Genomic DNA, 144,179 nt, shown 5'->3' with positions numbered 1-144,179 from the left:
CATAATCCCTTCTCACCAGCAGTCCAGGGTCTCTGGGTGCCACTGCTGAGAACCCCTAATCTTCCCTTCACTAATACAGCAGCATCAAGGCTGTAATCTCACGTTCTATAGGACAGAATAAGTTAGAGTCTCATTTTAATGCTATGAGTTAAAAGAAAAATTAATAGATAAAAGGTTCTTATTAACTTCTTAAGTGTAGCAAGTAACTGTCCACATGGTACAGAGCATGATGGTTGGGAATGGGATGTTGTAGGAGACACATGGACCAGTTTTCCTACAATTTTACTGGTTGCCACAAGGAAAGGAGAGGCAGGCTGGAAGCCCAGACACAGATCTTAGCCAAAGGTCTAGGAATTGACAAGTTTACACTGCAAAGAGACATGGACACATTGGAGATAGTCCAACAAAGGGTCACAAAGGTAACTGAAGGATAGAAGGCCAGGACCTTTTCTCGAAGGAAAGGCTGAGAGATCTGGGGCTGTTTAACCTAGAGGAGGGCTGGGGCAATCTTATCAATGGATATAAATACCAGAAAGGACTGTGCAAGCAGGACTGAGCCAGGCTCCTCCCAGTGACAGGACACAAGGCAATAGACAAAACCAGAAACACAGGAGGTTCTGTATGAACATCAGAAAATACTTTTATAGTGTGAGGGTGACCAAACACTGCTCAGGGGGATTATGGGTTCTCCATTCAGGGAGATATTTCAAAGTCACCTGAACACTGTCCTGAAAAGCTGGCTCTAGATGGCCTTGCCTGAGCAGGGTGATTGGACAAGAATATTGCCAGAGGTTTCAACCTGAACAATTCTATGATTCTAAGACTAAAAAAGCTGGCTTAAAATTTTGATATAAATTTATATTCCTTGGGAATTCAGTACTCAGTCCTACTCACTAGATGACCATTTCAGAAAGTGCTTTACCCAAGGAGGCATTGCATGTTTACTCATACAGAGCTTTCTGATACCAATATTTCCAGCAAAGAAATCTCTGTAGACCATGAGTAGAAAGAGGTGGAAATTTTTTTTTTCCCTGAAAGTTCTCTGCTGGAGTCAGTACATATTTCTGAGAACATTAAGCTGAAGGTCACAGTGCTGGTCTATTTCCCTTTCCCACAGGTTTCCCACATAAATACTGGAAACATTTTTTTTCTTCAGTTTTACAGAAAGTGTGAACTCTGTCAGAGCATCAGCTAAAATGACCGATGCAGTGTGAGAAACTGGAGCCAAGTCTATCCCTTTTCATATGGAGCTGACACAGCAGCTGATTTTGTCATCAGCAGCAACACTGCTGGGATACTAAGGGAGCAGTAAGAAATTTTCTGGGTTTTTTTTACATCTTTGCATCAGTACAAATGACGTTGTGTACTACATCATTCAAAGACAAAGAAACTCAGGAGTGTCAAACTTCCAGGGACAACTCATAGGAAAGAGGAATAAAAAAGCTTTTCCCACCCTTTGATTTTTTTACTAGCTAACATCAAATGAAGATTACCATAACAATGCAGTATTTGAATACGAACTGACCAAGGTAACGATAAGAACCTATGATATTGAACTCAAGTTTTTCTAAGGTTTGCTCTAAGCGACACTGGCACTCTTTATAGAGGATTTGGAACATCCTACTGCATTTTCATTTGCTGGTTGAAGTAAAAATACATAAGTGAATGTCCCTTTTCAAAGTGTGGATGCCAATGCAAAATCTCACACTTCAACAGATTAAAAACCAATTGCTGTATACCACACTAAACAGATTTATTTTTCAATAGTGAGACAGAAATTGTGATCACAGACACTTAGGGAACAGCAAGCACAGGGCTCCAGGAGTAACAGAAGTTAGTGAAAGAGTTGCACTTAAGTATTTCCCCAAACCCTTGACAAAGCACTGAAGTAACATCCTCCTGCAGATTTGGGAAAGGAGTAAATAAAATCTCTATTAATTTTGTGCTGTTGGCCTATGAACTGCAGATGATTACCATTGCCTTCTGTAAGCCAGAGAGATATGAAGTTCATCTGACATTCTGAGATAGTTTAAGTCAATATTATCATTGAATGAGACCCATTGATCAACCAAGTGAAGCAGTAAAAAAAAGGATTCCAGCTTTAGGAAAAATTCGCTTGGGAATCTGCAAGCCTGGCTTGACTTGGCAAAACTAAATTTTCTGTGCATTGACTCAGTTATAACTGCAGCCTGCACAGCCAAATGCAGACAACTACAGCCTAGAATTAGAAGCATGCTGCAGTTAAAATAGCTTTCTGACCAAGATTTCACTTAGTGAGGTCAGTAGTTGAAGCTTGACCTGGCTTGAGTGGACTGAGCCAATAATAATGTTTGATATAGTTATGTGGTCAGACAAAACACTAATTAATTACAGCCCTGCCAGAAGCTTGACTTTCTAATGAGAGGTTGGTTGTAGCATTACTGTTTCTCTAATCTCTCTTGCTTTTTGGTTTATCACACTTTAATAGAGAAGAAAAATAGATTAGAAGTAAGGAGGGGAAAGCGAATGAAGCAAAGGATGGAACTGAATCCCAGCTGGTCCAGAGAGCACACAGTGGTAGAAGTACCTTCTAAAACAAGAGCTGCTCTTTGTACTGACTGCCCAGATCTGCCTCACAGACAACACTGTAAAGCTTTTTATAATACCTTTATGGTACACAGATGGCTTATTCCTTGAAGCAGCACGGAAAAAGGCCTATAATAAATCATCACACAGGGCTCCTTTAAGGTATGTGATAAGTATCGTGAGCTAGGACTGAATTCTGGACAATAGCAGTGAGCCAGGAAACAAAAATAATGGTTAGATATCTCAAATTAACATATCCCTTTCTGTAACCAAGAGTGTACTATGATAATTCATTAGAAACATGGATATTTATTTTAATTTTTTTCCTGTTGCACCTATGAAGATGACTACTATTTACCAAGGGCTGTCCTCAAGTGAAGCTATTTATTCACGTCCCACTGAAAAATGTTTAAGTCATTTATTACCAGTTAATCAAATTTTGTAACTTTCATAAACTTCCAGTCATTTTATCCCCACCTAAAATAAGTGTTCTATTTTCAGCTTTCATTTGACTTTGCTGAACAGCAGAGGGAGATTTCAAGCATTATCAGTAGTGTAGGTCCCTAGCTGTAACAAATAACTACCACCAAGAAACAACAACTACCACTATTTTTACACAACAGGCACTGGACTAGAGGTGCCTTTTCCATTTGGTACAAGTTTTATATTCCCTTCATTACCACAGCATCCAGGCAGCTTTTATTAAAACATTAACTAACACTACGAACTTGCTGCATGCAGTTGGCTCCTCTGAACATCTCCCAGGAGAAAATTGTGTATTCAACATGTGCATGCAACATGAGTTTTTCTTTGTTCATTGTTGACTCTCTTTACCAAGATGGTAACAATAATCTATCAGCCTGCAATCTTAAATTTTCATAATCAAGGGTTTTACTACAATTGCATCCTATTATAACGTTAACTTTAGAAACAGAAAGAAAACTCAATCACATTTTCTAATCATGCCCACTGTTTAAAGAAATTCCCCCAGCATTGAACCTGCTCCTCAGAGTCAGCTGACATGTCCTAGACTCATCTTCAGATGTTTCTTGTACTGCAATAATTGCAGCAACAATCTCTACAGAGAGAAGAGCCCATTATTCACATTTACAGGCTATTTAAACATTGTCAGCATTAGATAAATGACAGCATGTGTTCGCTGCTGTGCATGAGCCCCAATCCCATGTCGGGGCCCAAGTCTCACTCTCTGACTCTGCTTCAAGTCAAAGCACTGACTTAATCCAGAAAAATATTTAAAACATACATTTCAATTTTGGGCACTTTATTCAAATCTGAAGGCAACTAGTGACAGAAACACCCTAGAAGATTGATATGGTTTGAAGCATGTTATGTATGGCTTTGCTCTTCAACTTGCAAGTAATTTGTAAAGCTGGTCTGTCCTGACTATGAAACATTGTATCAGTGTGATTGGAATCAATAGTTCCTGCACTGTCATTTGTCACATATTTACAAGCCTGAAAAATAGTTCATTTTGTCCTGATCCTATAACTCAAAAGATTGAATCAGAACCCTGGAGGGATCTGGAGTAGGACACATTCATTACTGGTCACTAGTCTTTGGTGATGCTGCGATCAGTGCCGCACCAGAGAGGGAGCACAAAACTACAACAGGGACACGCCTGTATGCATTATCTGTTCTAATACACCAAAAACCTGTTGTTAGGTTGTATTTCTACTGTTCCATTGTAGTAAACTTAAAAAAAACCACCTTATTTGTACTGTACATTGCTTTTTAACTTTTAATTGCTGCTTTCAGAAGAGATTTCAGAATTTTTGCCTCAGCTTTTTACCATATTCCCGCTCCTGCAATAGTTTTACGAAGAAACCTGAGCCTGAACTGACTATGATGACTATGTCATTATAGTCAAACTCATTCACGATTTCTCTTTAAGCTTCCTTTGCACTCTTAAAATCAGTTTTTATGGAAGAATTTTTGTTTGAAAGTTTCTCACCACTCACTGTACATCTCCCCTAATGCTTTTGAAAGCTTGGCCCAGTAGCTGAACTCCCCTTCAATCTCAAAGGCTAAAAAGAGGTAAAACTATGAGTTTCAAACATAGCAATCTTCATATTACTGCCAATTCTGTAAAACTTCTGCCATAGTTTTATATTTTACACTGACAGTAACCATTTCCTCAAAACCCCATATGTCCACAACAAAGGACCTTTTTCTTGCAGCTGAAGTAATAACAGAGTGCCTGGATAAGGACTGTTTGTTATGTATAAACCAAATGTCCCAGGTTTGCCTTTCAAGTCTGACTTGTGCAGTCTTAGTCAAACAGGTAACAACCTGCAGCCACAGAGTGCTTCTCCATACCATGCAGCCAGTGCCAGACATGTACCAAACAAATTCAGAGCTAATAGGTCACAGAAAAAAGGGTAAATTAGAGATCTCCAAAGAGCTGGGAGTTTATCAAAGTTAACTTTATACTTGCAATGATGTTCAGAGCACAAAACCAAACCAAGCCTTGCTCTGTTTCCAGAGGCAGAATTTCACTGTTTCCAAGGTCTTCCTCACCCCTTCAAACCACATTTATGCATATACTTTTTGTATCCCTTCTCATTTGTCAAAAACATTAATAGGATTTAGAGCCTGTAAGCTTTTCTTAATCATTACTCGTGTTAATCTGCACACTTCCTAATTCTTCATCTGTTAGCCTTAAACATCTGATGCAGTCTAAGTAAATCTCCACCATCTTCATTTGTAAAACCAGATGAAAAACAGTTAATAACTCTGCTGTTTAATATCTTATCCCTTAATCTGTGCTATAGCATCAACCCTTAAGAAGATCAGGTTTTTTAATATTTGTCTCCTGACTTTACAGCAAACAAGAACTCTAGCAACAGGTGAAATGCCTTCCTTTAATTACACTCCATTGCTTCTGAATTCCTGAGCCTTTACTTTTCATAAGAAACATCCAAGAATATAAAATGAAGAAACCATAGCAGGAGAAGGGTACTGCAGCCAGGGATGTGGCAACACAGTCCTGGTCCCTATATTTCCCCAACATTCTCTGTATTCTTAAATATTTTCTGTCATCAATTGCCTCACTCTTTTTCATCATGGAGCTGCACACTCCTTCAGTCCAGGAAGATTCAATTATATGAACCAAATCAGAGGTGAGCACCCACAGCACCCAACAGATCTCTTACCTGTGTCTCAGCCAGCCCAGCAGGCACCACACTCCATTCTGCCTTTCAAGTGTCCTTATGCAGTCTGCCATGGAAAGGCATATGATGCCTTTTATCCATCCTCCTTTGTCAGTATAGCTCCTTGAAGTATTTCTTTTTCTGTCCCAGAGTCATTATGGCCACTAAGCTCATAAGCTACACAGAGAGAGCTCTACCTGGGGAATGGAGGAGACAAGAGGCTGCTGCTCACTTCAGTCATGATGGCCTCAGAGTCAGATGAAGAGCCTCAGCCATAGTGCAGCCCCATGGCCTTGCAGAAACAGCCAGGAAAAGCTGGGCTTGTACAGCCCTTCTCAGCAAAACCTTTGTCTTCTTCATGCCAGGGCACAGCAGCCACCGCTCACTCTGGGACCCACCAGCAGCCCTGTCATGTGAGGGGGCTGCATGCTACACACACAAATGATTCCTCCACAGCACAAGTGTGGCAGCAGCTCTCTAGCTACAGAGAACAACACAGAGCTGTTCCAAGCAATGTCCTAGAGAAAACTGTGAGAAGACCAGAAAAAAAAATGATAAGCAACTCTTATCTTCACTTGCTGCACCTGTTGGTGTGAACAGGTGGAATGTGTTATGGAGATTTGTTTACCAAAGGGTGGTTTCTTAATTGGCCAGTGGTGATGGTGTTTAGATTGAAGGACTAATTGGGTCCACCTGAATCCAATTGGGTCCACCTAAATCCAATTGGGTCCACCTGAATCCAATTGGGTCCACCTAAATCCAACAGGGTCCACCTGAATCCAATTGGGCCCACCTGAATCCAATTGGGTCCACCTGAATCCAATTGGGTACACCTGAATCCAATTGGGCCCACCTGAATCCAATTGGGCCCACCTGAATCCAATTGGTCCTTCAATTTAAACACCATCACCAGTGGCCAATTAAGAAACCACCCTTTGGTAAACAAATCTCCATAACACATTGCACCTGTTCACAACCACAGGTGCAGCAAGTGAAGATAAGAATTGTTTATCAATTCTTATTGACTGTCTGTAAGGGTGATGGGTTTCTTAATAAGTATAGTATAATAAAGTGATTGATCACCCTTCTGAGAATCATGGAGTCAATGCTAATTAATACCTGGCTGGGGGCCTGCACTGACACACAAGCTCTAAGCAAGTAGAAAAGAATATTAGCGTTGTCTGAAATTGTCAAACAACATGAAGTTTCTTGACATGAGAAGTATTCTAATACAGATATACATACATATCCTCACAGAAAAATGTCATAAATTCCTGACAGAGGAAAGGAAATATTAATACCATTAGTAGAAAAATAGCTTCTCAGAGTTATTAAAGATGTAGAAGTGACCTAGTAACTTTTTTCCCAATTGAAAAGTGTTTTCAGTCTGATCTCATATTTTGGACAGAAGATGCTTGCACTGGGGGAAAAAACCTAGCAATAATGTCCCATGGCACTGATGTATCTGCATAAAACCTCATTTTATGGAGAAGTAGAGCATTCAATTCATCAAATCACAAACAGTTGACCAGTCTAAACAGTGGCAATCATACAGCCAAACTGCCAGAAATTCAACACACCCAAGCTAACATGAGTAAGATGTATTACTTATATCGGTGCTTTTTCTCAGTGTGAACTATTTTCTTTTACTAGCTTTAGCCATGATTTCCTGTATTTCACAACTGTGGAAGATTTTATAGAGTATTTAATGAAACCAGAAGCAGTGGAACTGCTGTCCCATGCCCACACTTACTCTGGGTGTGGAGGGAGGTTTTGATGAATCTGGAATGATGGGAGGAGGCTGTGACCACTCCTTCACAGCAGTCCTTCCTGACTTTAGATTCTGGTCACAAGCAGCCCCTCAAGGGTGCCAGCAAGGGATATTTTGCTTGCACTTACTGAACCTCCATTATTTTCTTGTGACCACAGTGATAAAGCTGTGATCACTGTCATCACAGTATAATTACAAATGACATGATACTTGCTATGGGATGCCTAGTATTTACAGAAATAAAAAAAGGGGGTTTTTTGAGATCACCAGATAGGTTAAAACCAGCCAGGTATTTTTTTTTTCCTTTCCTTGCAACTTCAATAAAAACAGAGCCAATGGGATTCAAAACCTAAATTTTGTAATGTGTCCCAACTGAATGAGTAAAGGTCATTTTCAGTAATGAAGGTCAATGTGATCGAGTGGCCTATGGCCACCTGACTAGGTAAGGAGCTGTGGTCAAGGACCACGGCCACAGTGCAAATGTGAGCGTAAACCTTGAGGTTTGGGAAAATGGCTGGGCAGTTTCAAGACCGTGTCCATCCATGGTCAGAAAATGCCATAATCTGCTAAGTTCAGCCAGCCTACAGAGGAGTGGTACCCGCTGAGATATGAGGAGCATCTTCTACAGGTATCTGACTTCCAGACAAAGCCAAGTGTCATGGCAAAGCGTCACACTACATGTTGCACCCAAAAAATTCCCAGTCACAGTTTCCCAATTATGGATTTATATAGAAAATTTAACAAGTCAATGGAGGGAGAGGCCATTCTCTCTCTCCTTGGTAGCAGGATGGGAGGTGACTGGATGTATGAATGTCAGGACTCAGAAAGAAATTTTTTTTTCATATGCAGTAAACCAGATAGGAAAACCCTCCAGGGGACAAAGCAAGCAGGAATGTACTCCTCACATTGAGTGCTGACGAGTGTACAACACCTTGGAAAGCAAAACAGGTGTGGCACCTCCTGAGCATCACTCAGTCTCACAAATACACTGCCTCAGACAGGCAAGAGACTCAAGCCACAGCACAATGGTCACTAACAGAGAAAGGGAAAGAAGAACTTATCAAAGCGAGGGCACAGCAAAGAACTTGACAGGTTGTGGTTGAAACCAGTGTGTATATAACCCCACCCAGCTTCCATTCAGCTATTTGTGAAACAGATACTTTCTTTGCTTAAACAGTGATTTCTCAGAAAGTTTTTAGTAGGGCAAGCTCTCCAAAAGAAGCAAACAGAAAAGAGAAGATATGAAGAAGCAAGGATTCATGCCAAGCTCTATTAAAGGACCTGAATGAAAGCTAGACAAAGCTTTGTCAACTAAAACAGTAATTCCTACCCTTCATTACTCCTGTATAGTCTAAGCATTGCTACATTGTAACTTGAAGTAGGAAAAAGAAACTCCCTGTGCTCTCTAGGTTTATTGGCTCCCAGTCCTCAGGAGTAAGTTGTGACAGAGCCAGCATTTACATTAAGGCTTGCTTAGCTCCCAGGAAATGGCTGCTTCTCAAGATTGTGTTTCTAGTGCCAGTGAAGGAAGCAAACCTGATACTTATCTTCCTGTCTCCCTCTGCTCTGCAGCCTTTTTGGGAGTTTGCATTTCTCATGTAATCATATCAGTTGCACAGTAGCTTGCATTTTGTACAGCAGGGAGTGATTCAAACTTTTCACAGTGCTGGCCATCTGTTAGCGAAACTGCCTCTCTGAGTCAGAACCCTGACTATGGGATGTTTGCTGCTGCTGAGATGCTCTTCTCCTCACAACTAGATCCATGAGGAAGGCGAGAGAGATCCTTGGATTGTATAGTCAGTAATGTGAAAGAAGCCTTAGATGCAGAAGTTCATGGATTAGTTATTATGTACAGCTCATACATATGCGATACCAGGGTGTTTAAAAACAACATGTTATTATATTTCTCCTGAGTAAATAACATAGGAAAGAGATGAGGTATACCTTCCCCTCCATGAGGTGTATCTTCCACTTACACTCCATTTAACATTTTCCAAACACATTCAAAGGGGCCTGGTACTCCTGTTTATACATGGTTCCCCACTTTAATATTTGTCACTTGACTATTCACAGTGGGGATTTTCATACAAATAGTGATGCTAAACAACACATGTGTTTTAAATAGAGATGTGCTCCCAGCAGAGTTGCAGCTAGGAAAGTGCAGAGAACATGTTAACTGAATTTTTATAAGCACATATCTCAGCTCAACAAAAACACAAGGTCAGTTATCTACTGTTTCTGAATGTCCTCAGTCTTCAAGTTAGCCACTTACTGTTCAGATCACAAATGCAGTGGCAGCATCTGTATGCACCAGAGCTCTCTCTCTCCTCGTGGATCAGACTTCAGCACACTGTTTCTCAGCCAACTATATTTTTTCACAAGAAAGCAGACTAAACATTCTAATAAAAATATTCTTCCTGCCAAATATATGAGAAGCATTTAAAGAATTTATAATAATTATAGCAAATGAATTGGAAGTAAAATCATTTTTGTAAAAATGAAAATGCTAAAACCCTTTAAAGCCAATTGCTTCAGTTTAGAACAAAAGAGCAATCTTCACCATGCAGAAAAGCGTCAAAAGCCTCTAAATCTCTTGAATAAAATCTACTTCCTCATTTTGACCAAAAAATGCCATGTCCAAACCAGTATAACTTTTTCATCCCAATCATTGTTTGGTGTCTCCAATCTGCAGTGATATAACGCTTCAGTGTACAGCTCAGGCCTGGGCCTCACCTAATAGGAACTGCCAAATATGCCAAATAGTGGCAATTACCTGATGGCTTTGTGATGTGGACCATTGCCCATTAGGGACTCCTCTTTGACAACCAAACTGATTTAATTTAGAATCTGAGGATGGATTATACAGAGCTTCCAAACACAAAGGTCTCTGCTGTTAACACAGTTTGATTGCTGACATAAACATAAATACAGGCTTAAAATTATATTTTCTTATGCTTGATATACAGGATGCAAAATATCTCGAATATCATGTCTATTGGCTTAAACTTGCAAAAACCCCCAAATGATATTTAATATTAACATTGTTTTATATTTACTATCTAATGGAAAAATATTAATTGGGTAAGATATTTACCACTTGCCCTCTTTATTCAATGTGTTATTTAGCTAAAGACATATTATCTCCTCACTTGCAGAAGCCCTGAACATTCCAGCACTCAGTCATGGACTGCTAGGATGATCCTCACAGAATGCACTCTGGGTTTTCTAGTTGTCGCATATGTTTAATTTAATTACAATTAATGAGTTACAATTTACCCTGAGGGAAAACTAGCTTTTGTTGACAAAGAGGTGTTTAGTAAATGGCATTCAAATTCTTGACCTAGACCTCAAATTAACAGGCTGTCCATTAAGAATGCATGAGTAGCTTTAAAGACTGCATTTATCTGTCATAGTCCTTTAAGTCCTCTGTGATGTCTTAAAAAAAGACAATTGTGCAGTACTACTAAAAAAGATTCAAACTTGACTTTTGATGGTACTTTTTTCACTGCAGAGCATTATTGAGTTCTACTGGATTACAGTCCATAAGGACACCACAATGAATTAAGTTCTGACTTTTAAATCCTGTTCTGTTTCTATTGCTGCACATCTAAATACTGATGCCACTTTCCTTCATGCAAGAAAGAAAATACAAGGACTCCAGTGAAGCAAATTATCAGCCACACTCTTGCCTATTACCCAAGCAGTGGGGAACTGCCCTGATGTGTTTTGAAGAGGAAGTGTAGGCTCAAGTGCAATAAAAAGGTGGGTCAAATTTCACAGCTAATTTAAGCAAAAAAATAAAATTATGTATCCTCAGAGATTCTCATTCTAACTACTGTACCACAAAACTATTTTCAAATATATTTTTTAAGATGTTGACTGAGTATAAAAGATAAGAATACCAATTCCAAATGAAAGGGGAAAATGGCTTTTTTTCATGGCATTTTATAAATCTAAGTGGTCAAATAACAATATTTAGGATTCATTATGGGATGCAGCTTACATTTAGCTAAACAATGCTTGTTTAATTCACGTGTTATTTTCTTATTTCAGGGTGAAACAATATGGAGGATCACATTCAGTCCAAGGAAGGCACACATATATGAAGGTACCCTAAAACTGTATAGATAACTTTGCAAAATCTTCTGGATTACAGTGTAGCAAACACTAGATTAAGGCACTAAAATGCAGATCTGTAAGATTTAACAGGGACTGCAATATCAGTTCAAAATAGCTGCCTCTGGCCCATTGGTGTTTTTGTCTCCCTAGACTGTCTAGGGCTGCCATTCAACATTAAGTTTCTCAGAAGCACCTGCTACTGATTTTTTAATAAAATAGTTTATTAGGTCATGCTATTAAGTGGATTCTCAAAGCCGTAACTTCTGACACATTTCTCCTTCATTTTGTCTCTTTCTACTCATTTAAACACACTAAATCATTAACACAACACAAACATGTATGTACATTCAAGCTGCTAATGTGCTATGGGAAATTAATATTTCAGTGTTGCTGAATTTGACAAAATTTGCCTGCATTTCCCTGAAAGAATATTCCGTACCCTGCCAGTGTGGTTTTCTGTTATTTGATTATTGGGAAACTAGAAATTTAAATATTGTCATGAGTAAGGTTTCCAGGGAACAGCCACAAAGCATTATCAGCACAATTGGGAAGTGCCCCTTTGTTAGAATGCTACTGAACTGCCATGAGAACAGTTCCTACCTGGACAAACTGAGAAAGGCCCTGGATTTTTTTTTTCAGCTCTCTCAGAGGATTCAGGTCTATCTGATGCTGGTACTTGTGTGGGAGCTGGCAAGGACAGGCATGTGCATAGGTGAGGGCAGGAGGAATTATCAGAGGTGTGTGCTGACCTCATCTCCCTCAGAGTGGGGTTCTGGATGCACACAACTCATCATCTGGACAGACAGAAGTTTGGCAGTCTGGATCACAGGTGCTTCTGCAATTCAGTGGCAGCAGATGTACACACAACAAAATCAGCTTGATTTTGCCAGATATAAAGTTGATCCTAAATTTTCAGAAAAGAAAAAAAAATGTTTTGGGAAGGAGATGGATCTTTTCACTAGTAGTGAAATTCCTTTCAACCTGAATAATTTCAAAGGTTTTAAAATTCAGAAAGTTATCATGCAACTCAGCTATATTCAAGTCAAATTTACCAAAGAATTACAGCTAAGATGCTTTTAGAGCAAGTGCTCAGCATACGGTATTTTTGCCCCAATATTTATTCACAAGTATCCATATTTTTCCTTTATTTTGAAATTACTGTAAGTTAACAGTATTAACTCTAAGTTAGTTTTTGGTGGTAGAAATTGGGCCAATGATGGATGAAAGTAGGAATCCAGACACTTGAAAACGATGGCAAAGTATATATCTTTAACAGCAGAGTACAGACCTTCTACCAATATGTGGATCTTCAAATACTCTGTTAAGGCTGTGTGAATGGAAAGTAATAATAATGCAGGAAAATGAACTGAAAAGAGCCAGACAAAAAATACAGAGTAATTTGTGATGTGCAGCATGCAGGACTATATGTTCATCAGACTCCTATATCCGTAAGATATGTCACATCTTTCCCACATTTTTAAACTGGAAATTACCTCATTTTTCATTGGCTTGTTAAAATACGTCATCTCATTTGGATATTGCAGAGTATTTGGTAAGAAAGATCTAGGGAACAAAATTCCATCAGCTCACCCCTATTTCCTACATAGTCTTGCTTAGAGCACTACAGATTAAAAAGGAAGTTCAGGAATTGTTTGGTGTGAATTTACCAATCTGTGAGAGTGCATTGTGTTTTAAGCTTACACACATACAAAGCTGCTGTCCATATAGGGGAACCATTCTGAGAAAGCTCAGGTTAACTGCTCTCTCAAGATATCCACTAAGAATCTCTAAGTGTCTGAATGGGAGCCCTTTGCTATTTAGATAGTGAGAGATAAGATTTCTTCTTTAAATATTAGCTGTCAAACTGTGTTATGTCTTATTATGTTTCATCAGATTGGCATTCAGCATGATGAGGTTTAACAGCACATGCTGATAACGCACAAATAGTGTAACATAACTTAGGAATAAAATTAAAGGGCAGAAGACTATTTTCAGCTCAGACATCTGCTTATCCATGTTTCAAGAGAGAACACAATTCAACCACAATATGAAATTTAATTCATGTTCAAAAAACTGGCAAGTTCTTCTTTCTCACCAGCCAGCTAATTTTGAACAGCACTCATGCAGGGTATATTGGGGTTTGTGAATATTTTCAATCAGTGCAGTACCTGCACAGTATTGTCAAGGTGTGTATGTTCTGTAGCTCCCAGAAGAAAATACTGCCACCTGAGATGGATTCTTTAAGTCACATGTTTTGGGTGAGTACATAAGGGATGTGTTCTGTGTCCAGTACAAATAACAACAGCTTGAGACAAGTCAGGAGAAGTTTCTAAACGGTTCAAACAGCCTACACAATCTCTCTTTTATTTTCCATTCTATGCCCCACAGATCATATAGCTATAAATCCTTTTCATCAAGAAGAAAGCTTAGCAGTCCACAGACATAACCTTTGAAAGTTAAAGAGACAGACTGCTGATTTTAATAGGTTACTCAAGTCTGTAGTCAAATTCTTCTCTTAAACCTTGTTCCAGAGTTGTAAGAACTCAGTTGGGTAAGAAACTGTAAGAACTCAATTTTTACTATGCTACTTCCATGCTAAATTTTATTTTCTTCTGGTTTTGACTGCTAATTTATTAATGTCAGATATTTTTTATCACCCTCCCTTTCTCCCCTAAACCTCAATTACAGGTTGCATTCCAAAAGATGAATATTTGTGCATGGTTGGGAATTAAAACGCTGACCTTCGGTACACTTTTTTTCCCTTAGTGTTTTTCCGAGTATCTGCTCTGTACCTGACAAATGAGGCAGTGAGGACCCTCCATATTCTGTTTGGGGTCTATTGGCTGAGGAACTCTTGGTCATCCTACCTGCCTGACGTCTAGGATCATGATGAATTGTCTCCAACTCCAGACTCAGATTGTTTTTTAACATTTAATTTAGTTTCTTCCTGTGCTTGGATGAACATGGCCATGTTATGGATTTCTGCTCTAATGTACACCAGCAGGTTGGAAGAACAAGCCTCAGCAAGCTGTGGAAATAAGAGAGGCTGGATCAATAGTCAAGGTCACGACCCTGGCTCTGATTCTGTACACTGTCCTGAGATTTTCTCCCCTTAAAAGCCTCTGACTGCTTCTAATGTGGATCCAAGTGCATATTGAAAGAGAAATTCTTAAAAAACAACCCCCCAAAAGGGTAGGTGTAGCAGGATCCTCTTGCCTTCTGTATCGTAGACACAGAGCTGACAAGGAGTGTGTCTCTCTGAATTTGGTCTAAATATAATGCCTCATTTTAAATATCTTCCCATACAATCATTTTGATAAAGATTTGTAATTTTTGTCATCTGATGCTGTAAAAACATTTGTTTATTCATTCATTCATGGAGCGATTCTGATCCTACTAGAAAAAAATTCAGATGGATATTAATGATAATGACATTTCAATGCAGATGCATAAATATTACATAAAATAAAAAGAAAGAATAATAATGTAACAAATATACCTTCACTCATACCAAGTAGAAAATACTGGCATAAAGTGTTCTGATAAAGGACCAAAGATGCCAAGTCATTTGTTGAGCCTGCCTTTGTGCTGCAGATAGAGCTTTGAGTCTTCAAATATACAACCATAATGCAGCAAGGCACATTTCTGAATGGTAGTAATTTTCCACTGCAGGATATAGTCATGCTGAGATTTAGTGCTTAGAGAAAAAAAGAGAGAGAGAAAGAAAGATAGAAAGAAAAAAACAGATTGCAAAGGTATTTAATGTATCACAACAGCACCCCGCCCCCCCCATCCTTGATACAGATAAATTGTCATATCTGTTAAAACCCAGCCCACAATGATGGGCAGTCAATACAATAAACAATTCAGTCTCCAGTAGAGATGAGCAAGAGAATTTCTCATCTACAGAAGCCACCTTTTTGTTGCTTCTGCAAAAGAGTGAAAAGAATTACATTTCAGTTGGCCCCTGTTGCTGACTTTCAGTTAGAACAGAAAGCTGTATTTCTCCACAGAAGGGGAAGGCTGAAGGTCAGTCAAGAAATTCAGCTTGTTGCATCACACTGCCCTGGTCTGAATCTGATCCGCATGCTCAGCAGCAGGGCAACTGCAGAGAACTGCAACCAGTATTCCAAACCCCCCCCCCAAAAAAACCAAAACAAAAAGAAAAAAAAAAAAAAAAAGGAAAGCATTGCTTACAAAGATTTCCCATAACAGCTGGAAATTGTTTACATGTAAACTTGGCATCCTAATCAAAGGAACAGGATTTCAAAATGATTCACATAGTAAAAATCAGGAGTTTGCTCAATGTGAGGAAAGAGGAAGATAAGTGATTTATGAATTGGCACAGTAAGGTTGTCCAGAGGTATTTAGGTGTCTCATGGGATTTTCAGTCAATGTAAATTAGATGTGTAATGGTTTTGAAAAATCTCACTCTATGCCTATTGCATGTTGAAGTGCCAAATCACTTCTAATAATACTCACTGAGGCCTGTTACCCATTAAAAAGGAAAGGTAAAGGACTCTGCTTGAGCTTTGGAATTGTCTCTTTGGTTCCAACCTCCAATTATGAATTTAGGAATTTCTCTTCTAATAGGTTGAAGAGTAAGTAACTAGCCTTGTCTCTTGAATAGGACTTTGTACCTACATCCCTGATGGTGGGACCACCAGTCTGTGCTCCTTAAGCAATAATTTAACATTTTACTTGCCCCAATCACTCCATCTCTATCTGCAGTCTATAGTATAAATATGCAGTAATATTTCACCAAATCTCATGTTACAGGATTATGAGATATATCTTGATGAGGTGACTGAGGAGGAACATGGAGAAATCTATTAAAAATAATGAAAGAAATAAAGCCTTATTTTTATAACAGGTACCAAATTCTGCACTATTTAAAATAGATAAACAAGAAAGAGTATAGAGTCTGCAACATTCTAGTAGGATACAAAGACAGCTATAACCTTGTTACTGCTATGGAGTTCAAGTGTCTCCTCCACTATGTCTCAGTAACACTGCTCCATCAGCAGGCAGGGCTTAGTAACCTCACAGATGTGGTAAGAACTCGTTTACATGGATTTTATATGGATGAGCAATGCAAGTTCTGCGCTGGACCTGTGTCACAGATGGAGCACCCTACTGCAGCAAAGGACACCCCTGGAAGAGATCTGGAATAAACTTTTTTCCAGTCACTCAGATGTTTTCTGAGGTGTCTCCTGATTCTTACCTTGGCTGTGCCAGCCACCTACCCACCACTGTTCAGGGCAGCTCTTGTCTGCCTCTGATTTGTTTCTCATTTGCCAATGTATCTTGTTTCCCTGATTCACTTGGCTGCTAAGAGAAAGATGTTTTGGTAACATTATCCCATACTGGCAAACTGCCCACTGGGAAATACATCTGGAAGAACTGAGCATCAAATAGGAACAGTTTTGTTCCTTGATTCTGGCTTGGATGATCTATATTTTAGCCAGACTAAAATTTTCATAAGCAACCCTGTTGGGTGGATCTTAGTTTTGCATATTCTGTGTTTGATTTCCAGGACTTAATTTTTCTACCATTCTTGAGAACCTGAAAATTTCTGCAGATGTTAGTAAGGCAGCATCATCCACGTCTCCTCATGGGATTCTCAAATGATCACCATGTAGGTGTGGATCTGATCCTTAAGAGATAGCATTTTTGATGATGGAAAAAGTATCTGAGAGAAAGAAGTAGGATCTAACAAATTCTACATCTGTAGAGATCCAGGGAAATACAAAGGAAAGGAAAAGGAAGGACAAATAACCCTAGTCTAATAGAAACAATCAATGAGTAGAGAATGCAGATTCCCTAAGGAAAATAACAGGCAAAAGTTTAGGATGACAATGGCAAATATTTTTACCTTCCTTTACAGACATGGTATAGAATGTACACTCAAGTATATAAAGCAGCACTTTCACAAATATTTTTTGCATGAGCATGTATCAAAATGGTTTTTACTTTTCCAGAATGTCAGTTTCTTACCCTTTCAACTCAGACTTTCTTTTCAACGCATTTTGTCCCACTTTGACTATGAATACCAGTTATTTATATCTCAGTTTTATTCAAAGAAACATTGCCTTTTGAAAAACATTTCCTACTTGAAATTTTCCTCCTGTAACAGCTGTTGGAATTTGGTCAGACAAACCTGGAATCCAGGTGATTTAAGGTTATAAATTTGAGAATTAGAAATATGCAATGGTAGTGTTATTGTTTAATAAGGTACATATTCATCAGGTTTTTTTCTTTAAAATCTGCCTGCTGGGTGAAACCGAGTAGTCTCCAGTGCTCCAAGAAACCCTGGAGAGTTGCACTTTAACAAGTGTATTTCTTGTCTTTTTTGCAAAATCTCTAAAAATTGTTTCATGTGGAAATGTTCTGTTAAAGAGCCAGACACCAACTGGATCACAAACATGTTTGTTGATTTGCATACCTGAGGTGGGGCAGGTTCCTTTCTCAGTTACTGGTGGGTGAGCTCTCTGAACAGAATTGCTCAGACCCAGCTCCTGGCAGAACCTGCCCCACTCAGTTCTGAGAACAACTGCACAATGCTACATACTGCCCCAAAATGGTTTTGCATTTACACAGCAACACCAGATGCTGAGGAGCTTCCCTTGGGAAGTTCTGGAAACAGGAGCACAGGGAGTGTGTAAGATGCACAACCACCTACCCTAAGATTTCCAAGCACATCTAGCTCCCACATCTAGCTTGTAATTTCAGCATTCCAGCAGACACAGCTCGTCTTTGCTATCCCATTTCCCATCATCCACTCTCAGATGTAGTGGATGATGGCTCCCAGTGTTCAATAAACCCCAATTCCCAATTCCAAACACTTAACAAAGGTTTGAAAAACAGAGTGCATGTAAAACATGATTGGTTGTCAGTCTCCAAGACCAAACCAGGTACTGGCTTTCCAGGAATTTCAGTGTGTTTGAGTTCCTCCTTCCACTGAGAGAGGACAGCAAAAGGCACCAATAATGTCACTCCTAGTATCAATGTCACCTCAGAGCCAAACTTTTTCATTCTTATACTGTTTTTTGAATTAATATTAAAGACAAGAGCACAAAAGTGTGTCTATTCTAGGAGGAAAAACAAAAGCCCCATTCTAGCATGTGTTTCTGTCTCTCAAGTTCTTTTTATGCTACAGAGCTGGTTCTATCTGATGAGACATAATGTCATAATAAATCTGTCTACCTCTCACTCACTCCACCAGAAAGTAGATCTTGCTTTTTATTGTGTATTTTCTTTTCACTTTTGTGGGTAACTATTTTCCTACACTTCTAAGCAAAGTGCAGAAGTCCTTTTGTTCTCAAGACGTATTTTCCTTGACACTAGTTCTGCTTGTGAATATCATGCACAAGGGAACTTCTGTACTGTGCTGTACCTCAATAAAAAAATCCAAAACTCGGCAGCAACCTCAGAAAATTTTTCCAATCTATTCTCTATATACCATGCAGAGAACACAAAATGCAAAGTTCCTGTTGTAACTAAGCCCTTCCAACACCAGCTGTGCAAAAAGCATGGCCTTCTTTTTGCTACAGTCTAATCAATGGAGATTAAAATAAATATTAGAATGATGGTTTTATAATTATAGTACTAATAAAAAAATACCTTCCAAGTTAAAAGGGAAGAATTACTTTTCTTGGCTTTGGGAAAATTACTGTCTCAGAAAAAGGTCTTGTGATTTTTTTTCAACATTATCCTTGTTTCATGACTTACTGCATCCTGTTTACGTCCCTGGTGGAACAATCAGAACCCACGCATCTGAACTGACCTCCTTCTCTTTTCTCTCTTGAGTACAGATGAAATAAGCAAAGAGATCACAAGATTAACTCTTCTGTCAAATGCACATCTTCTGGATCTTGTGAACAATATATACAAAACATGCAAGGCACTTCTAAATCACTACTCTCTTTTGCTGTTAACATCATCTCAGCATCTTAATTAAACTTTGCACTCCCATATTCCTTAAGTGCTGAGTTCCTGAAATATTTCCCTACTTTTAAGCAAAGTCAGGAAAAATGCTACGTATGAAGAAATGCAGCCAAGGAAAAACCATCAAGCCATCAAACTGAGTAAACTCTGTCTCACTTCCATGAAAGTGAGAGAAAACTTCTTATTTACCTGACACTGTATTTCTGTCAAAATAACAGCTATTCTTTATGTCTGTCTTCAGGTACCAGACTTAGATCAGACTCTTAGGGAAAAAACTGTTCATGCTTTGTCTCTAGCTCCTTGTCTCCTTCACTGTAAATTCTGGAAACGCAACTTTGATTGGGCACAATTCCCTGGCCACTCCACAAACCAAACTGAGATGAGGCCAATTATGGGAGTCTTTCATCTTGTAGAAGTGAGATATCAAAGAGTGTAGTTTGATAGAGGCAAAAACTTCTAGTGAGACATTATCACATGCATTACACTCACACATGGGACTATGGACATAAAAGATCAATGCAGAAAAGTACCAAAAGGTCAGTTTTCAATATTTCCTGAATATTCAAGGATTCAGCATAGATTTCTTTCTGACTATTGAACAAAACCAATTTAAATTAAAAACTCTGTTTGTGGATTGCCTGGTCAACTTCCCAGACCTTCCATACTTGCTATTGTAGATAGTCAAAACAAAACAAACATTTTAAAAATGTCTATTATATATTTAAATAATTTTCAAATAGAAGAATAAGTATTAAGTAAATTTTGTCATTAGCCAATAGCTTCTATATTTTCCCTGAAGTGGTAATTTAATAAACATAGCTACAGGATTGTTTAAGCGTAAAAGAGATCCTCTTTAAAAAAAAAAAAAAAAATACAAAAAACCCCCAAAACAAAAAAAGAAAACAAAACAAAACAAAAAAATCAAAAAACAAACCCAAACCTGGAAACAAAGAAACAAAACCCCTAAAAATCCCAAAAATAACAAAGAAACAAAAACCCCCAAAACCACAAAAAAACCTACCCAAAAACCCCAAACAATTGGAGAGATCCTTCTTTAAGTGAGAAAAAAAAAAGCTTATTTACTTTTTTTGGGTCTACTGTGATTATAGTCTCTTAAGAAATGCAAATTTCTGTAATTTTAATTATATAATTCCCATTTTTTCCCCCTATTTTTCAAACTCACACAAGAAAATTAGGCAGCCATACATAGAAACAGGTGATTTTGAAGTGTGGTTTTACCTAGAGTAATTTTTGAAAAGGAGAATCCTGACTGAAAGCTAGAGTCTTAAATTTTCACAGAGAAAAAAAATAGTTATGTCCAGGAAGAATTTGTAGATTTGCAGAACTTCTTAAAGCAACTTCATTCTTTCCAAAAGCTGCTTTTAGCCTCCTTTCTTTTTTTTTTTTCTTCCCCAGAAACACACATACACACAGAGCAGACAGGAGATGTTTGTGAAAACTGCAGTTTCCGCAATCAAAAGTACAACATTTACTATGGCTTTTATCAAAGATTTCAATTCCCTCATCTTAAGGAAAATGACCCTTTTATTTTGTTGTGGACATAAAATTATGGCTCAGGGAAAATTGGAAGCATTTCTGTTGAGGGAAATCAATTTTCTCACTGCCATATATGATCAACATGTCACAGCCATCACCTAGATAATAATAGTAAAGTACAAGTAAAATGGCTGGTAATACTGGCTTCAGGGAAAAAAAAAAAAAAGAGCAAGATAACACCTTTTTTTCCCCCAACATGTTTTCAATAAAAAAAATATAAGAAAGAACTCAAAGGTTTCTCCTGTGATCATAGCCTTTCAGAATGAGAATGGGTTTTTTTTGTTTATTGATAGTCTGAAGTGTTGATGAATCTGATGAGAAATTTGGTCTTCCTGGAAAATAGTCAGCGCTTTGTGTAAGCTGCGCTGGGCCCTTTTCAATCAGCTTGTTAATGGGTGGCTAATGGTGAGGAGAAGTGACCAGCCTGAGATTACCCAGGAGTATGTTTATGTAGAGGCAACACTCAGAGCAGAGAAGCATCTTCTTAATTTGGATACTACAAACAAAGGAAACATCAAATTTGACCTTGCTGGGGAAATGTTAATGGCTTCTTCTCATCCTCCTTCTGCCACTTAGCATCTCTTGTGCCCCACCTTGGGAAGCTTCCCGGCAGAAGTGTGCATTAGCAGAACTCTACCCTTACAAAACACTGGCCCAGGCAAGGAAAAAAACATTACAAGTGATTAAATGGTCTTTTGATGTTCACTTCAACAGATGTAACAGGTCACCACAGTTAAGCACATCTTCAGTGATGCCATAATATTATATACAAGGTAAATCAGAACTCTGTAAACAAAAGGAAATAGTTTCATGTTTCAGGTTGAATTTTCAATGTTGCCAAGTAAAAATCAAGAAACTACAGCTGCAAAGGTTAAGGACTGCAACACTGGAAATGAGAATACATACCAACACTAATTTTAATTCATTGAAGAAAGGTAAATGTGACAGAATCCTTCAAACTTTGGTGGTAACTGAGAGTAAATAATTTCTAGAACATGAAATAATAACCATCTCTGCTCTTCCATCTCTGTTGTACTTTGAACTTCAAAGAATTTAAAGAGAGATGGTGTCATTCATATCATGCTTCACAAATGGCAGTGGGCTTACAGAACAAGTTGAAAAATTAGTGTAATAAGATTTGTCTTAAGACAGAAAGGGAACAAAGAAGAAAATTAGGGCTAATCCATCTCCCATAGTTTTTGTTGATGATATTGGACTTTGCTACTGTTCCTACTGCTAAATCCTGAAAGAACATTCCTATTAACCAGCTGCCTTAATATCTGCAGCTGGATGAAACCGGTTTTTACTTTTGAAAATGGAGTAGGTTATGCATTCCTAGGAACTTATGTGGGATCCATGAGCAAAATCAGTGACATCAGAACATCAAATGAGTTTGGGTCCTTGGAGAAAGGTATCAGCAAACTGGCCTCTAGGTGTTTAGCACCAGTTAAGCACTGTTTGGTAGAGTGCACAGATGAATAATAAGAAGTGATTTTCTTTGGTTGTGCTTGACCCATCCCCTCAAATGGCTCCCTGCAATATGTCCGAAGTAGTATGATTTTGTAGGGTGGTGTAAACTGGGATGATTATATATAAGGAAAGAAAAAGAAATGACAGCACCAGATTGTGGTCACTTTAAAGTACAGCTTTTCCTGACATACCTTTGCCAATAGTATCTTTTAGAGAAGCCCCTGTTTTCACTCAAGTGAAACTGGTGCTTTGGCTCATGGCTTTCTCCCATAAGAATTCTTGTGAGAGGTACTCAGAGGAAGAACCTAATTTACGTTCTTATTAATGGCAAAATGTGAGGAAGAGACTTTCTACTTGGGTTCTCAGACAACAAAAACATCTAATTTAAACACTCTGGTAGTTACATTCTTCACTAAACTGCATAAAACAAAGCATATATTTCTATTTTCTGAAGGACTTATTGTGAATTGCATAAAAGTCCACTATGTCCTTGATTTGACAAAATGTTTAAGAATAAAACTAGTGTGACTCCTAAATACTTAAAATCAAGCATCTGCTTACTTAGGTGAAGAGCTGTGTGTAATAATTGATGAAGGTTAAACATTAAATCTTCCAAGTCTATCTGATCATTCTAAGAATGTGCAATGTCATGACATGCTTCAAATTTAAATACAGTCTGGAAGTGTGTCTAAGGAGTAAAAAGTATAACTGAAATGTGCTAAAAATACGGTGAAGACCTTTCAAATCCTTTTTTAGCCTTTAATCCATTATTTAGCACTTCATTCTTTAAAAGAAACCTGCAGAGCTATATCCTCAGAAGCACAACCTTGAAACAAAGTGTTTTTAGACATGCACAGAAAGCATTAGCAGCTTTCATTGCAAAATGACACCTGTGTGCCTGTATGTCCTGATCCCTGAAGTCAGACTTCACAGTATAGACTTATTCATTCAAAAACACTTCATCTGATTTATATCAAAGTACCTGCTCCTGTCTACACAGACTAAGTAAATGTCCAGCTCAGACAGCAAACATTACTGTCTTGAAATCTTTCATTCTGGTGTATTATCATACATTTATCATTATGGTGTTTCATACCCACATATCCATAAATATTTGGTTTTGGTTGTAGGCTGACCTGAGTGTCATGGAAAGCTGACCTGCAAGTAAGTAAGAGAAAAATCTTATCTGTGGCCTTGGAGAAAGCGAGATAAAAATGAAGGGAAAGTTTGAGCAGTGTGAGCAAAACTTTTTTTAAAGGTAAATTAAGTAAATGTCCCGTAGTCAGTTATTAACTTCACATGGTTAATGCTGCTGTTTGGTCTAGGAAGGTTATCTGCTGTAACATTTCTTAACATTTTCATAATGTTATCAAGAATTAAAAAGGTAACATTTATCAAACATTCACAGTGTCTGTGAATCAGAACAAAGAGCAGCCACACAGTTGTGATAACGTCCAGCTGTCAGTTAGAAACAAGTCCAAATACCTTGGAGATATTTGCTTTTGGATGATGCATTCTCTGTCATGTAAAAATGTAACTTTTCGAAGTACACATGTTACTGATTAAGTTAAAGTCAGAAAATCTTATTTCCTTCTAATTACTTCTAAAGCCATATGTAAAAGGCATATGGAGAAGGAGAAGGATAATCAACAGGATGATCCAGATAAAGGAGCCTTAACATGAAGAGAAATCAAAGAGTCCAATCCTCCAAATCCTTCTATGATTAGTCTTTAATCTGCAGTGAGATTGCTCATGTGAAACAGAAGTTACAGGACCAGATCTTAAGTCTCCCAACTGCATCTTCCTAAGAAAAGAAGTGGATTAAAATCCAGACCTAATGTCTCATTGTGTCTGGCAGAATCAGAGAAACAATGGCAGCAGCCATTGAGTCTAAAAAGACTTGTACCATTCCAGCAGTCTTTGATTTGGACAGTTAGGAGTAATCCTCGATGCTGAGAAGAGAAAATTTTGATTACAGCACTTTGTGTTAAAACCCTTGCCAACGAGGCAATTGAACCCATGCAAGGGATCATGCCAAAGTCAGCCAAAAAGCTCGACTCACAAACCTTTTCACTACAGCAGAGCATAATCTCTGATTGAAAAGCTGACTATCACTTCAAAAGAAGTGAAAGAAAAAAAAAGAAGCTAGGTACTCTACCTTCTTTTTCTAACATTTCCATCAGTGGCTATCATTTCTGCCAGAGCGCTGGAAGTGTCTTGGGGCTCAGGCTATGACACTTTGTGCTGATTTACATTTTACATTGACAATTATACATGTGGAGGTTATTCCAAGAGACAGCAACGTACAAATTAGGGAATGGAGAGGCTTGAAAACATGGAACTGAACAGCCTTGACTACAACTCAGATCTGTTTTAGGTTCACCTCCAACCATTCATTCCTCTGTTCAGGTCTTGGCAGATCCTGGCTCTTCTGTATTAACAGCTCTCATCCAGACCTATTTCTGGTCAATAATGAATGGGAAGAGTAAATAGGTGAACAGAATTGCTAGTTACAATCTCTAACAAATTAAAAGGCATCAAATCAATATACTGTTTCAGCAGAACTCCACACTTTACAATTCACTCGATACTTCCTAAAATTATAATTTCACTAGTTAATCAGGGATTATTTAAATTATGTGTTAACAGTGGCTTTTCTGTCAGTGCATCTCCCAATATGTCCAGTAAATCCTGCATCAGGAAGTGGGACTAGAAGAGGCACCTGCTGGTGTTCCTCAGGTGCACACAAAGGCTGGATTCTTCACATCTCTCCTTGGCTGGCAGCCCCTCTTAAGGAAGGAGCCAGCAAACAGTTTGGCTCTGCTTCCTCCTCGGTAGGACAGGGGACATGGACAAAGGGAGCAGCACAGGACAGCTCCCACAACTTCTAGCTGTAAAGCTCCCTAGGACCTACAAATGCCTTCACTTCTTGGGAAGGACAATGTACTTCTGCTTCACATTTTTCCTATTTCCCAGATTTGCTAATATTTTAATGCAAAATACATCAAAATTATAGATGGCTCAGTGACTTCTTTCAACATGTTACCAAAGGCTTCCTGATGTCCTGTGGAATATAACAGGTCTTAGAATAAACCTATTACTCAGACCTGTAGATATTACCAATTGGAATATAACAGGTCTTAGAATAAACCTATTACTCAGACCTGTAGATATTACCAGTTCTGGTTCCATTCCTGATAGGCATTACACAAAATCCCTGCTCAAAATACATTCTGGGTTTTGTAGAAAAATGCAAAAGTGGTAGAACAACCTTGTGAATTTATTGGGTTTTCTAACTATGGAATTGAAAATATTTGCTATTTTATTTAATATTTGGTATTAATTACATCCATCTATATTCTCCTTTGAGAGGTGCTACGTCCAGGATGAACAATCAATTACAGGCCAAATTCTGATCCAGGTTATAACCAGCAAGTACAGGATGATATTTTGATTTCAGTGAAATTGCTCTAGATTCACTCTAATCTAACCAAGATCATTACCAGGCTTTCTTTAAAGACATTGTTCTCTCAGATGCCTTTCCGGATTAATTGGCACAATTACATCCTTCTTTCTCTCTTCCCCCTCAGGTCGATCTGTATGTCAGAGGGCTACAAGCTCTGTGGATTCAGAGCTGAATGAGTCCTGTAGGGAAATGAGTTACAATGATCCTCCTCATCTCTAAAGGCCCAAAACTCCTTTGGTTTTGATGCAGCAGTCACAAAAATACAGTAATCTTTCATTCACCCAGACTTCCTTTTCTTCATTTGAAGGGTAAGAGACACTTCCAGGATGCGATGGGCTGTCTCTTCACATGGGAAGCACTTCATGAAACCCTACATGCTCTTACTACTTCAGCTTCCAGAGTAAAAAGACTATTGGCATTTACAGTCAGAAAGTAATTTTTCAACAGGAGAATTGCTAGGCCAGAGGGGATAGCTTAGTGATCTGAACATCGAGGATCAAATTAAGCCTTGGTGCAAGAGAAAGCAACTCATCTGACTTCAATGGAACTGAGCACATTTACATCAGAGGTGAATTTGTCCTGAGAGTCTGCATGGGAGCAGAGACTCAAATCCCAGCAGCCACAGATTTGGGAGGAGTGGATTGTCAACTCAGCAATATGAGAGAAGATTTCTTATAAATGCCAGCTTAGGAATGGCTCCTGTGAATAGAACTGGAATCTTTTTGTGAAAGATACAGCACACCCACCAATGAAGAAGGTTTGGCTTGGAAATGTTTACAAATACATGGCATATCATACAGGAAAAAAAATCCCTCCCCCTTTCCTTTCAAAATCTCTCATTACTTTATTTTCTTCAAATATTATTTGAAGATATCAAGGTATTTTTCAAAAATGTTTATCAAGACATCTTACCAAAATGTATTCAAACAGGGTTTCCCCCTATATAAAAAGTTATTTTATCTAGCAAAAAGCCTCAACAAGAAAGTAACATGAAATATAAAGAAACATTTACAATTTGCCATCTACCTAAGTCTAAATAACAGCAACCAGAAAGATACTTCTGTTAACTTTTCCTGAAATTTGTGATAATAGTAGTTTTTCCTCTTCTATTTTATCATTCAAACTCATTGGCTAAATAGTTGACAAATTTTCATCAGAAGAGAATACAGCTAGATGTATTTCAATTGACCATCCCAGGTGGACTGTGAAGAAAGTAAATTAAAAATCCATTAAATAAGAATTTCTGAATATCCTCCACTTTTCTGCACAATTTTTCTGCTATTGTTTCCATTATGTTAAAAAATTAAATAGAATCTTCTTTTATACCACAAGGGAGCAATTAATACTCCTTTTTTATTTCACTGCCCTTTGACTATATTCATTATTTCATCAAGGCTAAGTAATCAATATTTTAATTTAAAAATAAAGACAAAAATCTTTTTTATTAAGAACATAAATGCCATCTTCAGACCTGCTGTATCAGGCATTCTTAGGGAAAGCAGGAGAAATCAACAACAGCTCCTATTCTCTCCTCTGCTGTTTAAATTTCCAGGGGAAAAGGCTGCGGGTTAGTAGCATTCAAAGACAATGTTCCAATATTAGAAATCTCCCAACCAGAAAGTTGTATTTTGGGCTTGTGTTTCCCAGACCTCTGCAGCAACAAAATCCCTCATTGCTCTTGGATGGCAATTACACTTTAAGCAAAAAGATATTGCAGATCATTGATTCCTGCAAATCTCTTCCCCTTTGAAGTAGCAGCACTTGCTTATGAATGAAGATACACACACTTTCACCTTGAAATCACATCAGCCTATTTTCTCCATTTAGTCCTGGAAGCACATGAATTAGATGTGCCAAATTGGATACATCTCATCAGAAGAAAAGAGGTTTGGTCCTGAGAGCCTCCCTTTAAGAAGGTAAGGTACTTGCCTGAGGAGTCTTAGCAGTGTGACCAACACTATTTGTGGGAGTGAGAATTACCAACAGGAAGTTTTTAATCGGACCTGAACACTCACAGCTCCACTCAGGTGAGGAAGATCCGAGTCCTGCTGAAGCTTTGTGTCTGAATGTGCGTGCGTGCAAGGATTCCTTGTGGGAGGAAGGCTTGCACAACTCCACTGTGTGAAACTATGCAGCTGATTGACAGAGAAAAAATAGTTGAATTAAGCTCTTCTTTGATTTTATGGAACATTGACTTCTGCAAATGTGACCTTAAATTCAAATTGATTTGATCTTAAATGCAGGAGATTTCATCTACCTTCCAGGCAAATATGCTCCATATGTTAAATACCAGTAAATATAGTTTAAGTTCTCCATTGTCTATGAATGGAATACAGAACAGCTTTTCTGTAAAGACCAGATTCTCCCTTAGCAGCAGAAGATTTAAAAGGTCAGAACTGGTAATGATCAGCTGAAAACAAGGGCTTGCCTGAAAGCTGTTAGAGTTTGCATTTCCAGTAGCTCCTAAAGCCCAGTGCTTGACAGTCCTTATAGAAAAAATCAGGTGAAATGGCACCTTGTGGATTTTTTTTTTTTTGTCCTGGTATGATTCTTTCTTCTTTACCTTCTGATGATGAACAAGAAAACTTAAATGCTGTTTATAGGGTGTATCATCAAAATTCAGGTATTTCCTCTCAGAAACTGCCACAGGTTCATTATTTCAACTGACCACTACTGTAAGGGGTAAGAAAACTTTTAATTAGTTGTCTCCTAATTGCTTCCTGTAAGGTTTTGTAATTTTTCTTAAAGTTATTGTACTGCTTGACACCTGAAGAAGATTTTTTCAACAATTTTGCCTACTTATTTGATATGCAGCCCTCTGATATCGTTCTGGATAGTCCCTATTTTTAGCTCTTGGATCATACATCCTGGGGAAGGAAAGTGATTCTATTCTCTATCCCAAAGATAGATTGCCCCTGAGTGCCAAAAGCTGGCAATGGAAAAAAACAAAAACAGCAGGCAGAAGGCTTGATGGAAGCTTTAGGGGACTAATTCTGATATGTTTACTTTATTTTCTTTTTAATGGGTTGTCAGCTGAGGAGAACAAACAGCTCTTCCTGCATCCAGAAGCATAAGCATTTATTGGTCCAGATAAAGCACAGAGAAGAAAAATTGTTCAGGGTGTACTATAAGTCATCACCATGTCTCTTCAGGTAAAAAGCCAAAGTATTTCTGCTGTACACTTTTCACTGTGCTGCTCTGTGCAGCACAGACTGGAACCAGAATGTGCCATGGCCATTGGAACAATGCAGAGTTGAATGTTGAATATAACCTCTGAATCTCACCCTGCAAGAGCCACTCAGGTGAAAGCATTGCTGATATCATTAGCAGAAAAAGCAGTTCCCTTGGGGATGGTATGTGTATACTTTCAGGAGAAGGGTACACACTCCTATGCACATTCAGGGCATAGGAGTGTGTACCCTGAAGCTGGGAGGGGTTTGGGAAGCTTTGAAGAGTCAAGGATTGCAGTGTCCCAACTCTGACAGACCTGTACTGGGAAGTCCCACTTAATGCTGTTAAACCAGTCCTTCCTGTGCAAAAGGAACTCGCTATATTTTCCTCTTCACAATCCATATCACCAGTAAAGCCTTGATATTTTTACACTGGCACTGGATCAAGTGAAGGGTATGCATGGAAATCACTTTCCTAACTTTTCAGGATAAGTACCTTAGTAAAAACATAGGGAATTGTTTTCAAAATGCCTGCGAAAGAAAACCACATTGATACTGTTTAGCTGTCTTTCAGAATATTGTCAGTAAAAGTGCAAAATTACATTTCCCCATGCCCACACTGGAGGTGTCTGGTAAATGTACTGCTGAGCTGACATTCAATATCTTTGTAATGAATCAAGTCTATGTCTTTACAGAACCTGGGGTTTACAGCAGTGCTCTGAGTTTACAGCTGACGGTAGTCTTAAAGATCCATGTTTCCTTTATGTATTTCAAATTGATTTGAACCATAAGCCTTTCTTTGCAAAAAATTATCTAAAAAGTAGCCCTACTAACCACCTTGTATATTCTGGACTAGCACCTCAGCTCCCTCAATAGCTTACATTACAACTGCACCTGTGCTGCTGTGTGAAACTGCCCAGAAGGAGACCAGAATGGCAAATAAATCTCATTGCCCAAATGACTGCTCATCAGGTCAGCTTTGGTGTGGTTCTCTTGAACTGGCCAGTCTCGAAACTTGTGAACACTGGTTCTCTTTATGACCACCAGTATTGTGCATGTCAATAAGTCAAACACTCTGAGCAGCCTTTAGCTGTCTGATGTGCCTTTTTGGTGACAATGACGTTACCCTCAAAGGCAACCCAAGGACATTCCCAGACTGAGCAAACAGATTTTGGTGGTATCCTAAACACATGATGGTGCCAGGTTGTCAGAAGAAGCAGTGGAGATGCATACAGGGAATCCAGAGAATTGCTGGAACCCTGTCAGACATAGGGAGAATATGGCCAACAGGGATCAGCAAAACCAAGAACTAGCTGGGTAGCTCTTGAATTCCAATGTTTTAGGGATATGAGAAAGGTATGGTTGCCATTTTATCAACAGTATGTCCAATAATTCCAGTCCCAATTTCTGCTCAGGCGTAATCATTGATCTATATCTGTTAATGACAATTTAATTGCATATCCTTATCTCATAAACACGGAAATATCTGTGTAAAGTAATATGTGCTAAAGAACACATTGAACTTCAGTTTGCCATCAATTTCAGTTTGCTATTTATATACAGCATATGGATTTCAAGTTTTCCCTTGACACTGGCATTGTTGAAACAACCACTTGATCTATTAAATTTTTTGAGTAGCTCTTTAAATTATAAATAGTGCCCAGTTGTTTATTTCAAGTGCTTTCAATACTCCAAATGTGGTTTAATTGTATTTGAAAACTGCCAAATATCAATGGAGATCAATCCCGTCCCATTGATCTGTTTATGCAGTTAAACATGTAGAATATCAGATTCAGGCTCTAACATATTTAAATACTCCTCTATTGATCAGCTGCTGCCATGATCCAGCACAGATGATGGCATAGATGATTACAGGAAACTGCCTGCTCTGGTTTGCTCAACTGATACCTCCCTCTTTCAAAAGGCATCATGGAAAAAACTGACCCACAGCTCAAAACCAGAGGGTGCGTCAGATGGACATATGACCTTGATATTAAATATGTTTAATATCCATTGAAAGATTTTAACATCTGATGTGGGAAAAATCCACATACTGAAAAGCAGAGTACATTAAAATCCTGCACATTTCTGCCTCAATGGGACAAGAGATGAGTTAGGGACATCAAATAATCTTTGTTCTTCCCAAAAGCAGACAAATACCCTCCAGGGCTGCTTGTCCAGCTACAGGATAAAGGTCAAAACTTATGATGCAGAACTGTCTTCTTTAGAACATATGGCAGAAAAATGCAGTAATGCCAGTTCTGGCACTGATGGTACTTCAGTGATTTGGATGAGTCTGTGATCTTGATTAGAGAGCTCTAGAAGCAAGGGAAAAAAACTTTGCTTCAACCCAAAACACTTATGAAAAGATTTTCTAGAGCTAAGTAAAGGTCCCTTTTATTTGTTAGCTGTTTTAATTATCCATGAAAAGGCTGACCAGGAAACACCAGTCAGTGTTGTTGAGAACTAACAGGGCACAGAGAGAGTGAATGGGTAAGGACAAAGTGTTAGTTCCCAATACCCCAAACTGATCAGGGCCAGGTATCAGAAGAAATTCACTCTCTGGCCGGAGGTGAGGCTTCAATGGAGCAGTCACCTCTGTGTTGGTTTCTCTCAGTCAGCAGAGGGGAAAGAGCCTCACATATCCCTCAGACATCCAGAGAGCTAAATGAAAGCTGCAAAAGGCAGAGGAACACAAGGGTTTAGATCTTGGGAAAAGAGGAGGAGTGGGATGGATTAAAGAGCAAAATTGCTCTAAGGGATTTAGAGACCCTTTCTAGGTTAGAAGAAGAAAGGAATCTCATTTATAGTTCCATAAAGTGCCCCATGCATGTGACATTATTTGAGAAAGTGGAGCGATGCAAGGAAGCGCCAGGAGTGTGGTCCTCCCATTCCTAAGTACAGGGCCTCAGAAGAAAACCAGCATTGCTGTGGATGAATGAGCAGAGTTCAGGCAGTTCAACAGCTCCTTCTGAGACCTAAATGTTTTATTTCTTGGGCTTCTTTTGAAATTTCAGCTGGCTGTGTAATACTGCGGTGAGAGCAAAAACAAATGCATATAAATTGCTCTGTGGTGTTTCAGGTGAGTGAAATGCTTGGAATGCAACCACCCATCATTATTCTTATTGTGCTTTGTCTGGGAGTTAAGGTAAGTAAGAAATAGTCCTTGTCAAGTTTTCTTCAAAACTGACCCTTGCTTCAGGCCTTAACTAAACAGTCTTCTCTGGGAAAACTGCACGTGGTACTGTGGTTATCAGATAGGTACTTTTTCCTGAATTATATACAAGACAGTGTTTGAACAAAGTCTAAATGTTTTTCAACCTATCTTCATAGCACAAAATAAGACTAAATCTAGTTTAAGGTAACTTACATACCCATTATGACATCCTATTAACTTGTCCTGAAGCAAATTCATACGGTCTCAGATATGAATTAAAATACTTTTTCATTATTAAAAGACTTATTGTTTTGTTTACAACAAGTTTTGAGGACACTACTGCATCTGCTTTAGACACAGGACTCCACAGCTGATGACTGTCTTTGGCAGGATTTAAATATTTCAGCAGCTGCTGAAAATGAATTTTATCTCAGATACAACACCAAGAGTATTTTGCACATTAAAATACGAAAAAAGGAAAAGTAAGATTGCGTTGAGTTCAGAAGACTTCCTTCTTATCAGGAGTCAAGTATTGCAAGCAATACACTGCTGGTAGCAACAACTTGAACCAGCACTCATCAATATTTCTAAATTACTAAGGAGAATCTAGTTAACAATTTGTTTCTTTACACCTCCTGGCAACTTGCAGAGATTGCTATGAGTTAATATAAATCCCATAAAGTTCAAAAATGTCCTCTGACTACTGGAACTTTGTGGGAAACACTAATAACCAACCCAGGGGTTACACTGCAGAATGTTTGTTGAAGGTACCTTGGTATCTGCTGTGACTGACAGGGTGATGAATGATGATTGCTGGGCTGGCTTTGAACAAGCGTTCTTCCTCCAGCAAAGTCAAACAGACCTTGCAGAGGAAGTTATGGAATTTGCTTTCTGTTAAGGCAACTCAGAGATTAAAAATCCATATGCCAAAACTTGCAAACTTGGAACCCAGCTCCAGGAATGGATGACTCTTCTCAAAAGAATCTCCCTGGAGCTCTCTTGTCACTGCTATAATAGCTAAAGACCCTGATACCCCTGTTCTCACCAGCAGAGACATTGCCAGCAGATCCCAGCACAGCATTCAGAGGAGAGATGCTGCCCTATCCTGCCTGCCAGGCAAATGCAAAATACCTGACCAGGATTGGTATAAATAATATTTGACTCTGTGTGCTCAGCAGATTCTTTGTTGGGAGCTTCAAAGTGGGCATAGAGAACAGTAATTGTTGCCTTTGTATGTGTGAATTTGAAAGCCCCAGTTAAAATTCACCATTTATGTTTAAAGGCTTAAAATTCACATGATCCCTCTTCTTAACACAGCAAATACACATCATAGCTTTCATTCATAAATGCAAGCAGACAGTCACAGAAACTGAAAAAAATAAGGATTGAAGAGGGTAAAATATGCAGGAAGCTATCCTATCCCCCTATGGCCTGAAATTTGCTCAGGGTATAATACATGTGATTAGCAACTGTCTGTCAATGAAAGGAAAAAAACTTGGGAAATTTAAGGAGGATATGGCTTTTACTGAAGATGCAGTAGTAAAATAATAATGAAATATAAAAGGCAGCATTGTAAATTTCAGCCTGAAAGGTGAAGTCTTTGAAGACAGAGAAAATAAGTGGTAAGATTCTTCTATCTTTTGTTTATTGGCATGTTTGCTATGACTGGCCTCATACTAGGATAACATTTCAAATGTGAAGCCAAGTCCATCATTTGTATTGTTGTGGTCTGATTTTCAGGACCAAAATGAGACACATTTATCTTTAAAAACTTCTAAGAGTACCTCTAAAATACCTCTAAGCATGTGCATGTATATAAAAGTATAGAAGAGTTTGATGAGGCAATAGTATTGATTATGAATGGACATGGGCTAATACACATAAAGATTGGTGTGCAATACATACATGCAGAGGGAAGAGTTAAGCATTCTCTCTGCAGTCCTAGAGCTGACATTTCCTGATATAACTGCAATCTCCACATTCACTATTAAAATAGGTCTAAATATGGAATATACAGCAGTGGATACAAATAAATACCTACACATACAGATGCTGTACATGTACACAAGGCTTGACTGAAAATACTTTGGAATCAGTACATCTGTTTTAGTGGGGACACAGCAGATAAAGGTGATGTTTTTAATATAAATGTGCAACTTTGAATTTTAACACATTTTAAAAACCTATTAAACATTTTAATTTAGCATCTCTAATAGGAGATATTTTACACCTTCACATGTAAGTTTCATAAACCAGATATTCATCAAAAGCATGGATAATTTTGTCTCTCTGGCCACAGGATTTTCTGGATTTATGGTGGATAAACTCTTATAGTCTATTTACACCCTGCATTCTTAAGATGCCTCTCAGAATATCTCAGAGTGGATTCACAGTTATTGCTGTTTCTTTAGGCTTCGCTCCACAGTTTATTTCAAAGGTACAATGAAACTTCTTAGGAGAGGAAAATTACATTTAATCTTTTAATATAATGACCAGGTATATGAATCCATTTACCTGCATTTGTTCCATTAAAGAAATAGAACAGCTTAATTTGAAAAGGACAGTGACTTCTGCAACACTCTTGATTCTCTTTCCTGTCTGTAGCCAAGAAAGAGCAGAGACCACTCTATTCTCAGCAGTAAAGTGGTTCTGTCTACTTAGCTAATTTCCCCACACACTTTGTAGCTCACTGGTGACATATGTCCAATGCTTCTCCAGGTCTTAAAGAAAAGGAACTCACATTTTGCCAAAGAAAAGCCAAGACCACAGAGGAGATGAAATATAAGATAAAGTAGTAACACTGCAGTGGAGTGAACCCAAATGGGACCTTGATTTTTTAAAAGTGACATATTACAGACATAAACCTGAGTTGGAGAGATCAAATCTATATCAACAGCAAGAGCTAAGCTCTCCAAAATTTAGCATGGCTCAGATCTACTGGCTGGGCTTGCTCCCATCCTTCTGTGAGATGAAAATGTAATAGGAAACTCTAGCAAGAACATGTATTTTCAGCTCCATTATTTGATTAATATTGGTAGAGCACTTTCAAGATTACTCATATTGCATAGCATGCATTTCTCTTGAAGAGGATCCAATCCACTTTTATCACATTCAGGAATGCACAAATACTATACTTTAAATACATTCCATCATCCTGTGCATACCCTTTGTACATCTGTAATGGCAATGTTCTTCAGTTAGTTTTCTGGCAATAAAGCCAACTACCATTAGAATTGAAAGTAAGTTTGAGTGAGAAATTATTTTATCTCCCAGAAAACATGGGCACGTTCAAACACTTCCTATCAGGCACGGTCATCAGGAGTTTTTGTAGGTCAAGAGTATGGATATTGTTCCATCATTTTATAAATTTCTGTAATTTTCCATACCTGAGAATGTTACCTCACTCTAATTTACCAGCACAGATACAGCATCTGTTACTACAGTCACCTTACAGTGAGTCATACCTGCTCATATAAATACATAGCTATAGTACTAAACCATGGAAAACAATATAAATACCTCATAAGGAAAAATAGATTAGTACTTAATTTCACAGTGTTGGGCTCAATAGACCAAGGTTGTCAGAGAAGCACAGTTATGGATTAGTTACGCCCATTTTTGTCCTATAAAATTTTAAGCATTTTATTTTCATTATTACTTACTTTCTAAAGATAACTCTAGACACCCAGGTTTACTAGTCTGATTTCATTAGTAGAATTTCATTCACTGGTAGCATTTCAACTAATAGGTCTGAGACCAGAAAGCAAATAGAAGTGCTCTTGCTGGGAAGGAAGTGTCTGAGGGCAGAGGAGGGTCTGCTGTGTTTTTCTCTGAATACCACTGCAAAGTTTTAGCCATGGACTGCCACAGAGGACCTTATGATAGCTTTCACGAGAACAGTTCAATGCATTTCACTTAGTTGTCACTTTTTTCAAAAACACCATTGTGCAATGGCAGTGGTGTGGAATAGAAGTTGAATTTCACTGTAGAGATAGCTACATTTCAGTGGTGGGTGAAGTGTTCCCAGCAGACTTTGTAAAGCACTTTGGGATTCTTACAGATGAAAGGTGCTATATAAATGTCAGGTATTGTTATACACCACTTAGGAAAAATGTTCCCATTTATTCCTCTGGATTTACTGTTGAGCATTTAGAGATAATCGTCATTGCTGATAATAACAGTAAGAACAGTATCTTCAATGCTGCAGACTGTGCGGATTGTTCTGTATTCTGCTCGTCTGTAGCGGGAGGTCGCATACTGATAAGAAGGAGGAATTTCTGGACAATGTGATTATAGAGAACAAGCTATTTTTTCATATTATATGGTCAAAGTGCAACTGTCAGAGTTATTTACATGGCTGCATCATTTACAGCCCAGGATTATTGAAAAGACTCAGCTGAAAGGTAAGCTGCTTTCACAACGATATTCAAAACAGCACAGTACAACAGCTCCCTGTAGTAGGGCCATTTGTTTTACTGTATTACCTCTCTATACTTGTCTAAGTTCTACTCATTCATTTTATTAATAGAATTTATTTAAATGCATGACAGATGTTTCTAACAATGCTTACCCAAGCACTGATTAGAATGTGTTAGAAGGATTCCAGTGTTTATCCTAACATGAGCACCTTTGGATTTTGGTGTTTTGTTTATGGCTGGTGGGGGGCACTTCTTTTTAGCATAACAGAGTTTCAAATGGAGTTCAGTATTGATTTTAACAGGAGTGTAAAAGGCAGACGGCTTTTGCCAGGTAGATGAGTAATTTCAGCAGTGCACTAACAGATCAAATGGTCTTTATAGTACTGGAAAACAATCCTGCCCCAGCAATTCTCGCAAGTGAGTAACACCTGAATATAAAGAAACTCACATTTCCCCTTCCTCTTCTGCTTCCCAGTCTCTCCTCTCAGATTTCTGTCTTCCAGTTGGGGTATCTCATTAACCTGCAGGCTCTATCCCTGCCTCATTATCTTCTCCTGAACATCTGAGGGAGGCAGAAGTGAGGCTGTATTAACCCACTGATTGCTGCTGACCGAGTGATGCCCCTGAGCCCTTTTGGAAGCAGCTTTGGCTGAATAAAAGCTGCTGGAGGATGTAGTCCAGGAGTGACTGCTGGATAAGTACAGGAGTAATCTACAGTGGGATTCCTTTTATTAAAACCTTGCCAAAACCTTTGTGTGGAAGGGATCTGAGTCTATCTCTGAGGAAGGTGTGCAAGCTTCCCTGCTATTCCCAGTGTCTTTAAGTACAGAAGCTGGGAAAGCATTAAAATGTACAGAACTACCTTCTCTCCTTCCTGCGAGCAGCAAGGGCACTTTCCCAGCTAATCCAGAAAAATTACCCCCTGGAGAAAGACTAAATGCTAAAGAAAACTTAATGTTGCTGAGATTCCTTTTACAGTCCCATACCCCCCAAAAAGGCCACATGAGATCTCAGTGTCCCCATCAGCATGGGAACTGAACCTAATACCTGCAGGATTGTAGTTATGGCTCTATGCATCCTATACAAATTCCCAGAAATTTCCAGTCCTCCTAGAGTATTGACATTTACACCCACCTTCAGAGCACTGTTCAGAATTATCATAAAAGATCAGAGTGCAGCTTGGAGGCCAGTGTAATCATAATTTGACCATGGTGGTATATTTACTCTAGATAATTGAGTTTATTTCCTCTTATTTTTCCTTTTTGCTGCTTTTACCTTGGTCTCTCCCTGTGGAAGTTTAACCACTGACTATCATGGGAGGAAGAAAAAACTCAAAATTCTGGAAAAAATGTGATAGATTTTTCCCACACATGAAGGAAAAAAAGCCAAATAGCAGGAACAGAGATTAGCTTCTACAGATCAAGGGGGATAACACAGGATTTTACATGTTCCATGGACTAAGAAAATATTTAACACCAATTATATGTGCTTAAAGGACTTACATAAGAGAAGGCATTTTAAAATGAAAAATCTGGAATGAAATCTGTGAAGTACTTATGCTGTTAGTCAGAAGTGATACAAGATATGAGGAAAGACATTTCTAAAATCTCATATTAAAAAAACCCACACAAAGCTTAAGGTTTACTCCAACAGTATCATAAATTCTCCTCACACCCAGGGTTAGTACAGGAGAAACCAAGAGGATGGAGTGTCTCTCAAATTTTGACTCTTTTCAAGTGCAACTGAAGGAATATTCTTAAGCATTTAGTCAAATAAACATGTACACAGACTAGGACACATGCTCATCATATGAGAGGTGGTAGATCCATCTAACTCTTTGCAGAAATTTCTTTATGGAAACCACCAAAGAAACTCTGTAATTTAATCACTGGCTGCTGCAACTGGCTGCCTGCCTGTTAATTGCTTGGACAATACCCAAATTGTCAGACCAAAAGACCACCCAGTGATTCATTGGGCTGTCACTTCATATAACCAAAGCAACAAATATAAGAAAGAGTGCCTGAAATGAGCCTTTGCTTGTGATGTTTTCTCTGATACTTTCTCAGTATCCAATCCATTACAATTGTTCATCAGCTTCTTTAAAAAGCTTGAAATGTTATTGCTGCAAATCTCAAGTTCCTAAGGAGAAGTTATACTTCAAAGTGATTCTGTATAAACATCTCCAAGGAAAGCCTGTTTGGTAGCTCTAAGAGTTTCTATATAGTATTACTTAGGTGATTTTGCTGCTTAAGCCTAGTAAGTTTGGGCAGGGATAACAAAAATCTACCAACATTTTTATTATGGAGTTTTGCTTTTGTATTAACTTGCAAAATACCATAACCATCTTTTATATATCCTTACAAAACTGCTCCTATGTGCTTCACAGAGATAAGGCTAATGTGGTGACAGTTATTTCAAGTTCCTAGGAGCTTTTAAAATATATTTTCATTACAGGTCATGAATAATCAGCACTAATAAGAATTCTAAATGTATGCTTGGTTGCAATGCATAGAACTCTCCCATAACTACACTGAGTATATTACCAGTGAGGTAGAGGGAAGGTGAAAAGATACTTTTTATTACTCAAGCAGTGGCACAATTTTGAAAATATAGGAAAAAAAGTGGATTTTGGAGATATTGAAGCAGCTTTTTGACAAATATCTGCTGAATGAAATGAAATCTAAGATTGATTTAATGGATGCTATGAAGTGAGAAGAAAAACCCATCAAATCTTCAAACTATATCCTAAAAGCAGCAAAAATATATTTGCTCTCAGCATGCATTAGTCTGGAAGACATTTAAGAAGAGCAGTGCTTTTCCTATTACTGATGTCCAAGGCACCGTACTCCTCAACAAGTGTAGGAGAGACAAAAGCTGCCTACCCCGGTGCTTTGATGCAACATGTGTCCAGTTGCTGCTCTTTTCTCATCACTCATCGACTTTTACTGTTGTCACACATTTTATCAGCCAAGAATTTCTGCCTTCCCTTTGTAAATCCTTTGCCTGAAGCAGTATTTAAGGAGTGCTGTCACTCCAGGATACGTATCACGACATCTGCGCCATGCTTTTGGTCACAGACATTAGAGGATTGCTTGGTCAGAGCCCATTGACTGAGTGCAGTGTGAAGCTCTGACAGACCCTCCCATGTGGAATCCTGGCCTCTGCAGACTGCCTGACAAACAGCTGGGTGATCCCCTTTGCCAAGGGTTTTCTTTTTCACACCACACAGTGAGGGCATAGAGGGATATCAGCTCCCATTTCTCTCCCAGCTTCTGCAGAGGGTTTGAATAGACCTGTCCAAATTTGCAGCTGTGGCAATTGGATGAGGATGGCTCAGCGCCACAGTCTGACCACTTTCCCAGTTACTTTAGCTGATCCCATAGTCAGTGTGGCCTAAACCTCCACCCAATGCATCCTCAGACAGGATCCTGTGGAATGACATATGCTGTCCATTGGATATTTCATCTCCCTCTTCAGCTGCCACTGGTTTAGAACTATTGAGGGAGCTAGTGCTGATCGGCTTTGTATGACAGCTCACTGTAACACTACTGTTTGCCCCCAGCATTTAAACGGCATTTTCTAGTTCAAGGCACTGAGATCATTATGCTTTCTTGTGCTGGTTTTCCCTCTGTGCACAGTTACACAAATAACACCTGCTTTTATCTCTGAGGGCCTGGAGACGATCCCACAAAGTCTCCCAGAGGTTTCAGCTGACACTGCAGAGACTAAGACTACTAGACAGCTTTGCTTCTGGGTCTCAGTTTTGTTGCTTCTCTTTCAAAATCTCTCTACGTAGCCAAAGTAAATGTCAGTGCAGACAGTTCTACACTACACAAAGATAAAGATATTTGGATCTTCAAAACGTTTTTTTTTTCCATATAATTCATGGTACTTTCTATAAAACACTGCAATTAGTAGAATCCGTAGCACAAAATCCTACTCTGTGTATCCCACTACCTTTATCTGTGGTACCTCTTTGTATCTTTGACAAGGATGTCCACAGTCATCAGCTTTTCTGCCAGGGCTGCTGCTCATTCTGCAAGGAAATAAAATTTTGAACTTTCAAAAACGTCCTGTGTGTCTTGCAACCTAATGCAGTAGGAAAAACTCTAGAAATTTAATACACAGGGAAAGAAGTCAAAATGTAGAAAAAAGTTACAGTGGCAATTATGTTAATACAGGCAAATACGACTTACTGTCTTTTAAACACTCATATTACGAAGTTAAAAGCTTCTTTAGAGGCACATGTTACTAAATACATCTTTAAAGTAATCAGGCTTTCAGTTCAGTCTCAGCAATAATATTCCTAAACATGTTTTTTTTCTAACAAACTCAAGAAAAAGCTGGGGTGTATTTCAAGGCTTGAGTGCTGCTGCCATCTACATGGCAGGAAGACTACAAACCAAAACAAACAAAAATCTGTATGTTACATTTACTGGTCAGAGCTGTAAGTCTGCAGATCAGTGTGATGATAGAAAATACAGTTCTGAAACTGAACAGAATCTTTTACTACCCTGAGTTTCTGTGTGGAAAATTCAAGATGATTTAGGGTAGGATTTCCCTACCTCCTTACTATCAAAAAGATCATACATTATTTTGATAAAATTTAAGAATAAATAAGGAAAATACCACTATTTTATTAGTTTTGGATATTGTTAATATTTCTCTGATGAGTATTATGTTTTCAAATCCCCCCCAAAAAAGAAAGAAAATCTGCCAGTTGATGTAAAACTGGAGGGACTAATGTACTTAATGAAACAACATGTACTTACATGTACTGCTTACTCCAGAAAGGCTATTTTTCACAAGTGTCTTATTGAGAGTATTGCAGAGGAAGTAAACCAGGTTTTATTGCTATATTTACACAGCACAATTCAGGCAGCATAACTCTGAATTCTGAAGCTAAACCTTCTTGAAATACATGAAAGAAAAAGAAAAATGTAATTAAATTTGTACTTCTAAGAAACTTTGTCAAATGCACAGTCTTCTCTAATAAAAACTTTGCAGACATTTGCTAAGTTTCATAATCTTTGACCTTGTTTAGCAACTCTCATGGCTTCACCTAGGCAGCTCTGTTTGTACTTACCCATCACAACCATCAGAAGACAGGGAAGGTGTTCTTGTGATGTGCCTCTGTCCCATAGCACAGCTCTCAGACACACTTCAGAACTTCCAGCAAGTGTCATTCAAAAAACAAACTTCCCATGGGCCCCAAGAAGACAATCTCAGGTTACTGTGTGAATTTTATGTTGCATCTGAGTTCAGAACTACTTCTCCAAAAGTAAAATTGATGAATTTTCAGTTTGGGGACCTATGAATTCAAATGATACCCCAACTCAAATGTTAACAGTAATGCTAAGATCTTTGTCTAGCAGTTCAGACTACATATTCAATGAGAAGGACAAAAGGGGAAGACTGGTCCTTGAAATTCCTCTGCATTCTTTTCTCATCCAAGAAATATGGCCTGCAAAATCCAGCAGAAATCTCCATTACATGAAGGGATCTTTGTCTTCACAGATGCCCCATCACGGATGTGGGTGCAATGCTGTTCAGCACTGGGGCAATGACTCTGGGACTTGTACTGGAGCTCACTGTCCTGTCTGCATTCAGAGAACTTGCTCTTTCAAAAGGAGTAAAATCCTGGGCAAAGGTAATACTGCTCACTGAACTGTCTCCTTCTTTTCTGAATTTTCAACACTTTAGCTCAGTCAGACTTGCAAAACCACTTCTCTTGTTGAAGTGCTGCTGTTTAGAGCTTGTAGCCCCATTGCATAGTGGTGTTGTTAAAGCATCTCTTTATTTCAAACACTGAATCTCATCAAGTCCCATGCCAATGTGCTTTGAAAACATCTTTCATTGGGTTAGGGAAGGGCATTGCACCACAAATACAGCCCCAAAATGGAATCAGTTTATTACAATGATCAAATTCAAAATATGTGAATGGCACAAGAGATTTCAAAATAGAATGTTTGGATTTGGAGACATAAATGAACAGTTCAAACTTTAGGGAGGTTTCCATACAGGAATCTAAGTCAGTGACCATTCAGTATGACCAGACCAAGTATGAATTATGTGGAAAACTCAAAATCCCTCAAATAAAAGAGATGCAGAAGAGTTTTGATTTTGTCTTATACTAAAAGCAGTAAGTGTCCTTTAATTTTTTAAAAAGAATACAATGAACTATGCATGTAATGTAAAAAATGCTTATTGGATTTGAAAGCCAAAAGTCTATGTTTAAGTAAGACCCCTGCACATACCTCTCTAAACTTCAGTTTCATGCTCATCTTTGTGTGAACTGTCCCACATTTCCACTCTGGATTGCTTGTTCCTCCTCTGGTCTTTGCACTGAGGCCAGTGCTTGCCTTGGCACAGCTTGGGCACACAAGCAGTAACGCAAACATAAGTGAGCAGACACAGAATACTGAGGCTGGAGTGAGGAGATATCCCCCTGACTGTAAAATCACACCTCGAGCCATACAGGCCATTGGATCCCGTGACTTCTGAATAGAAAAAATCCAAACCAAATCAAAACACCACATTCCTCAAGCAGCTTAGGTATTCATGAAGTTTCCACCCCATATTTAATATTTAAACAATTACTCGAAAATATTAGCATACTATTCCTTTTGACAGGATTCCTTCACAGAGTAACACAATAGAAAAATATATTCATAATTGCCTTGGGACTTTGTTGTAAACTCCATCTCCAAAAGTGCGAATGCAGTGGTACATCAGACCACACTCATAGAAAATGCTTCCTCAGTTTGGCTTACAAGAAACTATTAAGTTCATCTGTATTTGTGTATTCAGCTCTGAAATTGCCACTTTGTTGCAAAAAGATTTTTCTGAGCGAGTTCACTGTGAGCACATATTATAAAGTTGGTTGTTTGAAAGACATCCAGAAGACAAGGGGAATATATTTGCTTTACTGGGAAATAAATGCACCTAATAAAAAAGTTCCTGCCTTACCTTACTGATCCTGTAATGATAATTAGCAGGAGGCACGCACAAGCATGTGCCAAACACCGATCATCACTGCACAAACCCTTCCAGAGGGCTGGCTCTATCGGCAGGCTGCTGATGTGCACTGCTTTGCAGAATTAACGACAAGCAATCAAATATCATGTTGCACAAATGTAATTGCTACTACAGCAGTACTGGGTGTTATGGGCAATGCCAATTCCTTGAGCTATGAGACCTCCTTGAACACATCCACTTTTGAAATATCTAGATGAAAGAGTTTTGAAAAGATTTGTTACCCTGGTCCAAGTGAGCAGATGCTGATGCAAAGCAGTGATGTTTGTTGTGAATGGACTTTTTAATATCCATGGAAGAGACTGCTGCAACAACTCAATGTGGTGGTTCATATGGAAGAGGAGCAAAGGAAGGAGATGGGTCCATCCTTTGTTTGCATTTTGTTCTACTGTCTGCAAGGCTCCTGTAGGGCTACTAAGTTCTGTAGGTATAGTTATAATTTTATCTTTACCTCCTTGATGTTTGCCACTCTTATTCAGCCACAAAAGCTAAGAGAAGGATATATGTTAGCTAAAGAAATGTTCTGCTCTCAGTTGTGTTGTGCAAGTATAAATACATCAATGATGTTATTCCATACATCCAGCACAAGAAATGCAAGAATGAAGACATAGCACTCAATATTCAGTCATCATAATTCAAATACAACCACATATGAACAAAAGATACATTTTAGAGAGGAAAATGCCTTCTATCAACAAGGAAAGTTGTTCCTCAAAAATACCAAATGTGTTAAAATCACTGACTTTTCTGCCCAAAGATGCTATTTTTCTGCATGAAAAAATTCACAAAAAACTAACATTAATTATCTTTATCTTCTCTGGATTGCAGCGAATTTGATTTACATATTCTTTAGTTAAATAAAAACTGGGATACTTCTTCCCACAATGCCGTTTCACCACCCAGCCTGTCAGAACACCATACACTGCGCTGAGGGACATGGACTTACAGGATATAAAAACCAGACGGAAGAAGCTTTCATGTCTGCTTCATTCAAACCATATTGTGGTAACAGAGACCAGGTTTTATCCTGCAGCCATGACAACTCTCCACAAGGAAAAAACAGATTCATTGCCAGAGAATCTTTCCAGACTGAAGAAATCTCCACTCTTCTAGTCAAGGGATCTTATGGCTAACATGAAAATTAGAAGGGATAAATCAGACCATGAGGTACAGATCCATAAGGCACATCCTCAAGATCCTTTGCCTTCAGTAGCACTCCAGCTATAGGCAACAAAGAAAGTGAGCTTACTGCTCTGAGCAGCCATTATTTGTCAAACCAGCTTAAGTCCCACAGATTATCAGGTGATAAATGGGCCTAATAAACTGTATTTATTCTACAAATATAAGTGGACTTTTTTAGGAGGAAAAAAAAAAAGTAAAAAAGGTATAGCTGCTTTTCCCAATGAGCACAAATTGATATTCAATTAAGTATATAATTTCAGTAGAGGACCCCAATGGGCTTCTCCAGTTCCGTACTGGTACTACATTTCTACAGATTATGGTAATGGGAAATGGTATTTAGAGAAAAGGAAAATTTACATCCTAAACATGACCAGATTTGTTATCAATTTCCCATTCTCTCAGAATGGGAAATTGATAGCAAATGCACAGAATAATAACAATTGAAATTGATAACAAGTGCACAGAATACTCTGTTTTTTAGTTAGTTCTAAATATTCCATGTTTAATTCAAACTGTGAATTTCTATTTTCAGAAAAAATAATTTTTTTAATTATTTTAAATGTATTTGGTTTTGCTCAGTGTTAAAATGCTATTGATAAGAAAAGTTATAAGGAAAGAGAGAGAAAAATTTAAATTTTGTGTATGTAAAACAATACTAAAATTGATATACTTAATGGCAATCAAATTCTAAAGATCACTACATAAAGAAGTGAATGATATCCAAAAATGAAGAGTTGACATTTTCTATATCAAAACAACTCAAATTTAGTTGAATATATGTAAATCTACTAGCAATGGAAGTGTGAATTGAAGCCAATAAATCAGCCAAAAGAAGCTGATCTTATGGAAGGTATTTCTTCTGAAAATTAATTGTTAAAGGTACAAAAACTCATTTCATGTGCACCACACCATATAGGTCCTATTTCTTGGCTGTCCTTCTACATCTTCCAATTCTTTCGTCTCAGTGGTTTTTTTTAGCACACCTTACAGGAGCAGACCTTAGATATCCAGGGATGTTGCTTCATGTCATCTGGAAAAGAAATAATGATTTCATAATGATTTACAATTTGAAGCTTAATGATTTTACAATATACAGGTAACAGCTGAGATTTTGTTTCTTTGTTACTAAAGTATATGTTATTTTACAGTCTTTTTATAGAGTAACAAGCTCTATAATTTTTGTAATGGAATAAAAACTTTAAGCAATCTAATACTAGCATTAAAAGATGCAGAAATCTACCTCCAGCAGACTGTTCACATTATATCTGATACACGACAGAAAGCAATATGGAACCAGAACCAGCTCAAGAGAATGTATGGCATTCCTCAAAACTCTTCCTCTGCACAGACTTCTGCTTCTTCCTTTTGTTTTAAAGGAAAGTGCTCCAGTGGATCAGCAGAAAGACAACTTCTATTTTAAATCAATAGAATTTTATGTTTTCTCTGCAAAAATAATTGTCAAATTATACATTTTTTTCTCTTAGCAGAAATAATCCTACAATAGCTGTGAACAGAGGTAATGTTATATTGTAATTTAAACCTGTCAATTAGAATTCCACAGAACATTTTTCAATCACCAATTTTTATCTTCATAATTTCTTTGAATTGTTTAAATTCTTTGAATTTGTTGTGACCTGAATTTTAAATATTACTTGCATTAGAAGCACTGCTCAAACAGGTACCACCACACCTCTCATGACTATATGAACACTGAGAAAGCAGCACACGTTACTTTATTCTTATCTAATGAATACCTTGTAAATTTATCATATTATCTATGATCTTTCTGTCTATCTGTATCATAGACACAGAGACATAGGCATTTTCCTGATGACTGTTATGCAGTCTTCTGAGTCTACAGTTAAATTTGCTATTAAAAAAACAAAACCGAAAGCAAACAAAAAAATCACAAATCAAACCAAAACATATGAGTCTTTTAGTACATAATTTTAGTAACCCAGAACACTGATAGGACATGGCACTACATCTACTGCAGGGAAATGATGATGAATTCATCCATGCCTACACTGGAAATTCCAGAGCTTCTTTCTGGAATAACTCCTGGACACTGACATTTTATACACAGTCCCTGGGCCAGCAGTGCCTGTGACCAGTGGGCTGCCCCTACATTGCATCTTCCTCCTGCTCCAGCATCCTCAATAGAAACAGCCTCCAGCACCCCATTCCCAGGTCAGTCCTCATTTACTGCCTCCTACTTTTCATGAGCATGCAAACACAGAAAATCATGACTTTCTAGGGTGCTTTGTACCTGGAAATTTACTGAATATTTACTTTTACATTCTGTGTTCTGATCAACAGCCATAGAAGTGACACTGCTTATTTTAAAAACACTCTTCAGTGGATGGAACTTGGGAGCTGGTATGTAAATATTTGATGAAGTAATTTTAACTTGGCTGATAAGACAGTCACACTTTTAGTGCTATATTTTCAAGCACAGTGTGCTAATAATACATTTTTATTTCTATTTGCAGCAGTTCTGCCTTTCACACACTATTTCAGGGACAGTCAGAGACCTTTCCCATTTCTGTGCCAAGGTCTCTAAAAAGGACAAGCAATTAAGCAAGACTGTGAAAACTGCTTGGATTTTCCCTATTATTTGTTATGCACCCAGAATTACGTTCTATCCTGAAAAGTGAAAAATTGAAGAGAGAGAATTTACTATGTGGAGTGGTTTTGGAATGAAGGGATGGGAGAGATCATGAGCTGCAGAAGGTATCAGGCAGAGACTGTCTGACACTAAAGGCCATAAGCATACATGGGTTTTACCATTTACATGGTTTCCATCCAAAAGATGGAAAACACTATACTTTCCATCTACAGCTTCCAATTCAATCTTCCATTAGTGAGGCTCATTTTCCCTCTATTACCAAGTGAAGTAATAGTCTATTTCCCACTCTACTGCAATGTGTCTTTTGGGGAAAATAAGAGGGAAGAGGCATCTGTGTCTACATGGTTTCTTGTGACTTCAGCTCAAATCTATTCCTTTTTCCCACAGGAGCTGCACTTGCAGAACTGTCCTTAGTGGGACTGCCCCACATATGGAAGCTAAGACACCTCAAACTGTGTTTAGTCCTGCTACATTCCTCTTAAATTTTGACTAACAAAATTCAGAGCATTTTCAATCCCCTCTGGAACCATTTCAAGCAACTTCCTTTGGAAAAGATGATCTGCATCTGGGGTGTAAATTTTCTACCACTGTTTATACAAGAAAATTCAGATGAATAGCTCAGACCTAGAAGTCGAACTAACGCATCCATGGACACTCACTTTCAGCTTCTTTTTCAGTTTCCTTAAATGTGGAAAATTTGTCTCATAAAATGGAAAACTGCTGGGAATATTTATTTAACGAAAGAAGCACTTTAAGGGGTAGTGAATTGTTTAGGGGAGATTGATATGACTAAAAGTCAAGTTCTACAGAAAACTGTTGCAATTCTTATCTGATTATTACTTTCAAGGCCAGAGCAGAGACAAATTTGAAAAGCCAAGGCTTTGCATGTCAAACAGGAGTAGTCCTCAGCATGTGGGGAAAAATGGCAGTGATAAACCTACTATTAGGCATCTGGGAGAGAAGCCCAGCATCTCCTCTGTGTGGGGCCTAAAATAGACAGGAGCCACTATCACAGATAATGGCAGCCTGTAGCCACATGAAGGGAGAAACTAAAATCCATTTCACTTAGACAAGAAACTGCAGTCTGATATTTACCTGTGTCCATCACTTGTGAAAAGTGTTTACTGTGAATTATCCAAGAGAAAAGTGCAGGTTGAGGGGTTTCATTACCTATCTGAGAGTAGTTCAGATCACACATAAAACACAAGAAATCACAGGTAAATCTTGGATTGGTGTCTTGGGTAGTCAAATGGATTCCTGCTATTCATCTGAGTATCTGCCTCCTACAATTGCTGGAGACCAATGTGCAGTGAAAACATTGTGCAGACAGAAAATGTGAAAGTAAAACAAACAGAACAAGGTTAATATTATTTTTGAAAACAAAGATCACTTTAAAAATAAAGCTCATTCTAATGTCAAGGAAAGAGACTGCACCTTTCACCACCAAAAACCACAATGTACAGAGAGATGTGTTAATGGCTGCTCTACAGCCTTCCTGAATCTGGTAGAAGTAGTAATAAAGAACTCTTTCTAGCAATAGTTGGAATTCCTTCCAGGTATACTGTCATATTTTCACCTTTTCCTCATCAGAAGAGATAATAAATATATTTCTTAACATCACTTTTGCATCTATGACAACATCTTGTAAGTGAAGCACAAGAGACTCTTTATAGATTTATTAATAAAAATTTATAAGTTTGTAAGTTTGCCCAGACTTTGAATATGTGTGAGAGATTCTTAAGTCACAGGTTTCACCAAACAAAATGCTGACTTCCCAAGCACTCTCAAGTTCCATGATTCAAAGTCAAAGCACCTGAGAAAATCACAGCCAACTGAATGTCATATTATTGTTTCAATGTTTGCTACTAAAAGTAAATGGTAAGCTTTAAGTAAATGTATTGTGTTACCAAATCTTTCCTTTCAAACAAGCACTTCTGTCAGAAGTGTCTTAATTTCTTATCACAGAATTTCATCCGCACAAGGAGCAATAAATAATTCATGTTCCTAGCTCTTTGTTGTGTGTCCCTGAACTGCACAGAGCTGGAAGGCTGACAGCTGCGTCAGGACAAGCACCAAAGATCTGACATGACAAGTGACTAACAAGTTTCTTTCAGTCTGTAGTGAAAGAAGACAATGGCATAAAGTGCAAAAACGAAATCCTGAAACAAAATGAAACTGTTTCTTTCTCTTTACCTAAGTGTTTGCTATGAGCTTATTTCCGACCCATAACCTCTGGTCATTTTATAGTACTGCCCAACCCCCTTTACTCCTCACATTCGCCTGGCCATTTACGCCTGTCCACGGATCAATATGAGCAATTCTTGGAGAAATACGATGTCTCCATGACAACCAAGCCACAAATTCTCAGTGGAAAGCAGTGAGACCAGTAGTGAAATCTCCTGAGGTTTTCAGACCTATAAGACAAGATGTCTTAAAATGCAGGAATGGACAGAAACAAAAGCCAGAGTAATTCATTGTTTATTACTAGTTTAATGATGTCAGATGGACCGATTGGAACTCAGTTTTTAAGTTTGGATGCTTTATCAACATGTATTTTTGCCAGTCAATATTCACCTCCTGAAAGGCTTTTATTCTTTCCATTACTTCATATAGATATGCAGAGTGAGGAATTGGATATGTAAGTTCCCATCCAAAAAGGTGTACTTTGCCAGAGAGAATTAATTTAAGGTTAAAATTAGTATTATCTTTAAGGTACATTAATTCTCCCCTGAACACTGTAGTGCCACCTTGCTTTTAATCCTTTCTCATTTCAAAACTGATCAAATCTTGGACAATCCATATTTCAGCCCATAACTGGTGTTGAAATGACTACAGATGGTTTCTCAAGGAGATACTAAACACCACAGATTGTCAAACCTGGCTCCTTTCTGAGTAGATTACCAATTTCTTTCTAAATCTCATGCTGGGTTCTGCTGGACAACATTGAGTCTAAGTCTATGTGGTTTTAAAATGAATAGAGATTTACAATTCATTGGTTTCAATTATTGTAACATATACTGGTGTTCATTTCTCTGGAAAAGATGAAAAGGGAATGTAGTTCAAATCAGGTATATGACAGTAGTTGAACTCCCAAGGAATCTTGGAAGAGTGGAGTGTGCTGAAATATAATCCCCCAGACATGGGTCCTATCCGGGTTCTGAGATGACTTAGGGGACCTGACATGGATTTCAGACTGCACCCTTTGACTGAAAATTAAATCTCAGCAGTGTTCCTTGGGGAAGGATCAGGGGACTGTTGGCAGCTGCCCCCTGTCAGCACAGGCTGCAAGATTTGGAAATCTCTTAACTAAGCTGACAGGCCGCAGAGACGATGAATCAAAAATATGATACACGGATCAGCACACAAAGATGCAGGAGGGTACAGAGAAACCAGATAAAACAGGAAGGAAAATACCAAGTGAAGAAAGACGTTTAACTCTTTCACTAATGAGGACTGTGCGCAGGTTATGTTTGTGCTGTATACGGATCAAGCTCACAGTTTGCTTAAAAGATCTTGGTATTTAGTCGCACAGAATGTTTTTAATCAGCTGTGACTCGATACAATTTATATTTAATTGTTTCCTTTTGGGATTCATTTAATAAATTTCGTAGATGTTCCATAACGAGAAAGATAATGAAACTACATGAAGATAAATCTTTCGGTTACCAAAAAGGATGCACTTTATGGATGTTCCTGTATTTAGCTGAATCAATGTTAAGAGTCATTAAAATGAAATAATGATTGTGAGCTGATTTAAAGGAAAGAATCAAGCTATTTAATGCCACCAATTTGCTTTCCTCCAGAGATACGGTGTTTAAGTGTCCACTGCTGCATTCAGCTGCAGTATATACAGTACTTCTAATTTTTCATAATCTCACGCTACCTTCAAAGGGTCAGACATCATACATATATTAAGTAAGCACTGTAGTCCAAAAGTAATTATAATGAACTAGTAGTGTCAGCTTTCTTTTTGGTCATAAAGCCTTTATCCTTTTTCAGACCTGAACTCCTGATGAAAGAGGAAAGGATAACAGCTCCACACTGTGACCCCTGGAGGTGACCATTAATTTGACATTGCAGCTGCTAAAAAGGAAACAGCATTACAATCTGCTTTTTTTACAGACCCAAAAGCTGTGTCAGATTTATCACTTGATACTTGGTGGTTGTCTTTAAATGCCTCTCACCTGGACTCTCAGACTCTTCCAAGACACATCTGTCAGATGTATCCTCCACATCTTGGAAGTTTGCCGACTTGGAGCTCTTGTCATGCTTCAGCACACTGACTGCTGCAATAAGAATAAAACAGAGGGAGAAATGTAATGTATGTAGAAACCAACACTTCCTGCTTTTCTGCAGAGCCTTCAATGCTGAAGACATAATTTGTAAACACAAATAATAGATTGAAAAAAAAAAATCCCAGAAACACAAACTACTTATACACAACCACAGGACAGTTGAAAAATCTAGAGACAAGAATGTGTGCAGTTTGAGGCATCAGCTTAAATGAGGTCTCTTTGAAGTAGTAAACCAGTTTTCTCTTACAGAATCCTAAAATAATAAAATAATTAAGAAAGCATAAAAGATGCTTATCTGTTTCACCAAAGAAGCCAGTAAACAATGTAAAAGATCAATCAGATGGTTTTGTAATTACTGGAGTCATTCAGCAGGGAGAGAAACGGTGTATGTTTTAAAATGAAAATATGTTGTATACAACAAGCTGGAATGTGTAAGAAAATTACTCATAATTCCAAAATGCAGTAAAACCCAGACTGAGTTGCAGTTTAAGGATTACCAAATTTGGTTATATGTTTTACTTAACTGCTAAAAACATTTCCATTTCTGAGCATTCAAATATTTTCAGGGCAACAATTACCAGTCTATATATGACTTTTTAATTCACTTGGCTTTTGAACAAAATCTCATGTAACTTTTCTTGAGGAGAAGAGGGGTCCTTCCTTTGTCGAAGTCCATTTCCCTCCCTTCTGCTTAATATCACTACATGGAGCCACAAATACAGCTTGAAGATGAAGTACAATTATAAGTAGTATATTATAGAATACTAGCACAGTAAAGACTAGATCTCCATTTTGCTGTTCTGCTAAAACTCTTACCTGATCCTATTTCCTAAGATAACAGCAGTGGCTAGAAAACACTTCTTTTTGTGTAATATCTAGAAAACGAAGCAAAATTCCAGACTTCTGGGGGATGGAGATACCAATGGCTATGCACAATCCCCATGTTCTTCTGTCTTCTTTTCAAAAGAGAAATTTCTTCCCTTATAAATTTTGATAGATTTTTTTTTAGAGCCATTGAGTATTTGCTGAAGGATTATGTAATTTGAACACCTATTTAAATTTTCCAGGATTATGAGTGAATCAACAAGGCCTCAGGGCAGTATGCAGACATGAAGAGCTCAAAAGACACATATTCCACTTCAGTGCTCTGTGCTTTCCATGGGTTTGCAGCTATTGATCCCAGGTCACCAAAAGGTTCCATCATTCTTGACTCTTGCAACTACACAGAGTCTGTTTGAAGCAATCAGGGCTTCAATACTATTGTGGAATTAGAACATTGAAAATGTAATATTAAAACATAATATATAAAAAAATCTATGATAGTGATACCATGCATTTCACCTGAAAAAAACAAAAACCCAGTAAATTTTGCTTAAAAGGTTTGCCTTGGATAGCAACAAATCAGTATGTAAAACCCTGCCCAGGTAAAGCATGAAGTGTTGATAATCTGCATGGGGTGAGTTGACACTGAAGAGCAATTACAGTAACAAATAACAAATGTTCCTTTTCACACATAAAAAACATCACATGTAAAGGAAGAAATGTATTTAAAGATAACTGTGCTTTTCTCTCTTTAAAACATTTAAATAATTTTCAAATACACTAAGTGAATATTCCCCCTTCAAAAGAAAAATTGGAATATACAAGTATTCATATTATATTTAAAAACAAAATAATTTTATGCCAAATTTTAGAACACTTTTTTCTAAAACAGTTCTTCATACAGTGGAGTCAGCTGCACTGTGCTAAGTGACAGATTGAGTCATTACAGCTGCATGAATTTAAAAGTCAGAACTACTCTGAAGTAGAGCAATAGGAAAATTTCCAACAGAGTACCCTGTGAAGAGAGAGAGAAAATAAAAAGTACAGCTATACCTTTGGAGGGAAAGCAAAAAAATCACAAGATCTGTCTGTTTTGGTCTAATAGTAGTCACCTAAAATTCAGAATCAGCCTTTCAAAATGAGCTGTGTATTTTTACCCAGTCAAGAACTCTCATAGTGAACCAAAGAGGGAAGACACTTCCAGAGCACCAGAATCAGTCCCAGGCAGGAGCTGGCAGAGACTTCCCTAACTGGAACTCTGTGCTGCAACTGCCTGCATGGGACTAAAACAAACCTGCTCAAGCGCTCTGCTCCTTCCCAGGCCACGTCAGCACAAGTCAGCTAATTTCAACTGAACAGCTGGATTTTACAACACTGTACTGAACAGTGTTCTTAGTGAAGATACCAGATTCAGCTGAGCGATAACTCAGAGCATAACAAATAAAACCCAACTAGAAGCAGGTCCATACAGAGATGAGGTAGCTCACAAGGAAGGTGTGAAATGAACAAGACAGAAACCAAGACAGGACAGCAAGATGATTGGACAAAGCAGGAGGATTTCCAGTTGGTCTATCTGATTAGATACTGCAGAGATTTGGGGAAATCTGGGAGAGGATGAAGTCATTAAAAGCCAAGAAATACAAAAATAAGAAAAGGAATGACAGGCAGTGCTGACAGAGCTGAAATATACCAAAAAGCATGAAACGCAGTAATAGCTGGTCATTAGGAACAGTTTAAGGGGATGGAAAGCAGGGGTGGACAGGGGTTTCGTGGGGGACAGAGAGACAGAACTCTGGACAACTTTTGCAAAAAGAGCTGCCAAAGAAGGCAGTTCAGCAAGTGTGAGTGAAAGGAGGGAAGTGCTTGTTTCAGAAAACCAGGAAACAGGCTGGGATGGGGTCACTGGTGCGACTAAGGGAAGTCTCCCTCAGCCCTGTCACCTGCTCAGAAGGACACACACCTCCTTAGGCAAAACCAGGCAAATAAACTTCACACGACCCTGGTTTATGAAGTTACATAATAAGTGCACACAGTGAGCAAGAAAGGGACCAAGGCAGAGACCTTCAGATCTTTCTTTTCTGAAACATCACGTTATATGCCCAACTGGAAAAAAAAGGTTTCTTAAAAATATTGTAGAAGAACAAAGGGAATTGAAAAGTTAAAAATAAGGAAAGTACAGTCTGGCCCAAATAAAGAGTGAAAGTAAAAATGGCATTATATAATAAAGGAAAAATATAAAAAAAAAATCTCAGCACTAACACCTATTTTTCTGCATGTTCTCTTAGGGGAATAGGACTTTTTGTACAAATATCAGTCAGAGAAAAAGTGTTCTGAATTGTTTATACTGAGAATGCTGATGGAATTTAGGTTATTTAAACATAAACAGTGTCATCTTTATTCAGAAGACACTCTGTCCTACTTTGGGTTTAAATGGACCTTAAAATTACTTTTGCTTCCCTCTGAAAGGTAATATCTGTAGTCAAAGTGACATATATAGAGTATAAATGAGCCCCAAATCTACGAGTCCTAAGCAAGTTAAAAACTATATCTGATAACTCCAATAATATTTTCTTTCTATTCAGTGCAGTGTCATTTCCATTGTTACATGGACAGTAGAGATTACCTTTGTTAGCATGGAAATGAGGTAAAAGCACAGATTTCATTGAAGCAAATGACCTTGAACTTAGCATATAAAGATGCACAGGATTCTTCATTGCACAGGATCAATCTTAAGAATTGTAGTATTTTTTTCTGACGTTTCTTATTGAGCTCTTAGGATTTGTTTACTGAACTTGATACCCATTTTCTTACATTATTAAAACAGAAGAAGTCTGTCTGTAATATAGATATGGGATTTAGAATAGTAAAGCAGTGTCATAGATAGCAGCATTTAATGAAACATTTATGTACCTAGTTTCAAAATATTTAAAACAATTCTACACAATAAAAGCAAACAATTTCCAAAAAGATACTGGTGAGATGTCATTAAAAAACAACCTCTGAACAAACTGTTGAAGGTATTCTTTGTGAACATAGCCTAATCACAAAATACAGCAACAACTCACCATGGTCATTTATTTCTACACGTTTGGTTGAAACTCTGAAAAGCCTTGTTCCACTCTGCAAATATCCTACACTTAAGTTTAAAAAACATGCTCTGCATACCAATTTTTAGAGGGCAGACACAATGGAGAGAGAAGTTTGCATAACTCAGGCAAATAAAACATTTAGCATTTTTCTGATAAGATGCCTGTGTTATTGATAAAGTGGATTAGTGACTTAAAGACAGTCTGTCTGCAGGGAAAACAATAGATTATTTGTCATTCAAAATGACTGGATAGGGCAACAAAAATTATTTTTCATTCGAAGATGTTAGGCAAGAGAGGATTCAGGTGATAAATATATTTAAGGTTCAATATGAAATACAAAGCAACCTGAATCTAAATAAAACTGCATGGAAAAAAAAAAAAAAAAAGCAGTAAAAGGGAAACAAAATGGTGGCATTTTTTTATTTTTGTAAATGGATAAAACAATTGTGATGCAATGTGACTTCTGAGCTGTTTGGCTTCTAAAGGCACTTACTGTATTATACTTAAGAAGCTTGATGGAGCAATAAATGCTTTGAGTACTATTTTAAAAGCACATTTCATAGATATCATAAAAATATAATGAAAAGTTTAAGAACAGTCATATTTGCTGAGACTAGAAATTATCAGTTTAAGAGTCCAACAACCATAAAAAAATATTTCATCAGAAATTTCTCCTTAAGCCCAATCTGAAACTCAAGGAATTACAAAGAATTTTTGCCCCTCCTGCAATACCTCACAATAGATACCTGTTTCATAAATTTCTTCAGTTTTTCCTTAAATGTGTAATTTTTACATCCTTTACATCCTACACCCTAACTCACTTTGAAATGGCAAACTCCATAGTCTTCTCACACAGAAAGGCACCTCATTTTGTCTGTCTGCTTATTCCCTGTTGGCTTAATGTGCAACTTCTCGTTTGAGAAAAGGCACAGGTATGAGCCCAGCATACTCTCTCCATAACCCCTGTGGCTAAAATTCTTAATTTTCCCTCTTTTCCAGACTGATGGTTCCTAATCCACTTTGCTTTCTCCATGTATTTCCAGCCAAACTAAAAGGGTAAGATTATTTCACAAATATTACAAGAAAAGCAGAACACATTGATGAGCTGCCAAGAGAACTACCAGCAGAAGCTCTGCAGTCCCAGAGACACAGGAGAGGCAGACAGGGAAGTGACACGGTGCAGATGGAGCTCCCACCCTACCCCTGTGCATGTGCTGCTCCTGCCCAGCAGGCTCCCAGCAGGCAGGAGTCTGCCCGGGTGGGGCTGTGCCCCTGGTGCCACCAGGGCTGAGCACAGCTCAAGGATCACTCACAGTTCTCCAGGTGACACTCCCCGGTGTGGTGCTTGCTTTTGTTACCACGCCAGGAATGCTGTTGACTCATGCTCAGCTTGTGATCCTGAGAAATCCTTGTTTCCTGAGAAATTGTTATCTTGCTTTTTCTTCCCCATCCTGTCTCTTGGCAGAAGATTAATCCTACCTCAATTTAGATCCCTGTCCTCATCCTTATTGAATTGAACCATATTTTCTTCCTAGGCCATTTCTCAGGCTCTACAAACCAAAAATTCATTTCAGTGACAGAAGACATCAGATGCTGGTCATTTCATAAATTTTAGTGTAATTTGAAAAAATCTGCACAGATGTATGTAGTTGTCATTTAATTGAGAATGGCTGGTTTTTATCTTCTGATGATTAAATATCACATTGGCCCAATTTCCATTACATTTTAATTAAAAAAAAAGAGATGAATATATCAACCTAAAGAAACATATTATTATTCTGAAGTGAATGCTGCAGTACATGGAAGTCGAAATAAGCCATTAGGGAACCAGCCAAACTGGAAGATCCTGGACTTGAATCCATTACAATGAATGCAGAAGTAGGACCTGATGGCAGAGCTCAGTTTGCAGAACAACCAACCTAGGAAGCCTGAACTGGCTCTTGCACTTCAAAGCCACCTGCAAACCGAGCTCGTGCCACTCGCCAAGTGAATTACAACTAAAGAACATTTTTCCTTCTGTATGTGAGAAAGGTTTTAATATATCAAAAAACCCCTCAAAAGTCCATTTTCCTCTCTCCCTATGTCTGTGAGGGCAGCATTCCTCCAAACAGAAAAATTGAAATTTTCAGCAATTCTTTTCCCAATATACCTTGAAGTTTTATTCACCCAGAGGGACTTCTCTACTTCTCTCAACTAAAATATAATGGCATGTAACAAATTATGCTCTCAAAGGACATCCCATTTTTGTTTCATTAGTGCAATGAAACATTCACTCAATTTTAAAGCAGTTGTCTTGATCTTAGTTGTGATTTATAGCAGATTCTGTCCATGTATTCTGTGTAGTATATATTATAAAACACCTAACTAGTTAAATTTGTCTCTGTGGGTTCTGCCGCAAGAAATAAAATACTTTCCCATAAAATTCCACACAGCATCTACTGCACAGCTCTGAAGCACAAGCTTCTACAAAACTTGGGAGGATTTTAAAAAGAAACTGCAAGCCCAAACTGCCTCTTATTAATTCTTCTATTGTTATATACTGTTTCTTCTTCTCAATGTCCTCTCTGGATAGAAGGCCTAAAATTCTCTTTTCCAATTTCCCTAAGTGTGTCATTTAATCAAACATGATGTAAGACTGAATTATTTGATTAACACTGTTTATCCCTATCTCATTTTTTTTTCCAACCAGTAATTGGGAGACAATAGGGAAGAAAAATTTGATTACAAAATTAGTAAAGAAAGCCAAAATCTGCTAGTTACTAGATAATCAGTCTCCTTTTTAATTAAAGTACATAGCATTTCCTCACCTATCCAAATTTCTAAAAATATCACAGAATATGCTGAGATGGAAGGGATCCACAAGGGTCATCAAGTCCAATACCTGGCCCTGCACAGCACCATGCCCAAGAACCCCACCCTGTGCCTGAGAGCATTATTCAAACTATTCTTGAGCTGTTTGGTGCAGCGCCCACTTCCCTGGGGAGTCTGTTCCAGTGCCTGGCCACCAATCACCAAGGATGAAGAACCTTTTTTACAGAAATACAGCAAAATTCCCCCTGGTTTCTGTACTTTAGATCAAAAGTGCTGCAGAACACACAGTGCAGATGTGAATCCCAGCACTGTGTCAGTAGCACCTACAAAACCAACAAAGAAATACTTCCTATTTTTAAAATGGCATACTTGACAGCATAGATATTATTTTCATGACTACAGATTGATTTGGTATTCAAATATAAAATCATAAATCAGGAAGCTTGCTGAGGATTCTGGTTTAGTTCCTTTGTACAGAGAAATTCTTGCTATAGATTGCATCAATTTGCTTTTAAAACCAAAACTAAATGAATGTGTGCAGCACGGTTATGACACTGACACAGCCCTGTGCATAATATGAGTGTTACAGCTTTTATAGTTTTCCCATCTCTCGATCAAAGCTGTCCAAATAGCTTAATCCATGGGAAAAAAAATACACAGAGCCTCTTTATTAACCTCTTCTGGCCAGATTATTGTTATTCTTTTGCATTATGGTCTTGGAGATGTATTACTGATAGGGAGGTAAAGCCAACTGCAGCACAGCATGACTCTGCTGAATGGCTGCTGTAGGAAAGTGGAAGTACTTATTTCCAAGACATTTCTGTGATGCTCCCTACTGTTAAAATGTTATCTGACTTTAAAAGATTTTCAGTTCAATTGTAAGCAATAAGTAAACTCAAGCAGTACAGAACCGTATACCAAAGAGTTTCACTAGCTGGTCAAACAGGCATTATTCCAAGACACTAATGTTGTATAGGACTGCTTCCTGGTGGCTGAGACCTCTGATTGGCAAAAGACAGTGGACTTTTCAGTCAGCAAGCTAGTTACCCATGGATGTGGCTCAAGGCTGACACACAGATTGACTGGTTCACACTAATTTACTTCACACAGATTCCATTTATCTCCTAGAAGATCCCCTGGCAGCAGCTTATAATGGCATATCCTAGGATGCCTGCCTGCATGAGTTTTTAAAGCGGCAGAGCTTGATGAATCTAAGTCCAGAAAACAGTTCACAGAGTGAGGACTAGGTGCAATCAAAAAACATCAAGTAGCACAGCTGGGACTTGCTAGCTTGCTTGACTGGTTTGAGCAGCTGAGCATTAACTACGCTTGCTTTCCTGCTGGCAGCCCTGTGTCACTAGGACAAATCGGAGCACTAGGACAGAGGAGCAGAAAAGAGAAGGAAAAAAAAGAGAGGAAAGGAGAAAAAAGAGGGAAAGGAAAGGAAAGGAAAGGAAAGGAAAGGAAAGGAAAGGAAAGGAAAGGAAAGGAAAGGAAAGGAAAGGAAAGGAAAGGAAAGGAAAGGAAAGGAAAGGAAAGGAAAGGAAAGGAAAGGAAAGGAAAGGAAAGGAAAGGAAAGGAAAGGAAAGGAAAGGAAAGGAAAGGAAAGGAAAGGAAAGGAACACAGATTATCGCATCGCATGGCTACTATTTATAGATGCAGGAATAACTGCATCTATAGATTTAATTTTTTTCCAGCCCTAGGATTAATAAAGTAAATAATTCACTGTTACAAAATAATGCATATTTTCAGGCTGCAAATGTGGAAAATTTTCTTTTGGTCATTGTGACAGTTCCTGGGAAAAAGACCTGAATAAAACTAAAGTTGTTCTCATTTCTTTCTTATTGAAAACAAAATATATTCAATGTACAATTCATGTACATTGAAAAATAGTTATCAATATAGTTGATTATTCATTACAGCAATGTGAGCTACATGTCAATGCATTGCCTTGCCCCGATGGAGAACAATAGACTTCAATACATGCAAGTTTGTAAGCAGTATTTTTAAAAGGACTAAAAATAAAAGGACTGAAAATACAGTCTTACACTCTAGCTCTCCAAACTCAGATAGAGCCTATTCTAAAAGTACTTTTTAGAAAGGAAGCAAAAATTAATATTATCAGAGAATAACATTTGGCAGCAAATGTATTGTGAGAGATCCAAAGCACATTTAGTACTTAGAAGGTTAAAGACTCAGCTGTAGTGCTAGTTGATGAAAAAGTAGGATTAAGGCTTTAGTATGAGTCTTGACATGATCATGTTGTCTGCCTGCTGTCTTAAGCTTTGAAAAACAGCTGGGATCATCTTCTTATAAGCTCCAACTCAAAGATGTTTAAGCAGTTCCAAATCCAATTAAACAGAGGTAAATATAAGGAAGGGCCCTACTGAGCCAAATAATCTTATTTTTTTAATGAAAACCAGCATAATTGCAGGTTACACAACTCCTTAATCTCACTTTAAACCTAACAGACTGCTGCCTTGCAGTGCACATGGCAAGTCCAGTTAACGCAAGCATTCTGTATTGGTGCGCTTAATTTTTGATCATTATCCTTTATTATGTTACTTGTAATCCTAAAAGCCTATGATTGTGTCCAGATATTTGGCAAGGATTGTACCTGGATATACAGGGATTCCTCTTCTAAGAGTAATGGATTAATTGGATAGCACTGTATGACTAGTAGATGGTTTGCAGTGAAACTGCTGTGCAGTTTTTAATTTGTGAACTCCACTTCCTTCTCCTTCTGTGCCCATCCTTTAAACAAATTGCCTTTTTGAACATTAGCAGTGTTGCTGGAGTAGCCTATCTATTCTCACCCCTAAGGTGACAATGGATTAGCAATAACACTGCCTTTTGGAGTGGGCTGCTTACTAAAATCCTCTTCATAAAAATTAATGGAAGATATGGAAATGGTATTTTTCACAGGGAATTGCATATTCAATTTAAAAGTAGCTATCTTATGAACACGACCCAATCAGAATATGATTACTTAAAGGCTTAGAGCATTAGACCCTTTATTTTCCATAGAGTCAAAAGATTTTTGAAATGATCATACTGTACCAAGGTATGTATTTCTTACATTAATACATTTAATACCCTAAAAGCAAAAAACACACATAGGTAATCCTTCTACTTTGTCCTATAAATATGTACAAGGACATTCTCCAAGGATGAAAAGGCAAAATCTCATCAGGGACTACTTCAAATACAAGCTCATGTCGGTAAGAGCAAGAAGGAAATTTAAATGATCAGGAGCGGACTGTTTGCAGTAGTTGTGTTACATTATGCATGATTCTTGGCTGCACAGGATTTAATTAATGATTTCCAGTTACATGGCTAAGATTTGTAGCGAATTAGTGTTTAGGGCAGCAAACTAACATCTCACACCATAATTTTGTGATTTTTCCCAAACACCAGTTACTGGGGGTTGCTGTCTCCCTTGTTGTTTTGTAGCTGAAAATCAGTTTTGTATATATGGACAATAAATGTGGGCTCTGTTAGAGAAGCATGAGTTTAGATTAATTTCAAGGCAGTTATTCTCCTGATGCAACTTAGAACAAAATCTGGACTTTGCTATTCTCTGAATTAATGAGCAATATCTGTTGCTATGTGTAAATATCAGAAAGGTGCTTGTTGAACTGTCAGGTGATACATAGTTATATTGGTAATGAATGTGGATCATCTGCTGCAGTTACCACAAAGCAGACAGGTTTGGGAAACAGGCTGTCCACTTCAAGCATCACTGAATGTATCTCCAGAAAACAAATACGACACTTCCCTCAAATGAATAGATAGCAAGAATCTGTGAAGTACTTAATGGGTAAAAGATGACTGCTGCCAAATACTGCACCTTCACCTACACTCAGCCCTATTCTTCAGGCCATCAGCAAGACCTACCTGTAAATGAACAAAAGAGCCTGTAGCCTCTCCTTTGGGACAGGTAATAAATAGGCAAGACAGACACCACAGGCACTTCCAGGAAGCTGGACATCTAAGGAGGGTGACTGACAACTGTCTCTGTGCTCCAGAGGCTGTGTGAGACCACATGCGCAAAGAACTAAAAAGCATGGATCCAAAAAAGGTGACTGATCTGCCTTGCCAGGTAAGACTTTGTACAAGATCACATTCTTATTGGAGTTAGGTGGATAAAGAGCCAAGGAGTAGCACAAGTGTGAGCTTTTTCATGAGCTCTTTGATGCATTCAAGTTTCATGAATATGTGAGGCAAAAATCATCTAGATGGAGAAGTGGCAGGATATTTTAAATATTTTAAAATGTCAAACTTACTTCACTTTGCTTAAATAAGGTTGGTCTAATGTAACAGGCAGCTGCTCAATGCTGCCAAACTGAAAAGTCTGTAATCAGTTTTGGTATTGCTCACTTTCAGTGTAGGACTCAAGCCTCCAGAGGTATTAGGTTAAAAAAAAAAAAAAAGAAGAAAAGTTTTGTTTAGGTACTGTTTTCACTTGTTTGTTAAGTGTTAGCCTTTTTGGGTCTTGAGCCTTTATTCCTCAGGAAGAATGTCTGATCATTAGCTTTTTGTTACTTCTGAAAATAAACATTTCTATTGCTTTTTTATTGCACCTTGTCAAAAGTATCTGGAATACTTTATTTAGGTGTTCTGGAACTTAAGTTTACGAGGGTGTTGTTTATATATGCACATCTATATTCCAATTCACATATAGAAAAGGTAGGTATACACCGACTATTGGGAAATTATCCAGTCCTCTACAAGAAATTGCAAACGGAAGTGTCCTACCAGTCTGCTGCAGATACTTCAAACTGTATTGCTGGAATTCTTCTCTTTTACTGGTTGATTGGTTTCTGTTTCTATTTCCTTTCAACTACCAACTTGTCTGCACATTCAGAGGTGAATCAAGGGTCAGTCATATATATCCTTGTTCATATGGAAGGATAAAAACAAATTTAGTGTTTCAGGACACAAAACTGCCAGTTCAGGAGATCACTGAAGGTTGCACTCCAGCTTGTAAGATGAGTGAAGTGGAAATGCCAAAAGGGCTCCTGCACAAAAAAGGTACAAATGTGCAGCAGGACCTTGACTGCAGTTTCAAAAGCACTGTGCAATGGCTGTAGCATAATTAACAGAAAGCACAGCAGTCTTGTAAAATAAATCACAGAATGCTCACTCTCTTCTTCACCTCTGTGTTGACTAGGTGCACTTTTATAAAAAGCAATAGAGCTGCTCTTGATTTAGCACAATCTGAGTTTGGCCAAGGTGACCGAGATGAAGCAAGCAGTGTAGAAATTCTAATGGATATGTGAAAAGGACAAAAACAGATACTGTAACAGTAGATGACTTTCCATAAGTATGTTCAGAAGAACAGAAGACAAGTTCACTTATAACTGGCACTAAGGAATCTGCATAATATTTTTCAAAATAACCCAAGTAAAATCTGAGCTTCAAAACAGAGCTTCTTATTCCATTGATTTGAGACTGCACAGCTGTAGCACCACAGAATAACTGCTTTCAATTGTTAATTAAATACAGAACCCACTGAAACTCACAGGCACCCCAGTCTTTGCACATCTTTTATCAGATATGACAAATGCAGGTGAACCTCTAGCCCTAAACTGCTCCTGCAACCCAAAGCTTTTTCCACAGGATAATAGCCTACACCTCTGGCAAGAGAGCTCCACACTTTTACACTGCTACAGAATTGCAAGAACTCTTGCGGCAGTCTGTGAAAAAACACCTACTGCGCATATGGCCTGTTGCACTTCAAGAGGGTGCAAACAGATCCACAGCTGTGTAAGGCATTAGTACCTAGGAGTATTAACTTAGTTAGAGACCCTATTTTTCTTAGAAAATATGAAAGGCTAAAACTAGATTTAAATAAGTGTTACAATGGGAAATGGTAAATTCAGTATTAAAAAATTGGGATCAGCAGTATTTACCATACTGTATTGTTATGAAAAACATTACCTCTATCTACCTGGCACTTTTATAGTTGCATACACCTGCTGCCACCTCAGGTTCCATTCCCAGGGAATTACTCATTCAGAGCTACAGGAAAGTGAAAATGTGGTTTAGAAGAACAAATTACTTGATTTGTTTCAGCTCATGAAGACAGCAACCGAGTGTAAATGAATAGGTAGGGCTCACTTTCCTTCTTGTCTTATTTTTTATTCTAATAATGTCACCTCCTAAAAAACTTATTTTTTTAATTGGTTTCTTTTAGACTACACCCTTTTTTTGGATACATATGTTCTGCATGATATTAAAGGCCGGAATAGGATCCAGGGTTAACTCACATATGGCAGCACATGGCCATGTTTCTAGAAGATGCAGAGGGAACACTGAGAACTCTCCACACAGCTCACCTGTACTAAAAATAGGTTACTTGTTTGGGAGCACAGTGTGTATGTAGAAGCAAACAAAAATGATACCTAAAATTACAGAATGCTTGCAAGATACAGACATTATTTATGAACAAGAGAAATGCTGCACTTCAAACACAGGGCAAAATTCTGCATTTCATTAATACCAAATGGCTTTAACTTTCAGTTTAAAACAACCCAACCACAAAAACCCTAAACGTGCCATCAAAACTGCAATGAGTACAAGGCTGTTTTTAAAGCTAAGGAATCTGTTAAAAGGACTCCTGCACCCTGTTACAACTCTCCCCACAACAATCAGACTTTCATCTTACCATATTTAGAAGAAAACACTTCATTCCAACCAAATGTTATGCACACCTTGACATCTTACTAGCATACACTTTTTCTCTCCTACAAGAAATATCAAAAGAAGAGGGCTAATAACCTTACTGAATACTAAGGAGTGACAGAGCTGCATTTACAAAGGTGATTGACTACAGGTATTTGAAATGCTAGAAATACAGTATTTGCAACAATTTGAGTATCTACACAAATACAGATGTTCAGGGGTTTTTAAATATAACCTTATCACTACTTTTTCATAGCAATTTTCTTCATTTATGTGCATATGATTGGTCATATTTAAGATAGGTACAAATACTATTATTTAAAGAATTTATTTTACAGCAACATTTAAGAAACCATAAATTTATGTCAGTATTACCAGAGGAAATCAATTTCTATGAAAGCTGTATATTTGCAATACATTGTTGAAGTATATATTGCATTAATACTTCACTGTGCTTCTAAGCGTTAATATAGGTTATTTGTTTATTACTACGTCAAGGTTATTCATCATATGCAGTGTCAGAAAGCACAAGCTGACATCTCATATTGTCTGCTTCAAGGGCAAGACCAATGTGACCTTTGGCTCCTTCTTTTAAAAAGGATGAAATCATTCCAGAGGGATAATGCTGAACTGCACAGCTCCCTTCAAGAATCAATCTGCCATTTATGGTTTCCAATTTTCCATACTGTAGTATGGCTTGTTAAGATCTCATGGCTAATTTTCTCTTCAAAGTTTAGTGTTCAAAAATTCCCCAAATATCTTTCTTACTGCAATGTCACTTATGCTTACTATTTTAATCATCACAGAATTAAAATTTCAGATCATCAGCTCTTTTTAATTTTGCTAGGGTGCTTCTGGATTCTGTCTGGACTAAAATCATGCTGACCAGTGACTTCCTAGATCTAGATCACACCTTGAATCAAAAATATTTTAGATTCAATGGTTTTTTTCTTTCTAGATTCTGTTAAAATCTGCAAGAAAAAGTCTTCATATTTATTGACTTTTCTTGCTTTACCATGCTTCTAAGCTCTCCTATATTCAACTGACACAGGTGTGCAAGTGATGGTAGAAGATACAGTTACCAGTGAAAACCCATCAGAAATAGAAATAGCTAATAGGTAACTGTGCAAAAATATGGGAGTGATAAAAATGAGAGGTCATCTGTTAACTATGGAGCTGTGCCTTCAGCTGCCTCTGTACCACGCCAGGGGAAAGCAGATGCACAATCAAATCATGACCTAGATGTGAAGCTACGTGTATTATTTCACAAGGATGACAAGGTGCCTCCAGGATCTTGAAACATATTTGAACAGGCAACTCTTCCAACTTCATCAACCTCAAAGTAAGTACATTTTTGGAGAGAGAGGGATGAGATTAACATGTATTGGTAATTTTATTATCTGTGTGTGATACTGATTTCACTATAAAATTCAACCAAGGAGAATGCAGCATTCTTTGACCTAGCTGATAAAAGGTCAGAAAGCAATTTTGAATAATAAATGAGACCTGCTGACCTCATGACCCAAGTCTGGCAGGGTCAGCAGCAGCCCTCTCACCAGATGCTGATGGCAGATATACAAACGCAGACAGCTCAACTAATGAGCTTCCCGGATAAAGGTTTTAGATCCAGTGACATTTAAGTGCTATGCAGTATATAAAATAAACTTACAAATAATCTGTGCCATAAAAAATTAAAGTGATATTTACAGTGAGGTGCAATATGACGTACTTTGTAATCTTCACTACAATGATTATTTTACTGCTTCTCCTAGGTGGCCATTAACCAGAAAATATAATACCTGACTAACACTTCCTCTAAGGTCTTTTCACGCTTATATGGCTCCCATTCAGTGGATGTACTTCGAAAAGGCAGACTATGATAGTACATTTTCTTGGCACCTCATTCAATAAAAGTCAACAAAAATTACTTTTAAGACAAGTTTGAATTTATTTTATTTAAATTCAAACCAACATATTTCTCCCTAGTGACTAAAGGCAGGCTTAAGGTATTGTAAGACCAAGAACTATTTTCTTCGCATTGCTTCATGAACACTTCCCCACAGAAATGAGTTACACAGTACATGGTTTCTGGAGAGGGAAGTGTGCTAAAATTCATTCTCTCCCCTAACTTATATTTCACTCTGCAAATGTCTTATTTCATTCCAGAGCTCAGAAACCCTGAGTTTCAACATCACCCTGGGTGCTGGGTCTGAGTTCCATGAGCTATCATCTCATTCCTCAGGTATATAACCACTGCTTTTTTGAATTTGTAGGAATATAACTATATATTTATGTTCTGCATGAACTAGCAGTCTAAGGCCAAATTTCTAAATATCATTTTTGAGAACTGATTTGTAAGGAAAGATAATTGATTAGGTTCTCTTCATCAGCAAATAATTAACCATGAATACAATTAACTACAGCAACCACAAAAATTAGTTTTTCTTCTTTTTAAAGTCACTATTATTAATTATATGGAAGATGTCTTTTAGCCACTTACTGAAGTCTAGAGACTACATTAAAAATGCCACAGAAAAATTATTATGCTCTATTTAATTCTGTGTTCCTTTGCATAACCAATTTTAACTTATACAACTGGTGTTTAAAAGTCAGAAAAATTAAAATACTAGCTGGAGATGGAGGAAAAATACTGTCCCATTTCATTGAAGAGGAATCTGAGACACTAGGTTACATGAAGAAATATTTTCTTTTAAACTTCCTAAAGTTTCAGCCTTTCAATTTAATTGCATTCCTGCATGGTCTTGAATTGTGAAAAAGGATAAAGAATGATTAGCTGATATAATTTTGTCAAACAATATGTATACTTCTACAATATTATTTCCCATTTATCTCCTCTTTCAGCTAACCAGCTTTTTAAATTACATTTATATTGTTAATTTTTTTTGCCTGTATCTAAGGTGTCCTCTATTTAGGCCATAGCTTTTCAGAGTCAGTAAAAAAGAACATGAGCTCTCCAAAAGGCCTCCCAATCAATGTACACAATAAATTTGTAATATCTGCAGTGTTATTTACATTCTTCTTATATCTTCACTGTACATCAGCTCTTCTGAGTGCCACTGTACTACAACTTTTGACTGAAATGTTACCCCTGACATTTATAGATGGAATTTACCTACCCAGTGGTGACTGGCATACCACTAGGGAGAGAGCATCTGTATCCTTCTGATCCAGGGGCTGCCAGGAGCCATTCAGATCTTTTTAATCAGTGCTGATTAAGGCAAGTCAGATGACTACCCTGAAATTTATCACCGCTTCTAAAGACCTTGTAGCTACCAGTAGCTTGGGTAGCTCGTGCAAGGGATTGTCTTGGCCACTTGCCTTTCCTCTGCACTTGTGAGGACTTTGCAAGGGGAATTACACACTGTCTCTACATAATCTATCCCAATTTTTCACTGAGTCAAGTGTGTGCTCAGAATACAATTTTGGGACTTCAGTACTTCGTGCAGATACCAATTAAACTCATTGTTAGTGAACCCAGCTTCCAAATCTTAGTGCATTCATTTAGGGGACCAGTAACAGTAACCAGCTCCTGCACTCTCAGCCTGCATGCAATTGAAATAGAATTTGATTATAAACATATTAAATTATAAAAGTTGCTCAAAAATCTGCCTGCAGCTTTGCCTCATGTATTTAAAAGAGCAGTAGCTTCCACTACCAAGAAAGATTTTCTTACTGCATCTAGTGCATCAGTAAAATGTACTCAGTCTTGATGCTTCGATTTCTGTCTTGCCGCTAGACAATTATGTATATTGTAAGTCTGCTAGATTTCCTTAAAACATTACATTCAATTCGCCTTAAAATGGCTTCTCCATTTCATAACTATAAGAGTACAAGGAATTTTGGAAGTCAAGAGCTGTTCACAGTAGCTTCATACCAATTTTCCCAGAACAAGACACTGCAAAGCTGTGCATCAGCAGAACCTTCTGCCTGGCAGAGTAAATCTTTCATTACATAAATCAGCTGGACTTATGTTAATTATTTACTGGTGAAATAGTGCAAAGCAGAACAGTGCAATCTGGAATTAGATTCAGGGTTTGGAGATACATCTCTTAATGAACACCTGAAAATGTAATCAAAGAGAGAGAGAAGGACTCATGAGATCCATCCAGTGGGATCACCTATGAGCAGAAATTCCATTTAGCTTTGCTCAGCAAAAGAAAACAAATGCAAATAATAGAGTTGATCTCACTACAGGCTTGCAAGGACATATGTATGGAAAAGAGAATCAGAAAAATTACTGTACCCAACTGGTACTATAATAACAGGAAACTGTTCTCTTTTAGAAAACCATCCTAGACAGGTAGCACGCACTAAAATTGTTAAACAAATCTAGCTGTATTTTGATGTACCCTTTGCCCCTGCACCATTGTAGTGACAGCTAATGCATGATGGGCTGCTCTTTTCCACTGCTTGTCCTGCTTTTCATGCAATACAACACCACCATCCCATTTCATTTTTTATTCTGCACATTTATGCTGTGACTACATCCACCAAAGGATCCATTTTACCACTGTACTCTAAATGAAGAATGTGTAAATTAGTTCTGATCACTAAAAATCAACATGCTTTTCAGAGTGTACAATATTTATTCTTTTTAACCTGGAATAGCTTATTCCCAAAAGCAATTAACATGCCTTATGCTCTTTCCTCTCCTCCTCCTAAACTCGCTACAAAGAAAACTAGAAATTAGATTTTCATCTTGGTATGTTTTATCCAAATACAGGCCAAAAATCAAAGCCCTGGCTGCCAGAGTTCTAGCAAAATTATGCTTGAGAGGAGTCCCATTCACTTAGAGCAGCTTCTGCTGTGGCTTTCATTTTCTTTTAAGTAATTACATATGTCACTTTTCCTTGAAAAGATTGTTTTATTTTGATTCTGAATGTGTACTACAGTTTTGCAACCTGAATGAACTAATCAGTTGTGAATTTTCAAAGTAGAACTTGTACATTATCACAGTAATAAACATACTGTAATAATTTTTCTTTTTTTAATTTCAAAGAAACAGTTTCTCTGCATATAAGTTCCAAGATGTCTAACAACCTAAAACGTAAAGCTTTTACTTGTATTCTGGTTTAGGGACATTAATTACTATGACAGATTTTATAAACATTTTGTCATAAGTCATCATATTTTCTCAGTTCTTACACTGCACTTAATTTTTAGTCTTCTCTTTTGAATTTCACTTAGGACTGACTCGCATACATACATCTATAAAAGTATTAGAGATTTATACTTCTTGTTCATACAGATTCCCTTTAATTTTATTTTTTATACTAGGCAGCTTATTCACTGAGTAAAATCTAGTTTTCTAGGAGTCCATTGTATGTAGGGAAGCTTTCAAATATTACCATGGCCACAGGATAATTGAAAAAAAAAGATAATCAGAGCCTCTGGAATGAATAATAATGGGTAAAAAAAGACGTTTCTGATGAAAACAATTAGTTACAAGCACTACGAGTTGAAATTCAGTTCAGTGTTAAAGAGACAGTTTAGAAGCACATGGTACATTTATCACAGCTCCACAGACAAGTTATTGAGCTGTCTGTGAAAAACAGAGCCAAACAGGAAAGCTTTCAGCAGAAAGCAGTGGTTGAGGTCCTTGATTGATAGAGTTAGATGATGCAAAGCTGTCTGATGGCCTTTCTGCAAAATAAAGTGAAGGAACTCAAGGTCTTTCATGACGATCTCTGACCACAGATGAACAGCTACTTTATTACAGCACAGATTGAGGTTGCACCTTAGTCCATATTCTGCCACTTTTGGATGCACACGGTTAACTTTACCAACAATCCACTGTGTTTAACATAAGTGTCTGCCATCTTTATACCATTTTAAAAGGGCAGCAGATTGCAGTAGTTAGAAGCTTAACCTCTTTTCTGTTTAACTGTGGTGATTGAAAAAATATAATCAGTTTCATCACAGGGTTCTTATTGCAGTGATAGGGCTGATTGTTCAGGGGGAAGTGCTTCATTAAAAAGATAGAGATAAATCCCTGCTATGTGTAAGAGCCAAAATCTACCCATGCTTCCTCCCTCAGAAAGGAACTAATTTACTTTTTCCAAAATGTAAATCCTATCTTCCTAAAGATTTGGCGGTGATTCCAATCTTCACTGATGTGATGCTACAGGTATCATAGAACACATCTTTGCAAAGCCTGAGAACAATTATAGCACATTTGCTTTCAGCAGAAATTGAATACTTATCTCCATGATTGTGATGTTTAACAAAAAATTTTTTAGAAAAAGATACTACACTACCTGACCAATATAAAGTACTTACAATCACCCAAACAACCCTGACTTGGGGAGCACAGTTCAGACAAGAGCAGTGACTTCTATTCACAGTAGAAATTGAGGATATTTTGTCTGGGTTCTCACAGCTGCCTGTGATTCACACTGGCTAAGGCTGCACTGCCTGCTTCATTTCGAAGTACAACCTAGAGACAAATAGTATGACCCAGTCACTTCTACACTTACCACACTGACTGACACTTCTGATTTTAGAAAAACAAAAAATTCCACAAAGAACTTTTGAGTACAGGGGTTTAACTGAGGGCTATATTCTAGTTAAAGTTTCTATTAGCTTAATTAGCTAATGGGGTCGCTAAAGCAACTTTCCAGAAGTTACTCTCATTCACTCTCTTCAAATGCCCTTTGAAGAAAAATATGTTTCCAGATATTTAAAGTCATTTCTCCTTAATTATAGGTCTCTTTCCCTCATTGACAAGGCCAAAGTAGAGTCCTGGACTAAACAATTGCTGTAGGCTTCTTCCAAATGAACTATTCCAGTCTAGGGCAATTTATATTTGAAATGCTTCAATTCATCCTCGCATTCATTTGTAACTTTGTTCTAGGTTTACTCTCTCAGCTCTAGTGCTCCACTGTGAGCATCCTCAGAGCAGAACAAGTTACATTAAAGCAGAACACATCTCTCCCCAGGAAGTGTCTCAGTAAAGAACCAAAGTGTCATTGATGGCAAAAGCCTCAGTTCTAACAAGGACAGGTTCATATATTCAGACACTGTCTACAAGAATCATTCAGTTTTCTAACATTTTCTGTCCTGCAGTGATGAGTCTTGCTAATACCAACACATCTACTCCCCATGTCTTTGACATCCTTGGTTTTAAAGTCAGTGTTAATCACTACTCCCCAAACTCTCTTCCTCAGAATACCTTTTTCTTTCCATTACCTTAGTTTAACATTTACTTTAGAGGCTGCTGCCTAAATTGTCTGGATATGGAATTCAGTGTGTCATCCATCAAAGGACTGACAAGACGAAGTCTGCCCTGAAATTCTGACTTTTGAATTCACAGAACTGCCTAGCTCCTTTTTCATGGTTGAAGTGGTATACAGATACTATGACCTATGTACTCAGCTTTCAACTCAGTTATTTCACCATTTTTACAATACAATATACCAGTAGTAGTTTTAAATTTTAACATTTTAAACACCTCACTTGATGTTATTTGGTTGGATCTATTCTGAGTGCTGAAACAAATGCTGCAAGTCTTACAGGATTTTTATGCAAAATGAGAGAGCATTATCTCCTGTATCATAAAAGACTCCTGAGCACAGTGCCACCTAAAACTTCCTAAAAAGCAAGACGCTCTCAATTTCCTAGATTTGATACTGGTCCAACAGAGTTGAGGAAAATAAAAACAACACTGAGTGCTGTCAGTAGAGACAGGCGCTGGGGAATAAAAAAATATTTCCGTCTTAAACTTTAAACTGATGTTACGTGTTTCTACCCACAAAACTGTAAACAACTTCTAAAGCATTTAAGATGATCTCAGAGTAGTCTTTCTCTCTGATTAACATTAAACACGTTTTGACACACTAGAGGCTGAACTATGAAAAGGATTGCTTTACTATACCTGAGTTGCAGAAGTTCAATCTTGAAATAAAAAACCCTTTAAAAACAAAACACCATGTCTGATTCATATAAATAAAGGTGTTTTAAAAACATGTATTGACTTTTCCATGTTATTAAGCTTTTTAGATGAATCCAGTTGTTAAATGGTTGTTCTAGTAACTGGCCTGTCATCTGGAAATGTTCTTAGATTGTTTTTTTGACACAATGTCCCTGCAGAAAGTTGGGCAGTGTGACACAGAGAGCACAGGTTTGCCTATCACACTGATTACTTGATGTAATAGTAAGCAAGCTTAAGTGAACTGTGTGTCTTCAATCTTTCCAATCACTTAGGGATGGGCACCAGAGGATACCATCCATCATCCATGGCCTGAAACATATGGTGCATCAGCAATCTTAGGCTGACCTAAATGATAGTAAAAGCTGCTATGCTGTTCACAATAAGGAATTGTTGTGCACTGAATTACAGGATTGTGATTAGATTGCTAACATGGCCAACTTGATGTATAAGTGAAGTGTCCAGGAAAGATATTCCCTAGGATCCTTTGAAGATTAATTTATACCCTTGAAATGTGCACCAATCACAGAATGAAAAAATATGTCAAGGTATTTTTCTTGTGAACAAAAAAAGCACTGCAGTGGTAACAGCTATTAATTTATTTTTGGCAGTTTTAGCTAACAGAATTCAATAAACAAGGTTCTTAAAGGTTTTTGTTTTGTTGCAAGGTTTTTACTGCTTGACTTCTAAAAGCATGGAGTTCTACAACAATATCTTTTATAAGGGGTCAGTTCCCCTCACATTCTATTCTAAAATCTCATAAAGAATTGTAAGTATTACACAAAGGCAGCAAGAAAAAGACTGAAAATTCTTCATTTTGTATTATTGTATTACTATGTAATGGGCATGTAAATACACTGCAATACTATGTACTTATTTTTAAGCTAAAAAACATACACACTTGACCACTGATCCCAAAATTATCAATTTTGTCTCTCCATAAATTAGATTATGCTTGTCATGTTATTCATTCATCATTTTAGGAAAAAATAACCCACATCACAGAGCCAAGGCTTCAACTGCATTATCAACTTCGGTGCGACTCGGGGCAGGGGGCAACAAGGAAAGGGGGAGTTATTTTTCTAGAGTAGCTCTAGCCCTTAAATCCTCTTTAATTAGTAAAACAGAGATAGTGAAAAGCACATTTTCGGAAGCACAGGTAAAGAGTGAAAAAGAACATTATCTTATAACAGATATGAGCTGTATTAGAATGTAACTAAAAACCAACACACATTTGCGCTGACCATCCAAGACCATTCAAAAACCAACTTAGTCTAGGCTGGAGTACATTACTCCCTTGTAAGATACTGAACTTTAAAGAAATTGTTTTGCAAATATGCCTACCATATGCAATTATCATGAGAAGACTGGAAAAAATGGTCTTTTCTGTCCCATCTTCCAGTCTATTTTTTTTTTTTTGGTGACTTGCTTTGCTTTTCCTGGAACATGTGAGGCAGATGTGCCTGCTGTGCCTGTTAGCTCACACCTTCTGCTGGTGCATTTACTTTATTTCTAATGTGCTTGTAACCAGTGTAAGTCCTTAACCATGTACAAGTTCTATTTTAAAACATTCCTAACCACGCAACTGAAACATGAAATTTCATTACATAAAAGCACAGGTTTAAAGTCATGGACTTTTTTTTTTTTTTACTATTCCCCAATATAATCTGCTGACAGAAGTGTAATTCATATAATACACTATATATCACACCTTGACACAGATAACAATGGTCACTAGTGAAAGGAAGCCCTATTGAACCTTTCAAGAGTACATACTAATTAAATAATAAATTTCTTCCTGTGCATTGAGAATGGCCTTAATCTGCTAAAAATATCTGAGACACACCTATTAGAACAATTTGCCTAAAACACCAAAATGCTACTTTTCACTTAAAACACAAGCTAGGACCAGTGACTGCTTAACTTACATTAAAAAAAAAGATTGTATTTTCAGTCAAGACAAAGACTTATGTTCATTGCCAGCATTAAACTTGACAGTTTGGTGAGATGCAAAACCCTGACAGCACTTAATGTCCAAAAGAAACAGAATAATTTTTAGCATTACCATATTATTAGTACATTAAATTGAGCTTGCATGCTTTAATGATGTCAGATAGGTTTTGCTTCTCTCTTTTTACACTTCTGAAGAGAAAAAGAAAGGAAAAAAGAAATCCAAAACCTATTCAGATAAATGAGTGGTAGAGAGGAAAGAATACACAGACAAGGTACTAATTATTCTACAGGACATACTTCCTGGATTCAGGTTCCTACTTCACCCTCTTCACTAGGCTATCTGAACATCTCCTAGTAGTGCAGCAGGTGATGTGACTAACATCCATCATAGGAGAACAATAGTGGCACCTGGTCTTTAGGGAATTAGTGATACATATCTTCAGTGTGATATAAGTTGGATTTTTCCAAGAGTAGGGAGAAAAAATTCTTCAGCTTAAACTTCCTCAGATACACCAGAAAGCTTTCTGTATTCTTTAATTCTACTTCATTTGAATAGTCATCTTTACCAGCAATGCAACTGAAGAACTAAAACATGATGCTGAAGTAAGATAGGATACTTGGTGGACATAACTTTGGTCCTTAAAGCATACAGGGAAATGTTAAATATGAACAAGCCATGAGAGAATGAGAAAATACTGAACATCTTAAGATTCAAAATCTGGAAGTCATTGTGTGCTGATTGGTTCCATGCACCATGCAAATATGAATTACTATTTCTCTTAATGATGCTCATTTGTTTTGAAACAACACTGAGTTTACTTTTATTTAACAAAGAGAAACAGATTCTATCTACGAGACAGGAAATACAAAGAGATGCATTAAACCTTCTAAAAATGTGTACAGGTGCAGAAGTGCACCTAGAGATGAACACATGGCCCATCCTGAAATTTAACAGCTCTGTTGAGAGAGATTCTAGTGGTGATGGATATACGTACCTCCAACTGGTTCAATATTTTCTTGATAAAGAATACTTTTCTTGGTAGGAAAGAAAGGCTTGTTTTGAGCTATTTCCATTTTTTGTTTGCTGAGACAGGTGCCTTGATCTCATTATTAGAGACAAGCACTGTTCAGTTGTGTCAATTTGCTGTGTGCTAGCTGGGAATCTCTATTTCCATACTAATAATGACTTGTATAAATAAAGTAGTTTTACCTTTCAGCATGTTTTTCACAAAACATGTAATGAAAAATTTCCATCTTAGTGAAAACTATTGGGAGCAGCTTGAAGTAATTTCTCTTTCTGCAAGTTTTTTTTAAACAAACAAAACTATTAAAACATTTAACTTGTCTTACTGCCAGATAATATTAGTAATTCTGTTGGTTCGATATTTGCATGATTAATTTTATAATTTCATTCCAAATAAGGTAGGTGAGTCTGTTAATCTGGAATTCAAGGAAAGAAACATTTCAAATATATGCAGTTATAGACCAAGTTCAGGAAGTCATTCTGTATCTCCTAAAAGTTTAAAAAATATAAGATGCAAAATTCAAAGGTACCTTGCTTCATGTATCATAAAAAAATGCCTTAAATAAATTGTAATCCCATTACATGACAGAAAACTAACTAAAGCATGACAAAAATTGTTCACTGCACGCTGCAGATTGTTCTGCCTTCACTACTGCCCAGTAGAAGCCATAGGTAACTGCAGTCAAAATGTCTCAGAAAGATTTTATTCCCCATGATAAGGAAAATTCAGAAAACAGAGCCTGAAGAAAATATTGCCAAACTCTTGCAAACATTTTTCATGCATGCCAGCAATATAATCATATGTTGTTGAGAAGAGAACTTCTGCCTGGGGGTCATCCCTTTATCCATGCTGTTCTGAACCACTCCTCTCTCAGAAAGGCATCCAGCTCTACAATCTTTCTAGGGTAGAACCTATTTAAGTCTTTCCTGCCCTATGTGTTCCCATAGTATCCTACATAAATATCGAACACCAAAGAAATTAATAAAAATAGTATCAGGAGATTACAAAACATTAATACAGCACAGAAAAACTCTAGATGATGTCTTATAAATAATAACAAGGTATTCTAATACTGTGTTACCTATGGCTGTTAGCACAGAGCTCAGTTTCAGTTTTAATTATGGACTATACACAGTTCTACTTTTTCTCCCACCTCAGCCTGCCTCTCATATTAGGCCCATCTAGAAAATCTCCAGCTTTGCAAGAACTATTTGCGCAAAAAATTCTAGGGGAAGCGCTAGAATTTAAGTAATCTACTTTTGCTATTTTATTCACAAGATTTTACAGAGGCTGAGTGAGCAAAAAAGCACAGAGAAATAGGGAAACATCACTAAGGCCATCATTCTGTCCTCTTTATTGTCTACACTCCTTAACAGTGTGGACAATAAAGAGGACAGAGTCTGAGCAGTTAGAGATTACTACCAAATTAAAACAGCAGGACAAACTTCAAAATATAACCTAACGAAGGTGAAAACCTCCAGGTTTTGCTCTTTCTACCTTTGTGAATAAAGTCTGTGAACACTGTGTTCAACTAAGACCAATGATACAGGCAAGGAGACATTCAGACTAAGGAAACAAGATGTGACAATGAGTTGCTCCTCAAAAAAAACCCAAACCAAAAAAAAACCCCAAACCCAACAAAAGAAGAAAAACAAACCAAAACCAACCAGTATAAGACAGTCTTAGAGGAGACTAAGTAACAAGGAGTATTTGCAGTTCCTTCACACATTATTTTGAAGCCCCAAGTCAGAACTGTGAAATCTAAGATGAGCATTGCACTTTATCTCACCGAATGAATTTCTAAATAAGCAGAAGAGACTAAAAATGAACCAACTATAATTTTATATGTCTGTATTAACAGCTCCTCCCCCCCAAAGTATTTATCTTTAAATATTTAAATAGAGCATTAGAAATTCTTTGCATTCAGTAAACACTGAAAAAGCACATAGAAATCAAAACTGACTAAAGTTTATTCCACATTTGAATTTAGAATATATGTGATCCTTATGCCTCCTTGACCAGTGAATCCTATCTATCCTAATGTTTTGTAGGAGTCTGAGATGGCGCCTTTTGAATTTGATTTTGTGTAAAAATACACACCAAATCTGATTTCTTCTACATTAAGGAGTCCTCTGGTAAAATATATGACGCATGGAATGAAATAAGCTGTAGTTCTAGAATGAGTCTTTAAGCTTACTTCCTTTAGTACTTGACCATTAATATTAAAGACTACTGGATCAAACTACAGTTTTAATTGGATATATAGGACATGATACAGTGGTATAGTTAAACTGCAAGTTGGATGCTAAAATATGGCATTGATTTGTATTCTTTTACTGGAAATATTTGTAATATGAAACTAGGATACAATATACTCATTTGTAATGCATATTCCATACAGAGGAAAGCTACTGCTGTCACCAGGTTATGCCCAAAGTACATTCTTCAAATAAATGTTAGATTAATTGGTTTGCTGTTTCTCAGTCTAAAATGAGATTACAGATTAATCTAATTCACATTAATAATGATGAAATGTTGATTATACAATTCCTACACTGCTTATTGCTAATGCACACACACAAAACTGGCCTGCACATAATTTTTCAAAATAGCCTGATGTCTAATAATTTAATGAATTGTTACATATAGGAACTTGCCCAAAAGCACAAAATACAAGCTCCACCTAAAACCTTTGTTTTATTGGATGAAATGTTTGTGCTAAAAAGAAGACCAGATTGGATAAAGAAATTTCATTTTGGAGATAATTTACTGATTCCTCAGGTTCTGTTGGAGTTTTCTGCACATTTAGTATCTCACCAGAACACAAGCAATATAAATTATATAAAAGTGTCTATAGTTGAACTGTGTCAGTGCATTTATCCCCCAAAAAGTTGCTTCCCCAGCAGCCAGGCAACAGAAGTTTTCTGTTATAACTTTTGTTGGCATCAGTGATCCAAATGGGTTAATGCTCCAAGTCAGGATTATCTTTTGGGTCTTTGATTGTTCAAATACAGAGTCAGAATGCATATCTGCACTAATATGAAAAGGAAGTAGGTTATAACAAGATGACAATGCGAAAGAATATATCAGAGACAGAGCAACCCTCCTCTTTGGCTGCACTTCCTTGACAAAACCTTCAGACAGCAAGCAGGCAAGGAGTTTCATCTGCTATGTAAAAAGACAGACACAGAATTATTTCCTAAGAGCTGACATAAAAAAGTCATCTGCAACTGGACAGGTTTCTGAAAGGCTGACAATGGAAGTGTTTAAAGCCCTGTGCCGCAGGTCACTATTCCTCTCTAGCGAGCAGGAGCTGTTATATCCCACCCTGCATTGATTTACCATTACTGAACGGATTCCTCATTTTAACAAAACATATCGTTAGATTCTAGGTAAGTCTTTGACGATTCTTTACACTGGCCTATGGAATTCAATTGCCACCATTAATTTCACTATGGTATTTATCAGCAGAAGCTTTTTTCCTGCATGAACCAATTTATTTAATTGAATAGTTTAAAGGGCTCCAAAACCACATACAAAAGATGAGGTTATAGCTAACAGCTTTCAAATATACTTAAAAGTCTGAATCATTAGCAGTTGCTTAAACTAGGAATTTTTAAGTGCAAGCCAGAATTTATTGCAAACTAGTCTCAGTGTTCTGATTTTTTCACATTTCATTTTTTCACAAATACAGCAGGCAGTTAAAATATTATGCTATATTTAGGAATAAAGCCTATACTTTGCTGTCCTTCCACTTTTCCAGTTTTTGGCACTCCTGGAATATCACATGCATCATTTCCTCAATTTATTAACTGAGTATTAAGTTCCTAAACACATTTATTCACCACAATTTTTTAAAAATGGTAAATAAATCCAGTTCCTCAAATTTGACAAAAAACTGAGGCACACAGTTCCAAAAGAAATGGAATGCTGTAATGCTGTTCCAGATAAGAAATTTTTGGCTCCCTATGTATTAGAAGAAACAGGCATCAAAGGATGGCACATGGGAAACTGCTTCAGTGCAGTAGCTATTGGGAAATTGCAGTACTACACACAAAATGCACCTTAACTGTGCAAATATTTTGATATTTCCACAAAAAAAGGAAAAAAAAAATCCGTAGATGACTCATTGCTGAATGCCCTGAGGATAAGCAATGAGTTACCACTGAGAAAGATACAGGTTCAGATCTACTCCAGGAGGGAATATCCAATTTCTTTGTGTCCAATCAGTGGGCTAGGGAATGACAACAGTGGTATTATCCCCACACTTCCTCTGATCAAAGAAGTTCTGCACATGACTTGGTATGGATTAGGTATGTATGCCATAAGATCAAACATTACAAATGAAAAATGAATGCCAGCATAGTTCCCTTTAGCTTTATGCTATGTGGATATAAAAGTGGATAAATAAATTTTCAAGACCTGAAAATCACTGCCTGTGACTCACATGAGAGTAGAAAACAACCATACTGACAACCTGTTAAATGGTACTATTAACCTGAGATTATTGCTGTGTAGAAAAAGGCACGAAGGGATAAAGTCCAATATACTTTTTCAGAATTAAGATGAATGTCAAAAAAATTAGGGAAAACCTAAGCTTCTTTGAAGAACTGAAGAAAACCTTGCAGAAATCAATAGTAAGATTGCTATCAATATGTTTGGAACAGGTCCAAAATTATTATCTCTGACATTAACATAAAGAAATTGCAGCTGTTTGCATTTATAATTCCTTTTAGCAACAATGGAAGAATGTACTAGGACAGAATAGAGTTAACCCTTTCTCTGGCATGCTTTACATGCACAGTTTGGGTTTTTTAAATTCCTTATGCTGGTTTCTGAAGAAATATGAGTTTGGTGACTTGGGTTTTTTCTTTTGTTGTGGTTTTTGCTTGTTTGGAGTTTTTAATTCAAATAAGCAATTCTGTCTGTACGGACCCACAGAAAGATATGGCGTTTTAAATTATTCATCAAGTGAAACTGTTGTCTACATTTAATCACCCTTAGCCATGAAGTAAGGATGCAGGAGCTTCAAAGGAATAAGTACCTTTCTAAAAAAAAAAAAAAAAAAAAAAAGCCCTAATTATATATTATGAACTTTAAAGATTAAAACTGAATGGAAAATTCTAAAAGTTTGTATTAAAAAAAAAACAAAACAACCTTCTATTCAGTTCCATGGAAATTTGTTGAGTTAAATAAGATTAAACATCTCTAGATCTAACTTCTTAATTCCAAGTAAAGAAAAATGCAGTGCAATACAATGCAATGATGATGGCAGCCAAGATTCAGATTCTTTTACTTTGGATCAGAGGGCACAAAGCCAGTCTTGAACTATAACTTAAAAACCCAAAACAATATTTAATCTTTACCTTGATATTGCACAAGATGCCAACTACTGTACAGCCCATAAATAGAGGATATTTAATAAATTATGACATATCTATTCCACTGGTCATGGACTTACTCCTGCATGGGTTTTTAATAATTTCTGCATTTCATTTCAAGACACAAATAATTATACTTTTTCATATATTAGTAATCATAAAATGATTTGTTCAATTCCCTATAAACTCATCAAGTTTTACAATACATATGTCAAAACCCTACAAGCCAAAACAAGAATACTTCTGCTATTACATATTGTGATAAATAATGGAACAAACATAAGTGGAAATGAAAACAAAAAGAAGTCTAATGTAATATTAAATACAGTGCAAAATCTCTTTTCCAGTCATTCTGTATGTTTTCTGCCTCTTTCAGACTACACTAAATTCTGAATATGTAAAAACATCCACTCTTCTTTGCAGCATGTATTTACATAGTTCAGATCATGAAGCATGAAAAATTCATAGCCAGTACAAATTTTTATGCCTGTTGTTCTCCTATCAAAGCAACTTTCTAGATGTTTTTTGAATAACCACAAATAATTAGGTTAAGAACAAAATTACAGTAAAAACTATCTGTTACTAGACATACAAAAAAATCCCCCTTTCAGAGAGTGGAAGTAACTCCGCTGAATTCATAACTTGTTTGAGACTTAATTAGAATTAAACATCAATTGACTACTAAAATCATACCAGCACTTTTTATGTAACAGAAATGTTTTTTTCATCTATTACAGAAAGTTTGGAAATAAACCCAAAGATCTAAACACATCTGGAGTTTAAAGATACCTGTATTTTCAACTTTCAATTAGTTCAATTTTAACTGTAAATCTCTGTCAAAATACTTGATTGAAATATGCCCTGAAAATTCAGGAAATTGAAAATTAGGTCCATACATGAGCTTTAAAGCTGGGGCTGCTTTAGTTACAATGCAGGTTGAGCCAAACCACATTAAAAAATTATTTGAAACAATATTAAATTGTAAGCAAAGTATAAACTCATATATGACAATCACTGAAAGTGTTTTTCATTTCAAAGTTATAGAGACACCTCTTTGTATTGTGGCCTGAAGCAAGTATCACTGATCATTTTTAGTATGCTGGAACAAGGATATTGGTAACAAATTTTCATGACAGACACATACACTCAATGAGATAATAAATTAGTTTCCCAAGTGAAGGCTCACTAATAAGATTGGATCTAAAATTTAGGTCACTTAATTTTAAGACTCAGCTAATGGGCTAAAAAAAAAAGAGTATAACTCCATAACATAAATTCAGGTTCAATCTTTTTTATCATAAACATTAGCACCATTGTAAAGTTGCAAAGAGTAAGCTTCTTGTAAAATGAAATGATCTAATTGTAAAATGCATTTGATATCTCCTTGCATGGAGGTTATTTCTAAAAGAAAAATAAAATATTCTGTATTACATTATGAAGTTATAAAATTTGAGCAATTAATTTTTAGTGCTGTGTAAGGTCTGATGTCACTGGAAAGATAAATTTGTAAAACTTCTTTCCAATATGATTTATTGATTCTATTTCAAATACAGTGCTTCTTTTATTTGCAAATACCAGACCTATTATACAATCAAAGAAACTTCACCTTTTCTTCTTTAGTATTCAGAGGTGATGAGAGAGTGTGAAAGTCCTTTAACTCCTTGACAATCATATGAGAAAACTCCTAGCCTGATAGGCCATTTGGCTTGTCTCACACAGAAATAAAGTATTGTGAGCTCTACTCCCAGCTTGCTCTGCCTTCTAGAGGAAGTTCTTTTAAAATTATATACCAACAAATTTTCCACTTACAAAGAAAAGAAAATTTTCTGAGAGGGATGTTTTACAAGGTTCTATAGTGATAGAACAAGGGGGAGTATTTAAAGTGAAAGAGGATAGATTTAGCTTAAACATAAGGAAGAAATTCTTTATTGTAAATCTGTGAGGCACTGGAGCAGGTTGCCTGAAATTGTGGACGGCCCATCCTTGGGAGTGTTCAAAGCCAGACTGAACAAAGCCTTAAGCATCCTGGTCAAGTGGAAGGTGGCCCTACCCATGTCAGGCAGTTGGAACTAGATGATTTCTAAGGTCCTTCCAAATCCAAACCACTCTATTATTTTTAATGTATTGCAAATCCCTCTCCTCAGTCTTTGAGAGTGTCCAAAACTTACCATTTCCATTCTCTACTGTGGCCAATGGCTGTCTGCAAATTGCTGTCTTTCTCAAGGGATTAATAGTCCTCTGAACTTCTGCCAGCAGCACTGCTTGCATTGCTTCAACAATCTGTCATAAATGCAAATTATGATTGGATGATATCAGTATCTCAAGTATTTATCAAAGTATTTGACAATTTTAACCAACTTGCACAAACTCTTGAGATTGTCCTGGTGAATGTCATTAGAAAAATAAGTCTTTCAGACAGTGTTAATCATGTGTCTACATTCACACTGAGGAAAAAAAAGGTTACCTAGATGGCAATAAAATAGTGTAAGTTGTCAGTCAGGACTGCTTCCCAATAAACATTCATTTTCTTTAATGTGAAATCTAGAATTATTCACCTACTGCCTCCTTGATTTCAAGGATAAACAATTACTAACAAAATACGCTAGTAAAACACAAGGTGATAACAGCCAACAAGTACCTTCATTCTTTCTTTCTGATGTGTGCAAAAGTGCTTGATAGACTGAATAATGACCTTGTGGGTGACTTTTGACTATTTTAGAATTTCTGGCATCTAATGTCTCTGATAAAATTAAAGAACATTTTGTCATTAGGAGTGATGCTCTGTTCCTCTAGCTCAAACATAATACTCCCAAAATTTTGTCTAACACAGAGGGAAATATCATTCCTCAAACCCCTCTTATGGAAAAAAAAACATCCACTGGAGTTGTGAGCAGCCTGTAAATGGCATTTGCAGTAGCTGATGTACCTCATGCGGGCATTAGGACAATGCAGTGTGGACACTGACTGAGTTAATACTACCCTTCAGTCTAGCACAGGGGTACCATATAAACTAAGGACATTTTAAGATGTAAAGACATTTATAAAGCACATGAAGACCTTAGACAAAAGACCCCAAACCTTTGCAATTCTTAGTCTGAATTTCAGCATGGTGTACCTTCCCTGCATTTGGTATTTCCTTCAGAAAAGGAATACAGGTTTTCCCATTTGGGAAGGTATTCATGCTCAAGTACAAGAAATTTCCTGAAAAATGGGGTGAATCTAAGGTTTCAACTTAAATATGAATTTAAATGGAACACAAAAACTTTAAGTTTAATATATGTTATTATAAACATTTTAAGCTTATACACTATTTATATTATTAAAAAAGCTATTAAAATTATTTGAGTTTCACATGGCTAAAAGTTGATATGCACGATCCTTCAAACTGCCTGGAAGAGAGATTGTTTCAACTCAGTAATCAAGTACTTGCCCTCAAAAATATCAATAACTGCCCTTGTAAATTCAAATCATTAAGTGGAACAAAGGCTGTGGGTGTCCTTTGTGACAAAATCCTTTATTGTAGACAAATGTACCAGAGTCAGGTCCACAATGTAAAAGTTCACTGCGAGTGAACCCAGCCCTATGTGATTCAATATAGCACAACCCTTCATCTTGTTATAATAGAACTTTGTTTTACAGGGGACACCAAAGGCAGTTTCCACTTCCTCACATCTATACAGCCCTGAGCTTTGGGGATTGCAGATCCTGACTTTGCAGCAGACTCTTACAATATATCTATAATAATTAAGAAAGAGAAAGAAACACGGACACATTTTCATTGTCCTGGGGAATTTCACACAATAAAAACAATTCTTACAGAGGTACACAAAAGAGATCTGCAAAGAACCTGTCACTAATCTGGATCAGATGCTCTTTACTTGTATCACTGCTGTGCATGCCAGGCAGCATCTTAAATCAAAAAACTGTAACAAATGGCACAACACGATCTTATTGTAGAGGCACCTGTAGTTGTCTCAGCATGTTACTTGACTCTGTCTGTCTTTTGTCAAATGCCATCTGCATTTCCACATGGCTTGGTGTGGTTTCATGTTTAGTTTTGTCTTCTCATGGAATCTTACTCTAAAATTTATATACCTCATAAGAGCATGATATTTGCAGTACTTGACAATTTCAGTGTCTTACATTTAAAGTCTTTTCAGGTGAAAAACTGTGGAGCAGCTTATTCCATACCTTATCTTTCAGCACACTAACCTCCTGTGCTAGATAAGACCAGTATCATTGTATACGCTGGTCATTTGCTAAATGCACTCAAAAATATAAATACATAGATCGCACATAATCAGGTATGCTACAAACACAACTTCATAAATATATTAACTACTTTCTGAAGACTTCCAGTGCCTGACCAGGTCAGCAAAAGATTTTATGCATTCCACATGACAATTGCAATTATTAAGGTTTGAAAAGGAAAGGAAAGAACTCTTATTGTAAGAGAAAGGGGAGAGAAAAAGAATTCAGAAGTAATACGGAAGATGTGCAGACAGCAGGAATATAATAAGCAACTGATAAGCTCAAGATGAAATGCTGGAATCAATTGAATGTGAATATTTGCAGGAACTATTTTTGTCTAACAGAACAGGGGACTATTACTGGAGCACCCCTGCAAAACTCAGCTCTAGAAAATATTCTTTGCATTTGAAGTAGCAGAGAGTTGCATTCAATTTCAAAAGTAATATCATAAACTAGATTTGTAGCAGGTATTTCCCCTTTCTGGAATAAAATCCATTGTTGTCAGAGTATAACATCTTGAGTTTTGTATCCCTGAATATTAACTCACTCAAACAACAACACAACTTTATTTAAATGCATATTTCTAAAATGAAAAATGGTCTCTAGATTTCACTGCTTAGATTGTTTCACTGCTGCCTGTCAACTCTCAAAAAGTTATTTACCTCTCAAGAGTTCAGATTCTTCACTAATAATAGGGATGAGCATCATCTGACCTGAAGAACTCATAATTATGTGACCTGCAAGTTGTTCTTAAAGACTGTTGTAATAATTAAAGACTCAGGATTTTTGCTCTCCACTAAAGCATTTTCAGTCCCTTCTATAATAACACATTAACACTCTTATTCTGGCCTTTTGTTTTCCTGGAGCCAAAACCGGCATTTTTGATCTAAGTTACATGTGGTTGTTAGGAAAAAACTCATTCCTTAAATAAATGCTATTAATAGGAGCACTTAGATGAAAGATTAGTAGAAGAGTTAGTTTGTCACATCTAAACATTTACTTTAAGGCATACTTCATACTGTAATACTAATCTGCTATCCACAGACCTGAATGGCATGACTTATGTAATAGTTTCCCCATAAATTATAACTATTAGGTCACATTACTGATTCCAAATACTAAATTACAGCAAATGGCACTTAAGGATAACATTGCTACAACTGACACAGGCTATTTCCTACCTTTACAGATTCGTCGTTCCAACAACAAATGAGTTTCAGCAGTGAAATGCTCCCCAAGTCTGGGGAATGATATCTACTTTTACCTGAAAAACACAGATAGTTTACGAACTGACAATATATAGAGAAGCACACAAACAGAAAAATATTTTAACATCTTTAAATTTTCAGCAACATACCTGAAAAGATCTGAAAAAATGTGATTTCTTAGAACACGCTCTCATCCAAGGTAATAAACACAGTGTTCAGATAATCTATTGCTTTAACATTTATTCTCATTCTAAATTAAATTAGTCTTGGGTTTTGGGGAGATTTTTTTTCTGGTTTTTTTTTTGTTTGTTTGTTTTTTTGTTGTTGTTTGTTTTTGGGTTTTTTTGTTTTGTTTGTGGGGTTTTTTGGTTTTTTGGGGTTTTTTTGGGTGGGTGGTGTCTTTTTTTTTTTTAAGAACTGATATCCCATGGAGTATTCTTTCACCACAACTTTCTAAATACAGTAAGAATACTTTCTGTTTTGGACTACTTACCTATGCATTCCCTATTCTGCTGTCCAGTCTGTCCTTGATGCTAAAGAACAAGTTGTTCCTAGAATCTCTGCTATCTGCAAGTCTCAGATCAGATTTTAATTTGTAAATCTGAACAACTGTATGAACTAGGAGATATGGCATATAAATTAGATTACCTTAGAATTTTTACATCATTCAGTAAATCTATTTTTATGTTCCTGAACATTTTAGTCACCATTTCCATACATTTCCCCTACTTATTTTCTCTTGTCATTTGATTTTATGTTCCATCTCTTTTTTCCAATATATATTTCTGCTATCATTTTAAGTTCTACAGTTGAGGTACATATAAGGCTCAGAGAAGAAAAGGTAACTAATTTTTGATTAAGGTATTAAGGTTTACCTACACGGCACAGCATCAAGATTTGATGTAAAAGAAATTTTCAGTCTAGACATAGCTTATTCTGTAAGAGGAACACTATATTTTCTAGGTAATATGTGCTGAAAAATGTCCATATTCTGTTTAGGTTTTTATTTAAATGATCTTTGGTTAGTTACATACTGCAAACAAACCAAGGCTGGCTTGCAAAGCCAAGATTGACGAGTGATAGCCTGTGGGACATTAACAGGAACAGATCACTTTATTCTGCCCTGAGCCAGAAGTCTAAAGGCATTATTGAACAGTCAGGATGGCTCTTGTATTACTAAGGCAACAGTTTGCTTGGAGGGCTGTATATATTATTGGGTGGGCACGTAATGGTGATGAGGGAGATGGGGGAAGGGGGTGAGGGCAGTGTTTGTCTTATTACATTGTTCTTTTTCTGATTGCTGGAAAGTGTCTTTAGAAACTCAACTAAACATCTTGTCATAACAGGAAAAATATCATTGATTCCAGTTAACACTTTGTTTACACATTGTTCATGATATTCACAAAAGAAGCAGTAATTAGATTTGCAGATTGGAAAGCATAAAGAGCAGCATTTTTTATCATTATTGAAATTCAATTCTATATTTTATCAACAAAAAGCATGCAAAACCAGAACACTTCAAAGTTAATACTGCCAATTCACGTACTTACTGCTTGGTAATTCTGCATAAAAATTGGGGCATGAAAGTGTTATGGCTTCTACATTTCGCCATTTGTCATGTACAGATTCGGGTTTCTGTGGACTTAAAGAATATGAAACTATTAAACAAAACCTGAATACACAGACAAGAAATCTTACGTACTAAGGAAGGGTTGGGTTTTTATTACAGTAGGTGCTCTGATATCAATTATTATCAACCCCAATTAAGTTTCTCCTTAGAAGTCACTCACATTCTTCTGTCTACAACTTGGTATTGAAACATTCATAAGTATATAACAGTGAAAAGTCCCATCCAAATTCAGGAATTTAAGTCTAATTAACTTTGAGCCAAATGCGAAGCTTTATTTTGCAATAAAGAAACAAATTTATACATAAAGAAATGAATTAAAATACCATTTTCACAAAAGAATTGGTATGTTTTTTTTCCTAATACACAGGACAAAAGTTCCAGGGAAACTAAAAGCCTTTTTTTTATAGGTTTCCCTTTTTTCCACAGTGGTAAATAATTTAGAGTATCATTACAATACTTGGGATTTCAGTGGATGGCTACAATTTAGGAGACTAGCAAGTACATATGCTTGCTCTTTCTGAGTAACTAACTCAGCAACCTAACCCTTGAAAACAAAGGATATGGATGGTGGAGAAAGGGAGTAAAAAACCACTGAAAATCCTTGCACAATTTAGAACTTTCTTTCAAATAAATCACAGTAGTAACCTGCATAAACTACATTTATGTGTCATTTTAAAAATAATATATTTGCCTTTCAAATTCACTACAGTGAACAGTGAGTTGTAACATTTCAAAAGACTTTACAATACCAAACCACTCTGAAAGCTTTCAGCTTGAGAGCTGTAAGTTCGAGACACAAATGTTAAAAAGCAGGAGAAAACAAATTTGTTGAAGATCTTTTCTTCCCAGCTTCTTCCTATCTCTGTCCCACTTTTATGATCTGACACATTTTGCTGCAGGTTCCTTCATTTTCACAGGCTGTGTCAAGTTGCAAAAACCAACAGATAGACAAACACCATGCAAGCTGTGAGAGCTGTCCTACTACCTGCTTCTGCAAATACTGTGGTGAATTAGAATTCAGTATCTAGGTTTCTTTTCCCTTGAGCAAACTTTGGATAAAGCAACTTTCCAAAGAGATTTGGCTGCATACTGTACTTTTTGAAGGAAAACTCACCAAAATAACATTTGTTAAAGATGGTAGGGTTTATATCTTCATGAATCCTAGATAAAACTTTAAAGTATATAGCATTGTTTTGGGGGGAAAATCAAAAAACAAACAAAAAAAGGGGATTTTTTTTTTCATTGCAGCAACTTTAATATTTATAATTTTACAGGATATATGTCCCAAAGCCAGGATGTCCATGTCTGGCAAAAATGCTTGATTTTGGTATGCTAATTAATTTCAATTACACAATGTCTTTCCAAAAGAGTGGTTTCCAAAAGGCAAGCATAAAGTACTTTTTTGCATGGAAAGGAATTCATGTTCAAGCTGGAATCCCCAAACCTATTAATGTAGGTGTTTGTATTGAACACGGACCAATAGGCAACACGATTAGCAGCAAAAGTAAATGAGAAATGTGCTTTTGTCCTGCAGGATGGTGCATATGTCTTGAGAGAGGCTGAGTGCCTGGAGCTTTGTGGGAGATGCAGATATTTGCTGCAAGATCAATATTTTCTGTCCCCCCTTCTTGCCTTGGGGCCATAGCATCACCGACACTGAAGTTAATTGTCCCTAAAAAACTAAATACAGACCAACACTATGTTTGCCAAACAACAAAAAATTCGTGGACAATATCCATTGCCTGATTAGCATGCTCTATTTGGCTTGGTGAAATAATGTTGAGCATGTTATTTTTCCTTTAATGCTGAAAAAGCATTTAGTCAATAAATTTGCTTTGAGTAACATAAATGCTATTTGAGATGGTTTTCACAACATAAGGGCTGATGAGGCATTCATTCCCAGGAGCTGCCATCATTACTGGGGGCATTGTACTTCAGATAGTATAACTAGGGCAGACTATTCTTCTCTCTTATGTTTTACTTATCTGTGAAGTCAAAGGTTCCACAGCAAATAAAGTATATTGCTTATAAGGAGTGGAAGTTTAAACAGCACAAATGTGCTTAATGCACATCTCGCTATGTGCCTAAAGAGACCTCATTATTCTACTTAGTTTGAACTGTAAGGAAAAGAGTGATCTCTGAAAAACCTGGGTGTGAAGCCAGATAATTCAAGTTCTTGCTCTTATGAAAAAAATATCTTGCATCAGTTCTCATCTGTTAAACAGAAAAATGTAAAAATTTCATCCTGATCTCCTTTTCTTAAAAGAACATCTGTCAAAGAGCTCTAGAGAAAGAACACAAGCTCCATTACAGAAGTACATATTTAAGAAAAGTTTGGTTCATTTTTCATCACTACAAAGAGAGAGAAGACTCAGACTATTCTTAGCTGTAAGGGACCCAGAAGGATCACCAAGCCCACCTCTTAAGTGAATGGCCTATAGAGAGATTGGACCCACAAGCTCAGTGATATTAGCACTATACTCTAACCAACAGAGCTAATCTTAGAGTCCTACAGGAGTGCAGAAGCTGAAAGTATGGAGACTTAATTGTTGAAGATCCTCTTCACAAAAAGTATGTGACTGTGTGTGTTACCTAATAAGCTTTTCAGAGGCAAGGTTTGGGGTAGGAATAATACTGATTCAAGAATTTAGGCTTAGAGATTACTCTGCTGTGTTCAATTACTCTGTGTTTTTGGGACAGAAAAGTATAACCAGGTGCATTAGTATGACTAGGAGGAATTAGGTTTGGATGTAGAGGCATTAGAAAATATAATCCACTCATAATGAAGAAGTTCTTACCTTTCAATTTCATCTGTAACTGCTGAAGGTGTGTTAATTATCCCGTAGATTAAAGATATTCTGCTAAATAAGAAAAATACTGTTTCCAAGTCCCTTGTTCCATAATCATTATTCTCATGTCCATCCTTCTTTCCAAATTGTCCTTCAGTTGCAGCAAGGTATTTATTTGATAAATCAAGGACTCTTTTTGAAAACAAATTGGAAACTCCATGTTCTCCTAGCACACCACAATCAGTACATTTCCATCCTGGCAACATCAGTGAGAGGTGGCTTTCATCTGACACAAGTCCAAAAGAAACAGGACACCGAAGCCTCAAGATGTTCAGGTGTCTTGCACAGAGATTGTCTATTTCTTTATCTACACCCCATGGTAGGAGACATGACAGAAGCAGTTTGGCTGTATCAGTTGCCATGTTCACATCGATGTTTCTTGATGGCTGCATTCTGATCTTTCTTGAACTCTTCATTTTTTTCCATCTTTTTATGCCACCACCTTCTTCCATAGGCCTAGCTGCATTATTATCCCTGTGAACTTGGTCTGAACAAACAGTCTCTGACTGCCCATCTACTTGAGGTACAGAGGCAGCAGTTTTATTTCTTTTTAATGTCAGTGCCCTTTTCTCAGTAGTACTTTTAGCTCTTTCTAGAGTGTATTGGTTGTGGAATGATTTTGATGACTTTAATCCATTGAGTTGAGATGAGAGAAGTTCCTCAAGTTTTTCCAGGTCAAATAAGAGAATATGAAAGTTTGCATTGTTCCATTTTGTCTTAGCTGGTAAAATAGTAAAGGGCTGTTGGATGCAGCTGGTATCAGTCAACTGAAAGAAAAATATTAAATGTCTAAAAAAAAACCAGTTCTTTGTCGTTTTCAAGATATAGCATAGAATTGCCTATGGAATAGAGAAAATCTATTAACTCCATTAAGTTCAATTAAATTATATGTATGCAGTTTTGATTAAGTAAAAAAGATTTGCTTCCAAATAGCTTAAGACACCCAGAGATATCTGTGTGTAAATACTATAAAACAGGCTCCTTCAATTACACATCCATACTGTAGGTAGCACATATCTTTGCAAAAACTCTAGGCTGGTATTTCTTCTGCTAAGTCTCATTTCAAGTTAAAAAGATTTTTGGAAAATTTTAAAGCATGAAACCTTTTTTATTTTCAAAATAAAGCTAGAGAAGCAAATGCTACAATGCTGCAAGTTTCTTACAAACCCTGAGTGTCCGTATGCCTTTTTATAATTTGCTGTATGAGACATATATATAGAGGATTTGCATGGGTATATAGAGGATTTGTTTGGGATAAAGACTATGACTTTTGCTATTTCAAAACATGCAAAGCCACCTCCTGACATAAGTCACAAAGCAAGAACAATAAGGAACCTAGGTAAATAAATCTCCACACAATTAATTCACCTTAGTGCCTTAGCTGAAAATAATTAAGAGAAAAAATTTACTAAAATGTTTGTGAACATCTGACTTTATCTTGTGCCACCTTATTTCCTACCTGCATCTTTTCTAGAATTTTCCACACTTTTCCCCCAATTTTGAAGCCCGTTCACAGCAATGGCAATTTATAAAGCATAATTTCAATTCTGCATACTAACATAATAAACACACATGGCTAATTACTGTTGTTAATAAATGATCAAAGAACATAGTTTTGGAAACCAGAAGTTTTGAGAACAGCTACAGCTTCTCTCAACTTTAGAATCACATATTAAACCGTAGAAGTAACTTGATGATGATGAACTGTCAGCTAAACATCAGGAAATGTTCAAAATCATCTTCAACAAAAAAAATTAAAACTTACTCCATTTTAGCCTTGCAGTTTCATTGTTTAATGATAAATTGTCATTAAGAAGAAAAGTTTACATCTTTTCTTTTACTAGTGCCCTTGGCACAAGCGGGACACTATGCTGTGACAAACTCCAGTGGAAGGGATGTCTCCAGGCACTTCGAAAATGACCTGATGAGTTCACAGAGTGACACAACATCTCATATCATAATCCTGCAGCATCTACCAAAGTATGTTTTACCTTCAGGGAAACACCAGAAGTGAGGGAATATAAACTCCTTGTTGACATTTCTGCCCTTTTCTTTAAGCATTTATGACTGGCATGTTTTTATTGTCCTGCACAAGCTTATGCTCTCAGCACCATGCTCAGCCTATTTCACCTCCACAAGCAGAAAGACACATCAAGAAGCAACTTTTCATCTCAGTAATACTTCTGCAAACCATCATGCCAGCTTCCATATCACAAATGATACAGAATCTTCCAGATCACTCTTAGTTTTAATTTTCTCCTGATAATTTGAAGCATTCCACTAATACAAAGAACTTTCTGTTGAACATAGTTAAATTTCAAAATAAACCACCATGTGTTAGTAAACAGAGCAGCTCTGCGCTTGCTGGAACGCAACGTTGTTTACCTCATCTTTCTCATGACCACCTTACCCAACTTCTTTTACATTACAAACTATGATTTTATAGGATTAGCTATTTTAAAACTGTTAATTAGTGTTTTCCTTGTCTTATGAGTACAAATAACACAAGGAAAAAATTGACTGCATAAACTCTATGACGTGACTATTTAGTTTTGGGCAATAATATAATTTGGCTTTTTGTTATTTAGGGAATGATTCTCCCAACCAGATGAGAATGTACTCTAAATACATAATCTCATTTAAAGATCTCCATAGGGAGTCATAAGTAAGAGATTATAAGTGCTTGTTCAGATTTTTTATCCCTTTTTAAAAAAATAATACATTGCAGTTAAGTACTAGGATTATTTTAATCTTTAATTATGCTGTTTCCTAATAGATAGAGAGAACCCCATGGAATGCAAATACTGGAATTCACAGGCTAGCTTTGACATTAATTGAAGCTATTATTATTTAGCCTATCATTTTCTTCTTCTACACACTTATATATGCTTGATTAACACTTAAAAACCTTTAGTGAAATCAGCATCCAAACAAAGGAAAACCCAGTGACGATGGCAATCCATTGAGACATCTGGTGATGCTACTACATGTGAAGACACAATAAGTATTCATGTTTTATTGGCAATATGAAAGCTTATTGACATTGATCCTAAAACTGTCTGCCAAGTTAGCTCAGCTCTCTGCCACAGGCATTTCATTCCAGTGCAAGAAGGTGGGCATCTAAAGCTTTAGACATAAAATGCCATTTAGGACATATAGGCAAGCTATTCTCTGTAATAGAAGAATACAAAGAATGGAAAGACACCCATAAACCTAAACACAAACCAGAGAGCTGGAAATGGAATTTTCTGAATACTGAAAATCAGATGAACAGATATTTGCATTACATATTGCACCTTTCCTTTTCTAGTTTAACCATTTCTAGTTTTTAAGTTTATTTTTGACGTGGACAGCCTACTGTTGGCTTTAAAGAAGCAAAAAGGCTGACTATAGACTAAAATTATATCCTGAAACTTGTGAACCTCTTGTACATCACTGACCCACAGAACAAAATGCTTTCTATATCCAGGAAAAAGCAAGATTCAGGGAGGCTTTGAAAAGCCAAGCTATTTTCCATGCATGGCCAGCATCCCCTAACATCTCTCCAGCTTGCCACTAAAGATGTTTGAACCAGGATCAGACAAGCTAGAACAAACTATTTAAGTTGGAAGGGAACTGTAAGGATCATTTAGTCCAACTAGGCTCTCCAAATGCCCCTTAAACACTCACTGGCTTGGGGCATTGTACACATTTCTCAGAAGCCTATTCCAGTTTTTTGGCATGCAATTCATCACTGCTCCAGAAGTTACAACCCTGTTCATTCCTCTACATCTTTTCCCCTTGACTCATTCTTAGCACCCAAGGAAAAGTTTTCCTGTGACTATGGGGAGGGGGCAGCAGGGGCTGTGCTTACTGTGGCCCCCAACGGCATCAAGACATGCCATTATCTTTAACAGATTTAGGACAGACATATCACATAAAAATTTCATGGGAAGTACAATTCAAGTGTTATTTTACCTAGCTGCCTTCTCATCTCTAAAGGCTTTTTTCCACTGGGATCCAACTTGTTCTGGGAATGGTATTCCACTTAAAATACACACTTCCATTAGCTGACAGGAATTCCCATACTTTTTCAGCTCCTAATATGTATGCACTTGCTCCACGTACCTGCTTTCTTTACCAGAAGTGTTCTATTGTGGGTTTTGTACTAAAAGCAGATTTGACAGGAATGATCTTGACATTCATTTTACATAAAGGAAACAAAGTGGTAAAAAAATCGCAAGGTAGAAATTTTAGAAGGAAAAATACCAGCACCAGCATTCAAAATATACTCACTATTCTGAGTAATAACACTGAAGAGCAGTTGCTCAGTTCTCACAGCACAAGTAGTACCAACCCCCATGCCAAGCAAGTCCTTAAGTATTAAATGTGACTTTTCTTCTAGACTTAGACTTTATTCATTGCACTCTCACTTATCCCAAAACCTAACAGGACAGAAGTAGCAGAAAATTGGTCCCAAAGTTCCCAGTACCCGCAGAAGGAATCACAAGGCACAAACCCTAAGTGGGAGCTATCCTGTTGATAGGTCATATGCTGATTCTAAGTAAGTTTTTAAATTATGTAATATTTAAGGTGTTTAATTCTGTTCCTTTGAGCTTTCCCCTTTGAAAGAACATACTTTGATTCATAAACATTGAACAGGTTCAATCCCCTCCTTTATCCATTGCTTGCCACCTGCAGGAAAATATTAGACAGAAGTTGAACAACTTTAATGGGAATTTTTAGGTAGATTAGGCAGGGGGACACTGGAGAGATGTGTGGAGTTTACATGAAATAATGCCAAAGAGACTGGAAGGTTGTTTCATTCACAGAAGGTGCACCACTGTTTTATTTTCCTTTGGGCCAGGGATTTTCTACTTCTGATTTGCTTGAGAGGATTTTTTTTAAGATATATACACCTTTATATTTTGACAGCAATTAGGCCATTGGCTTTTAATACAGATACAATACAACAGCTCACTAAAGGACATGATAAAAGAGTAAGTCTTACCCAATGGACTCTTAGAGAGTGTTTCATTATTAAATATATTTACTATCAATAAAATAATGCAAACTCAATCATTAAAACACCAGCACCCAATTGTTTGCTCAGTGGAGCTATTCTGTGAATATCCAATTGTGTGAATGTCAAATTGACACATTTTCAAACAAGATTTTTTTAAACAAAACTCAACACAGAATCATCAAAACCACCATATCTTATAGGCTCCAGGAAGTTTTTTGACATGATAATTTTGGAAATATCACAATGATGTTTGATAATATCAATATGCTTATTTCAATGAAATTAACAATTGTTTTTGTTATCTGTCTTCACTGTGGTCTTTTTATGAGACTAAAAAGAAAACAAACCGTAAAGACATATATAATGTCTGAAACAGTCTTCATTAACAGTACACATTTCGCTTTTAAGAAACTGAATTGTGGAGAACCTGCTATAGAAATGAAAGAAGAGGGTAGTAGAATTTGTCAAACAAAATTTATTGTTGGGTGAGAATTTTTTGTGTCTTGATCAGGCCAGTCACGGGATTGTCAACAGAAGTTCAGAAGTCATAACTTTTCAGAATCGCATCTCATCACTGATCTGGCTCTGGGCTCACAAAAAATGAGTACAATCACACCTACTTGTAAAAGCTATTTAGGTACTCCTAACCTCCTGTTACATTTGCACTTTGTGGAGATTGAAGAACTCTTAACTGAAGCATGGTTACCACACCTAAAGGTCTTATAAATTACATTGCCAATGACAGCTCTATTTTATTCTACATAATGTTTTATCCTTAATAGTGGGAAGGAATATATCTGTTAGCTTTAGTTGGATTTGAATTTGCATTTTTCATCTGTTTTTAACTACTGAATGGGTTAAAAATCATCTTTTCTTGCAAAAATATTTTTCTCTTCAATCTTTTTAATGGAAATAGTAGCATAAGAGTACCTGCAAATGTGTCCCCAAAACATAAATCGATCTCAAGCATAGTTTGCAAAATAGGAAACTTGTAACTGTCTCTTGAATTGTCACAGAAAACAAATACGTAAACAACGCACAAAATGGCTGGCACAGTGTAAATTAAAGCATTAAATTTATTTCTAAATCCTCTGAGCCCTCAGTTGCTAGAGATGGTAGTCGATAGGAGTAAAAAAAAATTGCCTCCTTGAAATGTGCTTGGTGAACAGCAGCTTGATGATTGGCAGCACAAATAGAAGACAAACGAGAAAGCCTTCAATCTGCAGCTGATGCACAGGAAGAACATGGGGAGCTGAGTTTACAATAGAGAAAACATTACCAAGCTAATGGCACAGGCAATCGTTTGACCACCATGCATCTCTGATAGCAGCAGGGCATCCATTTTCAGTTAAGTGTTAGAGTACCTTTTTGCTTTCTCTGACCACTGCAGGGGTAAAACAACCCAGTGCGTGAAACCCACTGACTGGTAATAAATTACTATATTGGATACTTTTTGTTTTCTTTCAGCAATGACTTTACTGTGTATTCTTGCTATCATTACCAATTAAAGTGGAGCCCACGTTAGCAAGCTGTATCTAACTGTATATCAGTCCCACGCTCCAATTGCTTTGGCAAGAACCACGGGGTCAAGAGGCTCCTTTGACCTTTATCAGCTACGTCTCTCTGACCACTCACTATTTGAAGCAATCTCGACTGAACAGATGGACACTTTTGCAGACTCTATAAAGCTTAGAATATAAAGATAAATGAAATTGTGTTTGGGGCTTCAAACTGGTTTATGAGCATAAAATACAGTTAGCAAGTTCCAAAAAACCTCAGATTTCAAATAGCACATCTTAAACCTATGCCATGAATGGAACACCTATTTATCTGCTGGGAAATTGTATCTTTTGGATGTGTCTTCTACATATAAAATGAAAAGCTTGATGTAACTTATGTGTTCACTTAGCATTAAGTCACTTCCAAATTTAGGAAGCCTAATTTACTTAGATACTGAAAGACTAAAAGCAAGAAGAAAAGCTACTATAACCTTTTCCCATGACAGCACAGCATACAGCACATGATCAAACATCATTCAGTGGAACAGTACTAAGAGAGTGAACACCACTCATCTATTTTGTGACTAGAATTTTGATGCAATTATTTAAAAAGCAAGTTCTGTAAGAAATGTAAGATAGAGAAATCTGAAATGGGGGTCCAAGTTTTCCCTAAAAGAAACTTCAAATTCTCAAGGTCATGCTTGAAGAACTGTTAACAATTAGATAGAAATATGGTCTTTCAATCCTATTTAGGTATTTGTAGCTTAAAAACAATCTAAGCATTGAATGATGTCTTATTTCAGGTAAATCCCATCAGCAGAACTGCTTTCTTGAATTTATAATCTTTTTGCAAATACACAGCTATCTTATTTTCTTGCTCTGCTGAAAGGACAAGCAATCTAGGATATGTGCAAAGATGCATTTATTCAAAAATAGTTACAAGCAGCAGGTATATAATTGAAATAGCACTTAAACATACACCATACAACATCTCTAAAATAACCTGCTGAGGAAGAAAGGATGCAAATTATTGGCTACACTTTCAACTCCCCATAAAAACCATATGGACTTCCTAATCCAATATTAGCTCCTATCAGCAGCCCACATATCACACCCCTGTCTAACCCTGCCCACATCCTGAGCTTCAAATTTAGGGAGCATGTGATGAGTTTCTGTCACTGAGAGTATCAATGCTCTCCCAAAGGGTACAAAGAGGCCAGCCTACCTGCCAGAAAGCAAGGCTGGCTTCTTGCACAGGGTGTGCATCACACAGTTACAGCATCACTATCCCAAAGTCATTCATATTCTTTACCTAAAGACACCTCACCTAGTCATAGGACAGAGGATCCTTTGATGGGAGCATTCAGAACTTTTTTCTTTATCATTTGCCCTTTATAGCTCAGTACTCACATAAAAAGGACTATCTGTAGAAAGCCTGGAGTCAGTAGTAGTGCCCCAGTTTGCTTTCACATGCAATTTATGCTTGACCTGAGGCTTCATCATTTGGACAATGCAGTCTTGAACTAATGTGTCAATTCATGATGAATTTTCCTATATGAACTAGTATAACAAGCTGTTCTGAACTTGCCTTGCATTACTTTTATTATGGTATTCATTACAACTCTGGTCGTATTACTGAGGATATCCAAATCCTCCTAAGAATCCAGCTCCCAGGAAGAAAAGGCTACATGATTTTTTGAGTTGGCACCAGTGTTTATCTATCAACTTAATTGCAACATAAGCAGAGTTACCTTCTTTCCTCTCAACTCTGTAATCTTTCTTTTTTCTTTTGTTAAGTCCCAGTGGAAGGCTTTACTATCCTCACAGCACTTTGAACAGTAACTGTAGCATCACTGCTGATGCATCTGTGGCACAATGTAAGTAATTAAGCCAAGGAGTCTTCAGACTCAAGCTGTGTGATGAATAGTCTAAGCAACTGAATAAACCCTCTTTTTATCATGTATGGAAGGCCACTGCCAGGCAGATTGTAGTTCAGATGGATCTGCTGGGCACAAAAATTTCAATTGTTCAGGAAGAATTGCTAACACATCTATTGAATTGCTCAATGTGGTGGTCTGGTATCAAAATTTAGTGTTTCGCATATTCTGTTTTCAACCTAACACCCTCTCTCTCTGTTAGACTCATCTTAGAGTTTTCTATTGGATTTAATTAAAGTGTACATATAAAAGTGATTCTGGAGACAAATCTTTAAAAGATATTAAAGACTAACAGGTAAGTAAAACTGACACCCTGAATATCCTTCACAACTTTACAACACTAGGAAACAAATCTATCCTTTATTTTTCAGAAAAATATTTGAAGAAATGTATGACTTTTTTTACAGACAACTTTTGCTTTGCTCTGGAATTCATCTCTCTGGCTGTCTGGGCCAAATATCAGGCAATTCTAAACGCAACACTTTTGACAAAATCTTGTGTAATAATTTTATCATAGAAAGAATATAAAAGTAAACTGTAAATCCACTCATCTCTAACATCCATTTCTGGCATGAACAGTCTTGGCTGTGAAAAGTTTAGATAAAATGAAGGAATAAGATGGTGTGTAAAATTAAGTATTATTTATATACTCAATATTCAAATACTCTGCCTACATCTTAATATATTCATTATTTTGAATGTAAAAGTAAATTTCCTAACTATATCTTTAGAAATACTTACAGCTCAGTGCTGTGTGGTATTGAAAAATTTCCATCCTCACTCAGCACTTTAGAAAAAAAGATGGAACCTCTCCAAAGTTTTCTTGATCATCAGCTGGACAAGAAATGCTACAGCAATCCAAAGCCACAGACTGCTGGCTCAGGATTTAGGAATTATCATATTGAACAATTTACTGGATGAATGAACATCCTAATATCTGTGAGATATAATGCTGAACATAGAGATACTGCCAACAGGACCTTAACAAGAGCTTGAGAATATAGCTTTGTCCTAAGAAGGACTGATGTGTATAAAAATTAAGTTAGCAATATATGTCTGAGTGCTGACTCCAACTGAAACAACATTTTCCCTAGGCTGTTCTGAGTGCATTTCCCATCTTGAATTATAAGAGTCCCACCCAGAAAATTTACCTACATAAAAGCTCTAGATCAATTCATAAGCAAGTGACTTTCTACTAAAGAAGAAGAAGCAAAACCCAAAAAATCCTGTGTATTCTAGAAAAGTGCCATTCTTGAGATTTTAAGAATAGGCAGGCTGGACTTTCCTCAGATCCTACAGCATTCTGAGATATACGAGGATGGCAGCTAAGTTTCTGTACCCATAGATTTCATACTGTTCTTTCCTTGCAAGCTGCTCAGTCTTACTGCAGAGACTTCCAAAAGGACAGGTTTTGGAAACATTCTCAGGTGTCTGCTTGGATGATTCATCCTTTCCCCTAAGTATTGCAAGAACCAAACCTGACTACTGGAACAAATTAAAGTTTGAGTATTAATATACAAAAATAGATATCAAGAGAATGGATGTATAACCACTGCTGTTGCTTTGTTTGAAATCAAGCCAAAGGTTAGCCAAGGATTTTATTTCTGCTCTGTAACTGAGACAAGAGTTTCAATTAGCTATCAGAAGGAAGCTAGCAGATAACAAGTCTTCCTTTTTTGTGTAAGGTTTGTTTGCTGCAATTCCTGTTTCTAAGTTGCATGTAAGATGATGATGTGCTTCTGAAAAAGTCACTGCTTTTTTTTTTAAATAGATGCGTGAGGCAGCAACCTAGGAAAAAGTCTCACACTGAATTCATTCTGAATTCTTATTAATATTTTTCTTCACTAAAATAATACTGATTAAACTATAAGAGGCCAGAGAATTAATGCTTAGAATAGAAAAGGTGATTATCAGAACTTTAAAGATTCCACATCACTAAACCAGTGAAGAATTTAAGGAAGACTATTGAACAACATGCAACATGAAAATATAAAGGTTAAAACAAAGATCATGTGATTTATTCTAGAATTAGACAGAGCACTTGGAAGGAAAATCAGTTAGGCTGATCTACAAAAAAGTCACACCTTCTAGACTACAAAAGTAGTAAAGGTAAAATCCACGATAGGAAAACTCAAACTGTGCCCAGCTCCACAAACAGACCTAAGAGTAACAGTCCTAAGTGGCAAATATGTCATGAACACCACTTCCATAAGAGAGGAACCGTATGTTTTTAACTATAAGTATAAATCCCTAACCAAAATGCAAACTTTGCAAAAGATTCCAAGAGACAGAAGGGAATTGCAGCATGGCAGAGGGATGGGAAAAGACAAAGACAACAATAGCTAGGTTAGCTTCAATAAATCATCCTTCAACATGAAATACTTCACAAGGACTGTTGATATTGACCTTAGATTTATTTCTAGGAGGATACTATAGCAGTCTCTTTAGCTTTATCACACAGTCCAATTAGCTGTCTAGGAAGGGAAAGAAGTTTTAAGTCAATCACCTCCAGTTTAGTCACAGAGTAGAAAAGAATCAGTGTCAGAAGTGCTGAAATAAGTATTTAAGACTTATTATTAGATTTCTGACACCCTGTGTAAATTGCTATCCATGTGTGTAAGTTTAAAATGTGCTACAATATCACAATGGCAATGTTTTGGTTTCATTTTGCTTTGAGGCAATCAATGGAGAAAACACAAATCATCAAATTCTTGACTTGGTGTGGCAATTCAAAAACTACACTAACTTCCATAAAAGATGGCATGTGGTCAAAGCTATCAACATCCCTCAGGATCATGGTTCTTTTTAACTGCTCCCAATTTAGTCTCATAACTCCCAAGTTATTACTTCACTGTAGTTATGTTGCTACCTTGGTCCCTTGATAAAATACTTAATTGTAAAATTTCACTGGAAATGTAGTACTAAAATGTTTTGCAACTGAATTACAGAGAAAAAAAACCCTGCATATATTGAGCCCTTTTTCTTCACTCATTTTCCTATTACACTTAATAAACTACTAAATATAGCTGCAGAACACTAGTTCCAGAAAAAAGAAACAAACCCTTGCAGCAGCAGTGTGACATTACCAATTTTAAGGAGAAATACTCTACTACTTTCTATTTTGCTTTGTCCTTAATAATCCACTCCACATAAATCACCGAGATCTGTAATTCCCCATAATAATGCTCTAAATATTATAAAAGGAAAGAAATTAAAGGAATCCATGTCTGTGACACCATTGTTTATGGTACCACTCCTGATTTCCTATTTGCTAAGTATTATTTTGTATTTGTGCTTGTATCTTATTTCCATTTTTCTATCAATTTTTCTATCAGTAAGATTTAACTAGCAGTGATTTTCCAGACTTCCAATAACAACTTTATTTTCAAATTGCTTCTCTTGCCATACTAAAACAAATAGCTGCTATTATCCTACAGTCTTCATTTGCCTCTTACTTATTCTGTGCAGCAAAGTAGATCTTTCTTTTATTATTTACAACTTCTGGACATTCTTCCCTTTACATATTTTTGCTCAGAGCAGAATATGTATACTATTATGTAAGTGTATATCAAGTTCTAAAGGACTCCTATTACAACAGATTTTAAGAAATTGCTGAGTTAATATATAAAAAAATACATATAACATGTCCACATATAAAATAATGTTTCTCTCCCCCATCTTTGTCTTATGTACACAGTAAAAAAAACCTCTTTTCTGATCTAGATTTTCAGTAGTATAATTTAAGAGTTCAAGTTTCAGCAACCATCGCACAGATTTTTATAATCTTCCCTCCAATGTTTTTACCCAGATCATTCTGATTACTGAAATCGCGAGAAGCATTAGTGCATGATAAACACAGGCTTATATCCAAAATATTGAAGCTGAAAAGGTAGGAAACTTTCGAACATGAAGGGTTTCTGGAACATCAGGAAAACAATTCCCAGACACATCCAGCTTTTTATGTGCATCAATGAAATCTTCATATGATGCACTGGAGCATTTCAATTCTTTTTTTTTTTTAAATCAGTTTTTCACACAGCTTCAATTTTCAAACAGAACTATGACTTAAAGCTATAATGAGAGCTGGTTCCATATGAACACCATGAGCACAGTCTAGTGTGTATTCTATTGTAATTAAGAGCAGTGATTCAATACCTATTGCTACTAGCTGGGTATCATAGCAACCTTGTGTCACTGAATACTGCTGGAAAACTGTTCAGCACTAGCAAGACCATGCTTCAGGAAAATCTACAATGGCACTACAGATTGTCAACATCTGTGGGGGTTGTTACAGGGAGAACAACAAAGAAACCTGCTTTAAAAAAAGCCTATACTTAGAAAATTGACAGGGATTCTACAGTAGCACTACAAAAAGAAAAAAACATAGAGGAAGGAAATAACATTTTTTGTCATTAGTTACACAACTTATGCACCCACATCCTAACATCTACCCCTATAAATAGAGTTGCAATAATGCTGCATCATCACATTGTTTATGTTTATGTCCACAAAGCACTGCCTTTTACTTTTTAACTAAACACAAGCATCATTCACCACCAACATTATTCTGGAAATAAAATAGCCTCACTTTCAAAATAATATTTAAACTTTCACAAATGAACTCTAGATAATCTTGTATAAATCTGCAAAAAAAAAAAAAAGAGAAAACAGGTTACTATGAACAAGAACCCAATATTGATTTTTCTGCGGTGCAGTAAAGCATCTCCATTCTATTTGGCTGCTGTCAAAGCCACTCTTTAACAGCTGGAGTCAAATTGCACTATTTACAGCAAGAGCCCTTGTCAAGTGGACCATAAGTATTCTAACAATACACTATTCAAATGGCACTTTGCCACACAAATTGCTGACTTGATGAATACCCTATGTCAATGACTAAGGCCAATATAAAAGTTTCATTTTTATGAGAGGTTTTACATTCACATATTAAGTAAAGCTTTCTTGAAGAACTATTAAGCTATATATTTTGGGTCTTTTGACATTAAAAATAATTAAAATCTGTTTAAATATATCAAGGGGATTTGACAACATTAATATGGATCTTGTGTTAACTGCATTTGTCACAGTCATCTGTTATTGGTACTCCCACTGGCACGTGCAGCACAATAAAAGAATTAAAATGGTCAAAACACCATGAAATCAAAACATTCTGCTTTTGTATCCATGATTTACATGATGGCAAAAGTTTTGAAAGGAAGCCTTTGGAGCTGGACTACTATGCGAGGATAGTTATATTTTTTAGGATGGAGGAAAGAGACCATTATTTTGAAAACATTCTTTCATCTTAACTATAAGAGGAAGGGTAAAACAACTTAAATATGGCAAGAACAAATGCTGAATTTTACTTGCAGTCCTCATGTGGATCACTCATTGTACAAAAGGATCACTGTCATTTACAATACCAACAGGACAGAATACCCACTCATTTTTCCTGTCAGATAAATCTTCTGAAATTGAGTTCCTTAATATATACTAAAATTGATGATGGGTTTTTTTGATAGAAAAGTTATGAAAAATTTAGTATGTTGTTAAATTTCTAATACACAATTTGCCAAAAGGAATTTAAAAACAAAACACTCAGTCGATATTAAAACCCTCTGATAATCAAAGTTTTTTGATATTTTTATGTGTGTAGTAATTATATGCTTTAAATTAATAGAGGATGGAATGTTAACATCTGATAGCCGCAGTTGTCACACTAATTAAATGGGATCTGAATTGCTAGACTATTTCAATATGCTAAAATACAATGATGTAAAAGAGTCAATACAGCACTTTTTGAAAAACCTAATAAAAACTTTTCTACACAAAACTTAAGAAAAAACCAGACTTCATAACAAGCCTTCAATTTAGCAATAACAGACCAGTGCTAAAAAAGCTGCAGAGTTCCACGCTCCTTTTGTGTAGCCAGCCCTGGGCTTCTGCAATAGCACTAAGGGGACTTCCATTGTTATGTTTTTCCCTGGTTCAGCTACACTAAATACATTTAGGCTCCAACATCTCCCACATCAATCTACAGAACCCTCTCCAACGCAGATACAAGTGGGAACAATCTCTGAGTGTACTGAATGACCCACACTTGATGAAAGAAAATTGCTTTCCTAAATACAAAACTTAATTTATTATGAATTTAGACAAACCTAACAGGTCTGTAGTGACAAAAAAGAATGTGAAACAAAAAAAAAGAGATTTTGACATAAAAATTCTAAGAGACGTCAAGAGTATTCTTAATAAGTTTGCATTTGGACAAGGCAATTAACGAGAAATATTTAAAACACAACGATAGAATATTATTTTGCTAAATCAGAGCAGACAAGATGTATATCAAATCAAAAAAGCATTACAAATTACTGCATTTCCACAGTTTCCTGTTGCAGTATTTCTCTCAATTTAAGATCATAATTCCCAAAACATGTTAAACTCCACATTTTAAAGTCTACAAAAAACTCTTTTCCCATATTCCATAATCAGCATATTTTCATTCCTCCCACCTTGTTAAATCCATGCAATTTTCAATTTAATAGATATACCTAAAACTACTTACCGAAGAACTACCAAAACTTTTTTTCTTTTGTTCCTATTTAAGAAGGCAAGAAGAAACTATTCCTTTTAACAAACTAACAGGGAGATCAGATTCTGTGTCAATGGCCAACTAGCGCACCATCTGCCCCACAACATGCTCAGCAGGATTACGCGCTAATAAGACTTTTCAGAAAATGGGATCAAAAAGAACTTTAGAAATCAGACTAAGGTTAGTAAAAGGTCAAAGAAAAATATTAAGAGTTAAACTACAATCATTAGAAACTCAATGTTATATGTAAATTTGATACAAGGAAGTAAACTTCAAATTCCAGAGTGAGGACTTGGATCAAGCTGTACTCTATCAGTTTTGCAATACCTGCTACTTCATTTCCTGTAATTAAGAAAGCTGCAATTAAGGCTAGAGACCGTTCTGAAGGCTGTTCCTATGTGCGATTGAGGGAAAGCATTTTTTTTTCTCAATACTTGTGATAAACCTTCTATGTACACTGAGGGTTGAGGAATAGCAGACATGACTTCTCTGTATTGCAAAGAACAGAATTCCCAAAACCCATTAATTACAAAGTGGTAAGCAAGAACAAACAACATAAAAGCCCTATTCTTAGGATACACTCCAATCAAGAGTTCAGTGAATATATTGCCTCCTGATGCATAAATAGGGTTTAAGAAAATAGGTTTGTACCATTTTTTCCCCTACATGAAAAAGGCAATATCCATCTCATTGAATTTGAGATTGGATTAGAGACAGTTATAATAATCAGTTTTATAATTAGCAAATTCTACATTAATTTTTAAATATCTACAAATAACTGATAAAAGTATAGATTTATCTAGGCCACAAGAAAATAGAGTGACTAATACATTTTTAATCTTCTCACGATTTGATGTCTCAGTATTCATTTTGTCAGTTTTAACATCACATTAATACTACTTTAAGCATGATATTTCCTTCTATTACTTATTCAAAACAAAAAAGAGCACATCTTCTCCATCAGTCTCAATTAGTTGGTTTAATGGTTTTGGCAGGAAAGTATTTCTAGATAAAGCTAAACACAAGTCTCACCCTGGCCAAATCTTTGCTGAAGATGATCATATCCATTTGCAGCCCAGTACCTCATACGAGCATTAATTTAATCACACTAATCAAAACATAAGGCACTTGCTGTGCATTCTGTGATGATGCTAAGAGAAAACACACCAAATAAAAACTATCTCTCAATGACAAGAGGGATCTGTGGTCTCATTAGAAGAGCAATAAGAGAAAGTCCATCAGCATGGGATCTCTATGTGCTTGTTCTCAAGACATACACACTTGAATAGGTGCAAGGTGTATTCAGGGTACTAATGACAGGTGCTGTCACTGCCAGAGGCATGAGGAAATAGGATCTAACTACAGGTAACAAGGTCTGAGAAAATCCTTTTGAGATTAGCTACTAATGACCTTGCATAAGGCCCTCTGCCAGAAGAAGCCTTTATAAACTTAAAACCAAGCCACCATCCCATTTACTCATCAGTGAGTGAGAGGGTAAAGAATTGGAATCACCACTAATTGCTCTGAAAAATGCTCTACTCTTCACTCTTACCTTATCTGAAGTTTTCTCTGTATGAGCTGGATACGGGCCCATGCCATGCTTATATGAGCTGGATTGTTTGTACCCAGAATTCTTGTTGCATTTTGACTCCTGAGACACAGGAAGTAGAGCACCTGCCACTAAGTATTCTGAGTCTTCAATGGCAGCCAGAATTGCTCTTGCTGTGTCACCCGTTTCACGTCGTTCCAGTGTGCCTAGAGAAACACAACAGAAGTTGTAACTTTTTCAATAAGCTATCCCATCACATCTCCGTTTATCATCGTATTAATATTGTACACTACATATAAGCAAATAAATCACAAAATATATAGATGAGGCAAATAACACCACTTTTTAAAACCAGAAATATATTATACACTATTAGTACTATAAAAATATAAAGCTCAATTTCTAAAGAAATCACTGCAGCAAATAAATTTGTAGCTGACCACAGGCAGCTCCAGATATTTTATACATTTGGAGTGAGATGCAGTTTTCAAAGGGAGCCAAAGATATTCACAAAAATATCACCTGCCCTAACTGTTCAAAACAAATTTGTTTTTTCCTCACAAACCCCTCCCAGAGCACCTATATTATTAACAGTGTAAACAACAACACATTTATGTAATATTTTAGTGCTGTCCTCTAGTGTTCTGGATTAAAAATAGCAAGAGATAGCTCAATTTTTTTTCATTACATTCCTAAAAATTTTCAGACATAAAGAAGGTTTCTACTTAAATATACATGTAGCTTAGTCATCAGGGATATGAATGTGATGTTTCAGAGACTATATCATCACTTGTGTTATTCTCTGGAATCTAAATCCTCTAGATGTTACAGCCAGTTATATTACTTTAGTAAAAATTTTATCTAGCAATAATTTCAGTAATACTATTTTAATTATAACTAACATTAAAAACATCAAAACTGAGCTTAAATGTACTCGAAATGAGCTACTATTACATACTACGCATTTCCTATAGGAATTAAAAGAAATTGCTGAAATAGCATGTTTCCTATAAATATCAAAGATAAAATACATCTGAAGGGTTTTTCAAGTATTAAATATCAGCTATAAAATGAAATGTTTTTCCCTTAAGTTTGAATTCTTTCTACCCTCAAGTAATACAACATGAATTTTCCCTTTCACTGCTACAAGAAAAAAATGTGTAACATTGAAGTTCTATCAGTAACACCTGCTAAAAATATTGGACTGGGATTGAGGGATCTCACACAATAAGTGTTTGTGTGTATATGTGTGTATAAAATCTCTTTATCTGAAATTATTTCTCTGAAACCCATCCATTTCTTTTCACTGCAGTATCACCTCTACTACTTGTACAACAAAGTCTTTGACTTCAGAGCAGAAGACAACAGGGCACCTCATTTTTTGTCCCCTAATAAAAATCAGTTGAACACCACAGATGACTGCAATATTACACTTAAAGAAATAAGAATCAGCCCCAATTGTTTTTAGTGTGCTATTTTCTTAATCCCTCCCCAGGACTGCAGCCAGTGCCAGGGACCACTACAGAGCAGGATGGTTATTGAAAGGAAAGTAAGTGGCCCAAAAGGTCTTCATAGTTAGACTGTCTACAAAGCTCCCTAGCACTGACACATCCCAGGAACACAAAGACCATGCTCTACAAGGGATGATTGTACAGTTCATGCTGGACATGAGCAAGCATTCTTAAAAGTACAACAGCATTGGCAAAGTGAAGAAGTTTGGAAATAATACAGTCACTTAGCTAGTATTATTTTGGCTTCTTTATATACGTAAAGTTGCTATTCAAGCTATAAACATGCCACAGAACTATGTGGATTATTCAGAGTTCAATATGAACAAAATTCAAATAAATCATTGTTCTTCTTACTTTTAAGTGTAGGGGCCGAAGCTTTCTCTATCCCCTTCTGTGGCAAGTCCACTACACAGTGAATCTTTGTACGCATGTATACACATACATTTATCAAACCTTGTTTTCTATAATGCTCTCTTCACTGAAATTCACTGCTGGGGTCCTCAAGACTATCATAATTATCTCTGTGAAATTACCGGGTCTCATGTTCCTTTTAAGAGAAATTACATTAAGTTTTTAATAAATCCAAGACTTCTGGGGGCATAGTATGAAATTACAGCAACCTGACTATGCATAGTCATTGGTATCATACAGAACTTCCAAACATGTCTTGGTAGCACCACATGCATATGAGTGCTTCAGCAGCAGTCATTGCCCAGAGTCAGACCATTCTGTGGGATAATCTAGTGGATATATAATAGAATATAATTTAGTTAAGGCTATCATACTACAGACAGACTTGGGTTATTTTCCATATATCAGAATGGCAACAGTTTCAGGGCCAATTTTTCAACTTCTGGTTGAAGAGAAAAATTTTCGTTGACAGAAAAAGATACACACCAGTAAAAGGTACAGAAAATCTGACAGCAGAAATTAACCTTGGGAGGCAATGGCCCAAAGAGAATATGCAGGTATTCTCAATGAACATTAAAGCAAATTCATGTTTTATGTATTTAACAGACATCTTATTCCAAACAGATGACAGATATGCTTCTATGTATTATAGATTTAGTAGATGCAAAGTGAGAAGCTCCCAACAGGTTGTTGGGTTACTGAACATTTCTGCTGCTAACAAACTCTTCTCTAAGTGCATAAGAACAATGCCATTGCAACCATACCATTTTTGAGTAGTTTGGAGAAAATTAACATATTATCAGCTGAAAAAAGCTATTCTGAGTTTACACTAAGCAAGAAACAGGGCTTGTCTTTTCACATAGAGAACTTGCAATTGGTTTGTTTTTTAATTTTCATTTTTAATGTACATTTATAAAGAGAAACATTGAATAGCAAATGCCCTGGACAACCAGCTTATTTTCTTACTAACAGAACATTATGGCACCCTAAAATCAATTTGAAAAACTCCTGTTACATCTTTAAATCATTTCTCTATCTCTCATAAGAGCTATCTGAAATGCCTTTTAAGTAGCACCTTCCAGAAGATGCCTAGTTTCTTTAAAAAACCCCATCCTTTCTTGCATATACTGCCCAATCCCGCTCCCTATTATGAACACCTGTATGTACAGGTTTGTGTGTACAGCTGGGGCTGCAATAAAATGGCACAAAGTACATAGGAAAATGTGTGATGATGAAAGTGTTATTCATATTATAAGTTTAGCTTTAATCTTCTGAATAGCCCAAAATATTCATTTACAGAGCAAATAGTTGGCAGAGACAAAATAAAGGAAGATATCTATATTCTGTGATGCCTGAGTACATCTGAGAAACAAACAGGGAGGAGGAGGGGAAAGGATTTAGAAACCTGTATATATGACGAAGACTTTCTGACTACTACAAACAGGCAAAATAATACTGGGGCAGGGTGCTTATTGGTCAGAAATTGTTATTTGTTAGGAATATGCTTAAAAGAAAATAAAAATAAAGAATAAGAAAACACAAAGGTTGTAGATCAGAGTACAGGAAAGAGGACAGAAACAAAATTCACACTCAAACCTGAAGTATTTAAATACAAATAAGTTGAAAGGATTTTTACTGAAGAGCATAAAATAACAATGGATGAACAGGAAGAGATAGGGGTGTCTACACAGCAGCAACACCACTGCTATGACCCCCTACTATACATACAAAATACAGGAAAAGAAAGTCTTTATCTCTCTAAAGCTGTGACCATGGCAACCAAGTCTCAGGAACAGACAAGAGTGGAGTATTTCACTCTCCTGGGCAGCTCTGGACCACCAGATGTGACTGGCGAGAGACTGCTACAACATCTTATTCTTCCTGTGGACCAAGTACTACAAATCGTGTCTCTTGGTGTTAGCGCTGTCCACACAGTTCTCTGGGTTCTGCATACTGAAGGATGCATTTTTACTGGAGAGGTCACACAAATCTTCCTGCCTCAAGATGAGGCATTCACTGCTATCACATGACCTGTCATATCATCAGGCTCCAGTGCTCTCTGTGTTTGCTGTCACAGCTAAAGTATTGAAAATCCTCAATATTGCACTGCTGCTCTGACCTAGTAACTCAGATGACTCTTACAGCATAACAGTGCTCTGTGAATGAGAAATTATTTCAGAATTGATTGTATTTAAAAACAGCATATGGTTGAGAACAAATCCTTTCCTTTACTAGTAGTCAAAACAGAAAACTCAGCATTCAGAGCAAGTACCATCTGTAACATTAGTTGGTTTATCTTCTGTTAATATATATTCTCTATAAATACCAGTTTCACCTGAAAAAACCTCTCCCAACACACTTTCTTCTATGATGGTAGAGTATGGCATACAGAAACGTTATGTTCCGTGCTACTACAAAAAATGCTTGAATTTTACAATACTACAATCTTGCTCCAAGACAGCTGGCAAGCACTTTGTTTGAAAAATTTCTCCTTATTGCTAGTGCTACCATTCCACTATCAATTGGCCCAAAACAGATGGAACAAACGTTGCATTAAGAATATATATTCTAAACAATACCAAGACAAAAGTAAAAGCCATCTAGCAAATAGAAATGGGATAGATTACACAAAATCCAGCCTATTAAAACAGTCTAATAATATTTTAAAAGTTATTTTACTTTAAGGTTGAGATTAAAAATAGAGATGCCCTGTGATGTGTCTCTGCAGACCCTCCTTACTCATTTGTGCATTTGGAAGATTTCTGTCATGTCCAACTCTGCATGTTATTGACATTCTTCAGAATACACACTTTCAGAAAAGCATTAGCAAACTACTGTCAATATCCTTTGGCTGAAAAAAAGCAATGAAAATCAACACAAAGTAAACCACTGAAATGCAATTTATAACGTTAGTTTATATATGTGGGTAAAAAGAGCAATTCCCCAACACAGCCAGTCCTTACATCAGGATTTCTGATGCAGGCAACAAGACCCCAAAAGAAACGACACTCCCCTGTTCTCTCCCTGACTCCATCTAAACTATTCCAAACAGTAAAAGACAATAATACCTTGAATGAATTGTTAAGACATAATAAATGAACTAAACTGAGCTGATAGGAAGAAGTTACCAGCTCTGAACTCGGAAGATATGCAAGTGGTTTCTATCTCCTCCTTTATCACAAACTGAAAGATGGAATGAGAATCTGTCTCTTAGTGTCTGGAATGAAACCCCTCCCTGGCATGCACTCTTCTGACTGCACTGGATCATAGCAGTTTTCAGTTACACTATATATATGTATATACATATACACACATGCAGAAAAAAAAACCCTTTATTCTTAATAAGATCAACTGCCAGCTGGAGGGAACAGATACATACAGCTAAATTCCATACATGTTCCCCCAAGTATACATAAAGTACATAAACGTACATGTCTGTATGCACACATAAAGATACACTCTTGTACACTGGCAAGAGTGAGGTATCCTCAGCTTCTGCAAACTAGGGAGAAGATGACACTTTTTTTTTACCCTGAGACACACTTTCCCAAGCTCCACTACCTTTTATTATTCTACATCAATAAGTATTTACTGAACAATGACTCAAATTTAGAGAGCTATGAAATATTCAAGTACAAGCTACAGATTGACCTGAGGCTTACACATATAAAATATAAGATGCAATTAAAAAAAGGCAAAACATTAGTGAAGTTTTACCTTAAGACTGACAAATTAAAACAAATGGAAAAAAGCCCCAAACCCAAATGCTAAGTTCCACAAGGCATATATATTCATTTTTAAGTCTTATTTTGAGATTTGTAGATCTTGAGGCTATGCAAAACTCATTAAAAAGAAACAAGAAGGTAGTGACTGCTATGACTTTGACCCTACATCATGGCCTCCAGCAGATGAAACAACTATGGGATTTATCAGTTAGGCCACAATCACCCACTCAGATCTAATTCTGACCAATGACCTGAAGAGAAAAAGAGAACAATGGAGGGACAGGGAAAAAGAAATCAAAAGAGACTGTAAATCCCTAAATTTTACGAGGAAAAAAAGTCACAAAAATCATAATTGTTGGTTCTACAATTATCTAGGCATAAGTCTTAAAGTAATGACCAAATTTACTCTGAGTTCAAAGTTTCATTAAAACTGTACAACTTATTTTCTCACAGCCTTAACTTTCTAAACAGTTTAATCCCTAATTTCAGATGCATTAAATAAAGGCCTACTTAAGGAAAAAAAAAAAAAAAGCCAGCCAAACAACCCAAAACCTGCCCCTCACATTCTTCAAACTCATGTGATACTTGCTGTTTACTACAGGTTTAGAAGTCTCACTGTTGGCACCAATGAAAAAAATATTGGAGCATACATAACTACAAAAAATTATCTTTAAACAGTGTTTGAAAACCTTTCAGCATGTTTGACCATTAATATGATTCATCCATAACATCACTATCTGCAGAGTAATTTCATTTTCTCTATGGCAGGTGCACTTCTGAAACAGCAGAGGTTTTATGCAACATTTAAGTTTATTGATGCGGCATCAAACGCAACAAGAATTACTTTCAGAGTATTTCTGAACTCTCTTCTATTTTTCATAAGGTTTTTTATGATCATACAGATGGATTTGACTAATTTTAGACACTGCATCTTTTATTAGGGCTTAAAAACTCATTAAAAGACTGGTTTATTTTATTGATACCTCTGTAGCTTTTAAACACTTGAGGTAAAATTTTCTATGATTGACAGCTATCTTAAGGTGGTATGATTTTTTTTTCGTTCTCAGCAGAAGTGTCTCAAGCGATTAATCATTCTTGCTGAAGTCATGAAACACAAGTGTTTCAGAAAAACTTCATGCCTTAAAGTATGGACTCAAAGCTGAACATTCACCTTTTGTGAACTGAGCCTCCAAGCTGACACCTTGCTCCCACCACAGTGACAGCACTGCTTGAAGCACTGCTGCTTTTCCTGCTTGCTCAAGGAGAGTTCCATACAGACCACTCCACATGGTGACAAAAGATTCCTTACAGTGAACAGACTCACCTCTACCAAAAACCCCTGAGATAAATACATCAGTATCACCCTGATGCTACATTTGCAAAAACAGGTGGAAATAGCAAAGAAAACCTCTGAATTGAGGTAGCAGGTACTTCTATGTACACTCTCTGGTATACTCAATATATCAAAAAATGGGGGGTTTAAAACTACATACCAGCTAGAGTGTTCTCAGAGTAATTTTGTAAATAACTGTCATAGGATTTTGGGTATGTTGAGATGCAGACATTAGAAGCCAAGACAACTGTAACACTTCTGCACTTATAAAGAAAATGGCAGAACTATTGTTACTAAGCACTCAGATACGGTGATAACAAACATGTCAAAATACAAGGAAAAGTATTCTGTTGGGAAAAGGATTTAGGTACAGCACAAATAGGGAAACTGATACATGAACAGTGTGGATAAAACAAAATACTGTATATTTAGTTATTGTCTATAATTTATTGATGATTTTTGACCTTTTCTAGCAAGGATGGTAAGCAGGGTTAGTTTTGACTAGTCAGGAGATCTGACCTCATAAAAATATTTTTAGGCATATGTTTCAATTTTTTTTTATGTTTGAGCTAGTAGCATGTAAGATAGCTCTAAAAATTTGCACTCCCTGGGGGAGTATGAAAAAACCACAAGATAGTCAGTGTAAAGCTAAATATGCAGTATGAGAACTGAACAATAACTTGAAGTTTTATTAAGTGATGTTATTCTATCTTTAAACCCAAACTAAACATACCCTTGATAAAACAGAGCAAGGCTTGCAAAGCAAAGTAAAGTAACAGGAAGTTAGTAAATTACTTATTCTGCAAGTATTATGATCTTCAAGCAATAAATTCACTTTAAACTCATACTAATTGAAAAACAATTTATCACTGAAAAATGAAGATTATTAACTCTGAGCAAGGAAGATTGCTATTTAAAGCCCACCCATTTATTCCTCACTCTTTATATACATTGGATCCAAAGGCAGCTTGGTAGACATGCGTCATGTGCTGCACACAGTAAGCAAAAATCCTTTGATCCTTTTATTACTGTATCTTATTGTAATGATATTTACTTTTCTAAAAAAGCAAAGAAACCAAATGGTTAGGAAAATGTAAAAGCAATACAGATAACAGCTAATTTCCTTATTGAGGGGGTTTTCAAGTGGTGGCTATTGGAAGAAATATTCTGCACTTTAATTAGAATAAAATTTGTTATTGATTTTCATATTTGTCTTCTAGAACACAAGTTTGGAGAATATCCTGTACACATACTATATTAATATTCCAAATGTATGATTAGATCAATATTCATTGTCATGGAAAGATATTCCACTGTAATGGAAAGTTGCCGTATCCATATATTAAAATTTAGGTAAAATGCATTAGACTACACTGATGATATTTCATGGCCTCTGTATTGTTTTCTGTATCACTACCCACATGCAGATGCAATATCAACATTTAAACTTCAAATAATTTCACTTCGCTCTTTAAATCAAGGGAATAAAGGATTTAAATGAATGTACCTAATTCTAGATCTGTAACAGCAACAGGCAGTTATCTTTTTCCTTTTTATCCCCCACCTTTTTTAAACTTGGTTTGTAGTCAGTGGAGAAGAGATACAGACTTAAATTACACTTGAAGTCAACCATACTCCTAGTATTCAACATTTCAGCATAAGCTATGCTGAAAATCGTATTTATTTAGAAAATATGTAGACAATTGTTCTCAGAAAACTTTCCAGTGATCACATAAAATAAGGCCATCTTTGTAAATCTCATGGAAAGAGAGTACGAGTCATATATGAAGTAACACTGGTTTAGAGTTTAACCTAGGACACAAAGTTTCTTGTGCCTCAAAGTGATAATCATGAGAGTCTGTTGAGACAAACATTTTTAGCTCTTTTGGAACGCTTTCTGTACAAATGTGTCAACCTCTGTCACAGGAAACTGGACAATGACAAAATCTTCCATCTGCTCCAGGGGCTACCCTATTAATTACATGATGGAAGAACCATTCTAGAGTCAAAGGGGTACTAAGTCTCTAAACTTTACTAAAGTCTCCTGTCAAATTCAACAGAATTATTGCTGACTCTACAACAGTGTAAATACTGAAATATTCATAGAAATTTCTTAATCCACAGCCTGAAATTCTAAACAGACTGGCTGTTTTCCCAGCTATCCATTACCTTTTGCACAGGAACACTGGTCAGATCCATTTTTTAACTGCAAACAATGACATATGAGTCTGCACAATACTGCACTGACTTTAACTTAGAGGCAAAGCCTAAGTCATGAAGCTAACTGCATAGCCAGAAGAAATATAAACACTTTTTGACTGCAGAAGCGATAAAAGCTATCTTATGTCCCTTCCCATAACAGAATTCAAGCACAAGGCTACCACTCAGATTTTATCGTATTTAACTGAGTTAGGGAACATGTTCAGAGGAAGCTGTGCAGGCAAGTGGGACTGCGTGGTTGCCCATTTATTTGCCAACAGATAAATCCTAATGAAAGGTGCTGTGCTCCTGCAGAGGTGCCTCAGTGATGCTGTGGCATCTCTGTCACACATCTGAACAATGCTTTGTCTGCCTGAGTGCCACTGAAGTATCTACATAGCTCTTGATCTAGGTCAGGCCAATTTCAAGGATCAACGCCATGACCTCTTGTGTTCTGCTCCAATACAGATGTAATTCAACATTAAAGTAGCTACAGTATATCCTACTAGGCTTTCTCAGGTATTGACCCTAGATGGCACCTTTTAGTCAGCAATGCATAACAGGAGCAACAACAAATAAGATTTGTTAATTGTTACTGTAGAGCAAATAAAAGCATCTCTTCCTGTGTGAGGTGGTGACTGTGGCACTCATGCTTCCGTGATACTCATAAAGGCACACTTTTAGCCCTCTCTACCCTGTCTGAATATGTAATATGCATGAGCAGTGGTATCAATTTTACTTCCTCTTTAATCTTGAAACAGGCAATGGTTTTACGAGTAAAAGGGGGACAAGTTCAAATATACTCTAATTTTTCCTGTTTTGTCTAAAGCAAACAGTGTAGATAGTGTGTTGTAATAACCTGTAAAATACATTGTGATCTCAGGGCTCAGTTAGCAAAATTGCATTTTGATACAGTTTTCACATGCTGCACATTTCAGTGGCTCTGGACTCAATGCACCTCCCTCCTCTCAAGACACACAGCTCTGCATTGCCTGCATACTCGTAGTGCCTAATGCCATTATAACCCCTGATAGTCCTGTCTGTCCAAGCTCAAGTAAGTACATTTATTACCCATATGAATCAGCACTGCATTCTCAAATCACCTGGGAATTCACAGTTTAACCTGAAAACATTTACCTTTAGTTTTGCTGTCTACACAGTTATGAGCTTTGCAATTATGTCCCACTATTAACTGATCATCAATTAAATCAAAAGATCTCAGATCATGAATTTTTGGAAGAAAGCACAACTTTGTGCTTCAACTTGGGACAGTTTAGACTGAAAACATCACACTTTTTAATAAGTTTAGTTTTTATTTATAGCTGTCAGGAGTATTCTACTCAGTTCACGTTTAGCCACGTCAGCTAAACTTCTGACTATCAGGATGAGACTTAAGCCATTCTATTTTACTAGTGGCATACCTTGAACTGTAAGAAAATTTTCTTTTTTTCTTGCTTATATAAACATTGAAACTCTCCCATTCATATAATCAATATGTTAGCATTTCTACTAATATTTTGGCCTTCTATAAATAACACCATAGGACAGAAAAACCTTCAGCAAAGTGACCAAAACATCCAAACAAATAGGATGACCCTTTGTGTTATTACCTGTTTCAATTTCCCAAATATAAACTGAATTGTCTTCACATCCAACAATTAGCACATTCTCAAGCGGGTCAAATTTTATCTTCTTCACAGGAAACAGATGCTTTCTAGCATGTAAGAGACATTGTCTCTTCTGGAGGTGTAGAATTGCTACTGAGTGGTCACTGCACAGACAGCACACTATACTCTGGTCTTTTAACTGCAAAACAGAAAACTCCAGTTTCAACACTGTAACCACTATAATTCATAACCACATCATTTAAGAAGGCCTAGGAAGAGTATTCCAGTGATTTCCTTCCCAAAATATACTAATTTTAAAAAAATTATATGTTATGTCAGCCAACATCTTCAACTTGTTTTAGCAGGCTGACTATACAACTAATTTCCTGACAGGAAAACATACCTCCATCTTTTTTTTTCCCAGTATTTTAACTATAATAATTTAAATTCCATTTATTCACAATATTAAGCATATCAAAGCAGTGATTATATAACCAACTATACAGTAGCAGTTGTCCTAGAAGAGAAAGTAGAAAAAAAATTACCTTAAACCAAACTGGTGTTCATGTGATATAAAATTATGTCAGGTCTAAAAAGCCAAGAGTAATGTATTTCTAAGAAAAAAAAAAGTTACAAATTCCTTTCATACTGTATGGATCTGATACTGCAAAACCTTCCCTTCCTGCAAATAATTTTTGGTGACACACAGAGGAATTTCCCCACAGAACAATTCAGCTCTTTAAACAAGACTGAAAGACAAGCCAGGCAGGCATTAAATCCTATTCAGTCCTCAGAATAAAGATGAAAAGGCATTTTACAAATATTAAAAACTTTTTTATTGGAAACCATTTTTTGCGTACTTTATCTTGGCATGTAAGTGAACTGTGAGTCATTGCTAAGTATCAAACCTCTCTTTGAAGGCTTTGTAAGAGGAAAAATTGAAATTCCAGCCCCACAGAATACATAGTTCAAAAGTTACATAGAACATTCAGTGCAATACATTTTCACCTAAATTTAACTTCAAAGTTTAATTAATTAGAACACAGCTTTAAATTATTCTAAATATCATAAAATGCAAAAACATACACACAAAGGACCAAAAAGATGTGTCAGGAACCAAAATGAAGTGTATGTATTTTAAGCCAACAGAGAAGATTAAAATACTGTGTTCAAGCTCCTAGACTCACTGAGTAAGTTTTTAAATTTCAGGAGGAGTTAATCAGATTGACATATAAGTCAATAATCATGACAATAAAAATGGTGAATAGAATGTTAAGAGTTTTAATTTAATATGTTACAAACTCAGAAACTCAACTCCCTGCAATTAAAAGCAACTTTCAAAGACAACAAATAAGTGAAGGTAAATCAAGCATAAAGTAGTGTGGGCTAAAGTACTGCCAGATAGTGTTTTATTTTCTCTTGCATATAAATATACACACACAGATGGGTATACAGAGGGTTTTTTGAGACATCATTTTTTATGCTTTTACTTACTCTGTAGTGTTCTGGGGACCGCAAGAGCTCTGTCACTGCACCAGACTGCAGATTAAACAGCTGTAGGATGCCTCCAGTAAATATATCCCACAAGATCACAACAGAATCCTGGCCCCCTGATAACAGCCAGCTGGGATCAAATCTTACTGATTTGTCATGTGGATAAAGTAAGCAAGTGACTCTGCTACTGTGACCATTCAGAACCTTATAAGGTAGATTATCTGAAACAAGATGACACATTATTTTTGCTCTTTAAGAGTAGGAGTTCCATATTTTACAGCACATTTCCTGAAAGTCAGGATAAATATAACCAGATTTTACATGGTGTCAAAGAATGCCAAAACAGTGACATGCCACATATCTCACTTCTAGGGGCTATCCAATCCCACAGCCATTCCCAGATTCCTACTACTGGAATGCACCTTGGTAGTACTAAGCTGTGATCCAATAGATCAGCTATGGAAGGAGAGAGATCATCATAATCTTCCATTTTCCTCATTCCATTCCTGACTGCCAGCCCTGCTTTTCAGAGAATTTTTACAAGGATCACTGGAAGTGATGCCAGAATTATGAAGTCTCCTGTATTTGAGATGAATCTGAACAAATTGCTAAAACTTACCTTTAAGAAAAGATATGTTTTCTAAAAGTCTTGCTCTTACAGTTTCTAAACCTAACGTTACAAAAATTTTTCCATTTTCACATCCACATACAAGCTTATCAAGACCAGGTATGTACACAGAGGAACTGACAACTGCACTTCCAAATCCATCTTCAGATCCACAAAGTTCATCAATAATCCCCTCTGACATGGAATGATGTTTATCAAAATTATCCTGAAGAGTCCACATGGTTGTAATTGGGATCTCTAGAGGGTAGAACAAGAGAGGATTTTTTTATTTATGCAAAACAAAATATAAAAAGTCAAACTAAACAAAGTACACCTTTTCAGCTCTTGATCACTTCCCTTATCCTTTCTGCAGTCTAGGGTTGGAAAGCCAGCAGCTGCTACTCCTCCTAACTTCAAGCAAACACTACACAATGAATGAATGAGCATCACTTTCTAGTGTAAAAAGTTTTTTATGAGAATTTTCATTTTCATGAAAATTGACTCCAAGACATAATGAAATAGATGGTAGTAAGGAGCCAGAAGTGCCAAACCTTTTGGAGAACCATCAAACGTTGACACAGGAACATCAGGAACGTGCCACAAAGTGATCCGTCCTGAAACTTCACCAGAAAAAAGAACCTTGTAGAAAGGCTCCTTTCTTTCATTCATGAAGCCCATGACAGAAGGAAGACTCTGGCAAAAACAACAGTAACTCAATATTTAGAAAGAAAACAGATAATATAATAATTGTAAATGTGAAGAGGGTTTCTTTCATCAAAAGCCATAAAACTACAGAATAAACCACAGCTGACTGCTTATCTGCCACTAAATCCTGCTCAGACCAAGTCTACTCTGCCTGCTACAAACCCCTCAAGGATCACCCCTGCTTTGCAAGTATCCTTGGCTAAACCCATATCCTAAATGGAAAAGTAGACTGGGAGGTCTCTCCAGGTTTATAGTTCCACCAGCATAAGGACCAAGGGCAGGTTGAGAAAACAATGCACTGAAATATTCATAATCTTTGCATCAAAACAAATTCAGTAAAGCTTCAGTCATCACAGCCTGCATGAATAATAATAACAGCCTACAAATAATGAAAGGTAAGAATTATGCTTTTACACAGGTAATAGCCTCTAACACCATCATTCAGTCATCAGGTGGTCAAGCATTTCCAAAGAGCAATGAAGCTGCTGCAGGGTGTGGAGCACAATCCTGATGGGGAGCAGCTGGGGGAGCTGGGCTTGTTTACCCCAGAAAAAAGGTCCAGGAGAAAGCTTATCACTCTCTAAAATTACCTCAAACTTATTACCTCATTACCTGATAAACTTATTTACAATTTTACAGATTTTTTTTTAACAGATTTCTGATAATCAGTTCCAAAATAATCAACTGCCGTGTAAAATAGTTTGGTTTATAGTCTCAAAATGGAGTTCAAAACAGATCACACAGATGATTTGGTTGTCTCACAAATCTGCTATAAAAACTATCCAGGCAGTAAGACAAGTATTAAAGCAGAAATATTAAAAAAGAGCAGGTCATTATTTTTTAAAAAACATATATTTGGGGGAAAGCATATGTGAACTTGGTACCACCACCATAACCCTATTATTTGCTAAGCCATGTGTTTTGGCTGTTTCTTTTCCCTCACCTTTCCTGACCTTTTGGCATCCTTCAGCAGTTATCCTATCTGATTTTTAGATCACAGCATTTGGGGAAAAGCTGAATGGCTTATGCTATTTCCCTTCAACTGAAAATTAAATCTGTCAGGCTTCACAGGATTATGCAACAAGCATGCTTTCTAAAAGCCTACATTTGTCAACAGAAAACACTAGAAAACCTCACACAGGTATATATTTAGCAATGTTTCTAATCAGCTACATGTAAAAATCTGTTTCTGTTGAATATTTTCAGAAACTGCTTAACAACCTGCTTGAACTGTCACACAAACACTCAAACTAAAGCAATTTCAGGCAGGAATTAAATCCACATCTTCCAACAAATGCCACTTCATTAACAGCATTAGGAAAAACCCAACAGAACCAAAGCTACACAGCATAATCTGTTCTATTTGCTCTGGTTCATTTTTTGCCCAAATAAGAAGGCCTCCCACATATCTTTCCTTCCCCCCATTCCCCAGCTTCCCAATTACCCAATTATAATGAATTTTCTTCTTTTCAAACCATTGGGGTTTCCTTATTTATGTGTGATCACACAAAACACAACATAAGTGAGTGAAGATGTAGGTTTTCCAACACAGCTGTGTCCATTTGGGATACCTGTCTATACAGTAACTTCAAATTTGAAATTGGAGTGACATGCTCTACTAAATATAAATTTGCAAACAAAAGTGTAGAGATGATATACTTATTCAGCTTCCTCTTTTCTTAACATTAGAGACTTCTTCAACCCAAGGCCATGGACATGAAGAGAGTCATATGTGTCTCATTTTATGCACTCTGGGTACATCAGTCTGCTCACAGTGCAAGAAAGTTCTGCATGCGATTCTGCCTCTGAAGGCTGCAGCCCACAGTATTCTGGATAAAATGCCACAGATTCTGACCATTCAATTTCAGGTGGACACACAACCTATTTATATTGTTACATTGAAACATGCATACATTCCTTAATAAAACAAGAACTAAGTAACTTGCTCACATTTTGCTCATGGGTTACCTTTTTTGATTTTGGTTTTAGGGCATAGTTGTACTTGTTGGGAGATTTTATTTATTTTATTTGAAAGCAGAAGCTTCCAAAAATATTTTAGACCACATCTTTGTTAAAAATATTTTTCTTTTTGCTAAAACTAAAGAAGAAAAACAAGAACCAGTCTATATAGAGTCAAAGATAAAGGCTTTTTTCGACTGTGAAAAAAACCCTAAATATAGCCAAAAATCAGGCAAAATATGTCATGAGCCTCTTCAAGTTTGTAAGCAACAATTTTAAAATGAAGGAATAAATATTACTACTTGTTTTTATGGAAATTAAATCTGCTGATGAATTCATAAGTTCTTTTGGGATTATTCAGGTTATTGTAAACAGACAATAAATAAACTTTCAAGCCATTACAAATTTACCTTATTTTCCTTCATACCAGTAAAGCTGAGTAAATGAGGATAAACTGTTTCCTTCAGTGCCTTCCCATCAGCAGGGTACATGCTTTTAGAAAGGCCACTGTATAATTAAACAAGAAATTTTAAACATACAAGCTTTAGAAAGTCATTTTTCAGAAAACAGAACAGTAACATCCAAGATTCACAAGTTCAATTAAAGGTAACCAAATAAGTAATTACAGGAGACTTTTTGAAATCACAGCACCAGCTGCCCAAGTTCTACATGGCTAATCTTATTCCTATGTCCCCTGCTGTGTCAAACAAAGACTGAGGGCTGTCAAACTCAGGGTAAATCTTTGAGTGCCAAAGTGGTTTTGTTCTGGTTTTTGATCATTTGCAACATGCAGAGATTTTCCATAGTAACCCTCCCAAAGTTCATCTTGTACCTGAACTTTTTGTGTGAATTTCCCATCTGAGCCCACCTGTTTAGCAGCTGGTAGATGTAACTGTGGCCATCTTCTGTCCAGATGATAAGTCTGTAAGCTGCCAGCACTTCCCCACCAGCAAAGCACTGACCACTCTTACAGAACTCAGTACAAAGCAAGGAGAAATCACAATAATCATAGACCTAATTCAGAAAAAGAACAAAACATATACAAATATTATTGGCAAATTCATTTTAACCTAAACTGGGTTTGGGCGGTGAATCAGAAAGTAGAACATGAGTTCAACTCTTCATAGTTGAGCAACTATTTTTAAAGCCTACCATGTTTTGATAAACTACTGCAAAGTCAGAGTCAAACCATACAGTTCAAAGTTAAAGAAACTGACAGTTAAAAAAAACCCAACCAAAAAGTAGCATTAGGATCTTATAGTCTCATAATAGAAATTAATAGAAATCAATGGATGTTACAGATATTTTTCCATTAAAAGTGAAAAATCCATTCTACATATGAAATCTCTCTATAAATGCTTTGGTATAGAATTTAAGTAGCCCAAGAGACATCTCAAGGATAGTCTACAAGTACATTATCTGAAGCTGACCCAGATATTTGTGAATTTTTTTGACCCCCTCCTGTACCCACAGAGATGTTGGAATCAGGTTACATGTTAAAATAATTCTGAGTGATTAATGTAAGAGAAATTTTAGCCCTGGAAAAGAAAAATACAGATTTTTTTCCAGTAAGTTTCAGTTGAAATATATTACTTTATCTCTAAAACTGTTATTTTTTTTATTTTAGTTACTTTATTATAGCTTCAAGAAAAAGAAATATAGCCTGGGGTCTTTAGTTTTGCTGCTGCTATCAACAAACAAAGGTCCCAGACTACTGAGGACTTGCCAAATGTGAGTACTTCTGTCATACTTAAACAGGGATTTTTATTCTTTGTCTCCCTTTCAAATGCACTGTGGAGGGGAATATAATGCACTCAGTGGTCTAAAACTGTCCAATACTTAAATCCCCCTTCTATCCAGCCAATTTGGAGTTAAACTTTTACAGCAGAAATACATTCATAAAAAATAAAAGCTTCATCTCTTTCACACAGTTAAGATAAGCCAAGAATTGTTGCAGGCATAATTATTTTCGACAATTTGTGAATGCTTTCTTTAACATAAGGAGATAAACAAGTATCTGCATGTAAAAACCGTATTAGCTTTTCAAAATTAACAACATTAACAAGAAGTGTAACTCTCAGTAATGTACCTGCCAGCACATGGAGGACACAACAAGAAGGAGCCTTTCTGTGTAAGTACAAAATCTTACTGCTTGACAGTTTATGCAGTCCAGAGATTTTGATTCCTTCTCGCACACACATTGTTTCTCCTTTACAGCACAGAGGGGGAAAAAGGCTATAAAATTTGTTTCAGATATCTGAGCTTTTAGTACAGAAACAACCCACTTTCAAAATTCAAAGCAAGCGATAATTCTCAACAATAGAAAGACAACTGGTTCACAGCTAACATGTAAACAGAGCAAGCTATAATTCTCAATTAACAATAGCAAGAAAACAGGTTCACAACTAACATGTAAACAGAAGAATGTAAACATTCAGTGTGGCTCAAACTGTGATCTCACTTAAAGAAATGATAATGAATGTGGAGAAGGACCAAAGGCAGGCCATAAATACAAACTGCTGCAATGAGTATCTGCCAGGTATTCTTCAGTCAAAAAATAGCTACACCACCCATAAAACAGAGGATCAGATTCAAAAAAGCTGATGAATATTTTACTTTCCCACTCATTCTTGTTGCAACCAGAACAGTCCAAGATGCTGGTGTTGCCATATGTCCAGTTTGCTCTTAACACCTTTAAAGGCAGTGTAAAAGTAATTCATTTTCTTAGCTTTGTACTGCTACATGTTCTGCTAAAAACAATGTATGTATTTTCATACTTTTTGTAGGAATATCAGAAATATTAAAGTAATCACACTCAAAATTATTATATTGGAATTACAGTTATTAATTATTGATTAAATCACTTAAAATGGATATTTTCTGTTTTTTAAGATACCAACAGTCTCAAAACCTCTCAGAGAAGGCTATGTGTGCTTGGAATCATGCCTATAAAACTGAAAGCCATTTTCTAACATCTTGAAGCTTCAGTTATTCCAAGTAAATCCAACAATATTTATTAAAATACTGCTCTTTAGAATTTAGCAGATTGTTGCAAACTCTGCAGCAGTCCCTCCACAAAAGGTGCCCCCAGGCAGTAAAAAGACTGCACCACACCATATGTTCCTCTGACATCTGTAATTAGTTGTTAGAATCCTCAGAATTTTTACAACAGAGCAGTGGGTTTTGCTCTAGGAATGTTGAAAAGATGCACCCCAAAACACCACAGATAAATCAAAACCACCAGGATGGTATCAAACTGGACAAACTCTCCTCAGGGGCCTGATTTGACCTATAAACAAGTAGTGCTGCCCACACCCTGCAGTTTGTCCAGGCAGTGGGTGAGTTACCAACATTCAGAGAAGTCTGTTGATATTTTGCCATTTCTGTCTCACTGTTGAAGCCCCTTTGTGAATCTATCTTTTAGAGTATAACTAGAACACAAAAATTGCATCCCAATTCTAGCACTTGCTCATAGAAGGTGACAGCTGCTGAGAATATTAACCCAAAAAAGAGTGAGTTTGAGGGTAGAAAAATAGGACACTTGACACAGCAAGAGTGAAGACAGCATTGTGAAAAGCAGACTGAGGAAAACAAAATCTAAAGGACCATTTTGAAGAGAGTAACGAGGGCGAAGAGGGAGTACAAAGGCCAATATTGAAGAGCTTTGAGTTTAAAGGACAGAGTGAAGGGGTTCAAAGACATTATGAGGATAGCAGGAAAGCATTGCAACTTAAGCATCCTGGAATACGAAAAGACAAGAAGCCTGGCCAAAAGGTAGTACAGCTGCCGAGGCAAGAGCTGTCCAATGGGCTAATTTTAAATAATGCTATGAAGACATGTTTTCACAATTTTCTAACAAAAGTAATAAAATCAATTTCATTCACATCCAGAAGATGGAAATTTATTCATATTCTGTTTCAATACAGCCTTTACTTGAGAACATTCATGTTAACACTGACCTGAATGCTACTCAGAGATGAAGACAGGTCCCATACTTTGAGAACTCCAGCTACAGACACTGCAACTAAAGAGTCCTCTGTGAAAAGTTAACATGAAATAGTCAACTTGAAGCCAAGTTCAAACAGCCCCTATCTGTTCAGCACCAAAACAGGGGTTCTGCAGGACGCTGCTTAGATGAAATATCAGTTTTACACACAAAAAAGTAAATTATATATAGAAATACAAAAGATGTAAGCAAGCAGTGAATAATGTATTAACAGAAGGCACAGAACTGTGGCATTGTGCTTTTAATTTATCTGATATTACAAAACTTATTTATACTTAAATCAAAGAACTGAGCCGCCTTACAGCCCTGTATAGGTGTTTTTTTCTCTAAAAACATTAAATAAAACAGAAGCCTCAAAAAGACCTCTTGTACTATTGTACTAGCAATGAAACCTTAACATCATCTCTATAACATCACTGTTAAATGATTTGATATTAAATCAAGCAGGAATATATCATCTATGCATAAATATTTGATCACAATTTAATTAACCTACATAAATATATGTAAAACATATACCTTGAATTCTTGCAGAGTGTACAACACACATACATTTTATCCAATCAGAGGACTGAGATGATGACAAAGTGTGAAGAACACCCAAAGTTTTAGCATCAATAATAAGAACATCTTGATATTCTCCACAACAAAGAAGCCAGCCTTCACCTGTCATTCGGAACGAGCAATGGTAATACTGTCCAAGTGGAAAGCAGAGAGTCAGCACACATACACAAATGGCATGAAGATTTTTCACACTGAACATGTCATAATCAACACTTGTGGCATCACTAAAAAAAACTAAGGCATATGTCAAACCATACTCAATATTACTAGTGACACTGGCAAGGCACACAGCTTAGTGAAAGGTGCTTCAGACTGAAAGCAGCATCTGTCCTTCCTAAATATTAGGATTTCTGTAATTTTTGGAAGAAAGTCAGGTGTTAATTTTCCCTATAAACTGCTAAAGAGTTTGAGACTTGTTTTTCTGAGAGGCCCCTCTCCAAATATTTCATAAACCTCCTGTCATCAACAGTTGTATGAAAAGGAAGAATCAGATGCAGAATATTCATAATTAAATTTTTCATAATTAATTACTGATTACTTTCCAGGAAGGATTTCGACTCCATAGGATATTCTTCATTCTGACATTAAACACCCTAGTGCTCAGAATCTTCTGAACACTATTCTCAGCAATCACAAAGGGAGAAAAACCAACAGACAAAGCAAAGGGACAGAGTGCAGAGTGACTATGAGGATTTTTTTTTTTTGCTGGGTGTTCTATATGTGCAATGACATCTGCATTGTATGTCTAGCTGTAATTTTAAACAATTCCTATAAATGCATACACAGCCACCTAAAAACAGATTTACATTTATTACTAACCTTAAAGGGAACAATCATCTAGTCAGACAAAAATATCAGACAACCCAAAAAGCCGCACCTCATTTACAAATTTTCTGTACAGTTTTGGTTATATAATAATTCTTGGCTTTTTTCAGTAAATTAACTGAAGTGTGTAGTAAAAACAACTGGAAATAGGATAAATAGTACTACAGATATTATGAATAAACAGAGGCAGAAATACTTAGAAATTACAATTACTGTTACCATTAAATTAGCCTTGAAATAGAGGATTTTTATAGTAATTCCTGAGAGAAATTCCACACTGGTTAAGAGCCACAAATGTTTAAATGTTGACCCTGGTGTTGAATTTCATTTCAAATGGCAAATATTCAGTTTGCACTACTTGACATCTGCCATTCATAGTTAAATCATCTACACTGAACAAAAGGAACCTACTAGAGCAGATAGGTTAGTAGTTCAATTAAAACCGAACATTAACTACAGCACAAGCAACCATTCCCCACAGAACAACAAGGAAAAAATCTACAACAAAAAACAACAGAAAATCTGCAACAGAAAAACACAATTTATTATAATTATCAGAAGAAGGCATTTTAAGAATAGTTTCCCCTCCTGGCAACACCTACTTTTCCCTAAGCTTTCCTGTTAGATGTTCCTGTTTTCTATTTTGCCCAAGTTATTAAACAAATATAATTATTAGCCACAATTAGGTTTAGCACATTTTAAATAGAGAGGAACTACCAATTTTCTGCAAGTACTTGCTACACCTACTTGAAGGGGAAGTAAAAAAAATTAAGAGAAGTTAATTTTTCATAATTTTTGTCAGCAATATATCCAAGCTTTTTCCTCTTCCCTTTACAATGAACAACTGTATTTAAACTCCTCATATTAACCAAAGCAGTGTCAGGAAAAATATTTTCTTCTGGAAGGGTTAAAAACTTTGGATTCCAAATTGGCTGCGCTTTGGAGTTACATGAAGGCTCGGATACCCATCATTTGGAGCCTTAGTTCCACCTTAGACTTCCTCACTGAAGAGAATGAGCATTTTAACTAACACAGGAATCCTGAGCATCTCCTCTACTAACACATCCAGAAATAAACCATGTCCCAGAATCAAACCTATAGAAGTTGGGCCCCTCAATCTCACTCACAAGTGTATTTCAAACCCTCCCACACTTGAAAATCTAGATACTTATTTTACCTGGATATAGTTTCAACTGGAGACACCTGAATTATCCAAAGCAATATTGAAAGTTTCTGAAAATAAGAGATTTGTCCTAAAGTTCTGCAGTGAATGAAAGTGTATTTTTGATAACAGGGTGAATTATTTTGGAGGTCAGGAGTTCAGCACCAAAACCATTCAAAAGCTTAAAAATAAGTCTTTCAGCAGATTGTCTCACCATGTTTGGCCAGATTACTTGTACTTTTAAAATGTCATGAAAAAGCCAACATCAAATTTGAAGCTTCCACACAATTTTAACAAGACAAGAGCAAAGACAGACCATTTTTCACTTGGCTACCTGATGCATAAACAGTAAGTTAATCAATACTGCATTTCAAATATTTGCAGCTTAAAAGTTATCAGCCTGATTTGATTAAGGAATGCAGAGAAACATAAAAGCCTCAATTCTTTTCTTAGAGGAAAAAAGCCTGAAAAAGATAAAAAATACTTATTTTGTGACAGGGTCTTTTTTTCCTACATTACAAGCTATACGTTTAAAACTGTTTCTGAAAAATACCATGTTAATAAAGCAAAACTCTGGTAATGAAGAGAGAACCCATGAAAAGCTGCTATACTTACATGGATTGCTGTGTGCCTATAAGGAAGCTTTGCGTTCTCAATGCACTGTCCACTAGTGACATTCCAAACACACATCTCCCTGCCAAAGATAACTTCATATTATTCTCTGTCATTTCCACTCAATTGGCTGGAATAATTTTGTGCCACCAAGTTTTTCTTTAGTGCTGTATTTAAGTGTAGTCTGGTCATTTATAAAGCTTTTTGTTACAGATTGCTGGGTAAGAAAATGTAGTCATTAGCAGGGGATGACATACAGTATCTGTTTCTTTTTGTTTTGGTAATTACACCCTGCTGCCTTGCAACCAACCTGACTTTAAGACCAACTCTGGTCTACAACAAATTGTAGGTATACTGCCATTACAGCTCGTCAACATGTCACTGTAACTATCTGTCACTGGAACTACATCCTCCTGAAAATGATTCATTTCACTGAACTTAAACCAGACGTTTCAAAAAGCATCATGCATCTTCTCCCACATCAGACTTCAATTCTTGAGAGGAACAGCGTTTGTTAAGAAGAAACAGTGCCATCATGAGGCTGTTCCCAAAATCGGCTCTCAATACACTCAACCATCTGAGTACCTGTGCAACACTACAGCTACACTTGGACACACTTAAGGTTGTTTGAGGAGACTTGGGCACACATTCCTTATCTACACATTATTCAACATGCAGTGGGACTGGATTACATGACAAAATCAAATTAAATGCTGTAAATGAGGCTGTATGAGATATCATAGCTCAGCAACTGAATGGTAAACTTTGATTCATTTAGATTTTATTAAAAAAACAAACACTACTTCCAGAACTGAAAAACTCATTTAATTATTTCTCACATTGCATTGTAAGAAATTTTCTGTATCAAGACTTAAAAGAATACACTGGGGACAGCATTTTATTATATAAGAAATACTACTTAGTGATTTACATTTTAACCTACCTACTTTCCCATTTGATGCTAAACTCAAAGCATTATTTCTTAATATTTTTCAGCTGAGCAATACCAGCATCAAAGTTGGTAGATCCAAAGTCACAAATTAGGTGAAAGCTTTATACTGTTTGTGAAACCTTTCAGAGCAATACTTTTCTCCTCGTTTATATGAGAACAAGACAAAGTTACTTAAGAAAGCCCTTAAGGAAGCAAGCAGGTAGCTCTGTTTCCAACAGATGAAATCCTAACAGGTCTTCAAACCCCAGCTGAAAATGTTATCAAATACTCTTAAGTGTAACTTAGCAGAAATGCAGGAAATAGTTTGACTCAAGTGACAGGCTATGTCATAACACACACATAGCAGACAAGGTGCAAGATCAGGGCCCTCTGAAAGGATATTCTCCAAAACAGCACATCAGATCTAAATACAGAAAAGGAGCACATATGCCTTTAATTCATGCCCATTCTGTTTCCATAGGTACTGACTGAGGAACTATAAACTCGACCAGAGTGCATTAGCCTCTTCTACTGCTTCAGTTCTCAAGTCTGAGCTCAGGAAGAAACACAGAAAAACACCATGATACTCAAATGCTGTTGAATTGCTGATGCCCCCCAATAACCCATTAATTTCTCTTTGAATAGGGTTTAGTCGACCCCTTGGAATAATTCCTTTTTTCTGAATACTATGTGGATTTGTACATCTGCCAAACCTTTCTGTTCTCCATGGGACACGCTCTTAGTTGGACTATTGTATATTAACAATGTAGTCACTATCCTAAGTAGCTGCTATCATTTTAATATCATGGAAGTGGACTGAAACATTTCTGCAAATGCATAATCTGACCTACACTTGACACACATTTCATAATTTAAGAAATGAATAATTGAATATTCAGTTACCTACCCATTTTCAGTAGCACTTACTACATATGGCTGTTTCTCAAACTCTCTTGCTTTTGCCAAACAAGTTACAGAAGCAGTATGGCCAAAGAGCATTTCTTTAGATGAAATCTAGGAGAACAATATAATGATTTACCTTAAACAATTTCTATATAAACTAAGGCTATCTAAAACCAAGAGAACTTGTCAATCTATATAACTGCCAATCTGCTTCATAGTCTTACGTCCTTCCATCATGTTTCTGGAATGCAAAAAGATGTGGAAGAATTTTTATGGAATTTGCATAAAAGCTAAGTTTTTGTATTCACTGCATTCATCATCTGAAGAATGTCTGGAACATCAAATGTTATAAAACAGGCAATGTGCAGAACATCTCTGGCCTTATCCCTACAGCATGCACCAAAAGTGGCACAGTGAAGTAGAAACTGGTAAACCAAAGCTCTTAAGCATATGTTTCCTACCACACATTTAAATAACCTGATTATCATCACTGCATGCAAAGGTCTTAATTGGAAAAGGTAGCCTCATAAAAGGGCAAACTATCAGACTGTGTTTGAGTCCAAATGGGGCAACTAAATATAAAATAATATAAACATAGTTCTAGAAACACAGAAAAAAACCAAACAGGAAGTGTTTTGACTCTGCTCCATTGTGAGAAAAATAAAGCAATAATTTGCATCTTGGTTACATCAAAAAAAAAAAGTTTCATCTTGCTGCTTCCATCTTAGTAGATTTGGTTTTATAAATATTTTTTCTTTAAATGACAGGTCATGCTTAGCAATGATTTACAAAAGAAAAAAACCTTCACAAGATGTGAATCATGATAATTGTATATATTTACTTGCTGTCACTGCTCAGAGCAGTGACAAAGTCTGAAATTATAATCCACTGGGTGTGCTAATCTGCAAAAAATTGTCCAAAGTCTGCAAATTACAGGTTGCTTATACAGGCATTTCACTTTCTGCTTCATGAGTTTCCCATAACAAATATCACACTATCTTTTAAAATTTATCTAAATAAGCATAAGTCTGGATGATCCTATTGCCAATACTAAAAGATAAAACTCCTGTCTATTTGGCAAATTTTAGCACAGTGGACACAAACCTGTAAGTCTGATGAAAGATCCCAGAGACATATTTGTCCTTCTTGGCTCCCTGTAACTATGGTCTGCTGGTCATCTGTGATCATCACAGCAGTGATGCTGTGAGAGGGAGCTGTTCTCCCCCACACAGCCACAGCTGGTACTGATGCCTTCATGATCAACACCTGAAAACAAACAAGTCATGATGATCCTAAGTGGGATTAAAGATAAGGAAAAAATCACCTAGAAAAAAGGGGGAATATAATCAACATTACATTTCTTACATTAATTTCCCTGGAAAGGGAAGCTATAAAATATTGCTGTAAGACACTGATAAGGCATTGAAACATTTTCTTGCTGTTGCCAACATCACACTAACAATTTCAGGGACCAGTACTATGAGAATACTGAATCATCAGCAGCAAGAGTTGTGCTGCCCCACACAGCCTGGCTTAGCTCTGAAAGGCTCACGTTTTTCTCCCCAAACGGGGCTGGTGGAATACACAACATTTTCCTTGTTCCCTCAAACCAGCAGCACTGCTCACTGGCAACAGCAGGAGCCAACTGCTGGAGCAGAGGTGGCACAAGAGCAGGGTGCCAATAAAGACTCTGTGATTTCAAGGAGGGTAAGACAAGAGAAACATAATATGGCCAAAATGAGAGAATGGGTGGTCATGGGTCAGGGAGGAAGAGTAAAATGAGGCCCAAGATGGCAAAGCTATATACCTAACTATATACCAAATCATTCTGTGGCACATCCTAGAGACAAGAAAAAAAAGTAGGGTGACAGCAGAGTTGCAAGCTGACAGACAGAGAATGAATAGACTTTGTTGCTCAAAACATGAGTCCCTTGCCCAAAAAAATTTATCTAATAGATTAGTCCCTACTAAAAAAAAAATTGATTTAATGGGGTTGTCCATCTGGCTGAGAGCAGTTTTGACTCCCATCAGCTGGGCAATAGACAGACTGAACAATGTCAAGATTGTTTGTATATGTCAATATGTTATTCTCAGGTGTCACTGAACAAGAAGGAACAGATTTTAAAGCTGTTTCAGATTCACCATTATCTAAGGTCACTTAAATACTTTAATTTTTCTTTTCAAAAGTACTGTATGTCACCTATGTCATCTTTCTTTTAATCCAGACAGCAATAATATGATTGGAGGCATATTTCAGAGCAACCACTTTGTAGCCACGAAGCAAAATTCACCTTTCAGAGAAGGTGTGCTCCAATTTGTCCTGGACAAAGAAGAGACACCAGAACCCTTTGCACATCCTTAAGAAAGAAGTTCAAAATGAAACAAGATGATATAGTAGTGCAACTGGGACAACTCAGTCAAAAAACATGACAGCAAAGCTGGCTTTTCTGAGGAGAGACAGGAAGTGGGCAGAACAAAATCCATGACAGCCAGTGAGTCCAAGGAAGTAACACAGGGATGATGAGAAGTGACATGAAGAGCAGGTCCTGTGATAATTCAGAAAAGACCACAGGACAGAAATGGAGCACAGAAGCAGCCTTTTAAGTTATGCTTAAGGAAACTGTAACCCAGCACAACAGCAGTTGAAAGCAGGGACACGGACAAGAGGTATCTTCATGACTACTACTAAAAGCCTAAAGTGACACAGAACTAAAGGAATGGTCTTGCTTCTGACAAGAAAATGAGATAAAGGGCTCAGCTACTGAGAAAAAAAGGCTGAAAAGACTGGTATGGCAGACTATTGAGGTCCTGCCATATAACCTTGACAGGATGCTGAGGGCAGAGGAAGAAGAATCTAAGAAAAAATTGAGGTCATGAGTTCATTAGGCTAAATTCCCCTTAGTTCCATATAAAAGCTCCTCATGGATATATAAAAATACTGAGACATTTTATTGTTCCCAGCATTAGAACCTGACTTTTCTAAAACTTTTTTTTTTAAAATCACCAGTCATATGAAGCTACTGGTGAACACTGAAATCCTTTTATCTTGCAGTTTAAGCCCTGAAATAAAAGCTGTTCTGGACAATCTTTAATGGCATGTTTTTAGTTATCAGGTAAGCTAATAAAGGTTGCCATTTTCAGAGGGCTTATAAAGGGATGGCTGCCAAAAGAGTTTGATGAGCCAAATCCTGCATCTGTAAAATGCATTTCCTTGCGTATCACGTAGTCTTTTATACTTGTATCATGGGAGGGTTCAATTAGTGTAAAACAACACAAGGGAGCACAATTCAGGTTTGTACTGCATTGAATATTGAGTCATAAATTATATTTTCTTATAAGGGGAGCATAGAATCAAGCTCAATATTCTTAGCCAAAGACCTACTGCTAAGCAAGTGATTTGAGAGAACTCAAATCAACAGATGTTAAACAGAAAACAAGCTGATAGAATTTGCTAATGTGGAGATGATTTATCTGCAGACTTTAGTTACTCATCAGTAACACGAAGAAAAAAACTACTGCTACTGACAAAACACTGGTTGTAAGAGAATTAATTTAGATGGAATGTTACAGGAATATTTTGTATGCTTTCTTTTACATTATGACTGAAGCCCAAGAGAAGGAAAGCAGAAATTATATGAATTTTTGCATTAATACAGTCTTTAACTTTTTTCTCCACTTGCTTCTTGGTTTTTGGATTATGATATTTTGATGCACAAGCAGTTAGAATGAAACCTTTGCTTCTAAGTGTAGCATGACTTCACTAGAAATACAGCATATCCACATGGACACATTTTGACAATACTTAGCTTTATGAATTTTTTTAGTGATACTGATGGCACCTAAAGCAAACTTTTTTGAAATAAAAACAACAGATATTTATCAGACTGTTTCTTTTAAAAAGGTAAAAGCTGTTTTCACAAAGTCAAATATTGCCCAAGGCATATCAGAGCTGCATGTAGCTTATCAGCACGTGTCAAATTCCTCCAGCTCTGCCCACTCAAGCATGTCTGATTTGCAGTATTAACCCATAATTCAACTAGAAATCACATTTCTCAGTCCTACTGCCCATTTCTCCCTGCTTACAGCCTAATAAGCTTAGTTGTGCTGCCCTTAGAAGCATACTGCCAAACAGTGCTCTCTCATTACTGAAAAGCTCTGGTTTCAGTTAAAACCATACCAGTCCATCTCACCATTAACTTGTTCCATCTCTACTGTTCTGTCTCTAGTTCCTTTCACACTGAAACCACACCATAACCATTGTTAACTTGCAAAATCATCCAAATTTGCACAGCTTCAAGGACTTTGTACCACTTTAGTAACTTCGGACTATTTGTGTAGTATTAAATCTTAATTTGGAAAGCTAAATAGACAATCTATTATTCTACAGGAGCCATGAGATATTTAAAAGTCTAATCAAAAGCTTTAAGAGGCCAGAAGGCTGAAAGTCTGACCTTGAATGCCTTACTAAGCACATATTTATGCAAGGTCTTTTCCTCATCACTCAGCTTTTTTGACTAGGACTGGTCATGAACTGATGAGAATGAAAAAGGCCAGATTATACCAAAAAGAATCAGTGCCATCATAACTTAACATATACTTCCCCCATATATACTAAGTGTATCTTGACTTTGACTCCTCTACTGACCTCAAAACAAAATGAAACAATTGTTAGCTTCTCTATGGGGCTCATCTCAGACCTTCCAATCACTGCTACATAATTAGTGCTTAACCTCAGGCACACATCCCTTCCCTGAACTGCATTTTCTCAAAATAAAAATTATAACCTTAAAGCCAGTGGCCTGGGAACACAAAGGGTTAGAAGGGCAGAGTGGCTGGGGTCTCAGGAGCATGCACACCCATGCACTCGGGGGTCTGAAGTGAGAAATCTGGGCTCTGTTTTGTCCCATTGAAGACTGCAGCACACATTCTCTCCAGCGCTTGCTCAGGAGCCTAAAGGAAGCTTTACCAAATGACACATCCTCAAGATGTTAAACTATTAGCTACAGTTGTAAGAATGACACTTCTTGATAAGGAAAATAAATACTCTGATCTTTCAATGAATTCAGAAATAACATTTCTGATAAATATATATATATACCAAGGTCCTTAAAATGAGGAACTAAACTTCCCCCAGGGACCTAATCTCAAACAGTTCACCTTATAAAATGCTGGTTGTGACAAATTCCTTTCTCATCACTATAACCCATAAAACCCGCACCAAATGCAAATTTATAGTTTATTTATAAAAGGAGAAAGGCTTCTTACAACACAATATCACTTTACAGGTAACAGTTAACCTGTCAAAACAACATTTTTGAATTTATAGCCACACTCATTTCATGTTTCCTACACCTTCCAAGCTGTCAATTGAAGGTCACGTTCTTAAAATCCCAGTTAAATGTCAGGCAATCCACGCAGGCACAAAACAAAACCTTGCAAAAATTTGCTTGAAGACCTGAAAACGTGAAGATAATAGCAGAATTTTGCATTGGATTCAATAAGCGCCCCCCATGCGCACACCATTATATTCAGGTTTGTAGTAAAAGAAATCTTAGGAATTAAAATTTAGGTAGAGCCTAAATTTTTTAATGACCAATTCCTATGGTTTTAGTGCCTTTAATCTCATTCTTCTGTTCCTGTCTGTTCTTTGATTTAATCTGACACATTCTTTGTTTCTACACAAGAAAATAAATTAGTTTTACTCTTAGTAAAAAATGAATATTTTTTCTTAAAAGCAGCTTTGCAGTCTGCTGGTCCATTCTACACTTGCACAACTTCCTATATTTTGTGATGTAAATGTTGCACACTATCTCTGGTAATCCATTTTAGGATATAATGGGACTTTCCTCAAGACCTGTTGGACTTCGCCCTGGAGGGCTGGAGGCACTGCTGAGTGACACCCACAGCTCCCTGGGGATGGGGATGTCCTGCTCCTGCAGTCTGAGGGAGCAGGGCGCTGGGACCAGCAATCGATACAAGCCATTTTAACTAGCAAGAAGCACCTGGTAATACCTTGTTTGTATTTCTTGAACGAGTGACACAAGAAACACTTATTTCATTCCACACAATAATTCACCACAATCAGAAGGAGCACAGTAAGGGCAACACCATCTCCCAGCTGCTGATTACATCAAAGGTTTGCAGCACAAATTCAATTTTATGATGTTAATCTCAACCTGCCACTCAGAAATTTTCTCTGAGGGATATGACTTTTTTTCTCTGGATTTCATTTTAAGAATGATTTTCTTCTTCTACAATCAATAAAGATACGTTTTCATCAAAAGACTCTATCTTGGCAGAATTCAATTGGCCGTCTCAAAACCTTTTGGTGACACAATATTAATTAAGATAGTTTATGTTGCACCTAAGCTGGAAAACAGGGCAGTTGAAAATACAGCAACTTAACATTTGTGCTTTTCACACTGTCATAGGATACAGTAAAACCATCTTCACTTCCTTGAAGTTCTTTTTTTACCTCATAAACAGTTACATTATATTAAGCTCCCTAGAAAAATATCACAGCATGCTTTTCTTGCTAAGTAGATAAATCAAAAGTGTATCCAAAGCTATAAATTTCCACTTTCTTCAATGGTCATTAAAGGCTTCAACAACATAATAGCTGTTTAAACACGTTAAACAAAAATTAATGCATGTGAGCAAACTTTTAAATCCCATATATGGGATTAAATGGTTTTAAATCCCATATATCAAGGATATAAACTAAGTTTAATAAAGTAATAATAACATAATGCAAATATGGGTATGGAGCTGTAAAAGAAATCTTCTCTTAAAGAAAAAAACCCACCACATTTACTGTCTGAAATAAAGTGTCTGAATGTCCTATCAGCTACAAGAATGGATATGTCCAGGAAATGGAGCCTTGCTTAGGCACTATGCAGAACCACACAGGTGAGGTATCTGTCACTCCTAAAGCATCAAGCATAGAGAAAGTGTCACCTTCAGCCGTCTCCAGTGCAGTTACATCCAAATGGTGAAATGCTTTGCAGCAGCAGACTTTCCATCAGGTTTTAGGACAATCACACATCCATTCTTACAGGAAAGCACATGTGACAGGAGGGCCATCAGTCTTGTAGAACATAAGCTTTGATTTCTGTGAAATTGCATCTTATTCAAAGATTTTACCCTCAGTTCTATACACGTTCAGTCATGCCTGGGTTTATTGAAAAAAACAGTTTTCCCTGCAAGAAAGTGCTCCATCCTTAGGCCAGTAAAGAAACATCTCCTTACATTTTCTTACTTATAAAGTGTTTTTTGAGCAGAAACACAGTTATGCCCTTTAAAGAGTCCATGATGCCAACATAATCCCATGTGAATCCAAGGACCTACTAAGGTAATGCCATCTCCAAGTTTATGGCCTCCAAAACTTCAAAAGTGTAGGGAGTGATAAACCTTGGGGCTGTGTCAAAATATCCCACAGATGTAAGCAAATTCACTTGTAAATGACAAAAACTTTGACTGACTTGCATTTTTAATGGAATATCACAAATTATGGCCAGCTCATTACAGAACAAGCCATAATGACAAAATTCACCTTCATTTACACTGTTATAACACAAAAAACATACAATCTGGTAAAGCCAAGACACATGAAAGCTAAAACCAAAATTCACAAGGATCTCAAACTGACAGGCAGGGAATATGAATCAAAGTTTTTACATTAAAAATTTCATCTCCCTTATGTGACCTTGAATTCATTTAAGACAAAACCCTGTTGATCAGAGAAAGGTGATGTTTTTGGTTCAGCTACACTGTACCCCAGAATGTTTAAATAACAAACAAAATTGGAATCAGATGGCTAAAATAAAACAACCAGAACATTTCTCCAGCCCTTATTTTTTCAACTGTCATGTAAATAATCATTAATCAGTGGTGTAAGCAATTGCATCACAGTGAGGATTTCTAAACTCTGACAAGTTACTTTTTTGTCAATTTCACTCTTTGGATACTCGCAATTAACAAATAGATCTCTCTACAGTGTTCTTTGCTACAGGTCATGCAGCTGTTTAGTGTAAACAGCTCTGAATGACTTGTTATAGACACAGTCTAACCTGCTCTAGTAAAAAGACACTGTTTATTAGGAAGCAGGACTGAAGTCCAAAACTTACTCAATGTATTGCAATGCATGGATTGCAGTTTTCTCGACTGTGAACTTCAAACTCTAGCACTGAAAAGTCTTTAAACAACAAAACCCCCTAAATGTCATGTAATCAATCCTACTGACATAAACCTTTTGAGCAGACCTACCTCAACAGAACAGCCATTTTTGCCACGAGTAAACCCAAAAAGACCATAGTTCTGTACTGGGGACATCACTGACATTTTAAAATTTCATTACATATTAAGACAATTACTACTATTTCTAGTACCAACTAGAAAAGTAATCATCACAGAAATGCCCCAAGACTTATACAATGCCCCCTAAGTGAGCCATCCTAATTAATTTTTAATTGAGCAAGTCTCAAAAACATACCACCCTTCAACCAGAACTATTTGCAAGAAAAAATGAGACTGCTGAAAAAAAATTTGTATGCTAATGCTTTGCGTATACCCAGTCAGGAATACTCAATAATGAATCACCAAAATAGCACAAAAGCATTTTCACATTTCAAGGAGCTAGCATTTTGCACTGTATGTGTTCTCACAGTACTAGTTTTCTCCAATAAATCCAGTGAACAGATACATGCCGAGGTAACCGATGGAATCTGTGAAATTTACGAAACTACCCTGAAAACAGAAGAAACTGACATCTAACGTGACATACCAGAGCTGAAAGTTACAAAGTCGATGCTACACGTGCAGCAGACCAACAAAACCTCCCAGAAACAGAAGAAATTTGCCCAAATAAGAAAGAATAAACACTGTACCGGCTAAAAAGGCTTCTCACCCACTAAAACAGCTCTAGGAAACCCACTATTGCCAAACCTGACCTGAGGAAGCGGAGCCTTACGGCCGCACAGGGCACCCTCAGCGGGATGAGGGGCTGAGGGGCAGCTATCCCGGCGGGAAAGAGCGGGGATGAGGGGCAGCTATCCCGGCAGGAAAGAGCGGGGATGAGGGGCAGCTATCCCGGCAGGAAAGAGCGGGGATGAGGGGCAGCTATCCCGGCAGGAAAGAGCGGGGATGAGGGGCAGCTATCCCGGCAGGAAAGAGCGGGGATGAGGGGCTGCAGCTATCCCGGCAGGAAAGAGCGGGGATGAGGGGCTGCAGCTATCCCGGCAGGAAAGAGCGGGGATGAGGGGCTGCAGCTATCCCGGCAGGAAAGAGCGAGCCTGAGGGGCTGCAGCTATCCCGGCAGGAAAGAGCGAGCCTGAGGGGCTGCAGCTATCCCGGCAGGAAAGAGCGAGCCTGAGGGGCTGCAGCTATCCCGGCAGGAAAGAGAGGGGATGAGGGGCAGCTATCCCGGCAGGAAAGAGAGGGAATGGAGAGGGACAATGTGGGGCAGCTATCCCGGCAGGAAAGAGAGGGGATGAGGGGCAGCTATCCCGGCAGAAAAGAGGGAGAATGAGGGGCAGCTATCCCGGCAGGAAAGAGAGGGGATGAGGGGCAGCTATCCCGGCAGGAAAGAGGGAGAATGAGGGGCAGCTATCCCGGCAGGAAAAAGGGATAATGAGGGGGAATGAGGGGCAGCTGCCGGGAGCTGCCCTTACCTCCAGCGGCTCCCAAGCACCACACACGGGGCAGCGAGGCTGCTGAAGGGACGAGGAAACAGCCGGGACAGGTTTTATCCCGCTCGGGAGCGGCAATACCCGGCACGGGCCGGATCCGGCTGGCTGCTACCCAGTGGCACCGCCGCCCTCAGCCCGGCGAGCTCAGGAGCTGTCCCGGCTGCTTGAGTAAATGCGTAGGGAAACGCCCGGCTGCAGCCACCGCGCTCCCCTCACGAGGCCGCACCCAGCGGGACGGGCAGAGGGGCCCAGCCTGCCCCCTCAGAGCTGCCCCACAGGGCGATGAGGCGCAGGAAACTTCTCCTTTGCCCGCCCTGCCTTAAATACGGTGGAAAGAACATTTCTGCTGGCAGGAGGCGGGTGGGGTGTGATTTCCCGCAGGTGTGGGAGCAGCAGCAGCTGAGGGAGCTCGCGGGCCTCACCCAGCGCGCTGTGTGTGCACCTGGCGGCGTGAGGGCTGCGCATCGGCCAAGGTGCGTCTTGTAAGTTTCTCTTTGAAAATAATTCATAAACTGCAGTAAATGAATACCGTAAGAATGTGAAACGTGATGTATGTTCACGTTTCTTTTTCTTTTTTGTTCAAAGGTCACTTTCAGAGAAGCTCAGGTTTGCAGGAGATTTTTGTGAGGAGCGGAGCTGAATGGGCTGTGCAGTGCACAGGTGAGTTCATCTTAACCACAGAATTATTTATTCACAGTCTCATCTAGGGCTGCAAACGACATCATGAGACTCATTATATTAAAAAAATTCTGTTCTCTTAAATCATGTCTTCCTACATTTGGTTGCCTAAAATCCATAGGGAATTGAAAGGATGTCAAAAGATTTAACTATTTTTATTGCCTATGGTTTTCCTATTTTAGCTTAATAAATTTAGTAGCTGAAGTATGCAATATTTTTATTTTAGTGTTATTGAATTGATTTACACCAAGACTATTTCCCCAAGATATCTGCTTTGACCTAAATAGTAATGTTCTCAAATATGCTAATGTCATTATAGTCTGCATCAATAGGTTATGTTTTCTAGGTAAGTGAATGCAATAAATAAAAACAAAAGCATGTAAAGTTTGTAATTTTTTGAAACATATTTCTTGCAAACTTTTTTCCTAGCACTTCGGGAGTTTAGATTTCAAAATATTTTTAATACACTAAAATAAAAAGCTTTGAAGATGAGACTTCTTAAATCACTTCACCATATGAATAATTTATGTAGACAATTTATAAGTTATGAAAATAGAGCTTTAAAGTAAAGATTGACCTTTGATTAAGCTGTATCAAGCCAAGTATTGAACACTGAAATATGGTAAGACAGTTGAAAACTTACAAAGGTACCTCTTTTTGTGGGCTTGCTTATGGAAATTTTAGTAACAATCATATTGAAAGTAAAATTAGATGATTCAAGTCAACTTACTTTAAGAACCTTTATACTATTTTCTCAAAAAAGGTGAACACTAGCCCTTTAAAGTCAGTAGTGCTAACTGGAACCTAAGCTAAAGTTTTTGTAGTCAAAAAATGCTATCAAGAAAGTGAAACAATTGTATGAGACTGAGTAACCTAATGGATAAACTAGATATTGCTTGTGCTTTTTGACACCTCATGTGAGTCTGTGAATTCTGCCTGTGAACCTAAATAAATTATTTTGACAGCTTCTCCTTAATCATTGATACATGGAGGTTTCCATAACACAAACTGTCACATATGTTTTAGCACAATTTGACATAAAGGGAAGGTCACACCAAAGACCTTATTGCATCTTC

The 144,179-nt window shown here is 36.9% G+C and overlaps 1 protein-coding gene across 1 annotated transcript; it reads right to left on the bottom strand.

The window, feature by feature from the left end:
- Nucleotides 1-46,001: 46,001 nt before the first annotated feature.
- On the bottom strand, nucleotides 46,002-133,996 carry WDR72 (WD repeat domain 72). The gene is made up of 19 exons (XM_058033559.1): nucleotides 133,844-133,996; nucleotides 132,744-132,850; nucleotides 130,909-130,987; nucleotides 128,262-128,436; nucleotides 127,696-127,772; nucleotides 125,826-125,945; nucleotides 124,605-124,750; nucleotides 124,147-124,243; nucleotides 121,624-121,765; nucleotides 121,085-121,330; nucleotides 120,466-120,686; nucleotides 118,975-119,170; nucleotides 108,189-108,391; nucleotides 91,556-92,373; nucleotides 88,678-88,769; nucleotides 87,101-87,183; nucleotides 83,837-83,948; nucleotides 51,841-51,939; nucleotides 46,002-46,057 (listed from the first exon to the last, which is right to left on the bottom strand). The coding sequence occupies exons 1-19, from the start codon at nucleotides 133,994-133,996 to the stop codon at nucleotides 46,002-46,004; spliced, it is 3,222 nt and encodes a 1,073-aa protein (XP_057889542.1).
- Between the last annotated feature and the right edge of the window lie 10,183 nt (nucleotides 133,997-144,179).

Source organism: Melospiza georgiana, chromosome 13 (genome assembly GCF_028018845.1).
Source record: "Melospiza georgiana isolate bMelGeo1 chromosome 13, bMelGeo1.pri, whole genome shotgun sequence".
Classification (NCBI taxonomy): domain Eukaryota; kingdom Metazoa; phylum Chordata; class Aves; order Passeriformes; family Passerellidae; genus Melospiza; species Melospiza georgiana.
Note: the sequence above shows the minus strand (reverse complement) of the source record. Positions and strands in the feature narration are given on the sequence as shown.

Bases quoted from the DNA above. Each gene is read 5' to 3' on its own strand.
- WDR72 (XM_058033559.1), bottom strand. From the start codon at position 133,996: ATGAAGGCATCAGTACCAGCTGTGGCTGTGTGGGGGAGAACAGCTCCC. The intron at 132,851-133,843 runs GTTTGTGTCCAC...TTGTTCTCCTAG, and splicing joins ATCTTTCATCAGACTTACAG to ATTTCATCTAAAGAAATGCT. The intron at 128,437-130,908 runs GTAAGTATAGCA...CCACTTGGACAG, and splicing joins ATAGGCACACAGCAATCCAT to TATTACCATTGCTCGTTCCG.